Genomic DNA, 121896 nt, shown 5'->3' on the forward strand with positions numbered 1-121896 from the left:
TGACCTTTTTCAGAAAAAACGTGACCTTTTTCGTGACATTTTTCTAACTACCTACAGGAGTTGGCTAATTTTACGGATTTCATTAGCCGAAATTACATTTTTATGAATCTGTATAAATGAAAATCTACACTATTTTTGTAAACCTCTAAAAATATCATCTCTACAAGGGGTCGAACTAAAGGTATTATAGTCATGTAACTTTAACAGTTTGATCTAGACATTTACACCTCAAAATATAATTTGTCTGTTTTCATTCTCAGGCTCGTAACTTTTGATGGGTAAGATTAAACTTGATGAAACTTATACACTTAAAATCAGCATAAAAATCCATCTTTTGATGCATCTAATGGTATCAAAATTTCGTTTTTTTTAGTTTCGTTTATTATTGAGCCGGGTCGCTCCTTACTTACAGTTCTTTACCAGGAACTGTTTGATCAGAGCTAAAAAATGATCATTACAGATCGTATAATTTTGTTTTTAAAGAAACAATAGCTTCTAGTTTCGGCAGTAGAAAATAATATTATTTGTACTTTTTTCTTTAATATATACTTTTACAAGAGCTTTTTTACAAATTTTTCAGAAGAACCTAAGGAAATTTCGCTTCCAATTAGATATATTTTGGAGACAATAGACTTTTGTGACATGAGTATCGACTCAATTTGATTTTTTTTTCAATTTGAGAAGGTTTTTTTTTCTAACTCGTGTGCGCGATTATAGGGCTGTACTTACTTGATGGCATCCTTCCTTGCGCCGGGATTTGCTTGATAGTGAAGCAATCTCAGAAAAACCCTGTACAAAGTGTGATAATGCCAATGCTTACGCAGAGTCTCTGGAATATACAGTAGCAACTGTTCTAAAAGGCTCAAAACTGGCTCGACTTCTTCTTTTGCAGCCCTGACACCTGTAATAATTCATTAATTCTATTTTAATATTTTGGTAAATAGCAATTTACATTTCGGTAAATTAACAAATTAAATTATAATTATTATATAACAATTAAATTATTATTATTATCAATTAAAATTGCATTACTGTGCAACATTATGAAACATAATAATTATGTGGAAAAATATGGAAAACGTCAGAAATGAATGAAAAGTTCATAGTTTAAATTATTGTAAAAACACATAGTCATAGTTGACATGTTTTGTATAGTCATTTGTATAGTCCTAGTTGACATAGTCATAACATTTTATGAATGCTAACGTCATTATATTTTACTCTAGATCCGTGATTCCCAACGTAGGACACACGCCTCGCCGGTAGGGCATGGCAATATTTTGGTGGGTCATGGGCAAGACGTGCACCCTTCGGCTGACTTTATTTTATAACGTTAATTTTGAAAAGAAAAACATTTTTTTCTTGAATAACGTCCGATTCAGATGCATTTAAAGAGTAAAAAAGATACATGACAGCATTGCAATGACGTTATACGTTGTATAAAAGGTGTTGTATTCAGACGATATTTTTCATTAGTAATCGATCAATCAATCAATTTATTTAAAAGAAACACAGAAGAAATTACAGGAATTACGACACCCACAAAGGCTCTTTGGCCTGTGAGAGTGGTACAATGAAAATAACAATAAATAATACCACTAAAATAGAACAGAAGGACAAGAAGAAAATAAGAAAAAAACTAAAAAACCAAAAACTACTACGCCATTAAAAATAAATAAATTAAAGAAATTGAAAAGGAAAGCTCGAGGGGAAAAAGAAGGGAGGAGAGAACTGTCTGGGCATAAGAGGTGGTTGGTTAGATGTTTCTTAAATTGTCCATAAAAATGATATAGTCGAATTTTAACTGGTAGGGAATTCCAGATGGAGGCACAACATAATACTGGATTGGAATACGATCTTATGGTTTTTGTTTTCTGAATGAAAATATCCATATCATTTCTGAGAGAAAAGAAATACAAGATTCAATGCGTAATTCAGAATTTAAAAGATATAATTGTTCGAAGAAATTAGGGAGGAGTCCATGAAAATACTTAAAAATGAAACAAGAGGAAAGAAAGATGTATGTGGATTGACCATCCAATAAATTCATGCTGAGCTGATCGGTCATCCAAAAATATACCGCCCAAAAGAATACAAAGTTATACAAAGTGTTACAAAAGTAATACAAAAGAATACAAAGTGTCTTTTAAGCTTCCTTCAGGTGAATACATGTAAAATTTTGAGTTAAAAAATTCGAATATTACGAGGGTGGCATCAGGATTTAAAAATACGAGGGTGGCATCAGGATTTAAAAATACGAGGGTGGCATCTAGGCGAGGATGGCCTAGGTGGGGCATGGCCCAACATCGGTTGGGAACCACTGCTCTAAATGGATGGTTTCGCACGCTCACCAAATCTCACATAACTCAGCAAAACCTTGTGTTTCTGTGATACGAATTTCTCAGCGTAAAACATAACAAAATATTACAAAACATAAACATAAACAAAACATGTTATGTAAAACATAACAAAATTCAACATTTCAAAAGCTGTTAGGTCTAAGCTCCCGAATAATTTCTTATGCAAAGGATGGTGAAGAATTAGAGTTTAGATGGGAAATATACATACATCGAGCTTCAAAACTGTAGCTCAAATCTCATGGCGGTTACACGTTTTATAATTTCTCAGTGTAAAACATAACAAAATAACTTTCAACACTTCAAAAGCTGTTAGCTTTGAGATCCCTAATAAATTTTTCGTGCATAGGATGGTGAAGAGTTAGAGTTTAGATGGGAAATATACAGACATCGAGCTAAAAAATTGTAACTCAAATCTCATGATATATAGTGAGGGAGAGGGAGGCAAAATGTATTTTTCAAAATTTAGGGGAGGGTAGTTTTGTTGAGTAGCGTAGTTGGGTAGTTGAGTAGGGAAGTTGAGTAGGAGGGTAGTTCTGATCAATTTGTGTCGAAGAAAATACCTAAAAGAGGCGTTTTTCAATGAAATTTAAAAAACAGCTGTCTTTCAAAATTTATGGCGGAGAGGAGAATGTAGGAGGAAGAAGGGGACATCAAAAACTTATTAAGTTTAATTCCTTTTGAAAAGCCTTTCATGCTTGATCAGAGCTTGCAGCTCCATCTCCATTTTACCTTTTTATGTTTTAAATAGTTCGCTTATGATCATTGTAATGGCTTTAAACGATGATTACGATGGTTATATGGATTCTTAAGTTATCCTAGTTTGAAAGGACTTGTTTCAGTGTGAAAGATTATACTTAGCGTATTGTAACTAAGTGGCTTATTATAGAAAATTACGTATTTAGCATGGAAGCCTAAATCTTATTGGGGACACAATTAAACATATAATATGTACCTTTCTGCTTAACGCATCCATCCAGTAGCGAGAAATTTTCAGAAAACAGGAGCATGATATGAGAGGCATGATGCTCAAAGAAGCACTTCTTTTCAAATCCATCCAAGTTTTCTGAAAAAGAAGAAATTTAAAAATAAATAATTTAAAAAAATATAGTGTAGAAAGGGAGGGTTAAATCCTAAAATGGATTAAATCCACAGAAGAAACGTTTGAAATAGCAACAAGAGACCCCGTAGTTTAGCGACTCAACTCGGATTCTTTACTTTCAGTTATAACTGCCTAATAATATATATTTATGACCCACGCCCATCACAAGAAGAAATATCGGAATGGGACATAAAACACGAATGGATATGTACAATTCAACATACAACAAATCGATAAAGCCCGTGGTGAGGCGACAAGCGTCGATACACCATTTTGTAAAGCTTATCGCACAAACCCGTCAGCTTCCCAACAATAATCGGGAATAAAAACTTTTTTAATGGTTTTTCAAAAGAAGAAGATAAGTAAGAACCTTACAAAACCCAAATAGAAAGATTGAGCACCACTAATATCTTTTTTGTCAAACATGGGGTAAAAGGTCAGAAAGGTGAAGAGTAGAATGAACGAAAAAAGTAGAATGAATCTTATCGAATCGGGGAAAACACACTGTATTCCCCAAAATGAAAAATTTCAGAGTAGCCAAACTGGGTTGTCATTCCAGCATCCCAGACAACATGCTCCCAAGGAGTATTTCGGAAATGCCACGCCCAACCGCCAGGTGGGATCTACATGGGGAATAGTGAAATTTAGATAATTTAAGAGGTCTCGTTATCAACATTAAGCAAAATACCGCTTTACTACTACTACTACTACTAACAACTCACCCCAGTACCAAGCCACATGAGGCCAAGACAGCTACGCACGCTCCTCCTATATCTCAATCTATTCAAAGCCTCCCTCTTTACATCGTCCCATCCCAAACGCGGATGACCTGCTTTCCGTTTAGCCCTAAAAGGTTGGCCAAAAAGGACAATCTTTGGCAATATGTCATCTTTCATCCATAGAACGTGCCCGCAGAGCCATCTCAACCTTTCTCTCATTATAGCCCTAGAAATCAGGATTGAACCGCACTTTTTGTACAGCCTACTGTTTGAAATGCGGTCAGTCAACCGGGTGTCCAGAACAATCCATAGGCAATTTCTCTGGAAAACATCTAGCAAATCTTCCTCCGTTCTTCGGAGCCCCCATGCTTCAGAACCATACTTAACCCCTGCCATCACTGTAGCCTCCAATATTCTAATCTTGGCCTGCAGACTTATCTTCCTATTCTTCCAAACTTCTTTCAACTGTGAAAAACCACCCAAGGCCTTGGCTATTCTACTTTTAACACCACTGCTCCCACCATCTTTACTAGTAATACTGCCAAGGTAAGTGAAGCTGTCCACCTGAAGCTATTCATTGCCAGGTATCACCTTTCCATCTTCCCTTATTCCTAGCCTTAGCGACTTAGGTCTTTTTAACATTAATTTTCAAACCTATTCTAGGACCCTGAATTCGCAAAACTTCTAAAAGCTCATTCATTTTACTCACACTTTCATCTAGGATGCTTAAATCATCAGCATAATCTAAGTCCAGAAAAGTCTTTCCTCCCCATTTAGTTCTGTGTTCTCCCATTGCCTTCCCTATGCTCCTTAAGACAAAGTCTATCAAAATGATCCACATAAAGGGGGATAGAACACAACCCTGCTTAACTCCTGATTTAATACAAAACCAGCTGCTAACTTCATTTCCTGCCATAACTGCAGCAGTGTTATTCTCGTAAATAGCACTAATCACTGTAATGTACAATTCACATCCGAAATTCTTAAAAAGTGCAAAAGGCTTTTAAACTTACCTGGGAATATAACTTAATTACAAAATTGGACCTACGAATTTTGCATGAACTAAACAATTCAATAAATTCTTTCAAGAAAATCTAACAATAGCAGCAATGACAGAACGGAACAATGAACTGGAATTCAAATTTCAGAATCTTAGAGGTGGTATATTCCTTGTTTAACAAACCTTAAATTTACTAAAAAATTATCTTAACCAAATTTTACCCAGACTTGGGTCTCCTAACCTTCTCAGGACACATTTACAACCAGAAACTTTGCAGGAACGTTATCTCCTAAGATCCCATCGTATTGGATAAACATTGGCCATCAGGCTTCTTTTTTCACTTTCCTGTGAATTGACGAATATGCCTCAAATTTTGGAAAAGCCGATTTTGACATCAAAAGTTGAACCAGGTCTAAAAATATCAGGACCAGAACAAAGGAGTGGGCAAATAATAAAATGCCAAAATTTGATATTTTGTCATATTTTCTCCAGTGCGTTTCCAAACGCACTGGAAGGGGTTACGTCGGAGGATCTTTCCATGGAGGAATTTCTCCATGAAGGGGGTGCCCAGATTTCCCAGAATTATTTAAAAACGATCAGAAATTAAATTTAAAAAAACAAGTTTTTTCAACTAAAAGTAAGGAGCAGCATTAAAACTTAAAACGAACAGAAATTATTACGTATATGAGGGGGGTCGCCCCCTCGTCAATACCTCACTCTTTAGGCTAAGGTTTTTTTAGTACTTTCAAAAAAGCTAGGCTATTTATTCTAATTAAACGGCCTTTTGTGATTCAGGGTCATCCTTAAAGAGCTGGAACAAAATCCGAACTTTACCGTAAAAAGCGAGGTATATGAGGGTGAACCCCCTCATATACGTAATAATTTATGTTCGTTTTAAGTTTTAATGTTGCTCCTTACTTTTAGTTGAAAAAATTTTTTGTTTTTTTTTTATTTAATTACTGACCTACTGTGCATTTCGAGTAGTATCCGTTTAACTAAGCCTAAATGCCAAGCCCTACCATATTGAAAGCTAAAGTTTTCAAACACTTATTGAAACATACAAAATCTACCAAGCCATTTCACCTTGAAGGCTAAAGTTTTCAAAGCCTTAACAAAACACAGAAAAATATACCTGCAATACACAAACACGAAGATATGTGGCCAAGCAATGGAGTGGCCAAATAATAATATCCCAATCTTTACATTATTATACATCCTCCAGCGCATTTGGAGTAACAACTACTGAGATGACTCTAAATATCGAGCCATTCCACACTAGAGGCTGGTTTTTTGGTAATTTTAATAAAATATAATAAAATATAGATATGTGGCCAAGCAATGGAGTGACAAAATAATAATATCCCAATATTTACATTTTTATTATACATCCTCCACTGCATTTCGAGTAACATCTACTGAGATGACTCTAAATATCGAGCCATTCCACATTAGAGGCTGGTTTTTTGGAAATTTTAATAAAATATAATAAAATATAAATATGTGGCCAAGCAATGCAGTGGCCAAAAAATAATATCTTACATTTTTATTATACATCCTCCACTGCATTTCGAGTAACATCTACTGAGATGACTCTAAATATCGAGCCATTCCACATTAGAGGCTGTTTTTTTTTTGGAAATTTTAATAAAATATAATAAAATATAAATATGTGGCCAAGCAATGAAGTGGCCAAATAATAATATCCCAATCTTTACATTTCTATTATACATCCTCCACTGCATTTCGAGTAACATCTACTGAGATGACTCTAAATATCAAGCCATTCCACATTAGAGGCTGTTTTTTTGAAAATTTTAATAAAATGTATGACAATATGTTAAATGCGATTTTGGGGGATCTGGCACCTAGTTTTTTTTTCCTTTCGTTGCTCATGGTCTGGGAACTTATTGCTACGAGATTAAAACAGGTCGAGGCAACAGGATTTGTGCAAATATTCACGGCCCCTAATACCCCCCCCCTCCAAATAAGATGTCGTCCTATTAGCCTAGGTGAAACTCCTTAAAAGTTTCAAGCCAATTATAAAAAAGATTTTTGCTCTTTTGGATTGCAATTTTGAGGGAGGGGGAGGGTCAGTATCCCCAAACTATAAATTTGTAATGTATATTAGGGTCCACCTTGCCAGGGGCTTACAGTTTTAAATTTCAGGCCACCAATAAAAAGAATTGGGGCCCTTAAGCATAAACGACTTGTTTTTCTTTTTTGATGAATTAGGGTCTTCTTGACCAAAGAACTTTCAGATGTAAGTTTCAAGCACATCAGAAAAAAAAATATTTGCCCCAGCTTTTGGGGCACCTTTTTTGGAGAATTTCATACCCCAAACTTTTTTTGGCATGCTAGGTCCCTCTTGGCACACACACTTAATACTGAATCAAAGTGATCAGGGATAAAAAGTTTTTGGCCCATTTCTGAGCCTCCTGACCCTGTCCCTCCTGACAAATGTTTGTTCATCTTGGCCCAAAGAACGATCCCTAAAAATTTCGAGCTCATTGGACACCCAAGATCAAATTTAACCCCAACTCTTTTCACTATAAAACATATCTACATTTTTCGTAATTTGCAGCCCTAGTCCCAGGAGATGTGCCACAGCTGGTGTCAAGGTAATGTCAACCCCGGGGCGTATTTATTAAATTTTTCAGCTATTCTGAACAAAACAGCCATCTTAAATTTCAATTCAATATCCGGGGGGTTACAGGGGTTTGGTTAGGAAAAAGACAAGGGAGGGCACTGGCTGCCATCCAATCACTTTTCCTGTAGAGAAAAGGCACTCAAAACTTCCCAGTTTCCCATCAAATCAGCACCATCCAAGTTTTTTATAACCACTCCTTCCATACAAAGTGGCTTGGGGGAAAAATAACACATATAATGGTTACAGTTTTTAACTATAGGCAATTCTGGAGTGTTGTCTCTGAACATAACCAATGCGAGAGTGCTGCCTCTGAAAAAAAAGGGCAACATTTTTTTTTCAATTGACTCCAATAAGGCGTGACAAAACAAGTTGGACATTCCTAATGTATAAGACAACAAGTAGCATCAGACGATCTTCAGCTCCTTGTTAAGTCTAGGATAGTGGCCTATTGCCAAACATAGATTCGACCAGCTTTTTGTATAGATCTTCTGTATATTGAATCCTAAAATAAACACTGTAAATTTTCCTTGCTTCCAAAAAGATAAAAGGACCAAAACAAAACGTTTATACAAAGGTTCTAAAAGGACGTTATTCTATCAACAATATGTGTGTATTTAAATTGAAGATGCTTATGATGTTAATAGACATGGCACTTGCACGTCAGTCTGATGGCTAATAACTCCCTTATCTAGACTGTGGACTAAACACACTGTAGGAACTTGTGTATAGTAACAAAACTTAGAAATCAGCAGCTATAGAAGTTCAACTAAATGAAGGAGAGTTGTAGAAACTCAGTTCTATCGCAACCTGTTAAAAGTTAACAACTTGATGCCAATACTTATTTTCCAGGTCAGAATTTTTTAGAGACATCTACTGAGAATATGAGTTAATTTTGTTAAGAATTGAGTGCAGTTAGTTTTGCTATGAATTAAAACCCAGATTATGAGGTGAAATTAGAGTCATATTGACATTGTCTCATCACCATCATTATTCCTGGTACTCTATTAATGATTGGATGAATTGTTTTAATAGTGATTGAGATGAATAAAATACATACAAATAAAAACCTTTAAATAAAACCATTCAGTTTAAGTAATTCCCAGAAGTCAATTCGAACATCCTGTTTCTTGTAAGGTGTTGCATTTCTTGTACAACTCTATTTGATAAGAAGGCCCTGTCTATATCATTGACAATACCATACTTCTTTTCCACAGCACAGATAAGAAACAAAACATTTCTAAAATGGTTTTCTAAGACAATGGACAAAACCAAAACATTCCACAAATGAACATTACAGTCTATTTTCAATGACTCTCATTAATAGACGACTAGAACATGATAAATACAAATTAGAAGAACTGTACATCCTTTCTTAACCAGAACAAAATCCTTCCAAGAAGTCTGCTATAGTCAAGAAAGGAATAAAGCTCTTCAAATACATTCTTTTCTTTTAATTTTTATATTCATCTAATAACAGGAGCTCTAAACAGAGGGGTATTTGCCTCCTTCTTCCCCAACAGATTTTAAAAATTGTTGTTTTTTTTTGCAATCATTGAAAAATAAATAAATAAAAAATCATATCCCATTTATTTTAAAAATTATTTTTTTGCGTCTTATTTTTTTATTAAAAGACACCCCCCACACCCTCCCTACATTTTTATGAATTGGCAATTCTTACTGATAATGGTACAGATGGTCATGAAAGATGTGGTCAAAATATCAAATTCTGGAATGTTTATAATTTAAACCATTGTCTTCCAGGTTTTTTTTTCTTTTTGAATCTATACATCCCCTGTCTGTTAGGCCAGGTATATAAGAGTTAATATTGAGACATTCAATGAGAACATTTTTTCATAAATATTTACTACCAATTTACCAGATAAAAAAATCAAACTACTGACCAGGATGAACAATCTTATGTATCCCCCCCCCCCCAAACACAGACAAAGTTCAATCTTAGCAAGGAAGATTGAAATATAGCCACAGTCAGAGTGTCAATTCAAGCTTATTCCTGAAAACAAGCTAAAAAGTTGTAAATTGAGATTTTAGCCTTCTAAAATGTATGAAGACAGATGCAACAACAATGACCATGTCAGAATAATTAATTGAACAATATTTAAAAAATATAAAGAAAATCTGTAAAAATATTTACCTAAGACAAACTTTAAATGTTTATGCCTTGTTTGCAAGTCCTTTTTGAGGTCCAAAAATTTTTGCACTGACTTCTTGGGGTCCAACTTATTTTTACTGCTAAACATGATTAATTCATCACCATACCTCCGTGATTTGATGATTCAAAGACCCTGAAAATAAACCTCAGTAGCATGGAAGGTTACATATGAAGTATTGACAAGCTACAAGCTACTTAGCAACTGTGCACTCTGTGATAATGAACTGTATTAATACACACTTTTTATATTATAAATTTAGAGCCTCTCCCCCCTTCCTACCAACAACAAATCAAAGAAAAATAAAGGGGCAATGAACATATTCAGCAATCTCAAACCAAACTACAGAAGAAGGCCCAAGAACATCAAGAGAGACACTCAGCTAAATTTTGAGTCTTGATATAACTAGATTTGTTTTTCAATTCAGTTTTACTTTTGATTTTAGTTCATATATTGCTGTACTAAAGAGTGTTGGTGAAAGTTAGTGACTTGACTGTTACAAGCATTCCTATCCTCAGGAATCCTGTTTCACTTACTTAGTACTTTAGGAAAAAAAAAAAAATGAATATCTAAATAAAAAAATTTCATAAAACATTTTAGATGGTTTCTTTTTTTACATGTAATGTGTCTAAGCAGCTGAGGCTTGAAGAGAGGGGACAATGATACAAAAAAAATATTGTTTTTTCATATAGCTTATTTTCTGTTTGCACATAATGTCCCCCAAGAGGAACCAGAGTCTCCAAATGATTCTTGGACATTTAGTGAGCCCTGCCCCAAAATCCACTGATACTGTCAGAACCTGCCCAGATCCTGAAAAGATATTTTACAAATAGATTTTGTAGAATAATTTTGAATTTGATAGCTATGACAAAATAAAATTTTAACCTGTTTGGATACAAGTTTCTTGTCCCAGATTGGAAGAGATAACTACATGGTTTCTCAACATTTACACATATCACAATGGAGAATTAGATGACATAGTTTACATTTGTGTCATTTGTGGATTTTAAATGGGCTTAAAAATACACAAGAAACATATTTATAATTTAGATTAAAAATTGCCAAGAAATTTATTATAACTCAGACTGGCCTTAGATACTACCTATACAAATCCCAAGGATTCCCCAACCACATTCCATAGTGAAATTGGGAATCCTACAGGCAGGATTTTTAGAGACCTACTGAGAAGATAGCCCCTACAAAAACCATAATATTCTTCCTTCTTCCCTTGAAAGGCCATAATATTTTTCCTTCAAATGTTTTGATTAAGGGAAAATGCACTAACAAGTAGGAGAAAAGCCCTGGTCCAAAGAAGAGAACAGTAAATATTTTTTTTTTTTTTTTTTTTTTGGTTAGACTTAGACTTGCACCATTGTTGGTTGACAGAGAAGAAAGTCAAGTTAGGGGACAAAGTCAAGGGGGAGAGCTATCCTATAACTCAATTCTAAAAATTGTATATCTGATTTTTTTTTTTTTTGCAAAGTATATAGAGCTTCTTTGTCTTCACTCTGCTTAGCTTTCTATCTGTTTTTACCATTTACTTGTGGTTTCAATAAGTGAACAAGTGGGAGGAGGGGGGGGCTATTTTTTGTTTTCCAAAGTTCAACCTTTTGTAAGAAAAAGATTGCAGGAGAATTCAAGCGTAAGAAATTTTGAAATCAAATAAACAAATTAAAAAGGATTAGTATTTGGCTTTGGGGATGTGAAGCTTTGTTTCAAAATTCAGAAAATTAGACAAAAAGTTTGCTCAGTTGGTTTCTCATCTTTTTGAAAAGACAAACATCTCCAAAAATTCAAAGCAATAATTAAGTTAGTCATGTTAGTCACCCCCTGTTCATTCAAAGCAGGAATCAACAAAAATTGGGCCAACATAGACTAAAAGCTGAACTGGAACTCAGCCATCAACAGAAGTTGACACAGCACCACCAGTGAAAATCCACAGGAGGTGACCACCATCTTATCTTGCTGGCAAATACAGTTTAAGGTGAAGGTTACACAAACATAAATTCCCCACAGAATATGATCACAAAATGTTTTGTGTTAACAAGGCTCATGAAAAGCTAAGAAATTTTACTTATTTGATTATGGAGATTCAGCAGTTTTTGTTGGTTCCATGGCACCATTACCAGATGATCTTCACAGAATCCTGGTAGTTATCTGTTTACCTTTTCTTCTTTCTCTATATTCATTCTGTATTCTCTGAAAGCAACTAAGAAAATGCTCTTTTAGGATATCCTCTGCTGGGAGATCCTTTCACATGGCAACAGTACATCAAATAAGCTCTGTTTAAGATTGTCAGGGAGTTCTTCATTGTAAGTAGCCCTGATGAGCAACACCTAGTAGGATCAAATCAACATAGCTCTGCTATGTTACTATTGAAAAGGTTTATTTCAGTCATTTAGGTAATATAGGTTACAAAGATTTGTGAGAACAGGTGCTCCACAATAGCAGGTCTATCAAACAAATTTCCTGAGGTGTTGAGTTTAGTGCTTTACAAAATTGTTTCTGAACATCTACAGTTTAGGAAACTGTGCTCCTGTTGTGTCCCAAAACTCCTAACACCAGAAAAACCAAAGATTTTGGTGTGCAATAAAATTCTTGACTTTTTATTACAAAGAAGGTGACAGTTTCTTGAATGAGATTGTAACTAGAGGTGAAACATGGTTTTTGCATATCACACACAAATCAAAATAACAGAGCATGGAATGGAGACACACACAGTTGCCTGTAAAGGTGAAGGCCAAACAGACTCTGTCCCAGGACAAAAACATGGTGTTGGTGTTTTGGGATAGGAATGGTGTTTTGATGGTCAGCTTCATGCAACAAGGAATAACTATCAATTCAGAAGCATACTGTAAAATGCTCAGAATGCTATGCAAAATTATTCAAAAAAAACATGCCATATGCTGACAAAGGGAATTATCCTTCTCCTTGACAATGCAAGACCCCATACTGCTAGTCAGATCTGCAATTTGTTGAAGTTTTGGCTGGGAAGTTACAGACCACCCACCCTACAGTCCTGATCTTGCAGGAAGCAGTTACCATCTGTTTCTCTAACTCAAACAACACCTCAGCAGCAACTGTTATAATGATGACAATAATGTGAAAGCAACAGTGAACTCTTTGTTATCAGAGCATGTGGCAAGTTAATGAAGAGGGTTTTTAATAATTGGTGAAGAGTTATGATAAGTGTTTCATCAAACTTGGCAATTATGTTAAAAAAAGAGTAAAGTATCTACTTTCTGAAAACAAATTTACTTTTTAAAATAACCTTTTGCTGTGCACTTATGGTCAAATGGAACTTACTTAAAAACATGCCTCTTAGATGTACTAATTAAATAAGGTGCATAGAAACTGTCTTGAACCTCAAATTTTGCTTAATCCTCATTTTAAGGTTTGAAAGATTTAGGCTAGGGTAAGATACCCAGTAGACAGACAGCTAATCACCACTTTAACAGCTAAATTATTATAAAATCTCTATCTTATCCCCTAGAAAGTAAATTGTTTCACCATTGAACTCATCAAAATATTCTAAATAAGTATGTGATTAGTTAGAATGTTTTAATCATATACAATACTCACAGTTTCAAATATACTGATAAACCACAGTAGAGCCTAAGCTTGAACACATTTAAAGCTTAAGTATATTTCTTGAAAATTATGTCTAATCTTGAAAAATTCTATCTAATCTTGGATGCAGGATCTTGCAGCTAAAACAACATATCCAAATCACAGGCAGAGTTCATCTTGGATAAATCTAAGCTACAGCAAGTGCTGTGAAACAGAACAAATTGTATGTATATAGACTAGGTTGTAGGGGTAACTTTTGTCTCAATTCAAATGTTGAAAAACCACAAATTTTACAAGATAATAGTTAGCCAATCCCAACTAGTCCAGTCCTAAATATCCCCCAATTCTAACTAGATTGACTTATAGGCTGTACATAATGCCCATCATTATGGGCTGGATGTACATGTACAGGAAAGATAGGCTACATTTAAATCAGGACATCTGTCCATAATCAGGCACTGGTCAAGTACTGGGGGGTTATACCCTAAGCTATTCCTTAAATTTAAGAAGAAAGACTTGGGTAAAGGTCATAAGTACAGGCTATTGAGAAGAATACATGTTAAAAAAAAAAATTCTTACTTCATGGTATGCAGAATAACTGTAGCAAACAGATTCTGACTGCAGCTCCACTATACTTTACCCTCAATACCCCTAATTTATGAATATATACCCCAAATTATATACTTTCCATGCATTCTGCCACCCATCAATCTTGTTTTTCTAGTTTTTGTTTCATCACAGTTGATTTAATTTACAAATAGACAGGTTGAAACAAGAGGGAAGCATTGGGAGAATAAAAGGGAAGTATCTAATTTTTCTGTAATTTACCCATGTACCTGTAAATTAAATCAACTGTGACAAACAAGAACTAGAAAAACAAGAGAGACACATAGGTTGTGTGCAAGGGAAATATATAATTTGGGCTATCTAATTTTATATTTGGGGAGTTTTGGGGTAAAGTACACTGGAGCTGCAGTCAAAATGTGTTAGCAATAATTATTTTGTATGTTATGAAGTAAAAATTGCTTTCTTAAAATGTTCCCTTCTCAGCAGCCCCTACTCTATACCTTTGCCAATCCAGAATATAGCTTAAAATACTACTGAAATAATAGGAATAGCAATTCCAAAAACAAAGCCAATAAAAAATAGACTAAAACCATAAAATTAAGGTTAAACATTTTTTTGCAATTTAGAAAGGTATAAACCCAGATGAATGTGCAGTTGGATAGTTCTTCTGAGGAAAACACAAAACTTTAGTACCATAAGATTCCTTATGGTAAAATTCTACTTTTGGCTATCTTGGAAAGGGGTTAGGTCAGAAAAATTAAACTTTCAGGGATGGGTCTATAGGCTAAAGCATGGGTAAATTTTCAGCAGTTCATATTATTGACTTACAAATAAAGTGAACATACTACTTGATGTCTTTTTTATGCTCTTTATGAATATAATAATCATTTTTGTTAGAAAGGAATTTAAAAATCTGTGTGTTATAAAATTGAAACCTTATGAAGTAGCCTACAACAAAATTGTTTTCAGCTTCACAACTTTGCTCAATTCTAATTTAGCCTATAAGGTTTTAGAGATATGCAAATACATTTCCTAAATTTTGAAAAAAAAAACATTGATATGGCTTAAAATTATACTCAAATAACACAAATTGCATTTTTGAGACCTAGAGCCAGAGAAAAAGAAACTGATAACAAAAAATTAAGGTAAACTGTTTTTTTTTGCAAAAATTTCAATAGGTAAAAATCATATTTCAATCGTAATTTCAATAGGGAGAAGGAGTGCAGGTAGGTATTTTAAAATACCTTCCCAGGATATTTAAATTTTTACCAAATCGTATTATTGACTTATGAATAAAGTGAATAGGCCTATAACCACTCAATGCCTTTTTTTATGCTCTTTCCAAATATAATAATCATTTTTGTCAGAAATGAATTTTACCCCCACTCCTACATATACCAATTCAGGGTAGGCCCTATATATTTGCACATTAGGGGGTGGGGGCAAATTTTATTTATGATGTAAATGGGAGGTAAGTTTAAACTTTACCCCCACCACATAATGTGCAAAAATATACCCTGAATTGGTATATAGGGGTGGGGGTAGAATTCATTTCTGACAAAAATGATTATGCTATTAGGCTATATTTGGAAAGAGCATAAAAAAGGCATCAAGTGGTATATTCACTTTATTCATAAGTCAATAATATTATTTGGTAAAAATCTAGGTAAAATTCTACTTTAGTTACTTTTGGCTATCTTGGAAAGGGGTTGGAATAGGAAAATGAAACTTTCAGGGATGGATGTACATGCTAAGGCTCGTACCGAGAAGGTACTTTGAAGCGACTCACACCACTCCTCCCCCCTCTCTGGAATGGTAAATTACTGCACATTACTAGTTTTTTAATTTCATATTTCCTCCTATATTACTATCATAATCATAAATCACTGTTTACCTTACACAACTTCAGCTTTTAACCTTGTTCATTAAAATATATTCCAAAATCATATTTACATCCTAAACCAATTAATTTCCAATCCTTGCTGACTATTGTTATGGTATAATAAAACCAGGCTTGTTGTGATGTCACAACTTTGCTTATTAGAAACCCTTACCCTTGAGGGTAGCAGGCACATGCCAGACATCTCTTTGTTGATAAGACCATTTAAACTGTATTAATTAGGGAAAGGATTTGACAAGAGGGACCAATAAAAATAACCTAATCGTTTTTAGAGGACAAATTATGTCATGGGAAGATGTTTTTGAAATCCCTCTTCCACCCAAACTCAAAATTTTCTAAAATTCTACTTTAGAAGCTTTTAAAGTATTTCTAAAGTACTGAAATATAGAGTGCTAAAAACATCAGAATTGACTTTAGAGGAGATGCTATATCAAGGGAAAAGGTTTTTAAAATCCCCCCAAACTCAAAATTTTCCAAAATTCTACTTTAGAAGCTTTTTAAATATTTCTAAAACACTAATAGATAGAGTGATAAAACATCAGAATCGACTTCAGAGGACATGTTATATCACGGGAAGAGGTTTTTGAAATCCCCGTTCCCCCCAAACTCAAAATTTTCAAAAATTCTACTTTAGAAGCTTTTTAAATATTTCTAAAGCACTAATAGATAGAGTGCTAAAAACATTAGAATCGACTTCAGAGGACACGTTATATCACGGGAAGATGTTTTTGAAATCCCCCTTCCCCCCAAACTCAAAATTTTCCAAAATTCTACTTTAGAAGCTTTTTAAATATTTCTAAAGCACTAATAGATAAAGTGCTAAAAACATTAAAATCAACTTCAGGGGACACGTCATATCACGGGAAGAGGTTTTTGAAATCCCCCTTCCCCCCAAACTCAAAATTTTCCAAAATTTTAGTTTAGAAGCTTATTAAATATTTCTAAAGCACTAATAGATCGTGCACTACAAATATCAGAATCGACTTTAGAGGACAATTTATGTTACGGGAAGCTGTTTTTGGAATCCCCCTTCCCCCCAAACTCAAAATTTTCCAAAATTCTACTTTAGAAGCTTTTTAAATATTTCTAAAGCATTAATAGATAGAGTGCTAAAAACATCAGAATCAACTTCAGAGGACACGTTATATCACGGGAAGAGGTTTTTAAAACCCCCCTTCCCCCCAAACTCAAAATTTTCCAAAATTCTACTTTAGAAGCTTTTTAAATATTTCTAAAGCACTAATAGATAGTGCGAAAAACATTAGAATCGACTTCAGAGTACACGTTATATCACGGGAAGAGGTTTTTAAAACCCCCTCCCCCCAAACTCAAAATTTTCCAACATTCAACTTTAGAAGCTTTTTAAATATTTATAAAGCACTAATAGATAGAGCGCTACAAATATCAGAATCGACTTCAGAGGACAAATTATGTTACGGGAAGATGTTTTTGGAATCCCCCTTCCCCCCAAACTCAAAATTTTCCAAAATTCTACTTTAGAAGCTTTTTAAATAACATCTTCCCATGACATAACTTGTCCTCTTAAGTTGATTCTGATGTTTGTAGCGTTCTGTGTCTTACCTAGACCCCAGCACCATGCCGGCGCATCAACCAAACGCTGCCAACAAGAGGCTCGGTTGACCGCCACTGAAGTGTCACAACATCGCTGGCGTGCCGCTGGAAGAGGCGGCGGTGTTTGGTTGACTTTGAATTAATTTTGCGGCAATTCTTTATTGTGTCAACTACAAAATCGAAGCTTTTCTTTTCTCGTGAGGTTTAAGTATTTTGATTTTCCTGATTAGAAATCAAGCAAGACTTGCACTATTCCCAAATTTTCGGGGATTTTCCAGAAATCTCTGTGCCACCCCAAAAAAAATTTGGTTCCCCAAGTCCCCGAAAATCACCCAATCACGGTGCCACCTCTAGTGAATTATCACTAGTGACTATCCCTGCCAAATATTACTTTGTATACCATAATTCTTCACTACTCTCTTGTTCGTTAATTTTCATTTCTTGTGTTTCTTTGCATACAAACCAGACATATATAATTGCAATATACATGGTTCTTCATATGCTGACAAAAGTATCGTCTTTATGAGATGATACTCTTTACGTTACTTACGCCTTGCTCTTTACGTTACTTTAGCGTAAAGAGCTAGTGGTTGAGGAGGGGACAGCCCCTTTCATATACAGAATAATTGAAAGTAAGTAAGAACTGAAACTGAAAGTAAGGAGTGACGTTAAAACTTAAAATGAACAATAATTATTCTGTATATGAAAAAGGCTGTCCCCTGCTCAACCCCTAGCTCTTTACGATAAAGTAACGTAAAGAGCAAGGCGTGGAGGAGGGGACAGTCCCTTTCATATACGGTATAATTGTTGTTTGTTGTAAGTTTTAATGTTGCTCCTTACTTTCAGTTAAAAAAAACCTGTTTTTATTACTTAATCTCATAAAGACAATACTTTTGTCAGCATATGAAGAACCGTGTATATTGCAATTATATCTGTCTGGTTTATATGCAAAGTAACACAAGAGACGAAAATTAACGTAAAAGAGAGTAGTGAAGAATTATGGTATACAAAGTAATATTTGGCAGGGATAGTCACTAGTGATAAATCACTAGGGGTGGCAACATGGTTGGATGATTTTCGGAACAAATTTTTTTTGGGGGTGGCACAGAGATTTCTGGGAAAATCCCCAAAAATTTGGGAATAGTGCAAGCCCTGCTTGATTTCTAATCAGGAAAATCGAAATACTTAAACCTCATGAGAAAAGAAAAGCTTTGACTTTGCAGTTGACGCAATAAAGAATTGCGGCAAAGTTAATTCAAAGTCAACCAAACACCATCGCCTCTTCCAGCAGCAGGCAAGCAACGTTGTGACACTTCAGTGGCGATCAACCGAGCCTCTCGTTGGCAGCATTTGGTTGATGCGCCGGCATGGTGCTGGGGTCTAGGTAAGACACAGAGCGCTACAAACATCAGAATCAACTTAAGAGGACAAGTTATGTCATGGGAAGATGTTATTTAAAAAGCTTCTAAAGTAGAATTTTGGAAAATTTTGAGTTTGGGGGGAAGGGGGGTTTTAAAAACCTCTTCCCATGATATAACGTGTCCTCTCAAGTTGATTCTGATGTTTTTAGCACTCTATCTATTAATGCTTTAGAAATATTTAAAAAGCTTCTAAAGTAGAATTTTGGAAAATTTTGAGTTTGGGGGGGAAGGGGGATTCCAAAAACATCTTCCTGTAACATAATTTGTCCTTCAAAGTTGATTCTGATATTTGTAGTGCTCTATCTATTAGTGCTTTAGAAATATTTAATAAGCTTCTAAAGTAGAATTTTGGAAAATTTTGAGTTTGGGGGGAAGGGGGATTCCAAAAACATCTGCCTGTAACATAATTTGTCCTTCAAAGTCGATTCTGATATTTTTAGTGCTCTATCTATTGGTGCTTTAGAAATATTTAATAAGCTTCTAAAGTAGAATTTTGGAAAATTTTGAGTTTGGGGGGAAGGGGGATTTCAATAACCTCTTCCTGTGATATAATGTGTCCTCTAAAGTTGATTCTGATGTTTTTAGCAACCTATCTATTAGTGCTTTAGAAATATTTTAAAAGCTTCTAAAGTAAAATTTTGGAAAATTTTGAGTTTGGAGGGCAGGGGGATTTTAAAAACCTCTTCCCATGACATAATGTCTCCTCTGAAGTCGATTCTGATGTTTTTAGCACTCTATCTTTTAGTACTTTTGAAATACTTTAAAAGCTTCTAAAGTAGAATTTTAGGAAATTTTGAGTTTGGGTGGAAGAGGGATTTCAAAAACATCTTCCCATGACATAATTTGTCCTCTATAAACGATTAAGGTATTTCTACTGGTCTCTCTTGTCAAATCCAATTCCTAATTAATACAGGTCAAATGGTCTTATCAACACAGAGGTGTTTGGCATGTGCCTGCTACCCTCAAGGGTGATGACTTCTGATTAGCAAAGTTGTGCCATTACAACAAACCTGGTTTCATTATACCATAACAATAGTCAGCAAGGATAGGAAATTAAATGGTTTAGGATTTAAATAGGATTTTGGAATATATTTTAATGAACAAGGTTAAAAGCTGAAGTTGTGTAAGGTAAGCAGTGATTTATAATTATGATAGTAATATAGGATGAAATAGGCTATGAGTTAAAACAACTAGTAATGTGTAGTAATTTACCATTAAATAGAGGGGGGGAGGAGTGGAGGTAAGTACTTCAAAGTACCTTCCCAGGACATACCTTAGCATGTAGATCCATCCCTGAAAATTTCATTTTCCTAACCCAAACCCTTTCCAAGATAGCCAAAAGTAACTAAAGTAGAATTTTACCAAAATTTACCCAGTTTTGAGTGATTAATTGTAATATTGGATAAGACTACCCTAGGCTACTCAAACTTAGTGTCAGAAGGCTATCCCTAGGCTACTTACAATAGTGGACCATGTCTTAAAAGAATTTTTTAAACCTGTTATTAAGGAAGGGCGAAGCTAATGGTTAGAAGCTTTAAGGCTTGTTCTCTTTTCCGAGTGGGTACTATGGTGCGAGATGGGCCCCATTCCCAAAATTTTTACTCAAAATTTACCTGGTTTACAATTTTCCATTCAAATAAGCCATTTCGATGTTGCCGTGAGGACAAAATACAAAATTTAAGGGCTTTTCCAGGGGGTTTTGGCTTTTATTTTTCCTTGGGCCTTATTCGTAATGCGGCTCTCAGAGTTCAGACGCTTGACTAGGTTTAGCCCCTAGTTCCCACTTGCTGCGCGTTGTGAAATGGGAATAACAAAACTTTTTTTTAACGTATAAAAAATACTACGAAAATCACTTGTATGTTGTGGAAAAATATCAACTACCTATACCTTATCTACAGGAAATTAGTTTCAATCCACTATTCTCTGTTTAACTTCTATTATAGCTACAAAAAAGTAAAATAATGTCAATTTATAAGTTAAGGCTTGTAAGAAATTGAACAATAAGCTGTCACGTTTTCTCACACGCTTTGAAAAATCTCAACATTTTTGATTTTGTAATTTTCCACAAAAAGGCTGTTAAAAAAGCTTCTGTAGTCCGCAAAATTGTTGCGGTTTGCAGTGTGTGGAAACTAGAGACCTTTTTTGGTGAACATATTGTTAATCAACAATCTCCAGAATATGTTTGCTCATTAATTTTTATGGATCAGGAATGTTTTTTGTAAGAATTTTTATTCTTTTTAAAAATATGTCAACATTTTTAAAATCACGTGATCATTCTTCTATTATGTTCTATTGGATTCAAGTTTGCTTCGACAATTTTCACTGCTTACGCAGCTTTTCACTGTTTGATCAAAATCTGAAATTTTCAGTTTTATACAAATAAATGTGTCTAGTACTCTTTAAGAAGAGAAAGAGGTAGTTAAATAAAAAAGAAGCACTGCTCGTGTCTTACTTAAGAAAATAGATCAAGCCAATAATGAAAGTAAAAACTTTTATGGCAAAATAATTGTTTTTCTTCTAAAACTGTAAGAACAAAAAAAAACACAATAATATACTGCATTGAAATTTGCATTGCTAAATTTGACTAACCAATGTTTTCGTTTTTCCATTTTGGTAAACAGAAATTTCAATTGTTGGTCATTTTACTTGACAATACACTCCGCTGTCTCTCTTGTGAGTGAGGTGTCCCAGTGGCAAGATCATGCTGCATTACGGGAAAACTTTCTGTTGACCAGCAGTTTTAGTAAAATCCTGAAAAAAAAATTATTTGCGTGAAAAACAGAGCAGCCTTTTCAAATTGCCATGCACTCCACTTCTTTATTGCTTAGAATTACTCCCACAATCGACAATTGTCAATTCTTTGTAAGATACAACTCTCAAATTAGCTCTGGCCAGCTCAGTTGTTCAATTTCTTGTAAGGTTTTCCTTTAATAATGGCTTCCGATGTAGTCAAAATCGGATAATAACTTCTGCTAAGTGATTATAGTAACACAATAAAAGGTTTAAGAGCAAAAGAGTTTGCAAAAAAAATTTAGGTAATATAACTGACTTTTTATCACTAAAAAGACAGTTCACTTTCTTTTACTCGCACAGCTTTCAGTTTATATTGGCTGCAAATTTTCACCAATAGAATCAGCCACCATCTCTTACTTTTGAATGTCAATTAGACCAGCATTTGATAACCAAAGAGTTTTGTGGGAGCGTCAAAACGATTCACAAAGCACACGGAAACGGGTTGTTTATCAATAATTTAGATTCAGTATTATTTGTGGGACGTTTAGGAAAAAAGCCTAGTGTTGATAAAACAAAATCATTGTTGGTCGCTAGAACACAATTGTTGATCGACAATGTTTTAGCAAAACATATTGTTGCTCATCAATGTTGATCAACAACGTCATCAGAAAAATTTTTAGGGAAAAGACAAATCCTCGTGGTCTTTCAATATTGGGATTGATTGATCGAAAGTTCATCAGTTTGAAAGTTCAGTTCAAAATTACTTTGATACTAGGTACACACTGCCATTCTGTAGCGTAAGATGGTAAAATGAGCCATGATTGGTCAGCCAAAATTAATCCGCCAGTTGGAATCAAGTCTACATGTTTGTAGATCTTAAGTAATTCAATGTGAACTGGTCGAATAGCCAATGTATATCCAGCATAAACATAATTGAAAACAACATGACTAGTTAAGAAATATCTTTTGAAAAGTTTCATACAACCAAGAAGTGATGCAAAATGAATAAAGTTGAAATGCCTGTCTGGATTGCATTATAAAACGAACTGAGCCCATAATATGTTTGGAAATAATGGTATAAGATTATATTTTATGACAAAATAAGATTTTTCCTTCATTAGTTCCAATAGGATAAGGCTATTTTTGCCCCAAGTCCTATTTTTGCATTACTATTACGAAAATGGAGGTTTCTAATTTGTATTTTGTATATGATACATTACAATTTTTTTAAAGTCTCTTAGAAAAACAATCTAAAAAAGGTATTTGACAGGGATATCAAACGCCAACTAGCTCTGGCTTTAGAGACTATTGGAAATCTTTAAATGCTAAAATTTGAACCAATTTTTATCTCTTCAATAGTGTGAAGGCTTTAATTGATTTGTATTAGCATGAGACTTGAACCCTGCAGTTATGAGACGAGCACAAAGTCCCCACATTCAAGATACGGTGCTTTCGCCGTATCGCGAGGACAACCTACATTTACCAAGGGACAAACTAGGAGACGTGAAGACGGTGGAAAGACATATTACTAAATTAGATAAATCAGCATCAAATGCGATGGCTTGGGCTGATTTACACCAATAACACTTGAAGTTATGATACGTGGATAACCATCACGAGGAATACCCTTGAAACGGTGGATTGATACTTTGGCCGCCAGTTGATTGCGAAGCCTTCCGGAACAACATTATATTAATCGGTATACTAAGCATTTGCTCATACCCTGTGAAATTACCCCTACATATCCAGTGAGAATAGTTGGGAACTAAAATAGGTTTATCCCTTCCTCTTTGTCTGAAATATATGTTATTTGGTTTGTCTCTTTGAAGTTACCACAAGCGCCTTGAAGAGGAAAGAAGCAAGATAAACTAAGGAAACTCTAGTGAATAGGTAAGATAAGATAGTACTTATTTTCAAAAGACTATGACAAGTTCTAATAGAGTCAAATTATCTTTATATGTCCAGTAAAAGAAACAGCCAAGAAAACAAAACAAAGGTTAAAAATAAATCAAGCATAAAAATGGTCAATAAAAATACATCGTAATTTCGTGAAGTATAACTTTAAAACAAAAATCTAAATCCAAGAACGTAAATAAATTTTATACAGTACGAATAATGGCCAAAACAACAGGGGGACGGGGTAAAATAATATTTTATAACACCTTATGACAATCAACTATCACAAGCTTAAAAAAAAAGACAAAAAAGGCGAATTTGTATTTCAAGTCACACTTTAAAAATCGAAACAACTGAAATCAAAAGTCAAAATCCTTAAAGATACATCAAGAATAAAAAATTTTGCCAATTGAAGAAGGGATTGTGCAAAGACTGACCTCACATAAACATCGAATATGGGCAACATAAAAGCCATAATAGATAAAAAGTCGAAAACGTTGTTGTGACAACACACCAACAAATAAGAAAAGATACGAAGGAGTTAATTTTTGTTCAGGACACATACCAGGAATCACTAATGTGCTCTAGAATAAACGAGATAAAACTTTTTTGGAACCTCTCTGTAACAGCATGGATCGGACAGTAATGGGGTTGTCAAATCCTGGGAAAATGTCCTCAGTACAGGGATTAGAAATGGCCGATTTAGCATAACGCAAGTAATTTTTTTCCCTCCTTTCTTTTAAGGCGGTAATGCGCTCGGCTTTAAGGAGGAAGGAGTATGGGATTTGACTCTCTTTGCAAATGATTCAGAGCGAACACTTTTGGACTGACACAATCTTGTCGCCAAGTTCACTTGAAATTTGCGAATGCAAGACCGGACATGAATATTAAAATGAAGGCCTGGCAAAGGATGAGTAAACATGGAGAGAATGTATTCTTGCGCAATTAAAATTTATTTAACAGTTTGAACACGGATAGTGAGTAGCTAGAACTAATCAAGAACAGGCAAAATGTTATTCTATAATAAATATTTATCAATAATTATAAAAGCAGGAAGAGCAAAAAAATTTGATTTCTTAGGAGCTGCATTGCTTCTACCATTTTTCTAGTTTAGCGTTAATCTTTCAGAAATTTAAGTTCTAAAGCTAGTAATTTTTCTTTTACACAACTATAACTATTAGGGTTCAAAAACTTATAGTCAACAATATAAAGTTTTCTGACATCAAAATAACGTACGTTAAAAACAACTCTCAAAGTTGCTCTAATTACCAATGTTTTATTCTTCTTTTATTTTTTTTTCTCAGTGTTACTTTAATTTTTTTTTTTTTTTGTCCTTAACAAGTTATCTTCTAGGATCTTTATTGTTATTGATGTTTGTGTTATGTTTTTATTCAAATAAAATTGAATTGAATTGAATTGAAAGTTAAAAATAAATGTTAATAAAATACTAAACTTAATAACATTATATTTCTAAAATGTCCAATGTTTGTAGCTTAAAAATTCCACACTATTCGTCATCAGCATCATCAAATTTGCTTGAGTTACAAAAGTCACCGTGTGCTATTTTAATATTATAAAACACTTTATTATCGAATTGATTTTTCGTTCCTTCTCTAAGTTTCACAACATTGGGGCAAGTTTACCCTATTATTTTCTATGTTCAAATGTCCTTAATTCCTTTATTTAGTATTGAAACTGATCGTTTGTGAAATTATTAGGTTAGTGACAACGATTTTTTTTTTTTTTACAATAATGACTATGATTATCTAATTTTTGGAGCTGAAGTTTCAGAAATTTTACATCGCAGGATCCTTTTTTAATTTATTTATGATTGCATCTAATAAAAAAAGCAGCATTTCATTATACATTCATGTGTGGAAGGTACATCTTCAAACATATCGTAAAATTTTCCAAGTAGACCACGACGCCGCGTGGGTTTTCCTTTCGGCGGCGAACAGCTGCGCCAAAGGGGAAATGGTGGCTTGCGGCAGCACACCGCAAAAAAATTACGGCGCGCTGCTGATTTTTCTCCGGTGGTGTGCCGCGGGTTGACACAAATTTTTCCAATCAGGAAAGATTTCAAAATTATCCTAAACACCACAAGCGACGTATCGCTCAAATAAAATAAAACTCAATAATCTGTAGGATCAAGATTCTTTTTTTTCTGATTTTTTAATCTCTCGCTTTTCAATAAACGGTAGCATTCGCTTCCCTCCGCGTCCGTGTTTTCATGATGCTTGTCATTGTACTTATTGAAACCCATTTTCAGTAGCCCATGTTTGACGCACAATGGGTCTTATTCAGCTTTCGTTTTCGGGACGTACTTTTGAGGGGGAAACTTAAAAGTTTGGAAATTGAAAATTAAAAGACTCGCTACAGGCGAAAAAGTCTTTTCGGGATGTCTGCTTTGATTTCCTTAGAAGCTCTCTTAAGTCATTTAAAGCCAATATTACGTATTTTTTTTCTGACAAAGTTTAAATTTAGTGGCAAAAGTAAAGAGGAACTTCGCATATTGATGTGCCTCCTACTTGGTCCTAGTCCTAAACTGCTGAATCTTCTATTGATTAATATCAAGATGAAGCAAAGCAGGCCAATGAAAACGTGTTTTAATGGAACATGCACATGGCGCCTGACTAGCGCGCAGCCGAAAACAGATTGTTTTTTACTGAAATGGATATGTATGTATAATATATATGAAATGTAAAGCCATTTAAATTTCAAGTCATTTAAAGCCAATATTACGTTTTTTTTCTGAAAAAGTTTAAATTTAGCACCAAAAATAAAGAGGAACTTCGCATATTGATGCGCCTCCTACTTGGTCCTAGTCCTAGACTGCTGAATCTTCTATTGACTAATATCAAGATGAAGCAAAGCATGGCAATGAAAACGTCTTTCAATGGAACTTGGACATGGCGCCCGACTAGCGCGCAGCCGAAAACAGTTTGTTTTTACTGAAATGGATAGGGGTTTGTTATATATATGAAATCCAGTTTGAATTAAATAGAAAAAAGAACAAAAGCCCAAAGAACAAAAAGATATAAGCCAACCTCAAATGAAAACCCATGCATTTCTTTTTGGAAGGATAAAAAAGGAGCACATCATTCCAGTGCGCAAATTTTAAACGGAAGAAAAGAAGAAATGCTAAAAAAAAACTCAGTAAGACCCGTTCAAATTGAACGCTGATCACTTTTCTAGCGGGACTAGATCCGGTACCAGCTTGTAGTTGTTATGGATGAACTGCAGCTGGTTAGTTCTCACTGGAGTAATTGAGGATCTTTTAGCAGTGACAATAAGACCCGTCGTTGAAACATGACGCTCTTGGCCGGCAGACCAAGAATCATTCGTGCAAGGGCTGCAACCACAGGGATGCGCTCTCTTTGATCCTTCCAGAATGTAATGCCTGGGTTTTCTTTTGAAGACGGCTTTGACCTATAAGCTCTTGATGCTTCACTTGCTAAACTTAGGTACAAGTCCACTTGTTTTCTAACAGCTTCGTCTCTTTCAGTAAGATCCACAAGTTCTTCCTATCAAGAGTAGAGTTCCGCCAAAATTCTCTTTCGAGACTGTAGTTGCGATGTTACCGGTACCTAAGAAGAGAAATTAAGTAGTAAATCTAGCAGTTACAAGAGAAAATTCCAAGTCTCTAAAAGAAATACTCTAAAAAAAAGTTCAGTTGGCTTAAGACCCGTTCTTAATGTCTTTGACTGGGCAGTGGTGGTAGCTGGCCCAGTGCTGCAGTTTCTTAGGTAAGGGTACCATTCCAACCAGCTAACCAAAATCTCGAAAAAGAATTTTGGCGGAACTTTCATCTTCATCTGAAAAACTTGACCTGTACCAAACTAATAGGTCAAAGCCGTCCTCAAATGAAAACCCATGAATTTTTTTTTGGAAGGATCAAAGAGAGTACATTATCCCTCTGTGCCAATTTAAAAATAGAAAAAACGAAGAAATACCTTGCCCAACTCTGTGTGTAAGCTCTTATTCCTAAATTCTGGTTAAAAGTCAATATCAATACACTTTTACAAAGTTACTTAGCACGCTAACCAATATTGTGAAAGTACACACCTCAGGGAAAACAGCTTCTGGGTCAGTTCACTTGTCTAAAGATTCATGATCTCCAAAAGATACAGTTGTGGCAGTATCCTCATCACTGTCATGAGAAACTTCTGGGCCACTAAAGCTCGGCACTGATATTACAGACAAACTGCTTAGCTGTCATGATGCTAGCAGACTTAGAAGATGTTGTACTTCTTGCACAGACAGGTGATTTTTTACCGTCATGATCGAAAACTCTTTCTTGCTTTTTGGACACAGATCTTCGTCGATCTCCCTCAGCTTCAAAAGCTGAAAGTCTAGGAGGACTGCAGTTACCATCAGATTATCCCTGTGAAAACGGCTGTCAAAACAGTTTAGTAGGAGACTTGCTTATAATATCCTTTCTTAAATTTAAATTGGAGACTTTCTTAAATTTCTTATATCCTGCTTCTACTGGATAGCATATCTGCCCCTTTACAGCCAAATAGACTAAATAATAGGCCTATATGCTAGGAAATAAGATTTTGATATCAGTGGTCCCTAATCTGCACATTCTCCAGTCCTATTGTTTCAACATACTTTATTATGGCAAGGATTAATAATCCTTTGCTATAGAAAGGTTTTTTGAATAGCCCATTGCATATAGGCATATGGCATGCCCAAAAGTTTCAAGCTCGTAGCCTAGGAGAGGGGGTAGTTGAATACTTAATAAGAAGGAGTAAAACTCCATTTTCTTTAGTTTCAAACCTCAAAGTCTTCTTCAGTCAAAGTTATTTGTTTATTTGTATATATCCTGACTATCAAATCAATGTTACTACTTTTCTGTTTCGTCAAAGCTGAATAAGGTGAACTGATGCCAGTAGATTATAACTACAGCATTAGCTCTAAAACTCTAACAGCCAAACCGAAACGAAATCAACAAATCACGACAAAAAAATAGGGCCAAATAGACGTGCTGGTGGTGCACCACTGTGCTGATGGTACAAGCGGCGCGCCGGCGCGCCACCGACGCCGGCACCTCTTTCATCGGCGACGTGCCGCTGATAAATAGGCCGGGCGTTGGGGACTACTTCCAAGAAAAGGAACGTTCCTGTATTTGCGTGCCATCACATAGTTAGGTTGAGGAATTTCTACCCACGGCAATAAGTAGCGCACAAACTAAAATAGAACTATGTTCCGCTACAGCCTTACTCAAGTGTCTGACTCAAAACCAACCCAAATGACTTTTTATAAACATATGATCTGAGCTTGTACGAGTAATACGAATATCAGTCTTGCATAATCGCTCTTTTTCCATTCATTACAATATGAGCTCCAGCAAACAGTGAAGATTCATGCACATATACGTAAATACAACTAGATTACTTTATATTTCTTTTCAGTTTGAAAGGCATGCTTGAGAAATTTTATTCCATAATCATAATACATAATATATTTCAAAAACCAAAAAAAAGTTTTTTGTATCTTTGACACTTTTTATCAATTTCAGGACATAGTCCAAAATGTAGAAAAAAATTATTTTATAACTTTGAGCATAAGAACTACTTTTTGCCAGTATTGTTATGAAAAATGACAACTTCGTATTGGATGTTGCCATTAAAAAAAATCATTGTCCTTGGGGATTGTGACATGCTCAAATATTTTCGTGTATCTTACCTATATCTATCGGTGATTTTTTCTCTAAAATAAATAAATAATTGATGAAATAAAAAAATAAATAATTGAATCAATTAAGTCTTATTCATTATGCTTTACTGACATCAGTTTTTACTCAAGCACCATCTGTGTATGAGCAGATACTAACCTCGTCAAAAAGTATCTGGGCTTTTGTTGGGTAAAAACTGAAAATAAGATATGCCCAAAGATTTCAAAATATTTTAGTTTCCAAATTCCTCTGGCAATTCATATAGGGTTCATTATTTTAGTGAGCTAAAATAGTGAATCCGAATCATGAAGAACCGAATTCGATTGAATTCAAAGACGGAGAAGTGAAAGCATTTACTAAAATAGCGAAATAGAAAGACAGATCCAAAGAACAGCTTTCAGTTCCGTTTCAGCTCCGTTTCATTTTCCGCCTAAATTTTTTATGGAAAGCACAAAGAATTTAAATTAGATAAAACGTGGACAGTACACTCCTAGTCTTAAGTTCATCAGGGTGAGAGGGTATAAAATTGACGTTTTTCATTATTTCATGACTTAAACCTTAGGAATACCAGGTAGGTAAATTTCTACCGAATCATATTATTGACTTACGCATAAAGTGAATATAGCCTACCACTCAATGCCTTTTTTATGCTGATCACGAATATAGTAGGCCTAATCATTTCTATCGGAAATGAATTTCAGCCCCCCTCCTTTATATGCCAATTCAGGATATATATTTCTACAACCTAACCCTGAATTGGTATATATAGGGGGGGGGGGCAAAATTCATTTCTGATAGAAAAAATTATTAGGCTATATTTGTAATCAGCATAAAAAAAGGCATCAAATGGTGTGTTCATTTTATTCCTAACTTAATAAAATGATTTGGTAGAAATTTACCAGGATACATGCTTATATTTCATGTTGAGAGTAACTGTCTTGTCTTTGGTTTTGTCATAGGAATAGGCCTAGGCTATTTTTCTGTGGAGCTCAACAGAGCATATTGTTAGCCTACTGTTGTGTTTATGTTTAAATTGTAGATGAAGAGCTTTTATCCAGGCTATCTCTGGAAAGTAGCCAAGGAAGTTGAATGACACTTTAAGGGACAAATCAAGAGTCTTAATGAATCCTGGGAAGGTATGCTAGGCTATTTTGAAGCAACTAACACCCCCTCCCTTTCACTCCAAAGGGTACTAACTTTTGATGACCTACAATTTGATAAATTATAGTTTTTGTGCTATAAAAGTGAAACTTTGCCCAGATATGCTATAGGCTAGGCCTACAGCTCAAATGAGATAAAAATTTATTTCCTGATAGCCTAGCCCTAGCCAGATATTGCCCTAGGAATATATTAAAAATAAAACAATGGCATCCTTACTTTATAGGCTAATATGCAGGATCTTTCTATTAGGCTAATCAGAAGAAAATTTTTCCTCCCATTGTTGATAATTTTTTTTAAACTGTCAATGTGGGTAGGTATTGTGCTTTTTCCAAAAAGCAACCATGATACTTGGAAATAATGTAAAATAAGGAATCTAGTGGTATCATTTTCATTTAGTGAGCATTTCCCATCAGAAGTGGCCAACCACTAGGCTATATTACCTTAAATCACATTGTTTAGGGAGTAAAGACAGTTTTGTGATGGTGCTGGTGATTAATGACAGTGGTGTAAATTGGCTGCATTCCTCTGTCTTCTGTGGTTGCATCTACCAGTCATGATCAACTCAAGATTTGAAGACATTGGTGGTAGGGGCTGTTACTGTTTCATCAGTCAGAGAATATCAATAGAACACAATTCTATTGGAAGATAAGCGTTTGGCTCTATGTATCTTACTGGCTAATAACTTCTTAATCAGGACCATGTCTCCCCTTTGTCTTCTATAAACTAGTGATTATAGCTTAAGTTCTCTAGTTCTTACAGGATAGTCAAGACTTTTCACCTCTTTGGGCCTATAATGCTGTGACCTCTCTGAATAGATTCAATGGCAGCTACATCATCCTTATCAGAAGCAATGCTGCAGCATTGCCTATAGTAAAGGCCATACAGCTCCAATGTTTTATTATTTATTATTATTTTTTCTTTTCTAGAAGCACTTCATATGGAAGGGGTGGTTGTTGTATAAACTTTAGAGGGAGCTCATTTGATTAGAAATCAGAAGTTCTAGTGCCCTTTTTAAGAGTCTTTTTAGATAGCCATTTTGTTAAAAATAGTTAGAGGATCATATAACAAGGGTCAACACAACCCCCAGGGCCAAGGTGCAGGCATTGTAAGTTATGCCCTAGGGGTATATATGGCTCTCATAGAAGGGATGCTTATATAAGCTTCAAAGAGGGCTCATTTGATAAGAAATTGAAAGTTCTAGTTCACTTTTTATGAGTCAAAAGAGATCAGAGGACAACTAGCCCCCCCCCCCCCGAACCCGTTTTTCCCCAAATATGTCCAATAAAAATTTTGAGATAGTCATTTTGTTAAAAATAGTTCAAAGATCATCTAACAAAACCTCTAGGGTCAGCACAACCCCCAAGGGCCCAGGGGCTGGCATAATGAAGGAATGATTATATAATAATGAAGGAATGCTTATATTGGCATAATGCATAATGCTGGCATAATGAAGGAATGCTTATATAAACTTCAGAGAGGGCTCATTTGATTGGAAATTGAAAGTTCTGGTTCACTTTTTAAGAGTCAAAAGAGATAAGAGGCAACTAGCAACCCCCCCCCCCCACACACACACACAACCTTTTTTCCCTAAATACATCTGATAAAAATTTTGAGATAGCCATTTTGTTAAAAATAGTTCAAAGATCAAATAACAAAAAGTCTGGGGTTGACACCCCCCCCCCAGAGTCTGGGGGCAGGTGTTTTAAGGTATACCCTGGGGGTATATATGGTTCTAATAAAAGGGATGCTCATATAAACTTCAGAGATGGCTCATTTGATTAGAAATTGAAAGTTCTAGTTGACTTTTTAAGAGCCAAAAGAGATCAGAGGGCAACTAGCCCCCCATGCTGTTTTTTTCACCAAACCCTTCCAATAAAGATTTTAAGATAGCCATTTTGTAAAGATTAGTTCAAACACTTGATAATAAAAACTCAGGGTTTGACAAAGTCCTCCAGGGCCTGGGGGCAGGTGCTGTAAGTTATTTAAGTTGTGTAATATCCAAGGGCATATAAGGTTTTTATGTAAGGAGGTTGCATAAACTTCAGAGGTGGCTCATTTGATTAGAAATTGGAAGTTCTAGTTACCTTTTGAGTCAAAAGGGAATGGAGGGTATCTACCCCTCCCCACACACACATATCATCTAACAAAAACTCCTGGGGTTGACACAACCCCCCAGGGCCCAGGGGAAGGTGTTTTAAGTTATACCCTGGGGGTATATATGGTTCTAATAAAAGGGATGCTCATATAAACTTCAGATAGGGCTCATTTGATTTGAAATTGAAAGTTCTAGTTCACTTTCTAAGAGCCAAAAGAGACCAGATTGCAACTAGCCCTCCATGCTTTTTTTTTTTATCCAAACCCTTCCAATAAAGATTTTGAGATAGCTATTTTGTAAAAATTAGTTCAAACAATAGATAATAAAAACTCAGGGTTTGGAAAAATCCCCCAGGGCCTGGGGGCAGGTGCTGTAAGTTATGCCCCAAGGGCATATAAGGTTTTATGTGAGGGGGGCTGCATAAACTTTTTGATTAGAAATTGGAAGTTCTAGTTATTTTTTATGAGTCAAAGGGGAATGGAGGGTATCTACCCCCCCCCCCCCGACACACACACACCCTCTTTTCCACAAATGTGTCTGATCACAATTTTGAGATATGCCAGTTTACTTGAAATAGTCCAATGATCAGCTAACAAAAATTTGGGGTTAACATACCCCTCCCCCTCCAGAGCCATGGGGAAGGGTTGTAACTTATGCCCTGGGGGCATATAAAATTTTCATGGGAGAAGTAGTGATATAGACCTCAGAGGGGACTCAAATGATTAGGAATTGAAAGTTCTAATTCCCTTTTTAAGAGTCAAAAGCTATCCAATTGTAATTATCTGCCCCCCCCCCTCTGCCAACCCTTATTTCCCCAAATACATCCAATTGAATTTTTATATACCTATTTTGTTCAAAATAGACCAAAGATGCAATAGTGCAGTGCAATAGTGCAAGGAAGTGCAATAGTGCTGCCTAAGTAAAGAACAATGTTGGCACAATTTATTTTTTGCTTTGTTTGTTTGTTTCTTTTAGACCCTTTGTACAGAAGGAGTTGTTGTAGAAACTTTGAAAAGGGCTCATTTGATTAGAAATTGGAAGGGCTTGTGCCCTTTTTAATAGCCAAAAGTGATTGGAAGGCAACTAATACCCCTTCTACACCTACCATTTCCCTAAACAAATCCAATCAAAATTTTGAGATAGCCATTTTGTTCAACGTAGTTGAAAGATCTGAAAATTATGTCTTTGTGGGGGACACTCCCTCCACAGCCCTCAGGGCAAGGGTTGTAAGATATGCCCTGGGGGCATATAAGGTTTTTATAGAAAGCTTTGCTGTAGAAACTTCAAAAAAGGCTCGTTCAATTGGAAATTAAAAGGGCTAGTGCCCTTTTAATAGTCAAAAGTGATTGGAGTGAAACTAAGCCAAAAAACATCCAATCAAAATTTTGATATAGACATTTTTTTCAACATAGTTAAAAGTTCTGGAAATTAAGTCTTTGAGGATGAAACCCCCTGCCCCCCCCCCCCAAGCCCTCAGGGCAAGGGTTGTAAGTTATGCTGTGGGGGCATATAAGGTTTTTATAGAAAGCATTGGGTCTTTGGGGATGATAATCCCCTCAGAGCACTCAGGGTAAGGGTTGTAAGTTATGCCCTGGGGGCATATAAGGTATTTATTGAAACTGTTGTCGTAGAAACTTCAATAAGGGCTCATTCGATTGGAATTGATAGGGCTAATAGTCTTTTTAATGGTCGGAAGTGATTGGAGAGCAAATAACCCCTCCCTCTAGCCCAAAAATTCCCCAAACTCACGCAATCAAAATTTTGAGATAGCCATTTTGTTCAACATAGTTGAATGTTCTGGAAATTATGTCTTTGAGGATGACAAACCCCCCACATCCCTCAGGGCAAGGGTCGTAAGTTATGCCCTGGGGGCATATAAGGTTTTTATAAATAAGATTGTCGTAGAAACTTCAAAAAGGGCTCATTCAATTAGAAATTGAAAGGGCTAGTGCCCTTTTTAATAGTAGAAAGTGATTGGAGGGCAAATAGCCCCTCTCTCACGTCCACCATTTCCCCAAACACATCCAATCAAAATTTTGACATAATCATTTTGTTCAACATAGTAGAAAGTTCTGGCAATTATGTCTTTGAAGATGACAGGCCCCCCACACCTTTCAGGGCAAGGGTTGTAAGCTATGCCCTGGTGGGATATAAGGTTTTTATAGATAGCATTGTCGTAGAAACTTCAAAAAGGGCTCATTCAATTGGAAAATTGAAAGGGCTAGTGAAAGGCCCTTTTTAAAAGTCAAAAGTGATTGAAGGGTAACTAAACCCCCTGTCATGCTCACCATTTTCCCAAACACATCCAATCAAAATTTTGAGATATCCATTTTTTCAACATAGTTGAAAGTTCTGGAAATTAGGTCTTTGAGGATTACCCCCCCCCCCCCCCCCACATCCCTCAGGGCAAGGGCTATAAGTTATGCCCTGGGGGCATATAAAGTTTTTATAGAAAGGTTCGGTTGTAGAAACTTCAAAATTGTTTCATTTAATCGGAAATTGAAAGGGCTAGTGCCCTTTGTAATAGTAGAATGTGATTGGAGGGCAACTAACTCCCCTCTCATGCCCACCATTTCCCCATCTAATCAAAATTTTGAGATAGTCATTTTGTTCAACATAGTTGAAGGGTCTGGAAATTATGTCTTCAAGTATGATCCCCCCCCCACAGCTCTCAGGGCTAAGGTTGTAAGTTATGCCCTTTGATTTATTTTTGTCTTTTTTAAGACTTTATAGTTTGGCCTGCTATTTCCATGCTGGAGAAAAATTTTCAAAAATTTTTAACAACATACATAATTTTAAAAATCTGGACACAAATAGTAGCGCTAATTTCGGATTATGTCTACTCCAGCGGGCCTGAGCTAGAAGACGTGACACTATTCGCAAAAGACATCTGTTTACCTTCTTTGATAGCTGGGATACACTTGCGCTATTTTGATTTGGTTAAATTTTAAGACCAGAAGTAGCCCCAAAAGTTTGAACATAATACCCTCAGTCGTTCTTGGGATACTGCTGAGATGCCCTATTGGGAATTAGAATTAACGCAGTGCATTTCGATTTAATCTTTTCCAATCGAATGAGCCCTTTTAGAAGTTCCTACGACAACTCCCTTGATCTGAAGTGCCCTGGTCTAAAAAAAAAAAAAAAAAAAAAAAAAAAATACTGTAATACATTGTACCCACATCAATCTTTACTATAAAAATGTCAAGTCTTCCAATCACTTTCGACAATTAAAAAGGGCACTAGCCCTTTCGATTTCCAATCAAATGAGCTCTTTTTGAACTTCCACAACAGCGCTTTCTATAAACACCTAATATGCCCCAAGGGCATAAATTACAACCCTTGCCCTGAGGGCTTTGTCATCCTCAAAGACCTAATTTCCAGAACTTTCAACTACGTTGAACAAAATGGATTTCTCAAAAATTGGATTTGATGTGTTTGGGGAAATGGTGGGTGTGAGAGGAGCGTTAGTCGCTCTCCACTTACTTTCGACTATTAAAAAAGGCACTAGCCCTTTCAATTTCCAATCAAATGAGCCCTTTTGAAGTTTCTTCAACAACGCTTTCAATAAAAACCTTATATGGCCCTGGTGCATAACTTACACCCTTGCCCTGAGGGCTGGGGAGGGAGGTTGTCATCCTCAAAGACCTAATTTCCAGAACTTTCAACTACGTTGAAGAAAATTGCTATCTCAAAATTTTGATTGGATGTGTTTGGGGAAATGGTGGGTGTGAGAGGGGGGTTAGTTGGGCGTGAGGGGGGGGGGGTTAGTTGCCCTCAAATCACTTTTGACGATTAAAAGGGGCACTAGCCGTTTCAACTTCCAATTGAATGGTTTCTTTTTGAATTTTCTACAACAATGCTTTCTATAAAAAAACCTTACATGACCCCAGGGTATAACTTACAACCCTTGCCCTGAGGGCTGTAGGGGGGAGTATCATCCTAAAAAACATAATTTCCCGACTTTTTAACTACGTTGAACAAAATGGCTATCTCAAAATTTTGCTTGGATGTGTTTGGGGAATGGTGGGTGTAAGGGGTGTTAGTTATCCTCCTATCACTTTTGACTATTAAAAAGGGCACAAGTCCTTATAATTTCCAATCGAATAAGCCCTTTTGAAGTTTCAACAAGGTCACTATCTATTAAAACTTAAATGCCCCCAGGGCATAACTTACAACCCTTGTCCCAAGGGCTTTGAAGGGGTTATCATTGTCAAAGACCTAATTTCTAAAACTCTTAACTACGTTGAACAAAATGGTTATCTAAAAATTTTGTTTGGATGTGTTTGGGGAAAAGGTGGGCGTGAGGGGGGGGTTAGTTGCCCACCAATCACTTATCATTCTTAAAAAGGGCCCTAGCCCTTTCATTTTCCAATCGAATGAGCCCATTTTCAAGTTTCTACGAAAAACCTTTCAATATACACCTTGTATGTCCCAAGAGCACAACTTATAACCCTTACGCCGACGCCTTTGGGGGGCATTTTATCCTGATAGTTATAATTTACAGACCTTTCAACTACTTTGAATAAAATGGCTATCTCAAAATTTTGATTGGATGTGTTTGGATTAATGGTGGGCATGGAAGGGGTGTTAGTTGCCTTCCAATCACTTTTGACTATTAAAAAAGACACTAGCCATTTGAATTTCTAATCAAATGATTCCTTTTTGAAGTTTCTACAACAACACTTTCTATAAAAACCTTATATGTTCCCAGAGCATAACTTACAAGCAGTACCATTGGATCTGTGGGGGAGAGTGTCATACTCAAATAAATAGATTCTAGAACTGTCAAATATGTTGAAAGAAATTACTAGCTCAAATTTAGATGGGATGTGTTTGGGGAAAAGGTGGGCACGAGAGGGGGGTTAGTTGCCCTCCAATCACTTTCAACAATTAAAAAGGGCACTAGCCCTTTGAATTTTCAATCGAATGAGCCTTTTTTGAACTTTCTACGACAACGTTTTCTATAAAAACCTTAATCTGGAAATCAACTGTGCTGAACAAAATGGCTATCTCAAAATTTTGATTGGGTGGGTTTGGGGAAAAGGTGGGCATGGAAGGGGTATTAGTTGTCTTCCAATCACTTTTGAGTATTAAAAAGGGCACAAGCCACTCCAATTTCCAATAGAACGAGCCCTTTTTGATGTTTCTGCAACAACTCCTTTGATACAAAGTGCCCTGGTCTAAAGAAAATGATTAGACTTGATAAGTCCATCATAAAGTGCAACATAGCACACTAGAAGCCCAATTTGGGGGACATTTTTGGAATGGAAAGGCTGGGCTGAACACATGGACATCATTGAGAGCTAATTATGTGCTCATTTATAAGCTAATTTCCATATTTAATTGCTCTTTATAAATTTAACTTAATAAGGCAATCATTAAGTGCCACCTGACATCCAAAAAGTGCTATTTGGGTGGTTTTTTCATAAAAAAAAAGAAGAAAAATAACAAAAATAGTGTTGCCCTAATAGTTTTTTCTCCAAATTATTGGGGGGGACTGCATGCCACCCCAAAAGAAATATTGGCAGCTGTCTCCATGAACCTTGACCACTTGCTTCCTATTTGTCAAGAAGGCCATTATCCCAGAATTGGAGTTAGGTTTTTTCTCAGAGGGGAGGGGGGGGGGTAATGTTGACTTTTCTGTCCCCTACTGCACCACCAATACTGTAAGTATTACAATTTTTCATATAAATATTACATTTTTAGCTTGTTTTGCAGCCCCCAGGTATACCACCTTGGGCACTTCTGGACCCCAGGAGGTTTGTTTCGGTTGGTTTTCTTTTTCTAATGCCATGCCAGTTTGGGCTGAGTATCTTATGAAGGTGCTTGATTATAGCTGAGTTCACAAGACTTTCTAAAACTTTACCCATAACTGTTGTTATACTAATTGGTCTATAATTCTGGGCCACATCTTTATTACCCCTTTTGGGAATAGGTGTAATATGTGCCAGTCTCCAGTTTTCTGGTAGCACAATGTGTTTAGTGAACTTTCAAATAGCTTAGTTAGGGGCTCAGCTAAAACTGCATAGGCTTCCCCGAAAAGTTTAGGGGAAATCCCTTCAGGATCACTTGACTTGTTATGATCTAGCCTTTTCAACTGTTTATACACTAACTTAGAATCAAGACTGAGGGTTTGAATAGGACGGACTGTCAATTTGGTAATTTGGCTCTTTTGGTAGGGTTACATCATCTGGGGGTGTGAACACCAATTTGAACAGTTAATTTAGTAAATTTTCTATATTCACAGGGTTAGTAATCAACTGGGATAGGGATGCTACATTGGTCACTGAATATCTACCTGTTTTTTTTTGTGATGCCAATTTCAAGAATTTTTGGGGGGATTATCTTTTGTCTCTGTTACTAAACATTTTTTTTTGTATTCTGCAGTTACTTTTGTTGTCAAATTTCTGAGGTAATTCCTAATTTGTTGCAACTTTTCTAGTTTAGCTGGGGATAGAGTTTTTGTAAGCATTCCATGTTCTCTTTTTTTTATAGCTTTTTGTGCCTTTTGGGAAATAAATGGAAGGGTTCTGTTCCTTTTCACAAACTTCACTTCACTGGTCAAAATTTAGATAGGGAATTTGCTCTTTTAGACAATTTTCTAAACCTAGAAATAAGTAAAGGGTAAAGATAACAGCTTGATAACAACTTCTCAGGGCATATATGATGTATGTATGTATTTATAACCCATTGTACAAAAAGGAGAAAGATGGAGTACAATAAAAAAAAAAGAAAGAAAATCAATCCTAAAGGACAACAACAAACATCAGGCCTAAACATTAAAAAACTTGCCATTCATGGCAAATTTGCCATTTATTTCCATATTTGCCATTTATGGCCAGTTTGGTTACTGGACTCATGAACATTAAGCCTTTCATTGCTTGGCACATGAATATGAAAAACTATATTTTCTCATAAGGTACAAGTTACAGGTCCATGGAGGGACTTGCAGCAGGAATTTATTATATCTTAAACATATACACTTCATTCTAAGACAATCAGACTCACTAAATGTTTTGGAAAACAGAACTAAATAAAAAAAATGTGGCATGGCTTCACTATCATGAACCCTTGCAAGAAGGGCTCTATTCAAATGGGATTGGGAGCTTAACAATTCCATATTTAGATTTTTGACACTCATTCTACAAAAGAAGCCAAAATTTTGATGATTGACTTGCGGCTTTAAGACTTTCGTTTCTAGACCATCCAAAATTCTTGGTGCCCGGTCTACACTTTTTTATAGAAAGTGTAGAGAGTCTAAAAACTCCGCGAATTTTAGAGCATAGAAAATCTATGCACAGTAAAAATTAGCTCAGTCTGTGTAGCAGACTGATCCATCCCAGGTTGCCACTGAAGGAGCTGGAACAGAAGTTAGATTCTATCCAATATGTGGCTGCACTCCGCTTGGAAAACATCCTTATCAATTTTATCCCAACACTTAAGATGAAAATTTTGATTTTCTTTTACCAGATTCAGAAGAATGAATATACAAGGTTTATACAAGCTAAACGCTTTTGCTTAGCTCCCATGAAAGCATTCAAAATTTGTTGAAAATTTATTTTCCTTCATAATCCAACTGCTAATTTCGAAACAGATTTTTGTTAATTAACATTTTTTTTTCAAGGTCTTATTGGCTGCTTCCCGTCTGTTTTCTTTTATTGGATTCTTTTAATCAACATGCCTGCACAGCCATTTGAACCATGCTTTGAAGAAAGAGATTTTTTTCAGGTACAGTAACTACTTTTTCCCTTTCCTATTTTCATTTACGCTAATATTTTGATAATGGTAACATAAATTACATATAATTAGCAAATATACAGTATTTGCTATCATACCTACAAGAAGAAGGGGGGCGGGGTGAGGTAAAAAAGAATTGGCGGATCTGTGGTTTTCATGTGGGGGGCTTAGATTTTGATGATATTTTTCCATAAAATTGTATAAACGTAACTAAAAACTAGACCATATTGAATTGCATCCCAAGCACTGAGGGATTTAACGGAATTATTTAAATTTAAGCACAAACTGCACAAATTAAATTGCAGCAAACCCAAGGAGGGGATTTACCTTGCTTCTCTGTAAGATTGGTCCAACAAACACCCCTATCATTCCCAAAAGAAAATTAAAAAGCTATGGATTAAAAGACTGGATTTTCTTTAATATTCTCCCCCTCTCCTGGAAAGAGGTCTTCTGATACCCTCTCTAAAGCCAGCTTCTCTGTGCACCTACTTTTGGTTTAAACAAAACATTTTACCAACTCTAACCAGTTGTGAAATTGCAACCATTTTTTTAATGCTAGTAATGCTGCAGTCTATGCTAAGGTTAATTCTGCTAATGAAATTTTGATTGAGTATTAATCTATGCACCCAAGATTTATAGCCTGGAGAAATTACAACAGATCACCCACACTTTCTTGGCCTATCCTGTTTTATTCCAAGTTTTCTGTTGTTAGATATTTGTTTTATTCTCTACTATTCAATTTGATAAGTTTTTTTTTTGTATATTTTGGTTTCAACGTGTATGGGCATTCGAATTTTGAAAGACTGAATTCCTATTCCTCCACCCGCCTTCATAATTACTAACGTAAAAAATGGAGGAGACAGCGTATTTTTGGGTAGGGAGGAATATGCCTCCAATCGCTAATATGACATGGTGGATTTTCTGGTGTCTTGAGTTTTCCTGCGTTGAGTTAGCAGTGCTAAGCTAACTCAATTCAGTCAATTGTATTCAGTTGTGTGTGTTATGGTGATGCAGTTGAGTCACTCGTGTTAATTTTGTTTTATTAATTGACTTGTGGAAGTTGTCAATGTTGAGTTTCATATTTACAGTTGGCTGGACTGTGTCATCTTTGTTGGGTTTCTTTTACTGTGTTGTCTATGTTAGGTTTCATTTATTAACCCAACTCTCAATACATATTTTTAGTGGTGATTGTCTATGTTAGTGGTGATTGGAAACGAGGGGTGGTAATGCTCCCCTCAGCCCCCCCGCCCAGCCCTGTACCGTTTTGCCACTTATAAAATAGCTAAATCTTAGTATCTGTAATTTAGTGAGCCCTTCCCTAACTTTACGTGATTCATCAATTCTCCATGACAAGACCAAGAAAAAAAAGAAAGAAAAATTTTACGTAAGATATGTTACATTCTGCGTTGTGTTTTCTAAAGCATAGACAGCTATAAGGAACTCCCCTGAAAATAAAGATTAACACCCTCAAACTAGAAAGATTATTTCTGCTTTTTTTTTTCTTAACTACAATAGCTCCATTCTAGAGCTTTTTTTACGAGTACAAAAAAACGCTAAATATATTTTCACCAGATGAGGCTCATTCGATTGGAAATTGAAGTGGCTTGTGTCCTTTTTAATAGTCGAAAGTTATTGGAGGGCCACTAACCCCCCACTCACGCCCACCTTTCCCCATAACACATCCAATCAAAATTTTGAGATAGCCATTTTGTTCAACTTAGTTTAAAGTTCTGAAAATTAGGTCTTTAAGGATGACACCCCCCCCCACAGCCCTCCGGGCCCGGATTATAAGTTATGCCATGGGGGCATATGAGGTTTTTATAAAAAGCGTTGTCGTAGAAACTTCAAAATGGGCTCATTCGATTGGAAATTGAAATGGCTAGTGCCCTTTTTAATAATTGAAAGTGATTGGAAGGCAACTAAAACCCCTTCCATGCCCACCATTTCCCCAAACACATCCAATAACAATTTTGAGATAGCCATTTGGGAATTATATCTTTGATTAGGAAAATCCCCCCACAGTCTTCAGGGCAAGGGTTATAAGCTATGCTCTTGGGGTATATAAGGTTTTTATTGAAAGCTTTGTCATAGAAGCTTCAAAAAGGGCTCATTCAATTGGAAATTTAAAGGGCTAGTGCTCTTTTAATAGTCGAAAGTGACTGGTAGGCAACTAACCCCCCTCTCACGCCCACCTTTTCCCCAAACAAATCCAATCAAATATTGAGATAGCTATTTTGTTCAACGTAGTTGAAATTTGTGGAAATTAGGTCTTTGAGGATGACCCCCCCCCCCCACAGCCCTCAGGGCAAGGGTTGTTAGTTTTGCCCTGGGGGCATATAAGGTTTTTATAGAAAGTGTTGTCGTAGAAACTTCAAAAGGGCCTATTCAATTGGAAATTGAAACGGCTAGTGTTCTTTTTAATAGTCGAAAGTAATTGGAGGGCAACTAACCCCCTTCTCACTCCCACCATGTCCCCAAACACATACAATCACAAGTTTGAGATAACCATTTTTTCCAACGTAGTTGAAAGTTCTGGAAATTAGGTGTTTGAGGATGACAACCTCCTTACAGCCCTCATGGCAAGGGTTGTAACTTATGCCATAGGGGCATATGAAGTTTTTATAGAAGGAGTTGTCATAGAAGCTTCAAACGAGGCTCATTCAATTGGAAATTGAAAGGGCTTGAGTCCTTTTTAATACTAGAAAGTGATTGAAGAACCACTAACCCCCCTCTCACGCCCACCATTTCCCCAAACATATACAATCAGAACTTTGAGATAGCCATTTTTTCCAACGTAGTTGAAAGTTCTGGAAATTGGGTGTTTGAGGATGGCAACCCCCTTACAGCCCTCAGGGCAAGAACTGTAAGTTATGCCCAGGGGGCATATGAAGTTATAGAAGGAGCTGTCGTAGAAACTTAAAAAGAGCTCATTCGATTGGAAATTGAAAAGGCTAGAGCCCTTTTTAATAGTTGAAGGTAATTGAAGAACAACTAACTCCCCTCTCACCCCACCATTTCCCCAAACACATCCAATCAAAATGTTGAGATATTCATTTTGCTCAACGTAATTGAAAGTTCTGGAAATTAGGCCTTTGACGATGACAACCCCCCGCCCCCACAACCCTCAGGGCAAGGGTTGTAAGTTATGCCCTGGGTCATATAAGGTTTTTATAGAAAGTGTTGTCTTAGAAACTTCAAAAGGGCCTATTCGATTGGGAATTGAAAGGGCTAGTGCCCTTTTTGATAGTCGAAAGTGAATGTAGAGCAACTAACCCCCCTCTCACACCCACCATTTCCCCAAACACATTCAATCAAAGTTTTGAGATAGCGATTTTGTTCAACGTAGTTGAAGGTTCTGGAAATTATGTGTTTGAGGGTGACAAACCCATTAGAGCCCCAGGGCAAAGATTGTAAGCTATGCCCTGGGGGCATATAAGGTTTTTATAGATAGTGTTGTTGTAGAAACTTCAAAAGGGGCTCATTCAATTGGAAATAGAGAGGGCTAGTACCCTTTTTAATAGTCGAAAACGATTCGAGGGTCCAATCAAAATTTTCAGATAGCCATTTTGTCAACATAGTTGAAATGTCTGAAAATTATGTTTTTGAGGATTACAACCCTCCCCCCATAGCCCTCAGGGCAAGTTTCGTAAGTTATGCCTTTGGGGCATTTAACGTTTTTATAGAAATTTTTGTCGTATAAGCTTCAAAAAGGGCTCATTTGATTGAAAATTTAGAGGACTAGTGCCTTTTTTATTAGTTCAAAGTGATCAGAGGGCAAATGTCTCCCTCCACGCCTATCATTTCCCCATACACTTCCAATCAAAATTTTCATATAGCCATTTTGTTAAGCCTATCAGAAACGTCTGGAAATTATGTCTTTGAGGATAACAAATCCCCCCAGCCCTCAGGGCAAGGGTTGTAAGTTTTGCCCTGGGGACAAATAGGATCTTTATTGAAAGTGTGGTCATATAAACGTCAAAGGGAGCTCATTGGATTGGTAATCAGACACTCTAGTGCCCTTTTAAGAGTCAAAGTGATCAGAAGGCAGCTACCGTCTCCCCCCCTACACACACGTCATATTGTCCCAAAATGCGTCTAATAGAAATTTTGAGACAGCCATTATATTCAAAATAGTCTAAATATCATAGTAAAGCATCGTTCCTAAGCAAAGCATCAGCAGGAAAGCCCAACATGTCCTGACAATTCTCAGAGACCTTTGCCTTCGGCGAGATAAAGAAAAACAATGGAAAAAGTGTTAGGTTGGAACCTATTAGCCCTAGTTGGCGCTGATATAGTGAAGGCGTATGATTCCGTAATACGAGAGATTTTGTGGTTATTAATGCGACTAAAGATGAATTTCGGAAAGAATGTCATAGATAAATTGGAAAGAATATATTCTGCACCGAAAGTAGTTATAAAAGTGACTGGAAAACTGACGACAATGATAAACCTAGAAAGAGGTCTGCTGCAAGGGAATCCTTGTTCAGGAACGCTATTTGAAATATATCTCGACCCACTCTTTCGGTATGTAGAAAAAAGAATGTGTAGTGTTCAAGTTTCTGAAAAGTGCAGCATTCTTAGATGACGGAAATTTTATCACAGGAAGTGAAAATGATGTCAAAACTGTGTGTAAGGGGGTTGCATTAGTAGAATGCTTATATTGAATTCTACCGGTCCTATAGGAATTCCCATGTTATTTGCTTGCCTTATGTTTCTTGGCGTCTTTCCAGAGCATGTACTTATGGATTCTAGTCGACTATGTTCCCTCCCATGCTATTATAAGGGTTTATGTTCCCTTCTATGCTATTCTATAGCGCTATGTTCCTTCCATTGTTATTCTATGGGACCTCTACACGTGATTAAACACGTTATGATACTACGTGCTATATGCTTATATCCCGTTGGTACCATTCTAAAAGAGCGGATATTCCCCACATGTTCCTAAACATAGCAAAAAAAGATAGCAGAATGAATGGGGATTTCACCCACATATTTTTTTCAACTCCAAGTTTTTCAACCAGAGTGTTTTTTTCGTGCTGACATCTTTTTCTTTGACAGCCAATTAGAGAATCGCTTAAATATGATTTTCCCTTTGCATAAAAATTCATCCTTGAAATCCCGTATAAAATGTTCATCCACTACAATTTATTTTCTATTATGTTTTAACATATCGTACATAGTACACTGATTATTATTATTAACTTTGGAACAATGGATATTTCTATTTTCAATATGAGTACACTTTCATTCTTTATTTAAAAAAAAAATCGTTTTACTAGTAAATTCAAATTTCAGGGGGACTTAGCCCCCCTCCCCCCACCCCCAACAAAAAAAACCCATACAATAGTATACTCGTTAGAAAACGCAAAGTACGCTTTTTTCCTCTATGTAAACAAAAACCACCCCCACCCAGCACTGTAGAAATAGTTACTTCGTTAAAAAATGTCTTTTTTTCCTGTTATCGCAAATATTTTTCCGATCTAAATAGAAGCTTCTGTTTTACAAGAAACGGTCACTTTTGGAGAACAGGCTTCGGCACGCTCGTGTTATCATAGAGCTTAAAACCATATGTGTATATAATTACAGAAAAGGGTCCTTTTTTGGAACCAAACTTCAAAACGTGTCGTATCTGAAAACACAAGCTTGGTGATTAAGACGGGGGGCTTTGTCTAATCTAGCGAAAATGGATTCTATGGGTCGTATAGGAATTCAGAGCATGTACTTATGTAACATGATTAAACACGGTTTTACAATCGGAATTCATTGATTGACATTTGCAAAAAAGGGGTAATTAGTGATTGGATAATTTTTTAACATGAAATCTCTGAATAAAATATTTTTGGAGCATGTACTTGACGATGGATAAAAGGGTTAAGGTGATTATCTATTACCAGCGAGGATTCCCCCACTGGTTCCTGGCAGTAGGCTACGCATATCAAATTGCTGTACTGTGGGCCAACTTGCTAGTGAAAATGGATTCTATGGGTCGTATAGGAATTCAGTGCACGTACTTAAGCAACATGATTAAACACGCTCTTACAATCAGAATACATTGATTGACATTTGCAAAAAAGGGGTAATTAGTGATTAGATAATTTTTTAACGTGAAATCTCTGAATAAAATATTTTTTGGAGCATGTACTTGACGATGGATAAAAGGGTTAAGGTGATTAGCAATTACGAGCGAGGATTCCCCCACTGGTTCCTGGCAGTAGGCTATGCAAATCAAATTGCTGTACTGTGGGCCGACTTGCTAGCGAAAATTGATTCTATGGGTAATATAGGAATTCAGAGCATGTACTTATGCAACATGATTAAACACGCTTTTACAATCGGAATTCATTGATTGACATTTGCAAAAAAGGGTTAATTAGTGATTGAATAATTTTTTAACGTGAAATCTCTTAATAAAATATTTTTGGAGCATGTACTTGACCAAGGATAAAAGGGTTAAGGTGATTAGTAATTACGAGCAAGGATCCCCCCACTGGTTCCTGGCAGTAGGCTACGCATATCAAATTGCCGTACTGTGGGTTAGGTAACATGATTAAACACGCTTTTACAATCGGAATTCATTAATTGACATTTGCAAAAAAGGGGTAATTAGTGATTGGATAATTTTTTAATGTGAAATCTCTGAATAAAATATTATTGGAGTATTTACTTGAGGTTGGATAAAAGGGTTAAGGTGATTAGCAATTACTAGCGAGGATTCCCCCACTGGTTCCTGGCAGTAGGCTATGCGTATCAAATTGTTATACTGTGGACAAAATTGCTAGCGAAAACGGATTCTATAGGTCGTATAGGAATTGTTCATTTTGAATATCTTTCGTGAAAATCAAGAATCGGAACATTTCAGTACTGCTTAGTTGTGAATTACCTTGTCAATGTTACATTCTGTTGATTTTTAAAAAGTTCATTTTGAATTTCTTTCGTGAAATGCAAGAGTTGAAATATTTCAGTAGTGGTTTGTTGTGGTTTACGTTGTCACAGTTATATTCTGTTGATTTTCAAAGTTCATTTTGAATATCTTTCATTGAAATGCAAGAGTTGGAATATTTCACTAGTGTCTTGTTGTGGTTTACCTTGTCACAGTTACATTCTCTTTATTTTTTTAAGTTCATTTTGGATTTCTTTCGTGAAATGCAAGATTTGGAATATTTCAGTAGTGTCTTGTCGTGGTTTACCTTGTCACAGTTACATTCTTTTGATTTTTCAAAGTTCATTTTGAATTTCTTTCGTTGTAATGCAAGAGTTGGAATATTTCAGTAGTGTTTTGTTGTGCTTTACCTAGACACAGTTACATTCTCTTGATTTTTTAAAGTTCATTTTGGATTTCTTCCTTGAAATGCAAGAGTTGGAATATTTCAGTAGTGTCTTGTCGTGGTTTACCTTGTCACAGTTACATTCTCATGATTTTTCAAACTTCATTTTGGATTTCTTCCGTTGAAATGCAAGAGTTGGAATATTTCAGTAGTGACTTGTTGTGCTTTACCTTGTCACAGTTACATTCTCTTAATTTTTCGTAGTTCATTTTGAATTTCTGTCGTGAAATGCAAGAGTTGGAATATTTCAGTAGTGTTTTGTTGTGCTTTACCTTGTCACAGTTACATTCTGTTGATTTTCATAGTTCATTTTGAATTTCTTTCATTGAAATGCAAGAGTTGGAATATTTCAGTAGTGTTTTGCTGTGCTTTACCTTGTCACTGTTCCATTCTCTTAATTTTTCAAAGTTCATTTTGAATTTCTTTCGTGAAATGCAAGAATTGGAATATTTCAGTAGTGTCTTGTCGTGGTTTACCCTGTCACAGATACACTCTCATGATTTTTCAAAGTTCATTTTGAATTTCTTTTGTAGAAATGCAAGAGTTGGAATATTTCAGTACAGACTTGTTGTGCTTTACCTTGTCAGAGTTACATTCTCTTGATTTTTCTAAGTTCATTTTGATTTTCTATCGTTAAATGCAAGAGTTGGAATATTTCAGTAGTGTTTTGTTGTGCTTTACCGTGTCACAATTACATTCTGTTGATTATCATAGTTCATTTTGAATTTCTTTGATCGAAATGCAAGAGTTGGAATATTTCAGTAGTGTTTTGTTGTGCTTTACCTTGTCACAGTTACATTCTCTTAATTTTTCAAAGTTCATTTTGAATTTCTTTCGCGAAGTGCAAGAATTGGAATATTTCAGTAGTGTCTTGTCGGGGTTTACCTTGTCACAGCTACATTCTCATGATTTTTCAAAGTTTATTTTGGATTTCTTTTGTTGAAATGCAAGAGTTAGAATATTTCAGTAGTGACTTGTTGTGCTTTACCTTGTCACAGTTACATTTTATTGATTTTTCGAAGTTCATTTTGAATTTCTGTCGTGAAATGCAAGAGTTGGAATATTTCAGTAGTGTTTTGTTGTGCTTTACCTTGTCACAGTTACATTCTGATGATTTTCATAGTTCATTATGAATTTCTTTCATTGAAATGCAAGAGTTGGAATATTTCAGTAGTGTTTTGTTGTGCTTTACCTTGTCACAGTTACATTCTCTTAATATTTCAAAGTTCATTTTGAATTTCTTTCGTGAAATGCAAGAATTGGAATATCGTTTCTTCAACTGAAGGTAAGGAGCAACATCAAAACTTAAAAACGGACAGAAAATAGAGGCTGTTTCCAAAAGATTTAGGATTCATTAACTTTAGTGCTGCCAGTTAAAAGCTATGAGTTTGAGAAAATTGCCTAATTATCGAAAAATGAAGAAACACCTTCCAAAAGTCGACAGGAATGGGATTGTCTTGAGGGGGAAATTTTCCATGGAAGAGGTTGAGGGTATTTTTACATGAAAACAACTTCAACCATGCCCAGCCTCCCGTTATCAGAAATTAAATTATAAAAAAGTTTCTTCAACTGAAAGTAAGCAGCAACATCCAAACTTAAAAATAGTCAGAAAATAAAGGTTGTATCCAAAAGATTTAGGATTCATTAACATTTTCAACTTTATTTATTTTTTTTTCTTTTTGTACATATCTTAAAATGTTAAAATATGCTTACGGCTCTAACAATTGTGCTCTATGATTGGTCAGAGACACGATTTGGCTTTCCCACTGGTATTCTATGACCGGTTATCGACACTAGCTAGTCTATTGCATGTATTAAATCAGTCTTTTTTACGCAGTGGAACGATAAACACATAAGTCATATCTTAAAAAAATTAAAAGTGAAGATGGAACATTTTAATAGAGTGTGTTCACATAACAAGGTTATTGTAGCATTGAATGCCGACAAGGAGACGTATTTAAACTATGAAACAAGTACAAGTGGTAGCACTATTGGAAATTTTTGCATGCATTGTCATGACAGTAAAAAATTAAATTCCTTTGGAATACCGAAAAAATTCAACTGCTAAGATGGTGGTTATGTTAGATTGAGATCTCCAGAGATTATTGCACTCAAAGAGAATGCTAACATAAAAATAATTTTTGATGATAGAGCACAACTCCTTGCTACTGCTGCAGGTAACCCATTACCTACGGATACACCCAATCATCAGCTTTCGGGTATTAGCATTCAACGGAAGGCTAATAAAAGAAAGGCTTACTCTGCTAGTAATATCATAAACCATATCTTGTTTACGCGCCGAAACTGTTATCTGTGTAAAAATAATGTGTTAATAGACAGTGAAATTGCCATAAAAATAAAAATGGCATTGTCAAAAAATATCACTACGGAATATAAAGAAGAAACGATGAAAAACAAAGCACCCGCAAACGTTACTGGCATTGATCAAACAGTCAATGAATCAAATAATACCAAAGACAAAAAGCATATTGAGCCTGTTCATGAGACACCAGTAAAAATTGTGTATGATTCAAAATGGAATAATGATTAATCTACTGATTACGAACTAAGAGAAGACAATAACTCCATTATCAAGAGGGAACATGGTGAACTATTTTATGGAACAGATTCAAAATTTCCAAAGTTAATCATTGATATTAATAATGTATCATAATATATTTTTATATTAATATTCTACATAGGATCATTTCATTAAAAATATTACATTGTTATGTGTTCATTATTTTTTAGAGTAAGCGTTTAGAATGTCCATTAAAACATCAGAGATGTAAGAAAAGGAATTTGCGTACATCTATTGTCAGACACACTATTTCCGTAAAATCTGAGCTATTAAGGGTTTTTGGCCGTAAACTCTAGTTTTTGTAAGAAAATTATGGAAAATACAATTCTCTGGTTCAAATGTGAAACTTAAGTCTATTTTTGGATCGAAAAATAAAACTATTACCTAAAAATCTGAGCTAATAAGGACTTTTTGACCGTAAACTCTAGTTTCTTGTAAGAAAATTATGGAAAATACAATTCTCTAGTTCAAACGTGAAACTTAAGTCCAGTTTTGGATACTCATAATGATGAGGACTGATGGTTCTAATTCAATATTTTTTTTCATAAAACAAACTATTTTTTTTTAAACTTCGAAATTATTCAACTTTATTTATTTTTTATCTTTTTTCTTTTGTACATATCTTAAAATGACAAAATATCTTTCTTGAATTCACCTCTTGGATACACAATATAGAAATTATATAAAAAAAAATTCCAGACTTCATTTGCATGCAAGAGATACCGAGAGTTCTATGACTCTTCTCCGTAATGAATTCTAAGGGTTTTATGACTCCTCCCCAAAATGAATCCAGATGCTTTTAGGAGTCATCCACCTTAGCCATAACTCCATTCGACCTTGAGCGAAGGTATAATCGTTTGCTTATGTATTTCTATTCTTAACATCTAAATTAATACCTTCCAAGATGATAGGACTCTATGACACAGAATTTATCGGTTTGAAAAAATCATCTTGTGGTGTTATATTTGAATGTGCATTTTTATTATTGTCAATGGAACTTGAAGAAATTGACTGTTATCATTGGATAGTAAACTACAACATGTATGAATATGATAAAAGCTTGTGGAGTACTACATTACATCGTATGAACAGACTGGGATTCTACGATAGAGTGATTACACCACTTAATAATAGTGGCCAGGAACTGAGAAATGTCCAGGAGGAAGTCAGTGAAATTTGCAGCTTTTTCGGGGTTGAAGCACTCTATGTAAAGGGTAATTTACCAACAGATAAAGTTTTAATTCAAAAGTGTGACCCTAGGATTCCACTTTTCAATCTAGAAGATTTTAATTGTCCTAAATTTGAAGGGGTTTATCATTGTCCTGAACACGAGGTCAGGTTCTTCGCGCACTGGATACCTAAGGTCATACCTGATCGTGATAAATGCATTAGATATGGTAAAAACTATTCCATATCATGGGACCTTCGTTTCTGGATGTTTAAGAGTGAACGTTTGTATGCCTATGTGTCAATATATAATTTTTTATTAATATTCTTCATAGCATTATTTAATTAAAAATATATTATGCATTATATTTTTATGTTTTCATTATTTGTAGAGTAAGCTAGAATATAAACAGTTTAGAATGTATATTAAAACATCGGAGATTTGAGAAAAGGAATTTGCATACATCTATTGTCAGACACATGAGGTAACATTGACAAAATCTCGGTATCAGAATGAATAAATTCTTTATCAACATCCGTTGTTCGATGTGTCATTATGTCATTATGAAAAAATTGTAAGTAGGTAAGTAAGTAAGTAACAAACTCTTTCTTGAACTCATCTCTTGGATACACAAAGAAGACATTTCATTCAAGAAAATATGAAAATATTTGTAAGTAAGTAACACACTCTTTCCTGAAGTCACCCCTTGGATACACAATACAGATACTTTATTCAAGAAATTATGAAAAAATCGCAAGTAAGTAACAAACTCTTTCTTGAATTCCCCATTTGTATGCAAAATACAGAAATTTAATTCAAGAAATTATGAAAAAAATGTAAGTAAGTAAGTAACAAACTATGCTTTTTCTGCATCAATTGTCGGATATGTTGAATAAAATATGCAAAGACGACATAGCTTTATTTAATTTTTTAAGGTTAATTTAGACGAAGTTATTTGCGCGCACGTAACCTCGTCTAAATTAACCTTAAAAAATGAAATAAAGCTATGTCGACTTTCCATATTTTATTCAATAGATCCGACAATTGATGCAGAAAAAGCATAGAGTTTGTTACTTACTTACTTAAATTTTTTCATAATTTCTTGAATTAAATTTCTGTATTGTGCATCCAAATGGGGAATTCAAGAAAGGGTTTGTTACTTACCTGCGATTTTTTCATAATTTCTTGAATATAATGTCTATATTGTGTATCCAAGGGGTGGCTTCACGAAAAAATGTGTTAATAACTTATAAATATTTTCATATTTTCTTGAATGAAATGTCTTCTTTGTGTATCTAAGAGATGAATTTAAGAAAGAGTTTTTTACTTACTTACTTATCTACTTACAATTTTTTAGTAATGACATAATGACACATCCAACAAAGGATGTTGATAAAGAATTTATTCATTCTGATACCTAGATTTTGTCAATGTTACCTCATGTGTCTGACAATAGATGTATGCAAATTCCTTTTCTCAAATCTTCGATATTTTAATATACATTCTAATTTGTTGATATGCTAGCTTACTCTAAAAATAATGAAAACATAACAATGTAATGCATAATATATTTTTAATGAAATAATGCTATGTAGAATATTAATACAATATTATTTTATGACACATAGTCATAAACACGTTCACTCTTAAACATCCAGAAACGATGGTCCCATGAAATGGAATAGTTTTTACCATGTCTAATGCATTTATCACGATCAGGTATGACCTTAGGTATCCAGTGCGCGAAGAACCTGACCTCGTCTTCAGGACAATGATAAACCCCTTCAAATTTAGGACACTTAAATTCTTCTAGATTGAAAAGTGGAATCCTAGGGTCACACTTTTGAATTAAAACTTTATCTGTAGGTACATTACCGTTTACATAGAGTGCTTCAACCCCGAAAAAGCTGCAAATTTCACTGACTTCCTCCTGGACATTTCTCAGTTCCTGACCACTGTTATTAAGTGGTGTAATCACTCTATCGTAGAATCCCAGTCTGTTTATACGATGTAATGTAGTACTCCACAAGGTTTTATCATACTCATTCATGTTGTAGTTCACTATCCAATGATAACAGTCAATTTCTTTAAGTTCCATTGACAATAATAAAAATGCACATTCAAATATAACACCACTAGATGATTTTTTCAAACCGATAAATTCTGTGTCATAGAGTCCTATCATCTTGGAAGGTATTAATGAAGTTGTTAAGAAGAGAAATACATCATCAAACTTTTATACCTTCGCTCAAGGTGGAATGGAGTTATGGCTAAGGGGGATGACTCCTAAAAGCATCTGAATTCATTTTGGGGAGGAGTCATAAAACCCTTAGTATTCATTGCGGGGAGGAGTCATAGAACTCTCGGTATCTCTTGCATGCAAATGAAGTCTGGAAATTTTAGTTTTTATAATTTCTGTATTGTGTATCCAAGAGGTGAATTCAAGAAATATATTTTGTAAATTTAATATACGTACAAAAGAAAAAGATAAAAAATAAATAAAGTTGAATAATTTCGAAGTTAAAAAAAAAGTTTGTTTTATGAAAAAAAAATATTGAATTAGAACCATCAGTCCTCATCATAATGAGTATCCAAAACTGGACTTAAGTTTCACATTTGAACTAGAGAATTGTATTTTCCATAATTTTCTTACAAGAAACAAGAGTTTACGGTCAAAAAACGCTTATTAGCTCAGGTTTTAAGGTAATAATTTTATTTTTCGATCCAAAAATAGACTTAAGTTTCACATTTGAACCAGAGAATTGTATTTTCCATAATTTTCTTACAAAAAACTAGAGTTTACGGCCAAAAACCCGTAATAGCTCAGATTTTACGGAAATAGTGTGTCTGACAATAGATGTACGCAAATTCCTTTTCTTACATCTCTGATGTTTTAATGGACATTCTAAACGCTTACTCTAAAAAATAATGAACACATAACAATGTAATATTTTTAATGAAATAATGCTATGTAGAATATTAATACAAAAATATATTATGATACATTATTAATATCATTGATTGACTTTCGAAATTTTGAATCTGTTCCATAAAATAGTTCACCATGTTCTCTCTTGATAATGGAGTTATTGTCTTCTTTTAGTTCGTAATCAGTAGAATAATCATTATTACATTTTGAATCATACACAATTTTTACTGGTGTCTCATGAACAAGCTCAGTAAGCTTTTCGTCTTTGGTATTATTCGATTCATTGACTGTTTGATCAATGCCAGTAACGTTTGTGGGTGCTTTGTTTTTCATCGTTTCTTCTTTATATTCCGTAGTGATATCTTTTTACAATGCCATTTTTATCTTTCTGGCAATTTCACTGTCTATTAACACATTATTTTTACACAGATAACAGTTTCGGCGCGTAAACAAGATATGGTTTACGATATTAGTAGCAGAGTAAGCCTTTCTTTTATTAGCCTTCCGTTGAATGCTAATACCCAAAAGCTGATGATTGGGTGTATCCCTAGGTAATGTGTTATCTGCAGCAATAGCAAGGAATTGTCCTCTATAATCAGCAGTTATTTTTATGTGAGCATTCTCTTTGAGCGCAATCATCTCCGGAGATCTCAATCTCGCATAACCACCATCCTAAGAGTTGAATTTTTTCAGTATTCCAAATAACTTTAATTCCCTACTGTCATGACAATGCATGCATACATTTCCAATAGTGCTTCCACTTGTACTTGTTTCATAGTTTAAATACTTCTTCTTGTCCGCATTCAATGCTACAATAACCTTGTCATGTGAACACGCTCTATTAAAATGTTCCATATTCACTTTTTTTTAAAGATATGACTTATGTGTTTATCGTTCCACTGCGTAAAAAAGACTGATTTAATACATGCAATAGACTAGCTAGTGTCGATAACCGGTCATAGAATACCAGTGGGAAAGCCACATCGTGTCCCTGACCAATCATAGAGCACAATTGTTAGAGCCGTAAGCATATTTTAACATTTTAAGATATGTACAAAAATAAAAAAAAATAAATACAGTGGAAAATGTTAATGAATACTAAATCTTTTTGGATAGAACCTCTACTTTGTGACCATTTTTAAGTTTGGATGTTGCTCCTTACTTTCAGTTGTAGAAACTTTTTTTATAATTCAATATCTGATCGTGGGAGGCAGGGCACGGATGAAGTTGTTTTAACGTGAAAATACCCTCCACCTCTTCCTTAGAAAATTCCCCCCCCAAGACAATCCCATTCCTGTCGACTTTGGAATGTGTTTCTTCATTTTTAGATAATCAGGCAACTTTCTCAAACTCATAGCTTTTGACTGGCAACACTAAAGTTAATGAATCCTAAATCTTTAGGAAACCGCCTCTACTTTCTGTCCGTTTTTAAGTTTTGATGTTGCTCCTTACTTTCAGTTGAAGAAACGATATTCCAATTCTTGCATTTCACGAAAGAAATTCAAAATTAACTTTGAAAAATTAAGAGAATGTAACTGTGGCAAGGTAAAGCACAACAAAACACTACTGAAATATTCCAACTCTTGCATTTCAATGAAAGAATTTAAAATTGAAATATTAAAATCAACAGAATGTATCTGTGACAAGGTAAAGCACAACAAAACTCTACTAAAATATTTCAAATCTTATATTTCACGACAGAAAATTTAAAATTGACTTGAAAAAATTAAAAGAATGTAACTGTGACAAGGTAAAGCACAACAAGACACTACTGAAATATTCAATGTAATTAATATCAAAGAAATAAATCACAAAAGAACTTTGAAAAATCATGTGAATGTAACTGTGACAAGGTAAACCACAACAAAACACTACTGAAATATTCCAACTCTTGCATTTCAATGAAAGAAATACAAAATGAACTATGAAAATCAACAGAATGTAACTGTGACAAGGTAAAGCACAACAAAACACTACTGAAATATTCCAACTCTTGCATTTCACGACAGAAATTCAAAATGAACTTCGAAAAATCAAGAGAATGTAACTGTGACAAGGTAAAGCACAACAAGTCACTACTGAAATATTCCAAGTCTTGCATTACAACGAAAGAAATCCAAACTTTGAAAAATCATCAGAATGTAGCTGTGAAAAGGTAAACCACGACAAGACACTACTGAAATATTCCAATTCTTGCATTTCACGAAAGAAATTCAAAATGAACTTCGAAAAATCAAGAGAATGTAACTGTGACAAGGTAAAGCACAACAAAACACTACTGAAATATTCCAACTCTTGCATTTCAATGAAAGAAATTCAAAATGAACTATGAAAATCAACAGAATGTAACTGTGACAAGGTAAAGCACAACAAAACACTACTGAAATATTCCAACTCTTGCAGTTCACGACAGACATTCAAAATGAACTTCGAAAAATTAAGAAAATGTAACTGTGACAAGGTAAAGCACAACAAGTCACTACTGAAATATTCCAACTCTTGCATTTCAACGAAAGAAATCCAAAATGAACTTTGAAAAATCATGAGAATTTAGCTGTTAAAAGGTAAACCACGACAAGACACTACTGAAATATTCCAACTCTTGCATTTCAAGTAAGAAATCCAAAATGAACTTTGAAAAATCAAGAGAATGTAACTGTGACAAGGTAAAGCACAACAAAACACTACTGAAATATTCCAACTCTTGCATTTCAACGAAAGAAATCCAAAATGAACTTTGAAAAATCAAAAGATTGTAGCTGTGAGAAAGTAAACCATGACAAAATACTACTGAAATATTCCAACTCTTGCATTTCACGAAAGAAATTCAAAATGAACTTCAAAAAATAAAGAAAATGTAACTGTGACAAGGTAAACCACAACAAGACACTAGTGAAATATTCAACCTCTTGCATTTCAACGAAAGAAATTCAAAATGAACTTTGAAAATCAACAGAATGTAACTGTGACAAAGTAAAGCACAACAAAGCACTACTGCAATATTCCAACTGTTGCAGTTCACGACAGAAATTCAAAATGAACTTCGAAAAATTAAGAAAATGTAACTGTGACAAGGTAAAGCACAACAAGTCACTACTGAAATATTCCAACTCTTGCATTTCAATGAAAGAAATTCAAAATGAACTTTGAAAAATAATGAGAATGTAGCTGTTACAAGGTAAACCACGACAATACACTACTGAAATATTCCAACTCTTGCATTTCAAGGAAGAAATCCAAAATGAACTTTGAAAAATCAAGAGAATGTAACTGTGACAAGGTAAAGCACAACAAAACACTACTGAAATATTCCAACTCTTGCATTTCAAGGAAAGAAATCCAAAATGAACTTTGAAAAATCAGAAGAATATAACTGTGACAAGGTAAACCACGACAAAATACTACTGAAATATTCCAACTCTTGCATTTCACGAAAGAAATTCAAAATGAACTTCGAAAAATCAAGAGAATGTAACTGTGACAAGGTAAAGCACAACAAGACACTAGTGAAATATTCCAACTCTTGGATTTCAACGAAAGAAATTCAAAATGAACTTTGAAAATCAACAGAATGTAACTGTGACAAAGTAAAGCACAACTGAAATATTCCAACTCTTGCATTTCACGAAAGATATTCAAAATGAACTTTTGAAAAATCAAGAGAATTTAACTGTGACAATTTAAAGCACAACTAAGCACTACTGAAATATTCCGATTCTTGCTTTTCACGAAAGATATTCAAAATGAACAATTCCTATACGACCTATAGAATCCATTTTCGCTAGCAAGTTGGCCCACAGTACAACAATTTGATATGCGTAGCCTACTGCCAGGAACCAGTGGGGGAATCCTCGCTCTTAATTGCTAATCACCTTAACCCTTTTATCCATCGTCAAGTACATGCTTCAAAAATATTTTATTCAGAGATTTCACGTTAAAAAATTATCCAATCACTAATTACCCCTTTTTTGCAAATGTCAATCAATGAATTCCGATTGTAAAAGCGTGTTTAATCATGTTACCTAACCCACAGTACAGCAATTTGATATGCGTAGCCTACTGCCACGAACCAGTGGGGGGATCCTTGCTCGTAATTGCTAATCACCTTAACCCTTTTATCCATCGTCAAGTACATGCTCCAAAAATATTTTATTCAGAGATTTGACGTTAAAAAATTATGCAATCACTAATTACCCCTTTTTTGCAAATGTTAATCAATGAATTTCGGCTGTAAAAGCGTGTTTAGTCATGTTGCTTAAATATATGCACTGAATTCAAAGAAAACCCACAGACTCCCAGTTCTATTGCATGTTTACCCACAGTACTTCTCTGTGTAACTCGTTTCCTACTGCCAGAACCCAGTGGGGGTATATTCTCTAGTAATTGCTAATCACCTTAACCCTTTTATCCAACGTCAAGTACATGCTCCAAAAATATTTTTTTCAGAGATTTGACGTTAAAAAATTATACAATAACTAATTACCCCTTTTTTGCAAATATCAATCAATTAATTCCGATTGTAAAAGCGTGATTAATCATGTTACATAAGTACATGCTCTGAATTCCTATACGACCCATAGAATCCATTTTCGCTAGAATTAGACAAAGCCGCCTGTCTTAATCACCAATCTTTAGTTTTCAGATGTGACACGTTTGAAGTTTGGTTCCAAAAAAGCATTCTTTTCTGTAATTATAAATACATATAGTTTTAATCTCTGTGATAACATGAGCGTGCCGAGCCCTTTTTTCCAAAAGTGACCGTTTCTTATAACACAGATGCTTTTGTTTAGATCGGAAAAAGATTATTGATAACTGGAAAAAAGACATTTTTGAACGAAGTAACTATTTCTACAGAGCAGGGTGGGGGTGGTTTTTGTTTACATAGAGGAAAAAAGCGTACTTTGCGTTTTATAACGAGTTTACTATTTTTTGGTTTTTTTTTGTGGGGTGTGGGGGGCGGGGGGCAAAGTCCCCCTGAAATTTGAATTTACTAGTAAAACGATTTTTTTTTGAAATAAAGAATGAAACTGTACTCACATTGAAAAAAGAAATATCCATTGTTCCAAAGTTAATAATAATAATCAGTGTACTATGTACGATATGTTAAAACATAATAGAAATTAAATTGTAGTGGATGAACATTTTATACGGGATTTCAAGGATGAATTGTTATGCAAAGGGAAAATCATATGTAAGCGATTCTCTGACTGGCTGCCTAAAAAACAGGTGTCAGCTCGAAAAAAACAGTCTGGTTGAAAAACTTGGAGTTGAAACAAACTTGTGTGGGGAATCCCCGTTCATACTGCTATCTTTTTTGCAATGTTTAGGAACATGTGGGGAATACCCGCTCGTTTGGAATGGTACCAACGGGACATAAGCAAATAGCACGTAGTTTCATAACGTGTTTAATCACGTGTAGAGGTCCCATAGAATAACAATGGAAGGAACATAGCGCTATAGAATAGCATAGAAGGGAACATAAACCCTTATAATAGCATGGGAGGGAACATAGTCGACTAGAATCCATAATTACTTGCTCTGGAAAGACGCCAAGAAACATAAGGCAAGCAAATAACATGGGAATTCCTATAGGACCGGTAGAAATGTCTTCCTATAGGACCGGTAGAATTCAATATAAGCATTCTACTTGCATTGGTACGAGCAAAGATTTCACGTGAAAATACACAGACAAAAGAGTAGTGTTCTACCCTTGAACAAAACGGCAAACTACGACGACATGGAAAGAAGCTGTTGGCTCCCGTTTGCGGAAAAAGTGCGAGTATTGGGCCTGATTTTGAGAAAGTGCTGAACACAAAAAAAATTGGAAGGAAAAAGTAAATTAAATAGTCGGGATATTAAGTCAACCGAGAAAAATCCTTTTCAAAAAGATGTTCGAAAGAGTTCTGTATATCAATACATATTGCCTTACGCTATATTTTACACTGCTCCTGTTTTTGCAGTACCTGAAAACCTTGCCAAACAGATTAAAAGAGCCATCTGGAGATTTGTTTGGACGGGGAAACTTGAAAAGTTACAAATGAAACTGCTAAACCTTCCTGTAGAATCAGGCGGAACTGGGGTGGCAGGTTTCAGGGTAATATGCAAGACCCTCCTCCTCTGAAACATTTGCGAACTTGTGATTAAAGAGGAGCCATCAACTGCAATTATTAAGGAGTATTTTCTCCCTATCCTGAATGAGGATGCAGAAGAGAAGGTGAAAAAATTGCGCAAAGAAATTCCGATACCTCTCCGATGGATTGTAAGTCCCCTGAAGATGTGACTGATGCACTGAGATGTGACTTGGGAAAGGAGAAACTAAAGAAGGTATCGAGGGATGTTTTTAGAAGTGAGAAAGAACCGAATTATAGAGCTAGAGAAAAGGAGCCGTTCATTGATTGTCAGTTATCTTTTAAAAATCTAAGTGATTTGCCGTTTAGTTATGAACAGAAAGAGTTTGTGTACTGCATGATTCACGGAATATTACCCTTTAGTGATAGACTTAGTCGCATATTGAAAACTCAAACGGCTATTTGTTCGATGTGTGGAGACGAAGTGCTTGACGGACTATTGCACGAATTGATTCAATGCCCCTCGGACGGTGGATTATCCCAAAGATTATGGGAAATATTAGAAAATGAAGGAATAAAAACAACGTCGGTAGAAGAAAAGAAGAAAGCTCTAAAGCTGTCCTTTTGTGTTAAAGGTAAGCAAAGGAATTATGCGCTGTGTTTGTTAGTGACATTGAAAGTTATGTGGATGACTTGAGGCGGAGTCGAGTATGGAGGGAGAGAGTAAATGTGGAATGGATGAGTAAAATCGAGTTTTAAATTTAAAAATTTTGATTTAAAAGTTATATTGTAAAAAATGTTTTAAATTGTATTTACAAAAAAAAATAAAAAAAACAAAAAAAAATTGAGGAAATGATGTTAGTATCAAGATAAATGATTTGATTTATTTTTTATTGGTTTTTGTTTGATTTTTGAGTAGCCAAATGGGTATTAAAAAGATTTTAGTAGTTTATTTGTGTGTTATTAAAGAAGGATTAGAATGGCGTGTCTAAAGATATTGTAAGGGCACAGCTTTCTACTCTTCCTAGGTTTGTTTTTGGATTGAGGGAAGGTTGGGAGGATGTTGTATAGTTGATTGAAAACACGGTTTTATGAAATATATTTGTGTATTATTAATGTATTTCCACGGTGAAAGTGGTGCCCTATGGCAGAAGGGCACCCTGCTAAACCGGAAATGGTGCTTTTTTGCGGTTTTGAATTTTTTTGTAGTATACCTTGTCTTCGTCAATTATGTTTGGCTACCCAAATCCAAAATTCAAAAATTAAAGTTGTTTTTAAATTAGTTTAGGTGACATTAAAGTTTAAAGTTTGAAATTAAGTGAAAAAGATTATTATGTCACCGAGAGGAGAGGACACTTCGTATCGAAAGAATTGTAGAAACTTCGAAAAGGGTTCATTCGATTGGAAATTGGAGTGGCTTGTGCCCTTTTTAATAGTCGAAGGGATTGGAAGGCAACTAACATCCCTTTCACGCCCACCATCTTTCCAAACACAGCCAATCAAAATTTAGACATAGCCATTTTGTTCAGCGTAGTCGATTTCCAGATAGAAATTATGTTTTTGAGGAGGACACTCCCCACAGCTCTCACTGCAAGGGTTGTAAGTTATGGTCTGGGGGCATATAAGATTTTTATAGAAAGCGTTGTTGTAGAAATTTCAAAAAATGCTCATTCGATTGGAAATTCAAAGGGCTAGTGCCCTTTTTAATAGTCGAAAGTGGCTAGAGGGCAACTGACCCCTCTTTCACGCCCACCTTTTCTCCAACACATCCAATCAAAGTTTTGAGATAGCCATTTTGTTCAACGTAGTTGAAATTTCTGGAAATTTGGTCTTTGAGGATGACAACCCCCCCCCCCCTACAGCCCTCCGGGCAAGGGTTGTTATGTCCTGGGGGCATATAATATTTTTTATAGAAAGCGTTGTCGTAGAAACTTCAAAAAGGGTTCATTTAATTGGAAATTGAAATGGCTAGTGCCCGTTTTAATGGTCGTGATAGTCGAAAGTGGTTGGAGGATAAATAACACCCCTCTCACCCCCACCATTTCCCAAAAATCCTCCAATTAAAATTTTGAGATTGCCATTTTGTTCGACATAGTTAAAAAGTCCAGAAATTATGTTTTTGAGGATGACATTCCCCCCACAGCCCTCAGGGCAATGGTTGTAAGTTATGCCCTGGGGGTATATAAGGTTGTTGTTTTTTTTGTAGAAAGCGTTGTTGGGGAAAATTCAAAAAGGAATCATTGGATTGGAAATTGAAACGGCTTGTGCTCTTTTTAATAGTCAAAAGTGATTAGAGGGCAAGTAACCCCCCTCTCACGCCCACCATTTCTCCAAACACATCCAAACAAAATTTTGAGATAGCCATTTTCTTCAACGTAGTTGAAAGTTCCTTAAATTATGTCTTTGAGGATGACAACCCCCTCACAGCCCTCAGGTAAGTTATGCCCTGTGGTATATAAGGTTTTTATAGAAAGTGTTGTCGTAGAAACTTCAAAAAGGACTTATTCAAGCCCTTTTAAGTAGTCGGAGTGATTGGAGGGCAAGTAAACCCCCTCTCACGCACACCATTTCCCCAAACACATCCAATCAAAATTTGGAGATAGCAATTTTATTCAGCGTAGTTGAAAATTCTGGAAATTGCGTCTTTGAGGTTGACAACCGCCCCCCCCCCCCCGCCCGCGGGGCAAGGGGTGTAAGTTATGCCCTGGGGCATATAAGGTTTTTATTGAAAGCGTTGTCCTAGAAACTTTTAAAGAGCTCATTCGATTGGAAATTGAAAGGTCTAGTGCCTTTTTTCATAGTTGAAAGTGATTGGAGAGCAACTAACGTCCCTCTCACGCCCACCATTTCCCCAAACACATACAATCCAAATTTTGAAATAGCCATTTTGTTTAACGTAATTGAAAGTTCTGGAAACTAAATCTTTGAGGATGACAATCCCCTCACACCCCTCAGGGCAAGTGTTGTAAGTTATGCCCTCGGGGCATATAAGGTTATTATAGAAACCGTTGACGTAGAAACTCAAAAAGGGCTGAGGATGACAACACCCCCCCCCCCACAGGCCTCCGGCCAAGGGTTGTAAGTTATGCCCTGGGGGCATATAAGATTTTTTATAGAAAGTGTTGTCGTAGAAACTTCAAAAAGGGTCCATTTGATTTTAAATTGAAAGGGCTAGTGCCTTTTTAATAGTCGAAAGTGATTGGAAGGCTTGACACTTTCAAACAGTTCGTGGTAACGAACTGTAAGTAAGGAGCGACTCGGCTCAATAGTAACCGAAACTCTAAAAACGGAATTTTGATACCGATATACACATCAAAAGAATCAAATTTTAATGCTGATTTGAAATATATAAGTTTCATCAAGTTTAATCTTACCCATAAAAAGTTAAGCGCCTGAGAAAATTTGGCTGATTTTCGAAAAAAGGAGGAAAGACCCCCTAAAAATTATAGAAACTTAATGAAAATCTTACCATCAGATTCAGCGTATCAGAGAACCCTACTGTAGAGGTTTCAAGCTCCTATCTTCAAAAATAAGGAATTTTGTATTTTTTGCCAGAAGAAAGATCACGGCTGCGTGTTTATTTGTTTTTTGTTTTTTTTCCCAGGGTTGATCGTATTGACTCAGTGGTCCTAGAATATTGTAGGAGAGCTCATTGGAACGGAAATTAAAAGCTTTAGTGCCCTTTTTAAGTGACCAAAAAAATGGAGGGCAACTAGGCCCCCTCCCACGCTCATTTTTTTCCCAAAGTCACCCGATCAAAATTTTTAGATGGCCATTTTGTTCAGCATAGTCGAAAATCTAATAAATATGTATTTGAGTATTATTTAATCCCCCACAGTCCCCGGGGGAAGGGCTACAAGTAATGAACCTTACCCATTGCTTACATATTGTATTGGTTATTGGGAAGTATACAGACATTTTCAGGAATATCTTTTTTGTGGTAGGGGGAGGGGCTGAAAGCGGTGCTTAATCGGTATAATCTTTATGTGGAGGCTGTTTCTTTGGGGGCGGAGATCGTTCTCTGAATGGGTCGCTGGATTTCCAAGCATTATTCAAAATATGATCAGAAATTAAATTTGAAAAAAACAAGTTTTTTCAACTGAAAGTAAGAAGCAACATTAGAACTTAAAATGAACAGAAATTATTACTAATATGAGGGGGTTCTCCCCCAAGTCAATACCTCGCTCTTTACGCTATAGTTTTTTTTAGTGCTTTCAAAAGAGCTATCTATTCTAATTAACGGCCTTTGTGATTAAGGGGTCATTTTTAAAGAATTGGAACAAAATTAGAACTTTAGCTTATAGAACAAGGTATTGACTAGGGGGCAAAACCCCTAATATACGTATTAAAATATATGAATATAGAAATTCATTACGTAAGTTAAATCGTAAGTTACACATATTTATTACTAATAAAAACGTTCATAAATAAAATTCAACAACTTTGGTGAAAGCCATTTAACCAAATAAAAGTAAAACAATAAAATTTTGTTTTAATTGCAAATTTTTTTAATTAACTTTAACGAAATTCTCACCATCAGATTCAGCTTATCAACGAACATTATTAAAGAAGCTTCAAACTCCTATCTGCAAAAATGTGGAATTTTGTATTTTTAATTAACTTTAACGAAAATTACACCATCACATTCAGCTTATCAGATAACCCTATTAAAAAAAGTTTCACGCTCCTATCTGCAAAAAGGTGGAAATTTGCATTTTTTGCTGGAAGAAAGATCACGATGCGTGTTTTTTTTTAAGGGGTGATCGTTTCGACTCAGTGGTAATAGAATATTTTGAGAGGGCTCATTCAAACGGAAATTAAAAGTTCTAGTGCCCTTTTTAAGTGACCAAAAAACTGGAGGGCAGCTAGACCCCCTTCATTTTTTTTTAACAAAGTCACTTGATTGAAGTTTTGAGATTGCCTTTTGGTTCAGCATACCCGAAAAATGTAAAAACTATGTCTCTAAGGATGACTTAACCCCCCACAGTTCCAAGTGGAAGGGCTGCAAGTTTCGAACTTTGCCCATTGTTTACATATAGTATAGGTTATTGCGAAGTGTACAGATATTTCCCGGGGGGATTTTTTTCTTGTAGGGGGGGGGAGTTGTTTTACGTGGGAGGATCTTTCCATAGAGGAATTTTTCATGGGGAAGGGAATTTTAAATCAAGGGGGTACCGGAATTCCAAGCATTATTAAAAAAACGATCAGAAATTAAATTAAAAAAAAAAAAATGTTTCTTCAACTAAAAGTAAGGAAGAACATGTAAAGCGTCACTAACAGACATTATTATATATATTAGGGGGTTCGCCCTGTCGTCAATACCTCGCTCTTTATACTAAAGTTTTTCTTGGTACTTGGTACTTGGTGATTCAGGGGTTTGTTAATCAAATTTTTTTTTTAACTTTTAACGTGAAGAGCGTGGTATTGACTAAGGGGAGAACCCCCTCATATGCGTAATAACATATACGTAATAAAAAAAAAACAATAAAAAAAACAAGCGATCCGGCTCAATAGTAATCCAAACTTTTAAAAACGGAATTTGATGTCAATAAATGTATCAAAAGAATGTGTTTATAATGCTGATTCTAAATATATAAATTTTATTAAGTTTAGTATTACTCATCAAAGGCTACGAGCCTTAGAAAATTTACCTGATTTTTTAAATTGGGGGGAAACATCCCCTACAAGTGAAAGAATTTTAATGAAAATCAAACCGTCAGATTCAGCGTATCAGAAAACCCTATTACATAGGTTTCAAGCTCATATCTGCAAAAATCTGAAATTTTGTATTTTTTGCCAGAAGAAAAATATACGAATATAGAAGTTAGTTACGTAAGTTAATTTGTAAATTACGTCATAACCAAATGTAGAGACAGCCATTTAGCAAAAGAAAAGAAAAATTCTTATGCAAATTTTGTTTACTTATTCAATGACGGCGAGCCAAAATAAAAGCTTCATTAACTGAAAAACGATCAGAAATTAAATAAAAAAAAACAAGTTTTTTAAACTGAAAGTAAGGAGCGACATTAAAACTTAAAACGAACAGAAATTATTCCGTATAGATAGATAGATAGATAGATAGATCGTGTATTTCAAAAAGCCCAAGAGCCATATACACTAAAAAAATATGAAAAATAGAAAAATTACAACAGAGCAAATAACACAAACACTTTAACATTAATACATAGCGAAAAATGCCTCCTGTTAAAATACCAAAAAAAAAAAACTTTAATTCCATAAAATTAATAATACTTAATTTTAAAAACATTTCCTTCTTTTTAATCCCTTCTCTATGTACGCACCAATACGAAATATTGTGGTTGGATTACTACTTTGTAAGATATTTGGAAGCAGCAAAACAATCCCATGTAAGTAATTTTCCCTTAAATCAGAGAGCACCGGGCACTTTCTGAGAAAATGGTCCAAATCTTCGTCCTCATCCCTACAAAGAGGACACACATACCGACCATCAGGATGTACTATCCCCCTGTCGAACACCATTTGTCTACTCTGGATTGGAATGCAATTCGCCCTAAGCTGAATCCATCGACATAAAATCACAGCCGGTAAATTGAATTTAAAATAAATTTCCTCTCCAAAACTAGGTTTAACCTGATTATAATGATTCAATGTAGCAGAATTTAAAACCAGCTCTTGCCAATACTGAATTTCTTGACCCTCTAAGATAAATCGTACCTGACTTACTAAATTTGTTGGTAGATCAGGGGAACCAAGACCGTCATTCCATAAGTAAGCCATTCCCACTCTTTCTAGTAATGACCTAGTTTGGGATGGCCACGACCTTTTCGAATCATAGCTCAACATCTGATAATAAGCAGCACTTACTAGTCTGTCTTCATTGCACCTAATGATCTTCAACCAAAATCTAAGCATCAAAATAGACCTACGTAGTTTTAACGAAAACAGGCCCATATCACCTTTCAGAACCTGTTAATGAGTTGTCTGATGTAATCCAAATAGTCTTATATAATACTGGAGCTGGGGGGACTCCAACTTCTGTGCCGCTTCTCCGCCCCAAATCTCCGCTCCATACTCTAATACTGGTAAAATTTTTGTAATAAATATTCTTTTGTGCATTTTTAGGTTTTTAATTCCCATTATCGTCGGATTTCTAAAAATTGCAGACATGGTCACTTTGCCTCTATTAATTAGTTTATCAACATGAATCTTTAAACTTCCTTTTTCCGATAAAACAAATCGTAAATATTTTATTCTTTTACTTACTTTAAGTTCCTCATTATTAAATTTAAATTTATAATTATCTTTGCCACTTGTTTTCCTTTTTTAAAAAATAACAACTTCACTCTTTTCAAAATTCAGCCTTAGTTTTTTCATCTGCAAATAATCATCTATAAGACTCAAAAGCGTCTGCAGATCTTGCGGTGTGCTAGCCACCAAGGCAATATCATCTGCAAATAATAGTAGTGATAGTTTATGGGTCCCTAGACTATATTTCGGAGCCCATCTATTCTCTAGATAATCAACAGCATCATTTATAAAAATATTAAACAATTTAGGAGAAAGAGTGCTGCCTGGTTTTACTCCCAGCTTGATATTAAAAAACTTAGAAAATCTGTTACCAACTAGCAAGATTCCACTCACACAAATATAGATACTCACTATCAACCTCACAAACAAATGAGGGAGGCCAATTCTAACCAGGGCATCCTTTAGTAGCTCTCTATCGACACTGTCAAACGCCTTGTGGAGGTCCAGAAATCCCACATAAAGACAAGTTTTTCCCTTTCCGTATTTATCAATTAATGCCTTTAAAATAAATATTGTATCTACCGTCCCGTACCCTGTTCTGAAACCTCCTTGTTGTTCATGTATTATATTATTTTTATATATCCATTTAGAAAGCCTTGTATCTAGTATTTTCTCCATTATCTTACTTAAAGCAGGGACTAGCGCTATTAAACGATAATTTATGTGCAACTTAGGGTTACCTCTCTTAAAAAGCGGCATAAGCAATGATCTCTTCCACTCATTTGGCCATTGTCCTGAAGTTAACACCTTATTACAAAGGAAAACAATTATCGACATAAAAATTGAAAGAAAATTCTTAAATAACGTTATTGGTACACCATCAACACCCGCAGCCGAACCTCCTTTTAAATTCTTGAATACAAACTTGACCTCATCATTACTCACTTCCCCTACTAAATCATAATCATGTTCCTTCATGGGATAAACAACCATCTCTGTGGTATGTGTTACCTCTTGTAATTCTGCGCAATCACCTTCCATGCTTTCTAGGTAATCAGGCCATGAGTTGGCGTCTGGAGCCACCTGTGTCTTTCCTTTTTCATTTCCAATATCATTCCTTATATAACCCAAAAATTTCTTAAAATCTCGTATATGAAAGGGGCTGTCCCCTCCTCAACGCCTCGCTATTTACGCAAAAGTTTTTTTTTGTTTAAAAAAAATAGAGTTTTGAGAAAGTAAAACTTTAGCGTAAAGAGCGAAGTGTTGAGGAGAGGACAGCCCCTTTCATATACGGAATAATTTCTGTTCGTTTTAAGTTTTAATTTCGCTCCTTACTTTCAGTTTAAAAAACTTGTTTTTTTATATTTAATTATAGTAAAGATCGATGTGGGTACAATGTATTATTTTTTTTTTCTTTGTTTAGACCAGGGCACTTTGTATCGAAGGAGTTGTCGTAGGAACTTCGAAAAGGGCCCATTTGATTGAAAATAGAAAGGGCTAATGCCCTTTTTAATATTCGAAAGTGATTGGAGGGCACCTAATCCCCCTCCCACCCCCACCCTTCTATTTGCCCATTATGTTTAAAAACTAGATGTTACCTTAAGATTAAGTCAGAATGCACTGTGTTAATGCTAATTGCCAATAAGGCATCTCAGCAGTATCCCAGGAACGACTGAGGGTAGTATGCTCAAACTTTCGGGGCTATTTCTGCTCTTAAAATTTAACCAAATCAAAATAGCGTAAGTGTATCCAAGCTATCAAAGAAAGTAAACAGATTTTTTTGCGAATTGTATCAAGTTTTCTATTTCAGCTCAACTAGAGGAGGTATGAATCTAAATTAAACACTACTATTTATGGCCATATTTTTAAAAGGGTGTATGTTGTTAAAAATCGCTGAAAATTTTTCTCCAGCATACAAATAGCAGGCCTAACTATAAAGTCTTGAAAAAAACGAAAAGATTTAAAGTATTATTTTCTATTTCCCTGAAAAGACTATGTCAATGTAAAACGAGCAGAAATTAATTAAAAAAAACTTTTTCCACAAAATAAGTTTTTGAAAGAAAAGTAAAGAACTCCATTAAACCAAAAATCAGCTAAAATAAAATCAAATAAACTATCAAGTGTGAAACTACCACAAATCAGCATCGATAATTAAATAAAATCCAAAAACGAACATAAATTACAATAAATTACTGAGTCAAACTCCAAACGAGCAGAAACTAACATGAGCAGGGCTCAAAACCCCTATGCCTTCCCAAGGCCAGAACATAATTTGCACTTTACTGAAAAAAAGTAGCCTACAAATGAATGTGCATTGTCAGTTTAATATACATCTACTGATATTTAGTAATCAAAATGTTAATATTATTTGATTTATTAAAGTTATGAAAGTAAAAACATTTATAGTTTTTCAGTAAAGTGCAAATTATGTTCTAGCCTTGGGAAGGCATAGGTGTTTTGAGCCCTACTCCTCTTAATTTTTGTTCGTTTTGAGTTTGACTCGCTTATTTATTGTAATTTCTGTTTGTTTCGGGTTTCATTTATTTATCGATGCTGATTTGTGGTAGTTTCACGTTTGATAGATTATTTTATTTTCTTTTTGCTCATTTTTGGTTTAATGGAGTTCTTTACTTTTCTTTCAAAAACTTATTTTGTGGAAAAAGTTTTTTTTAATTTATTCATTACAGTAACAAGTCATCTGTGGGCAACACAGCTGGACACGATCCTCCTCCATCCTAATGTGTTCAAAGATTCACTCTTTACTCCTTCGTATAAAGTTCCAATTTCTTTGCAATGTTTATGATCTCTTTACGCCCTATTTGAGGACATCCTACTTTTTTGCCCCAGATGGACGGCCAAAAAGAGCGATTTTTGACAACCTATCATCCTTCATTCATTAAGTTTGACTTAACCGTATTAAACTATCTTACATCATAGCCCTATAAAGTTTGATTAAACATGACTTTTTCTATAGTTTATGGTACTTTTTATTATTTGTTGATTTGTACTTCTTAGCTTTTTTGACGTTTTAAGATTGAAATGTAATTTTACTTTTGAACTTGGTCAACTATTTTTAAATTTTCGTTTTTTTTTGTTTTATATCACACAGTTTCTCGTAATATTTTTTTTTTCTTCTTCTGTCCAGACAAGTTTCAATCCTGACCAGTTTCTACAAAAGTATCAGCCAGTTGTGTCTCTAGATACTCTCAAGGAGGACTTGGACACTTTCCATAAAGATTTAAGAGCCTCGTTAATTGGTGTTATAAATGAGGACTATCAAGATTTTATTGGCCTTGCCTCAAATTTGATAGGCTTAGAATCCCTCACACGAAATTTAAAAGGTCCATTTACAACACATCTAGAACAACTCAAGGTAGGTGAAAAAGAAGTTTTTATTTTGCTCTTTTACAGTTTTTATGTCTTAAGAATTAGTATATTGCATACTTATTACTAAAATTATAAATATTATGCATACATATTATTAGATGCTCATGCATGTACATCATATGTAGTTTTACTTTTACTTTACCATATGCATGTAAACTCAAATTAAAACTATCTATCAATTTTTATGCTGTCTGGGGACTTTGCCCAGTTTGGATTTAAGGAAAGTTATACTGCTGAACACGTGCATTATATACTTGCCAACGTTCTGATAATTATAGAGAATAGCAGGGCCATATCCAGGAGTTTTGTTCGGGGGGGGGGCGGGTTACCCGATTTTTTCCCGTGGACTTTGTCTAACATCCTCGAGATGGTATTTTTAAGACTATTTTTCGACTCGGTCAAAAATTTCGGGGAGGGTGGGTTCAAACCGGGTACCCCCCCCCCTGGATACGGCCTTGGTGAATAGTGGTGAGTTTCTCGTCCTTGCGGCTCATAATGTCTCTTCTGCTTTTTATTCTGGTGTGCATTCCCATTTGCTGTATAGTGTGCAGCAGCGAAGCCTCAGTCGTTCAGGTGTGCGGGTATTTAAAAATCTGTATGCAAGATTATGTGTTGTTGTGAATGTAGCTACTCATCATGGTTACGTAATGTGTAAAGCCGTAATTCGAGTTCGGAAAGGAATCCACCAGGGTGGTGTAACTTCGCCACCATTGTATAATAATGGTGTGGTTACACCCCAGAAAAAAGGCTAAAATTAGTTTTGTTTTTAAAGGTTTGGACCTTTCCATTCTCAATTACGCTGACGACATCCTGAATTTAAGTAGAACTGTATCGTCTGTTGAGGAGAATTTCTCTTGTGCAATATGCCAAAATTGGTCTCAATTTCAATGTTTTGAAGAGCGAGGTCCTTGCTTTCGGCAAATCTGTTGGTGATGATGGATGTGTACAGTTAGAAAATCAGAGTGTCACATAAAAATAATCTATATGTTTTTATTTTGGTCTTTTACAGTTTTTATGTCTTTACAATTAGTATATTACATGCTTACTACTATAATTATAAATATTATTCATACTTATTATTAGATGCTTCTTCGCCGTAAGCATGTAAAATCACATAAAAACAATCTATCAACTTTTATGCTATCTGGGGACTTTGCCCTTTCTTCTCAACGGCTGTGTGTTTGTAATTTGTTAACTTACAGTGACCATGGAATTTTAAAACGTATTTAGGTCAGAATTTTAGCCCCTAATTTTGTATTTTTTTGTTTATTGTCCAATGGTGACCATATTTCAAACAATAGGCTGTATGAAAAATATGGCTCAATCCCCCTTTCTAGGACTATAATGAGAGAAAGGTTATGATGGCTGGGGCACGTTCTGCCAATGAAGGATGACAGATTGTCAAAGATTTCCCAACCGTCTAGGGTTAAAAGGAAAGCATATAGTCCTCGGTTGGGGTGGGAGGACGTCGCAAGGAAAGATTTAAGGGAAACAGGGACTTCTTGGGAGGGTGTAAAGAGGAAAGCATTGAACAGATAGGGATGGAGAAGTAGCGTGTGTAGATGTGTCGGCCTCAGGTGGCAAGGTGCTGCGGTGAGTTGTTTGTAGTAGTAGTAGATGGTTGTCTAATCTGTTGGTCTTCGAGAAAAATTAAACTTTAACCTCAAACTGTAAGAATTTATTTCAGTTTAGCGTTAAGGTTTTGAACTTTGAAAATATATACACTCAAGAATATATCAAAGGGGGAAGATTCTTTTTTCTTTTGTATTCCAGGTTCTGTTGTAGTCCTGAGCATTTGCAGGTGTTTGAAATATATTTTGCTACTGTGCTTTGTCCTTCATTCTGTAAGTCTTGCTGTTAGCTCTATAATTTTCCCTTTGTCCTTTGTTTTCTCTTATTAATCTCACAATCCTTTATATTAAAAGGGGGGTTTTGGGGAGTCACCACCTCCTGACGCAATTGGCTAAATTCTGTTCGTTGGGGTTTTAACGTCAGTATTTGCTTTTGTTTAAAAACAAGTCTTGTTTTTAATTTAAATTCTTTTTTTTTTTTTAATAAAATGTTTCGGGTTATTTTATATTGGCAGTGACAAACAGCATATGCGATTGGTTGACAGTTTGTGTATGAGGGTGCACGGTCCTGCCTGGCATTCTTCTTTGGGAATAACCATATGTTATTTTCATTGTTATAGTTGATAATATTTCTATGAATGCCTTCTATGATGATAATATTTTCAGCCTCGTTCTCAGTGCCAAAAACACGTGTATGTAATATAAACTCTGCCTGTTTAATTGCATATTCTTTAAAATAATACTATACAAATTATTTTGACTAATTAACTTAGAATTATCGCGACTAGATGCATAGATAGATAGATAAACTTTGATTTTCACCAAAATTTTCATGGCCGTGCCAAATTTCTTTGGTATAGTCACGTTAAAAAGCAATTACATAAAAAGACTACTCAATCCTTCTGATTTTTGTTATACATTTTTGCAAAACTAGGTATAAAACTTTTCGCTAACCGCTGATGGGCACAGCATACCGGCTGAAGTTTTTCAACAGGCACTTTAACCCTGCGCGGGAGTCGTTTTGTTGTAGATTGAGGGGGGGTAAGGGTTTTGTGGATTGAGTGGATCAGAAATTTTCTTCCGAACTCCATGCAGAGTTTCTCTCTTCTTTTTTTCAGAGTTTGTATTTTAAAATTTGTCAGCAGCTCTTTATACGACATTTCTGCCTGCTTCGATAGTATCATTAGAGCTCTTTTCTGAACTCTTTCGAGATGCCATACAGGAGCTGCATATTCCAGAATTGGGCGAATAAAAGATGTAAATATTCGGAGGAGGTGATCTGTAGGGGTGCCCTGTCTCGACATAAGCTTGATCATCTGCAGCCCAGCATTACCCCTTTTTACTAGACTAGATATGCTTGCTTCCCATTTTAAATCACTGGTAATAATAACTCCATGGTAGAAAATTTGGTTCAGAAGAATTTAAGAATGAAATAGTTAAAATAGAAGATTTACTGTCATTTATTGTTATATTAGAAATAAAAGTCTTAGTCTTCACGTTATCAATTAAAATTTGAGCTTTGCTACATTCACTTGCCTCACAAATTTCTCCAAAGGTTAGGTTGTCAACATATTTCTAGCGGTCTTCCCAATCATTAGCAATATCATCGATCATAACTAGAAAAAGAATAGGACCCAGAATGGTACCTTGAGGTACACCACTAAAAACTGGCTCAGGTTCAGAGAAAGACTTCTTATATTTAAAAACTTGGAAACTATTTATTAAAAACTCTGAATGATTTTCACAACAGCAGGATTCACTCTAAAATCAATTAAAAGCTTAGAAATTAAAATATTATGATCAATCAAATCGAAACCCTTTTTAAAATCAATTGTTATTAAGTTTACAATTAAATTATGCTTTACAGTGTGCGTTAATTTTGCGTAAATATATGTGTTACAATTTGCGTAAATATTTGTTACAAGTTTACAATTAATGATTAAAATATTAAGCGACTAATTAAAATATGTTTCCATTGATATATCATGATATGATATTATAAAATATTATGATATTGTGTTAGTCAACCGTTCATTCTGATCCGACTTCAAAGTGAATAGCCAAATCGAATAGCCAAATGAATAGCCAAATCGCATAGTGTAACTAATAAGTATGATCATGTAAACGTCAGAAGGAAGTCCCTACGCTAGAAGGAAGTCCTTTTTTAGCACATAGGGATAAAACATCCCTACGTGCTAAAAAAAGCAAGTAGTAAATTATCCCTTAACGCATTTTAATTTAAAATTTGATAATACTTGATAAAGATACATTTATTTGTATTTTAGTGATTGTGTTTTTACTAATATTTTCTTGTGTTAAAGCATCCGAAAATTAATGTCTGTTTAATCATAATTGGCAATAAAGCTGATTTATGATTTATGAGTAGCAGTGATCTTTACCCTCGCTGGTGTCTATGGGCATTCCTAAAGTAATGTGTTTTTGTTTTTTAAGTGAAACATAGGTTACTTCTTTGTCTAGAGGTAATAGTTTTTAGTATGAGATTTGTGTATTAAGGCTTAAAATTGTTTAGTCTAATTTTGCAGCACATTAAGAGCATTAAAATAGTAGGAGTTTTGTTTTCAAGTGTGTTTCTCATCTTGTTAGCTGTTTTATTTTGTATTTTTTTAGAGATATTTTACGTTTATGCTTTTGCTATGAACTAATTTCACCTTTTTTTCTGTTTACTATTTCCTATTTCGCTATTTTTCTGAAAACTCTTTGATGGTTACACTTTTTAGGCGTTACAAGCGAGCCTTAGAGAGGCTTTGAGAGGGATAGAAAAATGCAAAGAAGACAAGGACAATTTAAAAAGGAAAGCAGGTGTTACAAAATGTAGAACAGAAATAGAAATGATTTGTCATGGAAACATCAAGGAACGACCTACGGAAAGACTTGTTGCTGAACTTGCTTACCTTAGAGTGCTAATGGAACAATGGAAGAAATACATTTCCGATGAAGAAAAGACAGTAAGAATACTTTCAGTTTATTACTAGAGAGTCAAACAAGAGAGGTAAAATTCATCTTAACTCACCAATGTTGTCAATCTGTTCATGGGGATGAACAGATTGATTACCGCGTAAGCAGCGAATGAACAGGTTGATTACCGCGTGTGTAGCGAATGATCTTTTGCAGTGCTGATTTTGGACACATGTATTACTAAAGCAATCTATGAAAAGTTCTTAGCGCAAGAATCTGCGTAATTTTAGAAAAGGGAGAAAAAACTCTACAACGGGTGTGATCTTGATAAAAATAGTAGAATAACATTCGATATGTTTGAGAACTCTATATTGGAGGTTTCAAGCCGCTAAATTCAACGATAATTTTTTTTGTATTTGATTTTTTGATTTTTTTGGATTTTGGATTTTGTTTTTTTGGATTTTGGATTTGATTTTTTTTTTTCGCTGGGGGCTATCGTATCAAACCAGCAAATGTGGATTATAAAGAGAGTGGTCTGAATGATGATTTTAAGCTCCTTTGTTTTTTAAGCAACACAAGAATTTCCAAAACAGAAAAGTGTAATTTCTGCCATTGCGCCACAAAACCACAGTTTTTGACCTAACTAGGGCAAAATATAAATGAGTGAAAATTTTGAGATAGCTAAAAGGCTTAGAATTATTGCAAATATTTTTAAATTCCTGATTTAGGGGCTGTGCTGTCGGTGGTTGCATTCATCCCTAAACATTCTATATAAAATGAATAGCTAAAATAAACATTTTATGCTGCAGGCTTTTATCAACGACTATACAGTATTTCTTAACTACACGCATCTCATTGGAGAAGAGGTTAATGGATTTTTTTTTATCGTGGGAGGGTGTGCCTCCCACGATAACTTCAGATTTTAAACTTCCTTGGGATGACCATCAGACCATTACGGAGGGCAGTTCTACTGCTACTACTACTAATATTATTACTACCAAATCACTGCAACACGAAGCCGTCTGAGGCCAAAACATCTACGCATGCTCCTCCTCCATCCCAATCTGTTCAAAATCTCCCTCTTTCAATCCTCTTAAGAAGTTCCCGTTTCGCTTAAATCATTCCTTACGACTTGCTCCCACTCCATTCGGGGACGATGTGCTTTTCGTTTGGTCTTAGCTTTTCTTTAGGCTAGTGTTCTAGTCATCTCAACCTTTCTCTCATTACAGCTCTGGAAATTGGGATGGATTCACATTTTTTTACAGCTTACTTTTTGAGCTACGGTCAGTCAGTCGGGTACCCAAAACAATCCTTAAGCAATTTCTCTGGAAAAAATCTAGTAAATCTCCTCCGTCTTTCGTAGCACCCACGCTTTAGAACCATACTGTACCACTGTCATAACTGTAGCTTCCAATATTCTAATCTTGCTTAGCAGACTTATCGTCCTATTCTTCCATTTTTTTTCTTCTATGAAAAAAAACCCACCCTGGATCTTGGCTATTCTACTTTTATCATCTTCACTGCACCCACCTTTGTCTTTAATAATAATACCACATAGGTAAGTGAAGCTGTCCACTTGGTCGGTCTTCTCTTTACATAACATCACCTCTTCACCTTCACTTATTCCTAGTTTCAGCGATTAAGTCTTCTTAACATTAATTAAAAAAACTTTTTCCACTAAATAAGTTTTTCAAAGAAAAGTAAAGAACTCCATTAAACAAAAAATGAGCAAAAATAAAATCAAATAATCTACCAATCGTGAAACTACGACAAATCAGCATCGATAAATACATGAAACCCAAAACGAACAGAAATTACAATAAATAACCGAGTCAAACTCAAAACGAGCAGAAATTAACATAAGTTGGGCTCAAAACCCCTCTGCCTTCCCAAGGCCAGAACAAAATTTGCACTTTACTGAAAATAAAATGTTTTTACTTTTATAACTTTAATAAATCAAATAATATTAACATTTTGATTACTAAATATCAGTATATGTATATTAAACTGACAATGCAGATTCATTTGTATTTTTTTCAGTAAAGTGCAAATTATGTTCTGGCCTTGGGAAGGCATAGGGGCTAGTTGCCCTCCAATCACTCTTGACTATTAAAAAGGCCACTCTAATTTCCAATCGAATGAACCCTTTTCAAAGTTTCTACGACAACTCCTTCGATACAACATGCGTGGGTCTGGAGAAGAAGAAATAACACATTATGTGTATATCGTTCTTTACTTCGGTATAAATTACAACTCTTACCCTAAGGGCTGTGAGGGTGGTTGTCATCCTCTAAGACCTAATTTCCAGAACTTTCAACTACGTTAAACACAATGGCTATCTCAAAATTTTGATTGGATGTGTCTGGGAAAATGGTGGGCGTGAGAGGGGCGTTAGTCTTTCTCCAATCACTTTCAACTATTAAAAAAGGCACTAGCCCTTTCAATTTCCAATCAAATGAGCCCTTTTGAAGTTTCTACGACAACGCTTTCAATAAAAACCTCATATGCCCCCAGGGGATAACTTACAAACCTCACCCTGACGGCTGGGGGAGGGAGGGTTGTCATCCTTACAGACCTAGTTCCCAGAACTTTCTACTACGTTGAACAAAATGGCTATCTGAAACTTTTGATTGGATGCGTGCGGGGGAATGGTGGGCATGAGAGAGGGGTTAGTTACCCTCCAATCCCTGTCTACTATTAAAAAGGGCACTAGCCCCTCAAGTTTTAATCTAATAAGCCGTTTCTGAAGTTTTTGTGCCAACTCTTTCTTTGAATATCTTATATGCCGCCAGGGACCAACTTGCAACCTTTGCCCTTGGGACTCGGGGTAGTTTGTCATCCTCAAATACACAATTTCCATAACTTTCAACTACATTGAACGAAATGGCTATATCTAAACTTTGATTGAATGTGGTTGGGGAAATGGTGGGCATGAGAGGGGGGTTAATTACTCTCCACTCACTTGCGACTATTAAAAAGGGCAATTTCAATTTACAATCAAATGAGCCCCTTCAAATCAAACAACAACTTTCTATATAAACCTTAAATGCCCCCTGGGCATAACTTACAACCCTTGCACTGAGGGCTCTGATGGGTTTATCATCCTAAAAGACCTAATTTCCAGAACTTTCGACTTTTTCAAGTTTCTACGACAAAGGTTTCAATAAAAACCTTATATGGCCCCAGGGCATAACTTATAACCCTTGCCCTGAAGACTGTTGATGGAGTGTCCAGCTCAAAGGTATAATTTCTTGAACTTTAAACTGCGTGAAACAAAATGGCTATCTAAAAATTTTGATTGGATTTTTTTGGGGAAATGGTGGGCTTGGAAGGGGTGTTAGTTGCCTTCCAATCACTTTCGACTATTAAAAAGGACACTAGCCATTTCAATTTCCAATCAAATGAGCCCTTTTTGAAGTTTCTACGACGATACGTTCTATAAAACCTTATGTGCCCCCAAGGCATAACTTACAACCCTTGCCCTGAGGGCTGTGGGGGAGGGTCCTCCTCAAAAACGTAATTTCTTTCTGGAAATCCTCAACACTGAACAAAATGACTATCTAAAAATCTTGATAGGATGTGTTCGGGGAAAAGGTGGGCGAGACAGGGGGGCTAGTTGCCCTCAAATCACTTTCGACCATTAAAAAGGGCACTAAACCTTTGAATTTTGAATCGAATGAGCCCTTTTTCAAGTTCCTACGACAGAGATTTCAATAAAAACTGTTATGCCCCCAGGACATAACTTATAACCCTTGCTGTGAAGACTGTGGGGGGAATGTCCTGCTCAAAGATATAATTTCCTGAACTTTAACTGCGTGGAACAAAATGGCTATCTCAAAATTTTGATTGGATGGGTTTGGGGGAATGGTGGGCGTGAGAGGGGGGCTAGTTACCGTCCAATCACTTTCAATTATTAAAAAGGGCACTAGCCCTCTCCAATTTTCAATTGAATGAGCCCCTTTGCAAGTTTTTACGACAAATCTATCATTAAAAACCTTATACGCCCCCAGGGCATAACTTACAACCTTTGCCCTTGGGACTCTGTGGGGTTTGACATCCTCAAATACATAATTACCAGAACTTTCAGGTACGTTGAGCAGAATGGATATCTCAAAACTGTGTTTGTATATGTGTGGGGATATGATTGGTGCAAGAATTGGGTAATTACTTTCCACTCAATTTTGATTATTAAAAAGGGCAACATTAAATTCAAATCAGATGAGCCCCTACAAATCAAACAACAACTTTCTATATAAACCTGTAATGCCCCCTGGGCATAACTTACAACCCTTGCACTGAGGGCTCTGATGGGATTATCATCCTAAAAGACCTAATTTCCAGAACTTTCGACTACGTTGAACAAAATGGGTATCTCAAAATTTTGATTGGATGTGTTTGGGGAAATGGTGGGCGTGAGAGGGGGGTTAGATGCCCTTTAATCATTTTCGATTATTAAAAGGACACTAGCCCTTACAATTTTCAATTGAATGAGCCCTTTTTGATGTTTTTACAACATTGCTTTCTATAAAAACCTTACATGCTCCGAGGGCACAACTTACAACCCTTGCCCTGAGGGTTGTGGGGGGGATGGGTTGTCATCCTTAAAGACCTAATTCCCAAAACTTTCAACTGCGTTGAATAAAATGACTATATAAACATTTTGATTGGATGTGTTTGGGGAAAAGGTGGGCGTGAGTTGCCCTCAAATCACTTTTGACTATTAAAAAGAACACTATCCTTTTGAATTTTCAATGAAAGGAGCTCTTTTTCAAGTTTCTATGACAGAGGTTTCAATAAAAACCCCTTGCTCCCTCAGGGCATAACTTATAACCCTCGTCCTTAAGACTGTGGGGGGAGTTCGCTACTCAAAGATATAATTTCTTGAACTTTAAACTAAGTGGAACAAAATGGCTATCTTGAAATTTTGATTGGATGTGTTTGGGGGATTGATGGGCGGGGGGGTGGGGGGGACTAGTTGCCCACCAAACACTTTTGACTATTAAAAACGACAAAATCCCTTTTAATTTCTAAAAGCATCAGCCTTTTTTGAAGTTTATACGACAACGCCTTCTATAAAAAACCTTATATGCCCCCAGGGCATAGCTTAAAACCCTTACCCCGAGGGTTGTGGGGGATTGTCCTCCTCAAAACATATTTTCTATCTGGAAATCAACTATGCTGAACAAAATGGCTATCTCAAAATTTTGTTTGGATGTGTTGGGGGGAATGATGGGCGTGGGGGGGGGCTAGTTGCCCTCCAATCACTTTCGAATATTAAAAAGGGCATTAGCCACTCCAATTTCCAATCTAATGAGCCCTTTTCGAAGTTTATGTGACAACTCCTTCGATACGAAGTGCCCGGGTATGGAGAAGAAGAAATAATACATTGTGCCCACATTGTTCTTTACTTAGGCAGCGCTATCGCGCTGCCTATGATTAATTTTCAACCCTATTCTTGCACCCTGAACTATCATAGCTTCCAAAAATTCATCGTTTTGCTAACATTTTCATCTAGGATTGTAATTGTAATTATTATCTGAGTCAGCACAAGACTACTGCCTAAGTAAAAAGTTATGTGCGTTTCAAATACGATTTTTTTCCCAGGCACTTCATGTTGAAGGAATCGTTGCAGAAACTTTGTAGGAGACTCGTATAATTGGAAAAGTGAAAATTCTATTCCGGTTTTTAAGATTCAAAAGCGATTAGAGGGTAACTAGTGATAATAAAGGTCATGTCTCTCCTGGTAGTTTAAGGTTGGGGAGTTTAAATTGTTATAAGCTGATGAGTATCTTGAACCATTTATCTTTGTTTCTTCCATACCACCGAGTTGATTATTATTTGATAAATTTCACAAACACCGAGTGTTTGTGAAATTTATTTAGATGAGTCAACTAGTCACAACAAAATAGTAAGAAGAAAAAGGCACTAACAAAAACACTCACAGGGAAACTAAGTTATCTTAACTACTTGAACTATACAACGGAGCGGGAAAGTCGACAGTACCTCCATAACACTTTCAGAGCCCATCCATAAGCCTTTTCACCTCCGACGAGCTGAAATAATATCGTATGGAAATATACCGGTTCCAGGTTCAGTGTGGTATCTGGCGAAAATATATATAAAAAAAAAACGGAGTAAAAAAATTATGGAACCTACGCTCAGATTAAAAAAATACGTAAAAATAAGCCAAAAAGAAGACATATGAGCCAAGAAAAGCGTTTTAGCTACTTCAGGAGTATCTTGTAAAACTCGAGCAAGCAGTCCATGAATAGTTTTGGGAGGTTTCTGAGAAAGGGCGTAAAACTCGAGCAAGCAGTCCATGAATAGTTTCGGGAGGTTTTTGAGAAGGGGCATAGACGACAAACTCAGTTTTCAAGAAGGGATTTTTAGCTTGATGTAATTGAGACCAGAACAATCCATTTCAAAGCCACTTTTCGGATCTTTGTGATTGTAGATAGTAGAAGAATATTCTCTGAGTAATAAAGATGGCTATTATCGACATACACGTAGCGAATATTAATGGTTCTAACTTTATTTTTAAGACTAAGAATACTAGATTAGAAGGAGGCCTTGGTTTTTATTTTTCCTTTTTTGTACGTTTTTTTTTTTTTTTTTTTCGTCCTCTGATTGTGATCAAGATTGCCTCAGGATTACACCATTCATACTGGGGTCCCAGGAACTTCTTTCTGTCTAACTCCAAGCCGGCTTATACTGTAAAGGGTGGCTTGGGTAAAAGTGATGATAGCGTAGATTGTTTTTTACTAGCTTCTGCTAAGAAAAAGCCTTGTGTGATGAATACATCTAATTTTAAACTTGAATTCAGAACTTTCCCCTTCGTCTTAAGACGTGCTCCATTTGACCTGTTTGACCTCAGGAAGACTGAGAGTATTATGCTAGAATTTTCAGGATTATTTGAGGGGATACTGAACTAACCAAAAGCAAATATGGGCAACTACAGCTTTTAAGACCATGCTGGTCATCCATGACGTCTGACAAGAAATATATATTATATATATTAGCCCCCCCCCCCCCCACGCCCCTTTTTCCCCAAATGTATCAAATAAAAATTTTGGGATAGCCATTAAGTTAAAAATTTCTCAAAAGTCAGATAACCAAAGTTGTCATCATAACCCCCCACACTCCATTGGAAGGAGGGCAGCTAGCCTCCCCCCACACTTTTTTTCCCCAGAGGCAGTTCATATAGAAGGGGTCGTCGTATAAACTTCAGAGAGGGCTCATTTGATTGGATATTGAAAGTTCGAGCTCACTTTTAATAGTCAAAAGAGATCCGAGGGAAGCTAGCCCCCCCCCCCGCCTTCTTTTTCAAAACCCATTTGATGAAAATTTTGATATAGATATCTTGTTAAAAAAAATAGTTCAAAGGTCGGATAAGAAAAACTCCGGTGTCAATACAACCCCTCAGTGCACAGGGGAAGGCGTTCTAAGTTATGCCCTAAGGGCAGGTATGGTTCTTATGAAAGGTTTACTTATATACACGTCATAGAGGGATTGATCGATTAAACATGGAAAGTTCTAACTCACTTTTTAAGAGACAATAGGATTAAGCTAGCCCCCCCCCCACGCTCTTTTTTCCCAAAACCCGTCCGCTACAAATTTTGAGATAGCCAGTGTTTTGGAAATTGTTTAATAATTAAATAACAAAACGCCCCCCAGAGCCCGGGGGATAGGTGTTGTAAGTATTGACCTGGGGGCGTATATGGTTCTTATGAAAGGGATGTTCGTATAAACTTCAGAGAGGGCTCATTTGATTGGAAATTGAAAGCTTTAGTTAACCTTTATAGAATCAAAAGATATCCGAGGGCCCCTAGCCCCCCCCCCCCCCACACACACACCCTTTTTTTCCCAAGCCCATCCGATAAAGTTTTTATAATAGCCATTTCTTTAAAAATAGTTCAAAGGTCAGAAAAGAAAGTGTCACCGGAACCCGCCAGGATCCGGAGGCAGGCCTTATGAGTAATCCTCTAGGGGTATGTATGGTTATTATGAAAGGTATTATAGTATACACGTCGAAGAGGGATTGTTTTTTTTGAAATTTAAAGTTCTGGTTTAATTTTTAAGAGACAAAAGAGATCTGAGGGCAACTAGCCCCCCCCCCCCCTCCTCCACGCCCTAAATTCATCAGATAAAAATTTTGAGATAGACATTTTGTTAAAAATAGTTCAAAGTTCTGATAACAAAAACTCTGAGCCCCCAGGGCCCGGGGGTAGGCGTTGTAAGTTATGCCTTGGGGGCAAATATGGTTGTTATGGAAGTGATGCTTATATAAAATTCCTAGAGGGCTCATTTGATTGGAAATTGAAAGTTTTAATTCACTTTTTAAGAATTAAAAGTGATTGGAGGGCATCTAGCCTCCCCCCACACTCCATTCATTTTTTTCCCTGAGGCACTTCATGTAGAAGGGGTCTTCGTAAAACTTCAAAGGGGGTTCAATCGATTCTAAATCGAGAGTTCTAGTGCCCTTTTTAAGAGTCAAAAGTGATCGCAGGGCAACTGCCCCCTAAGATTCTTTCATCTGAACGTAGCAAATAAAGACATTTTAGGTAGCCCTTTGATAATAAAATTAGAAAGGTAATATAACAAAAACTCCTTTGCGTATGGTCATTTCGTTAAAAAGACTTCAAAGACCAGATAACAAAAACTCCTGTGTTGACACCCCCCTCTCCCTAGGGCTGGGGCAGGGGTTGTAAGTATTGCTCTTGGGGCATATATGGTTCTTATGGGAGGTATGCTCGTATAAACTTAAGAGAGGGTTCATTTGAATGGAAATTAAAAGTTGTAGTTAATTTTCTCAGAGTGAAAAAAGATCAGAGGGCAACTAGCCCCTCTCGCCATCCACGCCTTTGGGTGTATCGAATGGGTAAATCCAATCGATAAAAATTTCAGGTGACAATTTTGTTAAAAATAGTTCAACCATCAGATATTAAAACTCCAGGGTCGACGCAACCCCCAGGGATAGGCGTTGTAAGTTATACTCTGGGGATATATATGGTTTTTATAGAAGGGATACTCGTATAAACTTCAGAGAGGGCTCATTTGATTGAAAATAAAAAGTTCTAGTTCACTTTTAAAGAGTCAAAAGAGACCGAAGGTTAATCTAGCCTCCCCCACGCCCTTTTTCCCCAAACCCATCCAATAAAAATTTTGAGATAGCAACTTTGTTAAAAATAGTTCAAACTTTAGATAATAAAAACCCCGAGGTTGACACAAACCCATTTTTTCACTCTGATATTGTTACTTTGATATCAGTTTTGTTACTTTGATGAATATTTTATTATTAATTTTTTTAAGTTTGATTTTGAAATAAGGATTTTTTAAAAACTTGAAATTTTTTGCAATCAAAAACGAAAAAAAATTAATTAAAAAAAAACTTTCTGAAAAACAAGTTTTTAAAAGAAAAGTAAAGTCCATTTTAAACTTAAAATCAGCAGATACAAATACCTTTTAAAATTCAAAGTCAAAACGACCAGAAATTACTATTAAAGAATAAATGAAACCCAAAACGAACAGAAATTAAATAAACAATCATAGCAAAATCATACAACAAGTAATAATATAAATGAATAAATAGATCTTAAAGTGAGTAATGCTTAGATTGAATATGAATATCAAGCTTAAAACGGAAAAAAAAACTTAAAACGAACAGAAATTAAATAAACAATCAATGCAAACAAACATACAATAGACATTAATGTAAATTAAGAAATAAATCTTAAAACGAGTGAAACTTAAATTGAATATGCAAATCAAGCTTGAAACGAACAAAAATAACCACAAACAAGAGTTTGGGCATGACCCCCTCCTCTCACTGTAAAAGCCTTAAAGCTACTGCGTCATTGGTTGTCTACTGAAAACTATATGCGTCTTGAACAGTCTTGGAAAGTATAAACAACATCAAATTGAATATTTGGTGTATAATGATATTAATTGTTGAAAGATCAAGAATTTATTTCACTTTAATTGTATTTTTATTTTCAATACTGTAAGAACTGGAAAAGAAAACATTTGTAATATAATCCGTTTTCAGTTAAGCGCCAATGACGCAGTAGGCTTTTGATTTTTATTTACAGTTAGGAAAGGAGGCAGTATCCAAACACTTGTATGTTTGGAAACTATATTTGTCTTTAACAACTTTAAAAAGAGCTAATAAATTAAACTGAATATTTGATGTATAATGATATAATTGCTGAAAGCTCATCAGTTCAAAATGTTACTATAATTTTAATGTTTATTTTCAATATTCAGTACAAAAGAAAATAATTGTCATAAAATTGGTTTTCGGTAAAGCACCAATGACCAGTAGCGCCAGTAGGTTTTAGACTTTTACAGTGAGAGAAGGAGGTCATACCCAAATTCTTGTTTGTGGTGATTTTTGTTCGTTTCAAGCTTGATTTGCATATTCAATTTCAGTTTCACTTCTTTTAAGATTTATTTATGAATTTACATTAATATCTATTGTATGTTTGTTTGCATTGATTGTTAGTTTGATCTCTGTTCGTTCTAAGTTTCATTTATACTTCAATAGCAAAAATATATTTTTTCGTTTTAAGCTTGATATTCATATTCAATCTAAGCATTACTCGCTTTAAGATCTATTTATTCATTTATATTATTACTTCTTTTATGTTTTGCTATGATTGTTTATTTAATTTCTCTTCGTTTTGGATTTCATTTATTCTTTAATGGTAATTTCTGGTCGTTTTTATTTTTAATTTTAAAAGGTATTTTTATCTTCTGAGCTTAACTTTAAAATGGCCTTTACTTTTCGTTGAAAAACTTATTTTTCGGATTTTTTTTTTTTTTAATTAATCACTTAAAAAGGCTATCGTCTGGTGATGACAGATCGACAGCCTAGCAAGTTGCTGCGGCGCTCATGTCATACCAGCTTAAATGAATAGAGACGGAACTCAGTGCGGCATCCACGTGATATTGTAAACTTCTTAAAATGGATGGACTATCTGAGAATTTGCATTTTGTGGCATTTTGACCCTTTGGACAAAAATTAGCGTTTTCTGGTTGAGAGTGGCAGAAAACGCCATTTTGTTGTGGCTTAAAATTACTTATTACTTAAAATGTCATCGTCTGCTGAAGATCTGTCAAAAACTTTAATAATCACATCTGTGTTCATGTTGTTATCAGGTGACGTCGTATAAACAAATCCGGATCTCAGTCCGTTTTTCAGGATGGTAGGGGGGAGGGGGGCTCAATACCTCCTGTTCGTGTTTGTAGATTATGAAAGATCGATTTGTTCAATCAGAATTTACATTATCCTGGATGTCGATCATTACTGGCCAAAAAAGAGGATGTTTTGTAGTGCAAAATGAAAGAAACCACCACTTTTCTGTGGCACGATCTCTTTTGTTGTTAAAAACACCTCTATATATGGTAATTTCCTTTTAAGTGAGCCCTCTCCCAACATTCTAAAAGCACAGGCTTGATACAAACACTTCTGGGGGAAAAGGAGACACATCTGTGCTTCCAGTGCAAAAAGTGATTTACCTTGTTGTTCAAGAAAGATGGGGCCAATGGAGTGCTTCTTCATTTTGACCTGACGCCATTTTTGAGGGGCTTTGGATTCTTTGGAATAATTTCGTAAATTTGTTTTGCAATAAAATTTTACTATTAAGATTAGTTGAAATTACAGTTGCCATTCCTGATTCAGATTCAAATGACAGTTCTTTCTCCCTAGATAATTTTTTCAAATGACAAATTTAACATATTTTAACTATGTACTGTGGTTCGCTCGTTGCTAGGTTGCAGGTATCACTGCACTTTGCCTATCTTAGGTATTTTTTTAAGCTGTTTTTCTCTCACCTTCTTATTGTTATAAACCACAGTTTTCAAAAATGACCAGTTTTATTCAATAATGTCATCTTGACCGTTACAAAAGATTTTCTTCTATACCTGATTTAGAATTATGTCGATATTAGCTAATTCGGCCCTGCCACTTGCGCTGGGGAGGGGGTTTTCGGCCTATACCCTGAATTTCAAGATTTTGTGATCGTGCTTACAATTTCTTATATTTTCCAAATAATTCGCCTGTTTTTTTTTGTTTTTTTTTTTTAGAATTTTTTTTACCAGCAAACACAGATGATATTGTTTGTAGCAATATAAGCTCTTTGTTTTGCTCACTATTATGATGGAAGATTTTAAATCAGAATGGCATCTGTCATAGAATAAAATGAAAAAAAGAAGTATAGAATAAGGGTTTACGCGAATATAAAAACTGGGCGTAAAAACGGCCAACTAGAAATTTTTTCCACTTGAAAAAACAACGGTTGATAAGATATTTTTTCTGGGCCTAGTAGGCCATATTGTTTTCTACAAATTGGGAGACCTTTTCCTGTGTGCCTGAACCTTGTTCGAGTTGGGGATTTTGGATATTCTTTGGTCTAAATTTCTAAGATAATTGTTTCAGACTTGATTCACTTTAAGACAGAACCTCTCTCACTTGTGATTACCAGCTCTATTGGCTAAGATGGTTGCTGGAAAAATAGGATTTTTCGACGCCAGTTTTATCAATGTATTTTGTCAATTTGTGAGTTTAGACAAATTTAAAAAGAATAAAAAAATGTGTCTGCACAGACAATTATGCATTTGTTACATTTTAGTTATTATCAAATTTGGAGGATATAACTGCAGAAAAGCTGTCAGAAATGTTGGCGCTTACTTTGAAGAGTCAGAAAAGAGATGAAAGCATAGTGGCGCTGAACTTTTTCATTGTTCTTGGCTTTAACAAAACTGCAGAGGAAAGCGTTCGCCTTCGTTTCGTTCGTCCGTTGCTGGAGAAACTATTTGAGACCAACACTTTTGGAAATGAGCCTGCAGAGCTAGATCGTTTCTTTTTTCTGCTTAGAAATACTATTATAGGTCAATTTAGAACCCTGCTTGAAATTAGTATTCAGTACTTAAGGTAGGAGTCAAACCTTTAACCTTCATTAAGATTAATGAAAAAAACTTTTTCACAAAACAAGTTTTTCAAAGAAAGGTAAAGAACTCCTCCATTCAACAAAATTTGAGCAAAAATCAAATCAAATAATTCACCAAGCATGAAACTACCACAAATCAGCATCGATAAATAAATGAAACCCAAAACGAACAGAAATTACAATAAATAACCGAGTCAAACTCAAAACGAGCAGAAATTAACATAGTTGGTCTCGAAACCCCTATGCCTTCCCAAGGCCAGAACATAATTTGCACTTTTCTGAAAAAAATAAAGGTTCTTACTTTTAGAACTTTAATAAATCAATAATATTATCATTTTGATTACTAAATATAAGTATATCTATATTAAACTGACAATGCATAGTGATTTGTATCTTTTCGGTAAAGTGAAATTTTTGTTTTGGCTCTGGGAAGGTATAGGGGTTTTGCGCCCAACGGATGTTTATTTCTGCTCGTTTTGAGTTTGACTCTGTTGTTGATAATAATTTCTGTTCTTTTTGGGTTTCATTTGTTTATTGATGCTGATTTGTGGTAGTTTCACGCTTGGAAGATTATTTGATTTTATTTTTGCTCAATTTTTGTTTAATTGAGTTCTTTACTTTTCTTTGAAAAACTTATTTTGTGAAAAAGTTTTTTAATTAATTTCTGTACGTTTTATATTGACATAGTCTTTTCCGGGAAAAAGAAAATAATACTTTAAATATTTTAGTTTTTTTAAGAATTTATAGTCTGGCCTGCTATTTGTATGCTGGAGAAGAACTTTCAGCAATTTTTAACAACATACACCCTTTTAAAAATCTGGACATAAATAGTAGTGTTTAATTTAGTTTCATCTAGTTGCCCTGAAATGGAAAACTTGATGCCATTCGCAAAAAAATCTGTTTACTTTCTTTGATAGCTTGGATGCACTTACGCTATTTTGATTTGGTTAAATTTAAGAAAAGAAGTAGCCCCGAAAGTTTGAACATAATACCCTCAGTCACTCTTCGGATACTGCTGAGATGCCTTATTGGGAATAAGCATTATCACAGTGCATTTTGATTTAATCTTAAGGCAACATTTAGTTTTTAAACGTTAATGGGAGGGTGGGCGTGGGAGGGGAATTAGTTTCCCTCCAATCACTTTCGACTATTAAAAAGGGCATCAGCCCTTTCTATTTTCAATCGAATGAGCCCTTTTCGAAGTTCCTACGACAACTCCTTCGATACCAAGTGCCCTGGTCTAAACAACAACAACAACGACAAAATAATACATTATGCCCACATCGATCTTAACTATAAAAATGTCAAGCTTTCCGATAACTTTCGATTGTTAAAAAGGGCACAAGGCCTTTCGATTTCCAATCGAATGAGCCATCTTTGAGTTTCTACGACAACGCTTTTTATAAACACCTTATATGCCCCCAGGGCATAAATTACAACCGTTACAATAGGGGTGTGAGGATGATTGTCATCCTCTAAGACCTAATTTCCAGAACTTTCAACTACGTTAAACAAAATGGTTATCTCAAAATTTTGATTGGATGTGTGTGGGAAAATGGTGGACGTGAGAGGGGCATTAGTCGCTCTCCAATCACTTTCAACTATTAAAAAAGACACTATCCCTTTCGATTCCCAATCAAATGAGCCCTTTTGAAGTTTCTAAAACAACACTTTCAATAAAAACCTTATTGATCCCAGGGCATAACTTACAACCCTTGCCCTGATGGCTGGGGGGGGGGGGTTTAATCCTCAAAGACCTAATTTTCACAACTTTGTGAAACGTTGAACAAAATGGCTATCTGAAATTTTAATTGGATGTGTTTGGGGGAATGGTGGGTGTGAGAGGGGGGTTAGTTACCCTCCAATCACTTTCAACTATTAAAAAGGGCACTAGCTCTCTCAATTTCCAATTGAATGAGCCCGTTTTGAAGTTTTTACGAAAACTCTATCTATAAAAACCTTATATGCCCCCAGGGCATAACTTACAACCTTTGCCCTGGGGGCTCTGGCGGTTTGTCATCCTTAAATATATAATTTCCAGAACTTTCAACTACGTTGAACAAAATGGTTACCTCTAAACTTTGATTGAATGTGTTCGGAGGAATAGTGAGCATGAGAGGGGGTTTAATCACTCTCCGCTCAATTTCAACTAATAAAAAGAGCAATTCAAGTTTCCAATCAAATGAGCCCTTTTTGAAATTTCTACAACAACTTTCTATATGAACCTTATGTTCCCCCAGGGCATAACTTACAACCCTCGCACTGAGGGTTCTGAAGGGGTTATCATCCTAAAAGACCTAATTTTCAGAACTTTCAACTATGTTGAACAAAATGGATATCTAAAAAATTTGATTGGATGTGTTTGGGAAAATAGTGGGCGTGAGAGGGGGGTTAATGGCCATTCAATCACTTTCGACTATTAAAAGGGGCACTAGACATTTCAATTTCCAATTGAATGAGCCCTTTTTGAAGTTTCTACGACAGCGCGTTCATTAAAAATCTTATATGCCCCCAGGGCATAACTAACAACTCTTGCCCTGAGGGCTGTGGGGGAGTGTCCTCCTCAAAAACATAATTTCTATCTGGAAATCGACTACGCTGAACAAAATGGCTGTCTCAAAATATTGATTGGATGTGTTTCGGGAAATGGTGGGCCTGGAAGGGGTGTTAGTTGCGTTCCAATCACTTTTAACTATTAAAAAGGGCACAAGCCACTCCAATTTCCGATTGAATGAGCCCTTTTTCGAGGTTTCTACGTCTTTTCGAAGTTTCTACGACAATTTCTTCGATACGAAGTGCCCATCTCTAAATGAAAAAAATAATAGATAGTACATTATTCCAGAATTTTTCTTATATGCCCCCATGGCATAAATTAGAACCCTTACTCTAAGGGTCGTGGCCTCCTTTAAAAGATATTTTATATCTTAGAAATCACCGCGCTGCTAAAAATGGATATCACAAAGTTCTTATTCGATATGGTTGGGGGATTGATGGGCGTGGGGTGGAGCTAGTTGCCCTCCAATCACTTTCGACTATTAAAAAGGGCAATAGCCACTTAAATTTCCAATCGAATGAGCCCTTTTCGAAGTTTCTACAACTCCTTCGATACAAAGTGCCCGGGTATGGAGAAAAAAAATAATAATACATTGTGGCAACATCGGTCTTTACTTAGGCAGCGCTATTGCGCTGCCTATGATAAATCAGGATTAAGATAATTTATCGTAGACGACCGGGCCGTTTCCAGGGGGGGGGGTACCCGGTTTGAACTCCCCCCCCCCCCACGAAATTTTTGACCGAGTCGAAAATAAGTAAAACCTAGGTAAAAATCAGTATAATTAGTCGAAAACTGATTCAAAAATTAGTACCCCCCCCCCCCGAAAAAGTCAAAAATTAGTAACCCCCCCCCCCCCCGAAAAAAATCCTGGATCCGCCCTTGGTAGAAGATAAGACTTTTCGTTAGAAGACAGCTACCAATCGACATTGTCGGCTTCTGGCTTGTAAAGCCAGAAGCCATCCGCTCTTTCGGCTCCTGGTTAAAAAAAGGAAGTCTTCAAAATCTCATGAACAAATATTCCTTTGAGTACACATCCAAAAAAAGAATACTCCTTAATTAATTTTGCAAGTAAATTAATAGGAAGTCTTTATCCCTTTGAAACTATTTTTCTGGCGAGAGACATGTATTTTCAAAAATGACCCGAAGCCGATTCGAACCAAATATTTGCCGACACGATCAAAAGACGTGAAATCGCAAAATTCCAGTCAGCTCAGAATTTAGCTTTACTTTGTTGGTTTTGTTCAGTGTGTCACCTACTTGAAGGGTTGCTTCAGTAAAAATAGATATACACTTACAAAAAACTGCATTATAGAAGTGTCAAGTTATACACTATCTTTAGAAATTCTTTCCTGAAAAGACTTCGAATACTGCTTAAGTAGAGTTAACTACATAGCTTAACCTCAAGTCTCTATTTAAAGCTGACATAATAACCACTACACGATCAATGTAATGCACACTTATTTTGTTTATCCATGTGCAAGCATGGTCAATTTTTTTCGTCCAGCAAATTTTTTCTGTGGGTTTAAAAGTAAATACCATGAAATAATGGCAAAGGACTTAACTCCTCCCTTTCTCCGTAATTTATTCTCTCCAGTATTTCACCTAAGGTTATATTTTCGAATTTTTTTTAGGTTTGTTTAAATTTAGAGCAAAGCCTGGGTAGAAGGCCGTAATTAGCGAAAAATTCACTTATTGGGGAAAAATATCAGGATAAGCTCTTTCTGAACTGGATTCCAGGGTGTCGCATGGTATATCAAGGATGTGGGAGACATCTTGGGATACTATCTTAAAAAAACCTGTAAAAACAAAACACTTCTGTTACAATTTTTTGTTGCAATAAGAGCTGATTTTGATTATCCAAAAAATGTTTTATTTTCTCTTAGTAATAAAATAAATGAATCTAAACTAAATGTTTTTTTGTTTTTTTAGCATTTCACTAGATAGGCCGTTTTATTAGATAGTGAATTTGTTTCTGCTTTGCAATGCTATTCTTCTAACCTTGTAAGCATAGATACACACGGGTCTGACCTCTTTGGGGGGGGGGGGGGGGGTCAAATAATTTTTTTAACAGAGGATGGGCTGCAAAAATGAAACAGTTGTAACGTAGACTACTATTTTTCACTCTCCAAGGGGGGCCTTCGTTCCAACCTCAAGGGTATCTGCCTTCTCTCTCTACAGGTATTTTTATAAACACTAAATTAGAAACTAGAGATTATGAAACACAACCAGAAATAAAGATCTGTGAATTGGGACTAGAAAGCAAACTTCAGTCATAATTTACGAGACTTGCCTAGTTTTTGTGGAAGGTTCATTATATTGGGATTTGATCTGTCGTGGTTTCTGTTCTGCAACCTGTCTTATTAGAATAAGTTTCACTTTAATTAGTAGCAAACTTTGTTACAAATCTTGGCTGAAATACTTGTTTCAAAAATTAGAATGTGACGTTGTTCGACAAACATGCATTCAGAACATTTTTAAGAATCAAAACCCTCTGAAGACCAAATTTAAAACTTTAATTAATCCTTTCGACCACTTTTAATGCTTGGATGGTGTATTCTACCGCTTTGTTTTGCTGCTCGTGTACCTTCATAGTTAATACCCAGGACGTAGTCTCGTGCCTTTTTTGTCCTCTTTTAATTCCATATTTACGAAGTAGGAACGAAATGGTGACAAAAAGTAGAGGCAAAACCTCACCAGTAAATCTCAAAGTCTAGGAGTAGATTATAACCTTGATTCAAATTTAAACTTGAAACCTGTTCAACTGCTTCTATGAACCTGAAATATTTCTTGGAAAACAAATTAATTCACTGTAGCACTAAGTCACCTGAAGCCAACGCAGCTGTGCACACCCCTCTTTCACCACTTTGTGCTTAAAACTTTTCCCTTTGGATCATTTCTTGGGACCTCTTACAACCCCATTTAACAGCGTTCTGGTTTACGTTTGACCTCTGAAATATTACAAAAAGCATGACTTTCAGCCATCTATTATCATTGATTTGTAAAACCTGACTTGACCATTTTAGGTTTTTTGCCGTGTAATTTCTAGTAAAGAAGTCGGACTATTTTTCATATAGCTTATCGTCTAATGAACGTTCATTAAAACCAGTGCCTAAAGATATCCTTCGATAATTCATCTTGAAAAATTTAGCTCTTCCAAACCTTTCCTTGGCTGCGATTAAAAAACATGCCCTAGGTCATTCCACTTTCTATGCCTTTGATGTAAACACCATCTTTATTAATAATCCTACATCAGTAGTATTACTTGAATGGGTACTTTCAACGAAAAAAAAAATATTATTCAGCCAAGCCACCACGAATGAAAGAAATCAATTCTCTATTATAAGTATTTTCGCAATCCAGAAATGAAATTAATCAATTTTATTGAATCTATCTCTCGAATTCAAATAAGAAAGTGAAAAAAAAAAAAAAAACTCAAAATGAGTGTTAATGTGGAAAGATTTCCTTTTTGATGGGTGGTGTGAATAAATACGGTACTTTTTAGCACGACAAATGATAAGTCTATCCAGCTCTTAAGGTGGTTCCTCTTTTATACGGAGCTAATGTTTTCTTAAGAGAGAACGCCCGGCATCTGATTGCTCATCTATTGTGGATTGAACATCGCTCTTATTTTTTCTCTTGGCTCTCCACTTGGTTCGCACTCTTGGAAAGAAATTGAAGCCAATTAAGTGGTATTGACTGGATGAAAGTTGAATGCTAAGGAAAATTATCATCATAATGATCATTATGTATCATATAAAGTGTAATCATCATGATTAAAGAAATAGTTCGTAAGCAAAATGATCATTTCAGTACCAAGGACATCAAAATGATAACATTTTTGCCACTTGGCTTCATCTCAGGTCATATCTGAAAACCAGGTTTCTCTTCGATTTTTCTTTTGGTTATTACAAAACATTAAAGGTCAGAATATGTGCGCAAAGTTTCACAGTGTCTCCAAACCGAGCCGTGGAACTAATATGTAGAAACTAACTCGTAAATTCGATAATGCTTTTCGAACTTAAAAATTCAAAGATATTGCAGATACCCACAAATAATCATTTAAGCCTTATATGTCTTGAGTTTTCCGTTACACAATATTTCATGGCTATTCCTACATGGGCTGATAGGGTATTATTTCAAAATAATTCCTTTTTCTCCACTTGGAAGTGTCATTTCTTTTTTGTTTTTCCTGGATTCTCAAGTGAAACAACTAGTTTGATATTTGTACTTTATGTGATACAACTTAAGTGATAAAAGTGGCGCTTTTGGAATAAATAATTGGAAGGGATAAATATAACTTGAGAAGGATAATTGATCTTTCCAAAAAGATGCTCTTATGAGTAAATCAACTAAATAATTTCAAGCTTTGAATAAGTTCAATATTGAGCGAATTAATGCCTCGCTAATAATTCTAGCTTATTCCAGTTCCTATTTTTTATTAAGATGTTAGGGTTAGCCATTAATTTTTACACTATTTCACTCATGCAGTCACTGTATTTTTACTCACTTTACTACCTATTAATGCTTTTGTTTTCTTTTGCTAAAGTAATCGCGAAATATACACTTTCTAGAGCTCCATGAATCATATATATTTTATTGATTTTTTACACACGTTCTTTATTTTTAAACTTTTTTTAAAGTTTAATTTTTAATTCTCTCCTTATTTTTAAGCGCCTGTGAGTGTAAAAAATAGAATTAAAAATTGAAAATTGTTTTAATTAAAAATTAAATTCCCGGTTTTTCCTAATATTTTAAGACGTATATGGTTGTGTAAGTTTCCATTTAGCCAAATTAAAGAATTAGATTTAATTATGGTGTCAGTGGTACTTAAAAGAACAACATTTTTAATTGATCCTATTTTGATTGATCATCATTATTGTTCGATTGCAACATTAGGATTGATTATAACTATTTTGATCGATCAAAACATTATTGATCATATTTTAATTGAGTTATTTGATTGACCCTATTGCTGTAAAGCTTCTAATTCATGTAGCTCGTAACTATAAAAAACAGAGTCTCGTATGTGTAATTGTTTTTTCTCTTTCTTTTTTTAGCTACAGGGGAAGCACATTCTCAATTTTAATCAATTCTTTGTGGCCGGAGATTGCTGCAAAAGTTAAAGATTTTGACTCCCTCTTTTCCACTTTAGATATGGACCACTTCCAAAAGGTACAAAATTCTTCTAATAAAATACAAAATCTTTAGAATAGTACTGGGTTTTGAATCCAGGTTTCCTTGATTATTTTTACCAAATTCCTGTTTATTCCTGCGTTAATGTACACCTCCCCCTCCCATAGATAGTTGTCCTAAAATAAGTCTCCTTTTACCACTGAGCTGATCAAGAATTGGTCTTCGTTTCCTTCCATCCACTTACCTCACTGCTATTCTTTCTTCTTTTTTTACCGACATCTCATATCTGTCGGTCTGAGGCATGCTTGTCTATTCTTTCTATTCTTCCTGTCTGTCTACTCTTTCTTGTTTTTTTTACCCACATGTCATATCTTGTCTGTTGTCTGTCTACTCTTTCTTGCCACATGTCATATCCTTTTTGTCTGAGGCATGTTTGTCTTTTTTCTATTCTTCCTGCCTGTCTACTCTTTCTTGTTTTGTTTTACCCACATGTCATATCCTGTCTGTCTGAAGCATGTTTGTCTTTTCTTTCTATTCTTCCTGCCTGTCTACTCTTTCTTTTTTTTACCCACATGTCATATTTTGTCTGTCTGAGACATGTTTGTCTATTCATTCCATTATTCCTGCCTATCTACTCTTTCTTCTTTTTTTTACCCACTTGTCATATCCTGTGTGTCTGAGTCATGTTTGTCTATTCTTTCTCTTATTCCTGCCTGTCTACTCCCTCTTGTTTTTTTTTCCTCATATGTCATAAGACATGTTACGTCCTCATATGTTTGATGTTTTACTCTTATTTGTTTGTATTGAATTTTAGGGTTTGACGTGTGTTCTTATTCTCTTTTGTTTTTTTGTTTTTTACCTTTTCGACAATTTTTTTCGTTTTTTTTACAACTTCTGTCAATGTTCATTCTTCTCTGTCTCTAACCTCTTGCCTCAATCCTCTTCTCTATTTTTATTTTAAAACCAATTTCACCTATCGTGTCTTTTCATATGTTTTTGTTTTGGTTTTTTTTATTTATTATTATTTAGTTCTTGTTTTGTGGCGCGTGTTCTTATTTTTTTTTTCAACTTTTTGATAATTTGTGTCGCCTTTTTTCAAATTTTGTCACATTTTGAACACGTTTATTTTACTAATTATAATGTTCTTATTGGAGGCTCGAAGTTCATATGATCAAGGTAATATGCAAAAAAAAAAAAAAGAATACCAGGAACAAAAAGTACATTTTTTTTGTTGTTGTAAGTTACAAAATTCGACGATTCCTGTATATTTTTGTCCCTTAAAAAAGGGTAAGGAGGGGGGGGGGGAGGCTAGGCTGGTTTTGTATTCTCGTATTGGAATGATTGCTTAACTTTATCTTAACACATTCTTTTCCAGAGATACTTTTTAATTATAAATTTCTTGAATTGGTATGAAGGCCTATGTGGCCTATCTTCCATTTCTATTTCTAGTATGTAATAGATGGGCCTAAAGCTGTTTTCATAATTTGTATAAAAATTTGCATAATTTGCATAATAATAATAAAAGTCAATATAAAACCAATAATAAAAAAAAATGTTGCGTGTTGTCTAAATACATGTGGCTTGTTAAATTTATCCTCAGAAATCAGTTGATTTTTTCTATAAGGAGGGGCTTAAGTCAATTTTTTAATGTTACAAATTTGAGGATTAATGTATATTTTTGTATCTTAAAACAGGCCAGGTAGGTATCACATTCTTTAAATATATTGGTATGATTTTTTTATTTTATCGTAACATGTTCTTTTCCAGAGATACATTTTAACTATGAATTTTTTAAATTGGTATGAAGACCTTTGTGGTTCCTATGGGACTATTGAACCCCTGAAGCAGCGAGAAGATTATTTAGCCTTAAAAAATGGATGGAATTACTCGGCATATTATCAAGCAAGGTAAATATCCTTAATTATCTCAGGCCTAAATGCAAAGCTTGTGAGGGCAAAGATACACTCAGAAGTTCTCTTTGTACTTTTAAACATTTAAAGATTCGCTCACATGTGTCCCGAGTGCTTGGGAAGTCTTTAAGTATTTAAAGGTAAGCTCTCAACTGCTTGGAGTGCTTGTGAAGCTAAAAGGAAATTTATGGGTTTTAATTCATAAACAAACTGAGTTTTTTTTTTTGAAATTTTAATAAATTCTTTTACTGAAGTATTTGCTGACCTTGAATTGATGTACATACAATAAGAGCAGAAGTTGAAAATCTTTAAAAGCTTCTGCTTGGTTCCATCCCATATTATCTTGATTTTATACTTTTAAACAAAAATCGTAGTTTAGAATAATAAAGACTACTAATGCTTGCTTGTTTTAAAAGACTTGCAAACTCTGGTTACATTTCTAAATCGTTTGATTTCAGAGAAACAATTTCTCTAAGTGACTGGCAAGGTCTCATCTATGCTAAAACAACTACTTAGCTGCCAGATGGACCGCGGCGCCGCGCCGATAAGAGAAGACCGGCGGTGGCGGGGGCAAAAGTAGCAGCGGCGGCGCTCTCTTTCACCGCTCTACTTTAGTTTCACTCTTTTTCACCACTCTTCTTTTTAAAACAATAAAAAACTTTAGCGTAAAGAGCGAGGCGTTGAGAAGGGGACAGCCCCTTTCATATACGGAATAATTGCTGTTCATTTTAAGTTTTAATGCCGCTCCTTACTTTCAATTAAAAAAAATTGTTTTTCTATTTAGTTTCATAAAGACTTCTGTCAACATATGAAGAACCGTGTATGTTGCAATTGTACCTGTCTGGTTTATATACAAAGTAACACAAGAGACGGAAATTAACGAACAAGAGAGTAGGGAAGAGTTATGGTATACAAAGTAATATTTGGCAGGGATAGTCATTAGTGATAAATCACTAGTGGTGGCACCGTGATTGGATGATATTCGAGGAAATCCCCTAAAATTCAGGGGTGGTTCAAGCCGTGCTTTATTCCATATCATAAAAACTGAAATACTTAACAGAATGAGAAAAGAGAGGGTCTAAATCCACGTTTGGCGTAATAGGGAATTGCCGTAAAATTAGTTCAAAGCTAGCCAACCGTCACCACCTCTGCTGGTGGGGGCGCGCGTGCGGCGCGCCAGCGGCGTTGTGACACTTCAGTAGCGGTGAACCGGGCCTCTCGTTGGTGGCGTTCGGTCGATGCAACGGCGTGGCGCCGGGGTCTACTTCCAGAGTTATCATGGTTCCAGCGGTTTTATTACAATCCCCTGGCTTGAACAACAAGGAATATCACTTTTTGCATGTAATTTATTCAGAAATATTCAAATTGATGTCGAAAATGAGTGTCTCAGTTTCAGATCTTGATCTCGGGAGGAGTAATGGAGGTCTTTTATCTCATTTTTCTGTAATATTAGAAAGTTTCTCTAATATTAGAAAGTAATAAATATGTAATAGTAATATTAATAATAATGTAGTAATAGTAATGTAATAATGCTAGAGAGTATTCAATTAGGGTATTTTAAGAGGTTGTTTGGGCTGCATAGAACAGCTCATTCCCAGTTTTTAAATGGCGATCTAGGTATATGGCCACTAAAACATTACAGACTAGTCTCAATGATAAAATTTTGGTTGAGAGTCTTCCAGTTTCTGAGTGACAGGTTGCTTAAGGCAGCTTATGAAGATTTACTCTCGCAGAGGAAAAAAAAGATCGTGGTCATTAAAATTAAAAGATATTTTAAACAAAACAGGATTTTCTTTTGTTTAGAATGAAGGTAGAGGACCAATGGATATAAATGCAAATTGGGAGAATGAAATTAAGATAGTACTAGAGAATCAAATGATCCAAAAATGGAGTGAGGAGATAAAAAAAAAAACATTAGAAACACTAAAATTTTATAAGGATGTTAAGGTGGTTTATGGGCAGGAGTTTTACCTTAAGCTGAATTTACTACTACTACTACTACTAACAACTCACTGCCGCACCAAGCCGCCTGAGGCCAACACAGCTACGCACGTTCCTCCTCCATCCCAATCTATTTAAAGCCTCCCTTTTCACATCCGCCCACGAAGTTCCCCTTTTCTTTAAATCTTTCTTTATGACGTCCTCCCACCCCAGACGGGGAAGACCTGCTTTCCGTTTAGCCCTAGACGGTTGGCCGAAAAGAACAATCTTCGGCAATCTGTCATCCTTCATCCGCACAACGTGCCCTAGCCACCTCAACCATTCTTTCATTATGCTTCAGACTCATATTTGACCACTGTCATCACTGTAGCTTCTGATATTCTAATCTTGGTTTGCAGACTTATCTTCCAATCTTCCAAACTTTTTTTAATTGTGAAAAAACACCATTAGCCTTGTCTATTGTACTTTTAATATCATCACTGCTCCCACCATCTTTACTAATAATACTACCAAGGTAAGTGAAGCTGTCAACCTGATCAGTCTTTTCATTACCCAACGTCACCTTTTTATCTTCACTTATTCCTAGCCTTAGCGACTTAGTCTTCTTAACATTAATTTTCCTACCTATTCGAGCACCCTTACTCGCAAAACCACTAAAAGCCTATTCATTTTGCTCACGCTTTCATCAAGAGTGCTTGGGTCATATGCATATTCGCAGTACAAAGAACTTTTTCTATTCTGTTCATCTCTAAATCCTTCCACTAACTTTCTTGCACATCTTAAGCTTAGTCCATCAAAATGATCCATATAAAGGGGATAGAACACAATCCTGCTTAACTCCTGATTTAATACAAAACCAGATGCTAACCTTAATACTAAGCTGAATTTACCAGCTAGATATTTGACATTGTGGATGCAACTCAGGACTAACTGCTTACCACTTGGCGCAATATTTAAAAGATATTCTAAAGAAAGATGTTCCAATGAAGACAGACATACTTGCCCGCTTTGCAGAGTTAAAGAGGATTATTTAGTGCATTTCTTGATCCGGTGCCAGGGGCTCTCTACGATAAGCTTAGGGATATTTGGAAAAAATCAGTTGACACTTCCAGGTGTCTTAAATAGTACGTCGCGTCGTTTTTTTTTTTTTTTTTTTTTTTTTTTTTTTTTTTTTTTTTTTTTTTTTGTAGAATAGCAAGGTATCTGGAAATTTTGTTAAGTAATAATAATAATAATATCCTAGTAGAAAGTAGATATAATGTTTTATTTATGTGTTTTTCCAAGTGTTAAGTGTTCTTTTTAATTACTGTGTTTTGAAGTATTAAGTACTATTAGTAGGTTAATGTAGTGTTTCATTTAACCGTTTTATGATGTTCGCTGATCAAGGTTTATGTTAATTGTGCCTTTCGTTTATGTAATTTTACTGTGTCCATGGCCGTATATTTGGCTTTAAAATACACTTATCTATCTTATCTATCTATCTATCCAATGTAATAATGTAATGTAATATTAAAAATAATAAATCTCTAATATCAGAAAATTTTTCGACATCAAAATAACGTACCCTAACCTCTGTAGATTACGCTATCTTGATGATGCCGATGAAGAATAGCTTGGGATCCTGGATGCAATGTGATTCGGGACTAATAAAATGAATTTTCATTTATCAGTGTCACCTAAAATGCAAATATTCAATGTATTATATAATTTATTTACTTAGAATTATCAATATTCTACAAACAAATTAAGTTGGCTACAACATTCTTATAAAAAATTCCGAGGACTGACGAGGCATCAACCAATCTCTGTCTCTGCAAAAATTCTTCTCCAAGGTTCTTAACCATAACAAAAATTTAGGTAACGTATCTAAAGTTAGTAGGGAGAGTGTTAAAATAGATATTTTAAACGTTTTAATGCTTGAATGAAACATGATCTAGTCTGTTCTATGAATTAGAGACGCATCTTGACCGCAAAGGTTCTTGCGTCGGCCCTGTGGCATCTGGGATTGAGCCTCGTAACCCATAATTCTGAGAAGAAATCAATTTGCTAGCACAGAAAAAAGATACTTTGAATAGTGTATTGAAATGGAAGACAGTTTAAACATCTGTCTAAAAGCTTTCTTGTCCAAAGTCGTTTAAATGCTAGTGAATCATGATACTGTTCTTTAGTCAGCCAAGGCTAAGGATTTTTGGAGGTTTAAGAAAACAAAGCTGGGCCGATAATTTGATTGTTCCAGGTTGCGTAAGATAACACAAGGAATCAGTGAAAGTATGGGAAAGTATGAATTTAAGAATCGAAATGCTAAAAACTAGGAAGTAGCTCTGAAATTTCAGCAATAAATACTTCTTTTCTTCAAATTTTTCTTAAACCCTTTCTTTATTTTCAAATAGCAATGACAAAGAATATTTTAAAACTAAATTGGATGTGTTGGTTCAGATTTTCAGAATGAAAGTCCATAGATAGAACCTTCGAGCTACAGGCTTCGAAAGTTAATCAATTTGAAGCTAGAATTGAGGGATTTCTGACTACTGGGTTTTGTAGTGCCTCTTTGAAATTTATGAATGTCGTGGGAAAAGCTAGAGTATTGCTGTGGCTATTCAGTCTATTAATGTGCTCATTCAATCATTTTCTTGTAGCTCTTTTTTCTTCTTTGTTTTACCTTCTTCTCCACCATATTGCTGTAACACAAAAACCAAAAATGGGCCTGCGCGAGGTTTTTATGTGATTCCTCCCCATATTCTTGCTGTGACTAGTCCTCATAAATGAATAACTGATTTTTAGCTCAAATGCCTCCACTTTGATCATTACATTTAATTTGTAAAAGTAAGGTAAATTATGCTATTTTAAAAGAAAACAATTAAAAAGAGTATGTCTGCAATTATATTACTTTATTATATAAAACATGTTTCCATATCAGTTTTGAAGAGGTTGCTGGTAAGCTGGAAATAGCACTTACAACACCACTGCCGTTCCTTCATTTTCTTGAATGGTTATTGATTAAGGATAAAAACCAAATCACGTTATATATCGATGCTCGAAATGTATCGACGCCAAATACGTGTTTAATACTCGATAACCAATTCATATCGCTGCTCAGCGCCGACCAATCCCCGAAACTAGGTTTTAGATATAAATCCATGCTTGATACATTAGTCTACTAATTGCATTGTTAGCCCGTATCGTGCACATGGTTTTTCCTGAGTGATTGCTATCTCTTCGTTTATAATTTGAAAGAAAACTATATTTTTCAAAAATATTCTATTCAACAAAACTTATTTCTGAATTAGGTTTCAAGAGATTGCTGGTGAACTGGAATTAGCTCTAGAAAACCCTTTCAACATCCCCATGTCAACCTCTACTGGTGATCGTTTCAAACTTGCATTGACGAGTGCTTTATGGTCATCGCTACAAGCATGCTGGTCTCCAAACGTGTTTATATCCCCATTGACTCACCGATTCTGGAAGTTAACATTTCAACTATTGTCAAGATATAATACATGGTTACAAGGATTGCTTGAAATGGTAAGTCTCAATTTACAAGTAAAAATCATATGTAATAAAATGGTGACTGAAATAAACTGAGGAATTGACTATAAGTAAATTGGCATATTTGCAAACGAGGTATGCCTATAATAACAAAAAAAAATGAAGATATCGATATATTAGCCCTTACCTTAGATCCGCCTGTGTCTCCAGAGGCACCTAGGGTATCAAGAAGGAGCTGCCAATCTTCCTGCAGTTTTGCTGCTGGCAATATGTCCTCCCGCTGAGGTTGGATTGATGCTTGCAGGTTACTGAGATCTGTCTGGTACGTTCGACGCTGGGTGTTTCTGGGTCTGCCACTGCGGCGTGAACCCGATAGCTGCCAATGGAGCGCTGCATTTGGTAGTCGGAGACTGTCCATATATAGTACGGGGCCAAGGTATCTCCATTGGTGAACTCTTAAGATATATGTCACAAGAGGGTGGCTCGTCTTGGCGCGGATGGATTGGTTTGTTATTCTTTGCTGCCAACGGATGTTGAGAATTCTTCTAAGACATGTGTTTTCGAAAACAAGTATTCTTCTCTCTAGTTCCTGGTTCAGGTACCAAGTTTCGGTTGCGTAAAGCAGCACTGGCATAACATTGCTATTGAAGAGTCGTAGCTTTAGCCGTATAGAGAAGCTTTGGAACCGCCAAACTTTCTGTAATCTATTGAACGCCCAATTGGCTTGACCGATGCTTTCTATTATGCTTCCCAAGTATTTGAAATGAACGACTTGTTCTATGAGTTGGTCTCCGAAAGTGATGCTCTGGGTTGAGTCTGTGGTAGCCATGCATTTTGTTTTCTCAGGCCGTTTTATGCAACTCTTTATTAAAATTTTGTTGCTTCAATAATGAAAATTTGTGTCCGAATATTTCTTATAGAAATATTATTGTAATTAGCAAGGTGTTTTTATGTAATAATCTTAGCAAAATAGCTCTCTAAAACGCAACTGGTTGCTTTTTTTTTACATTAAGACATAGACATCTGTGCCTCTCATCACGTGTAAAGCAATATATAGGATGGTATACGCTAATTGATATCAGTAGCTATGCGCCAGCTGAATTTGTATTTTCAAACAGTTCATGGTTAAGAACTGCAAGTAAAGAGCGATTCAGCCCAATAGTAACCTTGAAAGTTAAGAAATGAATTTTAATAATAATTAAAATATCAAAAGAATTGAATTTTTGTGCTGGTTCCAAATACATAAATTCATTAAGTTTAATGTTACCCATCAAAAGCTACGAGCCTGAGAAAATTTGCTAGGTTTTTGAAAAAAGGGGAAAAACTCCCAGAAAGTCAAGCGATCTTAATGAAAATCACATTCAGCATATCAGAGAACCCTATTGTTGAGATTTAAGTTCCTGTATATAAAAATGTGAAATTCGTATTTTTGCCCGAAGAAAGATCCCAGATCCGGTTTTGTTTTTTTTTAGGGGTGGTCATATGGAACTAAAGGTCTTTGAAGATCAGGAGAGGGCTCATTCGAATGGAAATTAAAAGTTCTTGAGCCATTTTTAAGTGACCAGATAGATTGGAGGGTAACTAGCCCCCTCCTACGCCACTTCCCCCCAAAGACATCTTATCAAAATTTTGAGACTGCCAATTTGTTTAGCATAGTTGAGAGGTCCAATAACTATACCTCTCGGTATGACGTGGCCCCTCACAGACCCTTGGGAAAGGACTGTAAGTTTTGCAATTTGGAGGAGGGGGGTCCACTGGAAGAATTTTGAATGAGGAGGAAAGTCTTCGGGGAGAATTTTTCACGGGAAACTTTACACTTGGGGGAGGGACTTTCTGGCAAGACTTGAAAACGGTCAGAAATTAGGAAAAAAAGTTGTTTTCAACTGAAAGTAAGGACCAACATTGAAGCTTTAAACGAACAGAAATTATTCCATATATTATAGGGGCTGCCCCTTCCTCATCTCTTGCCCTTTACGCTAAAGTATGCCGTATTTCATAAGAAAGACTGCTCTAAGGTGAGGGCTGTTGAATTTGAATGAGAATTATTTTTAAGGAACTTTAAGACTTAGGATAAAAAAGCGAAAGTTATGGAAGGGGCAGTCCCCCGAATTTGAAATGATTTTCATTTGTTTTCAAAGTTGCTCCTAACTTTCAGTTGAAAAAAAAATCTTTTTTTCTTATCTTTAATACCTCATATAGAACGTTAAAAATTTTAGCTCAACAATTAAGAACAAATTAAAACAGTAACAACATGAGCAGAACGTGGGCCTGTCAGTCAGATAAATTTCAAAATATCTATATATATGGTTATAATCGAGCTAAACAAAATTAGTAGGTAGGAAGGAGAGAAGAAGAGGGGCAGAAATTTCTCCCGTTAAATAGCGTGGAAGAGAAAGAGAGAGCAAAAGATTAGTTATTTGGAAAGTGTCGCAAAGGGAATGTGGCTTAGCCCTTGAGTGCAGCTGTGACCATGTGAATATTTGGCACTTTCGAAGAAGCTAAATCTGAATGAATAAGTATATCAGGCAGTGAAGGCCGAGAAATAAAGTCTGAGAACAAGAAAATGGGTTAGTCTTGATGGACTTGGCAAACGCTGGCTCTTCTATTTTTGAATGGTAAGGCATGCATTTGTAAGTTTGAGAGGAAGTTTGATTTTACGATCACAGTATATAATCCTTTTAGAATTCCTCTTAATCACATCATTTCTATTACAAGTTCGATCAAAAATCTTCGACTCTACACAAGGTGTGTATACTTCAAAGGTTGTTTGGAGGGATAGAAGATTCTAGAACGAATAGGCTCTAGGGCACTTAACTTAATAAGAGTGTTAGTGATGATAGCGATTAGAAATATAGATGTACCAATTGAAATTGCTTAAAATGGTCCTTGTTGGTTAGATAAAGTTGATGGCACCAGTAGGTATTGGTAACAGTCATGCAATAGGGTGTTGGGGAGGAGAAAACTAATGAAGAAGCTATTGGTAGGGGTATCTTATTTGGTCATGCTCACCTTTGTGTCAAGTTGATTCACCTTATCACATAGACGGTTTTAGGGAGGAGACAGAGGGAGTACCCGTTCTGAGCGCAAAAACTTTAGGGGCACAAAATTTCAAATAAATAATCTAATGGTTATAATCATTTTGTAATTTTTGAAATGTGTTTTTTTGTTAAAATAATCTAAAGGGCGCAGTTGGCAGTAACTATAAGCAAGTCGAATCCAAAATTTTCATTTTTCCCATATTTTCATCAGCATTCCTTGAAAATAAAAGTAAGCTGCAATACAAGTAAAATTTTTCGATGATTTAGATCCCATTTGGTTGTTCCACGAACTCTAAGATATAAAAAAAAATATTTCAACACCGACGCCTTAAAGAAACCTATAGATGTGTTAGAATTAATTGTGCAGTACGGATTGTGCAGTTAATTGCAGTATCAGTGGCCAGTAAAGAGAGGTCGTTTAGTAAACTTAGATTAATATTAATGGACCTCAGATTGACTATGGTTGGGGAGCGACTAAATGATTTTGCATTAATAAACCCAGAACGCGAAGAATTAGAAGCGATCAATTGAGACGAGATAAGTAATAATTTTCCAGAGGTAAATGGAAGTCAGGAAGACCGCTGAAAGTTATATAGCAAATGAAAAATTTTTGTTAGTAAATGAAGGTTTTGTTAAAATTTAGCCTGCAAACTTTTGGGAGGCAATAGGGAGCGGGAGGGCTAATCAAGATTTGCCCTGAGTGCAAGAGAAGCCAGAACTGCCACTGCCTCATGAACAACTTGGTAAAAAAATACTTAAGTGGGCTGGTAATAATATTTTTGTAAAAATACAACAAAACATCAACACACATATACAACTTTACAAATAACACACACATACAATATTATAACACATCAACACATGACAACATGTCTCCGCGGAAAGCCCTTGCCAAGGATATTAACTATGAAAAGAATTGCTGCGACTTTCGAGAATACCAAAATAAGTATGGAGATAACTAAAACAGATATTTTGACATTTTGATACTTGACTGAAAAATGATGTAGTCTACTCTATGAATTAACGACACCTCCTGACTACAAAGGTCCTTGCGTCGGTCCTCTGGCGTCGGGGATTGAACCCTATGCCCTATAATGCCAAGAAGAGATCAATCCACTGTGTTGCTACAAAAAAAAGAAACATTCTGAAAATGGTCTATTGAAGTGGAAGGCTATTTAAATATTTTCCGGAAAGTTGTCCAGTTCAAAGCCTTTTAATAGCTAGTGGATCATGATACTTTGCTCAGTCAAGTCTAAGGCTTTTTGGAGATATAAGAAAGCAAAGCTAAGCCAAAAATTGGATTATTAGAAGTTGCGTACTTTGGCTAATAGAAACATAGAAACTCTACAGACTACTCAACAGCTCTGAAATTCCAGTAATAAATACTTCTTTTCATATTTCTTTCAATCCCTTCCTTTATTTTGGAATAGTATTGACAAAATTAATGTTGATTAGTTTAGTTAAAAACACCGAAAACGTTAATAGTTTCGTTAAAAGCACCAAAAACGTTAATAATTATCGGAAAATTAAAGTGGACGTATTGGTTCGGATGTTCAGTATGAAAGTCCACAGTAGGAACCTCTGAGATATAGGTGCCTGAAGTAAACTAATTTTGATCTACAATTGATGGGTTGAAAGCGTCTTGTGGCTGGGTTATCTAGGGCATTTTTGAAACTTACGAGTGTTGCAAGAAAAGCAAGAGTATCGTTGTAGCTAATCAGTTCATTAATTTAGTTGTTCAATTATTTTCTTGTAGCTTCTTTGTCTTCTTAGTTTTACCTTCTGGTCTACCATATTGCTCTGGTGTATTATTACATGTCTACTATATGAATGTTATCAAATTACATTTAATATGAACTAATTCAAAAGTAAAAATTTTTCCACTGTAACCGAAAGTTGCAAATGCGTCTCGTAAAGCTGTATAGTAAGAAAAAATCTTTTTTTTTTATATCGATAGTTCCTTGTATTTGTAGAGTTCTGAAAAAATTTTAAAAGGGTACTTTACTAAAAGCACAAAACAGACGCAACAAAACAGGGCTAAGAGCAAAACAATTCCTCGTAACCTGCAAAAAATAAAAGACAAATTTATAGGGTTCTCAGTAATTTTCGTGACTAAAAATTGGCCTTCGCTGAGGTTCTGTTGTGACTCCTCCCCATATTCTTGTTGTAGTCATTCCTGAGAAATGACTGAAGACTTTTAGTTCAAATACCATCACTTTATCAATACATTTAATTTGTAAAAGTAATGCAAATTATGCCATTTTAAAAGAAAGAAATCGAAAAAAAATGTTATTGCAATTTTTTATTGTAAACACGCAGCTGTTATAATTTTGACTACTTCTACTACTAACAAATCAATGCAGCACCAATCCGCCTGTGGCTAGTACTCTCTCCTCCTCCATCACAATCTATTAAAGCCTTCACTCTTCCTGAGAAATTCTTATTTTCCTTCTATCCTTCCTATGGACCCCTTCCCGTCCGAGACGACTGCGGTGGTTTTTCTCTTTTCTGAAGCTTTTCGTTTTTCTCTAAATAGATGGCCTAAAAGAACGGCATTGTCAATCTGTCATCCTTCATGCGTAAAGCATGTCATAGTTATCTCAACCTTTCATTCATTTTAGCCCTTGTAAGTAATATAGAACCACACTTTTCATACAGCTTGTTTTTTTTACATACAGTCAGTCAAATGGGTAGAGGATGGCTAAACAGGGGCACACGAATGTATAGCCATTTAATGCAATGGGATGACTCCACTCCAGTGACATCATTCTGTAATTTCGGTCACTTGCAAACCAGTCCTTTAAGATTTTCTTTTTTTATAGCTTACTCATGAACTCCCTAAGAGTGGCTCGTGGACCTCTGGAAAGTTGTATTATCACAATTAAAAACCCTATTTAGACTTTGTTAATCTCAACCAGCATAATTATATGGTAAAAGTGCAACTTTAAAGAACACGCTTAGTCTTTCCATACTTTCCGTTTCTGTCTTTTCTTGTATTTCATAGAAAAGTCCAACCCATGCTGTAAAAACTCACTGTAGATGATGCTAATGGAGAAACTATCTCTTGATAGAAAATTTATGGGGAATGGGAATCCTGTTCGTGTCAATATTTGATGGAGCAACAGGTAAACTATGTGCTCGTGGTTTAAAGAAGTAATATTTGGATACTACGGTAGAGAAGCGGTACACATTAACTGACGTGATCTGAATCTTGACTACTCTTCAACATCCATAGTGGAAAGCCGCATATATTTGAATTTAGTGGAATGGAGTCACATAAAATATTATACGCAAGTAGAATCTTCTAGGAGGAATTCGAGAGTGAAGCCATGAGCAGATTGGACTGAAGAAGGTGTATTTGCAGCCATGTTAGCCTCAGACGATTTGGCACTGTGATGACTTGGCGGTAGTAGTATTCCTTGTAGCTGAATCATTGTTACCGAGCTTTTGTTGTTCAATTTGAAGTTGGAGCAATTTAGTAGCTGTTAGGAAAGGTTTCTGTGAAGTTTAGATTTTATCCTCTGTAAGCTAGACTGAGTAGTTTGAAGTATTAGCCATTATTAATAGCCAAATATCGTAAGAGTTCCTCTTGAGTTCATCCACTCCATCATAAAATCTGCGTTTTGTAACGAAGCACCTTTCGAATTACTATAATGTTCTACCGTCTTTAAAAAAAAACCCACGACATTACAGAGGATTTAGGATTCAACCAGAACCCTTCAAAGGGTAAAATTTTTAGCTGGAATGGAATTAAATTCATCCAAAATGCGGCTGCTTATTAGAACTTTTCTTGAAAATTGATATTCAGATCATTAGTGAATTCATCTCTTGGGTTAATACAACCGATTTCTGAGAATCCATTTCACCCTTATTTTGAATATATTAAAATTCAAACGTTTTAAGTGCAGGATTTTGGAAGATAAAGAGAAGTAAACCAAAGTGAAAAAGTAAGATGACTTAAAAGTATGTTTTTATTTTATTTCTTTTCTTTCCAGTCAATGTAATGTCAAATGTCAATGTCACTGAAATTGCCTGTGTCGCATTTTTGCAAGCCAGTCACGTTATTCTTTAATTTTTGCAATTTCTGGAAAGATAGATTACTCATCTTTCCAAAACTTAATTGGATTCCCTGTGCAAGATTAAACCAGTGAACAGAACAAAAAGTTAAGATTCCCTTGAATGGTTCTTCTGTGCGAAATTTCAAGCTAATTAAAAGAACGAACAGTTCAGTTTCACACAATTTAAATTTTTACACGTAGTTCTCCTATTTATCTGTCCTGAGTTTCGCGGTTTTCTGCAGCTACCGTGGAAACAGTGGGGTAGCACAGTAGCAAAAACTTCTTGGCAGTTTTCGTGGCGAACCAAAATTTCTTGGCAGATTTGGTAGCTTTTGGAATTCTGTCGAATTCTGCTGCAGCTTTGGAACTTTGTCCATATTTGATCCGCAGTTTACCACTGCAAAATTTAAGAATGCGATAGTCAGCACTTTTTTCTGTTTGCTTTATGAATTAGTTCATTGTTATAATGCAGCTAAGAAGATTTGGTTAAGTTACAAAATGTAAATAATATTAATCAATTAACTTTAACCTAAATCACAATTAAGTAGATTCAATCATAATTTAAAGAATGTAACCCTTTGTTTTTGTTTATTATTTTTGTTTACTTGGGTATTAGAGAGTAGTACAGACCTTTGCCGTTTTTCTCCTGAGTGGAATTATAGTTTCGCTGTCGAAAATGTTGGGGAAGACATTGATTGAACTATCAGTGATAGATGCTGAGACATTAATCGGCGAATGTACTATTACATGGGAAGATATAAAATCTTTACGCAAGTCAGAGTGAAATAAGGCGTTAAAGTATAAAGATAAATTTTCTGGCTTATTGATGCTAAATCTGCACATATTTTTTTCCGCATGAATTCAGTTCCTCTTTCTTGTTTATCTTTCACAGACGCCAAAATAACTTCGTTTCATTCAAGGGTTTTATGAAATTCTGGCATGGATTCCTTTTCTCCTTCCTGTGTATATTTTCAGACGCTAAAATAGCACTTATTCATTATAGGGTGAAAAATGTGCAGTTTCAATTGAATTAAGTAATTCTGGTGTGAATTCAACTCTTTCTTTCGGTTTATCCTTCACAAACTAACTCACGCTAAACTAACACGTTCCTTCATTCCGTTGTAATTTTGCTTAGTTTCTGACAGCAGATATTGTTTTCTTTTCCAAATCGATGTGAGTTTTGCTGTTTCTTGTTCCATGCATTTTTCTTTAGCTGTTCGGGGTCATTTGTGTAAATTATTAATAAATGCTTAAAACAAAATGAAACATCAATTGAATATTTTATAATTTCCGTTCTCTGGCATTTTGACTTGATTTGGACAGAAATTGATGTGTTGTGGCACGAAATGACAAAAAATGAGCTGTGGTATGATTTTTTTTTTGCTACTTAAAAAAACACTAGATATTTGGAATTTCCTTTCAAACGATCCCTCTTTCAACATTCTATGGCTACTGGATCGAAGAGATCACCACTAGGAAGAAAAAGGATACACTTCAATGCTTCCTATGCAAAACAGAAATTATTTTCCTTGTTTTTCAAGGCAGGGGACCGTAATTTTCGGGTGTGGGGTTTTCGACTATTGTGATTCCAAATAGTTACCATTCCTGAATCAGATTCAAATGAATTTGTTTTTGCACTAGACAGTTTTTTAAGGTACAACTTCAAACGTTTGGGGCATTATGGGCTGTAGCTCGCTCTTTACTAGGTTTCATATTTCACTGCAACCATGATTTTAAAATGTTTCATTTTATAGGGAGCTAAAATTGCTATTGAAGACTGGACTAAGATATATGCAGATATTATTGAACTGGATAGGAAGCTTGATCTTGTGAAAGAAATGGCATTCGTAAAATCGCAACATCCAGGAAATCAGCTTTGGTCAAAATTACAAGGTGAGAGTAAAGACTATTGAATAAGAAGAATTGTAGGCTAATACGCAGTGTTTAAGAGATGATTTTGCCATACGTGTCTACAAAATTGCCACTAGGTGAAGAAAAAATTCACTAGATTCTTGAAAGAAAATGTCACTAAATCGGCAAGAAACATCGCTCAAAATTTTCTCCCCCAAAAGTTTATTTTCTTATCAATGCAGTAGCCAGGATCTTGTTCAGAGGGGGCGAGGGTATATTTTTTCTGAGGATTTAAAAATAAAATAAAAAAAACATCAAAAATTTGTTTATATGCATTTTGCTACATTTTTACAAGTTGGATAAAAATTTCTAGGTTCAATATTTATAGTGAGAACATTTTGGGCTTTGTATTTTAAAGGTATGGCATATTTGAAGCTATCCTTGGAAATAGACAATTCTAAAGTATAATTATATGATAAAAGTTTTTTTTTTAATAGGAATATAGAGCGATATACATATGAAAATGAAAATATGAAAAGGGTTTAGTAGAGTGTTTTGCAATACTTTTCCGTAGTTGTTACAAATTGCTCACTTTTTGTTAACTTTTCACACCTTTGGTTGCGAAGGGCATAGATGTATGACAAATTTTTATTTGTGAAAATTGTAATGATGTAATTTTTAATTACACTTTCAAAATTTTAGCTACAGTTAATGATGTAACTTTTGCGGAAACGTTACTTAAATGTTTCAAGCGACTTTAAATAGAAATTGTCGCGTATTTTTGAATTGTCGCAGAAAAAATTCACCTAGAAAATAATACAATGTCAAAGTTTCGTATCATATTGGATTCACATCCCCATATACCACTTTCTCCGCCGCATATCCCTTTCTGTTACCCTTTATGTATCTCTTTCTGTATTCCTTATTGGGTGTATTCTATACATATGAAATTGAATGACTGTTCGCTCGTTTGGTCGTGTCTGTACTAAAAATTAGATAAAATAACAGTGCTAGGAATTTTAAGATCTTACAGAATATTAAAGGAATTATGAGAATGGCTATGACTACGTAAATCCCCCCCCCCCCCCCAAAAAAAATCATGAACAAAATTTAGACACATGGATTTTTGAATGACGTCATAGATATGTGATAAGAGAGCCGGAGTCTCGAGCTACCGTGGAAATAAACGGAGGGAGTTGAGAAAATAAATGAGGTCTGGTGTGAGACCACACTTTCGAGAGCAAAATCCCAAAACGAGTTTGCGGAGGCTGAATCTGTGCTGCCAATATTGGAAGCAGAGAGAAGCGATAAAAAAGGCTGCAATGGGGAGTTTTTGGCAGCTAATAACCATTTATGCTGGCTATTTTTTTTTCAGTTTTGTGCATTCTTTGGGCTATATCTAGAACCATTAGAGGGGATAGGGTGCATTATCTTAAAATCAACCATGATATTACAAAAACGACTCTTATTTAGTGGTTACCCTCTCCAGGAGGAAGCACTATAAAATTCTTAAAAGTACTTTAAAAAAATTCTTAAATGCTTCTTTATATCATTCCTGAAACTGATATTGCTTTGTCCCCTATAATAACACTTTCTATTCTAGGGTGAAATATCTGCAATTTCAATTAAATTAAGTAATTCTGGTGTGAATTCAACTCTTTCTTTCTGTTTATCCTTCACGAACTAACGCACGCTAAACTAACACGTTGCTTCATTCCGTTGTAATTTTTCTTACTCTTCTAACAGCAGATATCGTTTTGCGCTGCACGTTTTCTTAATCTTCTAAGAAAAAGTCTTCTTAGTCTTCTAACAGCAGGTATCTTTGTGCGCTGCACTTTTTCTTAGTCTTCTAACAGCAGGTACCGTTGTGCGCTGCTCTTTTTCAATGAGCCCTGACTAGGATTTTATTGTTTGATACCACACAGATGAACAGTGTTCAACAGCAGGTCATGCCATAGCTTTGCACAATGTAGTAAATCTTTTCATATTAAATCTTCTGAATATCCTTTTGACATAAAGCAAACTTTAGTCTACTTTGTTTATTACACACAGCTGATTCTTGTTTATTAAACTTTCAAGTGATTATCAAAAATAACACCGAGATCCCTGATAACATCAGCAGAGTTTACCTCTACATAACCAGTGTGATTCTGGCATGCTTCTAATTTTTCTAAATGATTCCCCACTTGACATTCTCCCTTGTTAATAAATATTTTAACTTGAATTATACCCTGGAATTTAAACCTGGCATTTAAGTCTTTCTGTAGAAGAGCCACGTCGACTAGGAATGAAATATCGCTGTAAAACTTTACACCATCCTCAAACAATCTAATCGTACTAAGCCGAGTTACCTGAGTCACATCATTAATGAATATACAGCTTCGTGCAGACACAGGGAGCGTGTTACAAATCCTGTTGCAAGTTGTCAGAGGGTTGAAGTTAGACCTCACTGATGGAGTATGAAGAATCTGTAAATTGCTGGAAGTGCGGGGATGATAAGTCGATTGATCAGAAACGAAAGATATATTATTACATAGAACAGCAGGAAGATGGCCGTGCAACTGTAAGAAGATGAAAAAAGAGCAAGAAAGAAAATAGAGAGATTACAAATCTAGCAAGGGTTTAAGTGAAGATCGGTTAGTTTCCTTAATAAGAGTCCTTGCTTTATCATAAAGTTTTGAAAGTGGCATCAGAGACGAGGGAATTGTTGACATCCAAATAAGAAAGGAATATGAAACATAACATTAAATTAGGCTCTACAACAAAATTCTATGAATCGACCCTGGAAATATGTGTTTGAGATTTCTAAGGATTCCAAGACTCCTGGGGACTCTCGTTTAAATAGGGTCAATATGATGTTTAAAGTAAAGATTTTCGTCAAGCAAGATGTCTAGGAATCGAACGTATTAGGTCTACTTAGGGAACCTCTTGATACGTTTATTTCATTTAAGTCAAAGCAAGCCTTTGAAACTCTGGAGAAAATGTGAAAAAATGACTTCCGGACATTTAAGGCAAGATAATTTACATCAAACCTTTGGATAACTCTTTCAAAAAGGGCATTTATCTTTGAACGAAGATCAAACTCAGTTCTACCAGCTGTGCTAAGAGTACTGTCATCAGCAAAAGCAATAAGTGCATCCGGTAAGGACGAACTCCTGTCACAATTAGTGATGGATGCTGGTTGACAAAGACGACAACAAATGGTAGGTTTTAAATTTTGAACTGCATTAATAAGGTCATTGACGTAGATTAAAAAGAGCATCGGCCCAATAACAGATCCTTTTGGAACGCCAAACTCTATTCCCGAAGGGTTAGAAAAGTGCGGATCAACCGAGATGACTCGACCAGATAAATATGATAGAAACCGAGAATAAGCATTCCCTCTTATACCAATATGGGATAGTTTCCAAAGAAGAATCTTGCGTGTTAATGAGTCGAATGCTTTTCGTATATCGAGAAAAAGAGCAGCAGGTATCAGACCAGAGTCAAGAACTGAATGTAAATAATTCAAAAGAGTTGTGCATGCATGCTCAGTTGAGTGCTTCGCCCTAAAACCAAACTGAAAATCATGAAAAAAGTGTTTAGAATTAAGAAAATTAAGAACTCGAGAAAGCATAGCTCTTTCAAATATTTTACTAAACACTGATGAAAGAGATATGGGACGATAATTTGCAGGATCATTCCTTGGTCCACCTTTAAAAAGAATAATAACATGAACAGGCTTTAAAACACTTGGAAGAACACCATTTTCAAAGGAAAGATTGGTATGCCTCGTGAGGGCAGAAACGATGACAATAAGAATGAACTTGACGATCTTAGTCGGAATACGGTCTGGGCCAGAAGATGAAGAACCCCTCAAACCATTGATAGTTCTGCCTATTTCAGCTTCAGAGGCAGGTTCCAATGCCATTGATTTAGGACAAGGTGGTCAAAGGTAAGACCTAAAATCAGGTAGAGAAAAAGAAGGACTTACAGAAGAGGCTGTAGTTTTGCCGATATTAGCAAAATAGGAAGTAAACGCATCTTGAACTTTTAGCTCACCCTCTTCATTTTCGCCTTCCATAACAATGCTTGAAAAATTGTCCTTGGTGATGACAATGTATTCTAAATGATTAATATTCTTTCTTCAAAGTCTCTGAGAAAGTTAAGCTGGTGAATCGTATTTCCCAATTGACTTGTTATAGTGAATTATAGTCAAACATTACCACCTAAGGCAAGAGTTCCATCACAATATTTCTAGGACCCACTTACTCTTCAAGAAACCGCTCAAAGATAATGTTAGTCCACAATGTGCTTTTACATTTTATTTCGTATTTTATATTTGTATTAAGTAAAGCTTTGAACAGGTCCTTTTTTATTGTAGAAACATTTTGAGTTCTAAAAAAATAATATGACATCCTTTAATTAGCTTTACCGAAAGGGAAGTTTCACCTGGTATGAGGAGTCATCTTATGATCCTTCCCTGCCCTCCTTCTCCCTATAAAAAAAAAAAAAAAAAAAAAAAAAAAAAAAAAAGGTCCTGAGAAATCTTAAATGGCATTTGGTGAAGAAAGGCGACAATAACCCTGCTAAATGGAATAATGTGAATTTTATTTCAGTTGCTTTTGAAGAATGTCGTTCTGCGATTCTTTCTCATCGTGAGAAGGTGCTACAGCAAGCCGTTGGATTATTAAAAGATGAATCAGCTGTGCATCTGGAAACTATTACCGATATCCCAAGACTTTATAGAAGAACCAACAGAGTTACTCCAAGCACACATTGCTCCTACGTTGATAACACTTTTCAACCGCTTATTTCGTTCAAGACGAGCTATGGAGAAGAGATGGGAGACATCGAGACGATGAGCATATTAGAAGAAGTTGTATGTTCCATTTTAGCGAGGTAGGATATAGAACTTTTTTTTTTTTTTTTTTTTATCAGCCAAAAAGAAGTCGTAAACTCTACCGTTCTTAAAGTGAAGGTCAGAAATAAGACGGTTAATTTACTCACGTGAAGCATTGCCATGCGAAATCTGGCTGGTATCTTTGATTGGAAGAAGCGAAAACGTTTTTGAACAAGTTTAAAAAATATTAATAGTATCAATGTACAAATAGGAATTTTTTATGTATTTTAAACGCAATTTTAACGGTCGAACAAAGGAATTCCTCAGCTTGTTTGATCTGAAACATAAGCCCAGTAAATAACAAGCCTTTGACTGTCACAGATATAGCCTGACGCTGGCCCTCTCCGTTCACTAACTCCTTCGTCTCTCATACACTTGTAAAATTACGTTACATTTCCAGTTTTGTTTCTTTTTTTTTTAAGTCTATTTTTTCGATTTGCATAGTTTAAATCCGTTTTCATGGCTCGGGAATTATTTAGCATATGTTTTCACGCCTTTGCCTTGATTATTTCAGGCTATTTTTTGTGCAAAAAAAGTGTAATTCCATCAAAGCCGCTTGTTGATTCCCTGGTGAAAGGTTTCGACAAAAATCTAGTAATTTTGAAGGGCAAAAGACTAGGGGTCACATTGGGTACCTTTGGTGCCTAAAAAAAAAAAAAAAGATAAAACAGCCCAACTACTGTTTAATGAATTAAATTAATTATCTTTATTTATTAGCTATTCTGCAAAGGTGAAAGAGCTGTTAGAGTCTGTGGCAAAGACAGAGGAGAGTTTGAAAAGATTTAGAAAAACTCGTGAAAAAACTCCTACCACTCAGAATGTATCCAGTGGCCCCAGTGACGAAGATAAAATTCGACATCAAGTTTCTCTAGACGCCCAACGCTTTTGTTCTCATGTAAGTTTAATCTATTCCTTGTTTTTTGTTGTTGTCGTGTGTTTTTTTTTTTTTTTTTAACATGCATAGCAAAATATAGTTATGAAAACAGAATTCTTGAACTGCGTCGTATTGCTGGTATCACTTATCATTGTAGAATTTCCAACCTCAAGCTTCTCCGTAATCTTAATGTCAAACTCACCCATCCTAGACAGAATAAAGCTGCGGTGGCTTAGATGGCTAGAGCACACATAACGTATTGATAGCACTCGTCGGTTGCACCCGAAGATAGCCTTTGAAGGCTGGGTACAGTGGAGGCATTTCTTGGGAACAAAACTTTTCCAACGGGACATTTCTAGTAAACGTCTTCTTAACATCATGAAACATATCCTTATTTTCTTTGGAAAGATTCTAAAGAATCAAATGTAATTACGTTACTACAAATTGAACTAACCTCTATTCATAATATAATTTTTAGTATAGTAATATAAAAGTGATACAAAAGTCTTTAGCATAGTAATATATCGTAACATCGAGAATTCAGTCTTTGAACAAAAATTGACTGCATATATCCAAAGGCTGAAAATGTGTTCGATCAAACTTATTAAACAAAGTTTAAAACATACTTACTAAATAGAATTTCCTTGATTACTTTCTTAAAAAAGAGATCACCAATAGTTTACTCAAGGTGGTTCTAACTTTCCCCTACCCATGAAGTAAATAACGTTCACCAGGCTGAAACGACCAATAGGGTATTGATATCTCATGAACCAAGCGCCATAGTCATGAACAAAGGATCCCTAACTCTAAATTAGGTGCACTAAGTTATCAAAATCTGTAATGTTCATACTACTATGTATATGAGTTTAAATCAAAATAGGTATTTGTATCATGTGTAGGTTCCGAAAAAAAAAATATAGAAAAACCTATATTAAAAGACAGCTTATAAAGCAAACATCCTCATTGGAGTTTATATGTGTTATTCCAAGGCGTTATAACTTGACGCAACAATGAGTATATTTAAATTATCTGCATAACCTATATTAAGGATATATTCAACTTCCCATCTTGTACAACATACTTGGATATCTTTTTTGTTCTAAAGAAAAAAATATATAAAATAATTAGTATAAGCGAGGATAAAACAAAACCTTTGCGTAACCAAATATTACACATTAATTAAGTGTGTAAGTTTCTAATTAATTATGTAACTAACTACACACCAAACCAAGTACCAATCCCTCTCAAACAAAACATTGATTCTTTGTTGTTCTCTTGAAACTGTATCTGTAGTGTCTCTCTTTGTCTAGTAAACATTACCGTGTTAAACAATTCGCTTCATAACAAAATGAAGCAAATTCCATGTATAATTACTAAATTCACCTTTTTAACAATTTTACACAGCAAAAGATGGTCTCAAACCCACTCGCTCGATTTGGAGGGTTATAAACAAAATCCGAGACCAAGCATGTCCCACTAAAGCCTTTGCACACAAATACACTAAACCCAAAAGTGAACGGAGAGATTATCCAGTAGGTGGACAATTCTCTCTACCTAGCCAGTTTGATTTCCAGGACAACGACCATTCAAAGGATATAAAAAGGTACATTTTATATCCACGATTACAAGGTACTTGCCCTTTACCTAGAACATATTGATAATATTCTGTATCTTATAGCTAACTTCATATCTATTGTATTTCAAAATCCATTTACCATTTTACCAGCCTTATTGTTTTTCAGTTCCATTAATATGGTCTCTGACTCCTTCTTACTAAATGAATCTTGGTTAATTTATTTAGCTTAATAAAATTAATAAAACTTTTAATTATCTTAACTTATCTCGCTGATTTCGAATTTGTTTCCTTTAGCCTTATTACATTTTACAAATAGGAGTAAACTAGGATATCAACTATCCCTGTTTTATACCTACCGGGATACTAGTCTCGTGTTGAAGATACTCTATTTCTACCTTGGATGTTGAGTAATACCTCTTTTTTCTAGTTTCATTGAACCAGAAAGTTGCCCCCCTCCTTAGATTCTGAAAAAAACCTTTTTTATTATGTTCATATGAGGTTGAAGAAAAAACTTTGCCATCCCCTCCTATCCATTCCTTACAGTTCCATGTATTACTGCCCCTTAACAATTCCCAAGTCTACCTCCGGCTCATTATATATTCATGTATACGAACATTATGCTACGATGGGGAGGCAGCCCATAATAATTATAAAAGCGAGATGAAGTTAAAAACCAATAAGAAGCCCATCCAAGCGATTAACTGAAGAAGAAGAGTATCCATTAACCAAAATCCACTGAAGCACTGTGTCGTTAATAAGGAAATATTTACACGAAAAGCGTCATTTCTCAAGGCTACCCTCTAACCTTGCTCACAGTCATAGTTCTGGATAGATGAGCTGGATTTCTCTTCCAGGGACATGGACGGGAAAACGAGCTCGCTAATAGTCACCCCACCACACCAGAGAAGCTCCAGTTCTTTTCACTGAGCCTATCCGTATTTGGACTCTTTTTCTGCGGGATATTTACGATAAACAGGTAGTGTAACACGCCATAGCACATTTTTTAGTTACATTTTGGCTGAGAAGGGCGCTTAACTCTTCCTTTGCCCATATTCGTAATTAATCTTCTCACCAAAATTGGGTTTGGGTTTTCGTAGTTTATAGTTTTGCCAATTGTTTCGCCAGAAATAACGGTAGGTTGCAATTCTCCCATTGTAATGAATCATCCATAGTGACGGGTTAGGACGTCAAGTCTTTCAGGCAGTGCCTTATATATTCTTGTTGCAGTGTATTTTGAATTTGTAAAATAAAAGGCTATTTATTTTCTGGATGACCATCGCGAATTACGCTTCTTGCGCTTAGTATTCTATTAAGTAGTTTAATTTCTCTTCTCTCTCTTTCTCTCTCTCTCTCTCTTCAGGAAATCTCTTGCTTGATGGCTTAAGACATATTCTCTTTCAGGTAAAAGAGCTGTGCCCTCAGCTAGATACATCATTGCTGACCACGTGCATCTGAAATTACCATTTTGAAATACAGTTACATTTGTCAATTTTTTATTTTATAGTATTTTATGAGCGGTTGGTTAATAAACGATTGTAGTTAAACGAAATTTCTTTTTGTTATGTATTTTTTTCATCTATTTTCTGGTAGACCTTGATAACTCTGAAAAAGTTCAGTTAAGATAAAAAAGATTGAAATTCTTTCTGAATTTCTTCAAGAGACCACAATACGCTTCCATTTTGTAGCGGTAAAAAAAAATAGAGCGACTGTTAATTTCGGTAATAAAGATTGACCGCGTCGAATGTAATATTATATGTTAAAGCTGTGAACTTACACCTTATAAGTTCTTCTATAGCGCCACTTATAGCACTAAAGACTGTGCCATATATAATATTATTGTTTTAAAGCTATAGTGATTAAGACGCGCCAAATGCGGCAATGAAGTCTGGGGCCACAAATGTAATATTATGATTAAAAGCGGTGTACCGATCACGCCCCTCGCTGCAAGCGAGAAAATAAAATACGTAACTATGTAAAAGTAACCTCTTTTCTTTGGGTTATCTCGAAACCAATTACCTTTAATGTTATGTAGAAATCAGATTCCTGGGAGCGCTTCCGATGGAGACATACGAACTAATTACCTGCCGTGCGATTAGATACAGACATATAAAGTAAAATAAACACAAATAGAAAAGCAATAGTTTTA

At 35.3% G+C, this 121896-nt stretch overlaps 2 protein-coding genes across 7 annotated transcripts in view; one reads left to right on the forward strand and one right to left on the reverse strand.

The window, feature by feature from the left end:
• LOC148950095 (ral GTPase-activating protein subunit alpha-1) overlaps positions 1 to 20727 on the reverse strand; it is a 246939-nt gene extending 226212 nt beyond the window's left edge. For all 3 annotated transcript variants that reach the window (XM_089092126.1, XM_089092128.1, XM_089092125.1), the window contains exons 1-4: positions 20637 to 20727; positions 9978 to 10128; positions 3313 to 3423; positions 730 to 901 (exon numbers count right to left, since the gene is read on the reverse strand). In XM_089092126.1, coding sequence (XP_088948252.1) covers positions 730 to 901; positions 3313 to 3423; positions 9978 to 10083 — 389 coding nt within the window. In that variant the 5' untranslated portion in view covers positions 10084 to 10128; positions 20637 to 20727. The remainder of the gene's footprint in view (positions 1 to 729; positions 902 to 3312; positions 3424 to 9977; positions 10129 to 20636) is intronic.
• A 9075-nt stretch (positions 20728 to 29802) lies between these two features.
• Positions 29803 to 121299, forward strand: Cog2 (conserved oligomeric Golgi complex subunit 2). 4 transcript variants are annotated; one of them, XM_089092129.1, is made up of 13 exons: positions 29803 to 29850; positions 40213 to 40316; positions 70772 to 70999; positions 75323 to 75550; positions 88130 to 88431; positions 96059 to 96173; positions 97902 to 98041; positions 103273 to 103507; positions 112322 to 112460; positions 117017 to 117299; positions 118018 to 118195; positions 120605 to 120726; positions 121152 to 121299. In XM_089092129.1, exons 2-13 carry the CDS (start codon positions 40266 to 40268, stop codon positions 121153 to 121155), a joined length of 2025 nt encoding a protein of 674 aa, XP_088948255.1. In that variant the 5' UTR covers positions 29803 to 29850; positions 40213 to 40265; the 3' UTR covers positions 121156 to 121299. The 4 variants fall into 4 exon arrangements, with proteins under 4 accessions (XP_088948255.1, XP_088948256.1, XP_088948258.1 ...); XM_089092130.1 differs by having other exon boundaries at positions 29803 to 29842; XM_089092131.1 differs by having other exon boundaries at positions 29815 to 29903.
• Positions 121300 to 121896: the final 597 nt, after the last annotated feature.

Source organism: Artemia sp. Qi Xiang Cuo, chromosome 7, assembly GCF_049724085.1.
Source record: "Artemia sp. Qi Xiang Cuo chromosome 7, ASM4972408v1, whole genome shotgun sequence".
In the NCBI taxonomy this organism is placed as follows: domain Eukaryota; kingdom Metazoa; phylum Arthropoda; class Branchiopoda; order Anostraca; family Artemiidae; genus Artemia; species Artemia sp. Qi Xiang Cuo.

Coding starts and splice junctions, on each gene's coding strand:
- Cog2 (XM_089092129.1), top strand. CDS start 40,266: ATGCCTGCACAGCCATTTGAACCATGCTTTGAAGAAAGAGATTTTTTT. Junction 88,432..96,058: donor ATTAGTATTCAGTACTTAAG/GTAGGAGTCAAA, acceptor TTCTTTTTTTAG/CTACAGGGGAAGCACATTCT. Junction 98,042..103,272: donor TCGGCATATTATCAAGCAAG/GTAAATATCCTT, acceptor TTTCTGAATTAG/GTTTCAAGAGATTGCTGGTG.